Source organism: Leucopleurus acutus, assembly GCF_964270905.1.
Source record: "Leucopleurus acutus genome assembly, chromosome: 11".
In the NCBI taxonomy this organism is placed as follows: Eukaryota; Metazoa; Chordata; class Mammalia; order Artiodactyla; family Delphinidae; genus Leucopleurus; species Leucopleurus acutus.
In genome coordinates this window covers 47,493,578-47,637,756 of record NC_139152.1, presented here as the reverse complement: position 1 = coordinate 47,637,756, position 144,179 = coordinate 47,493,578, and the positions used below count along the sequence as shown (strand labels likewise).

At 39.4% G+C, this 144,179-nt stretch overlaps 1 protein-coding gene across 1 annotated transcript; it reads left to right on the top strand.

The window, feature by feature from the left end:
• Positions 1 to 62,148: 62,148 nt before the first annotated feature.
• Positions 62,149 to 108,436, top strand: LRIG3 (leucine rich repeats and immunoglobulin like domains 3). The gene is made up of 19 exons (XM_082849873.1): positions 62,149 to 62,448; positions 68,163 to 68,234; positions 68,444 to 68,518; positions 89,191 to 89,322; positions 89,866 to 90,009; positions 91,264 to 91,407; positions 91,718 to 91,861; positions 92,273 to 92,416; positions 93,368 to 93,448; positions 94,474 to 94,545; positions 96,715 to 96,786; positions 97,305 to 97,468; positions 99,564 to 99,884; positions 101,679 to 101,960; positions 102,945 to 103,397; positions 104,167 to 104,325; positions 106,180 to 106,323; positions 106,414 to 106,689; positions 107,956 to 108,436. Exons 1-19 carry the CDS (start codon positions 62,213 to 62,215, stop codon positions 108,198 to 108,200), a joined length of 3,360 nt encoding a protein of 1,119 aa, XP_082705999.1. The 5' UTR covers positions 62,149 to 62,212; the 3' UTR covers positions 108,201 to 108,436.
• The last annotated feature ends 35,743 nt before the right edge of the window (positions 108,437 to 144,179 follow it).

Here is a 144,179-nt window from a genome sequence, read left to right as displayed (position 1 = left end):
GCGGTACGCGGACCTCTCACTGTTGCGGCCTCTCCCGCTGCGGAGCACAGGCTCTGGACGCGCAGGCTCAGCGGCCATGGCTCACGGGCCCAGCCGCTCCGCGGCATGTGGGATCTTTCTGGACCGGGGCACGAACCCGTGTCCCCTGCATCGGTAGGCGGACTCTCAATCACTGCGCCACCAGGGAAGCCCGCGGGTACTTTAACAAGTCACGAAAATACTGTGCCACTGTGCTCAGGGAATTGCTGAGTTTTACTTTTGAGAACACAGTGCTTCACAGGAGTCATGCTGAAAGAATTTGTGTATGTAGAAACATGAAAGTCAGATTGATCTGCAGTGGTAAACTACTGACATGGTCTCAGATGTCTAGAATGCAGTTGTGAATGTAGATCTATGTGGGAAAGGTCATTTAGCCTACACAGAACCATCTCAGCTTCCAGGACAAAGCGGGGCAGTGTGCTTCAAAGAAGTCCTTAGGCTAGAGATGATTTACCCTGGCATTCGATTCACCCAACATTTATTGGATGGATATTCAGTGTCTTGAAGCAACTGGGGTTATAAAGCTGATCCAACAGCAAGGCAGGTGGCGTAGTGGGTGGAAAAAACATTAGCTTTGGAGTCAAGTTCCAAATCCCAACTTGTGCGGTTCACAAGCTCTGCTGTCCTGGCAACTCGGCCTCTCCTAGCGTCAATGTCTTCATCCGTGCGCTCGTCATCACGTCAACCTCACAGGCTATTCTGAGTATTATCAACTGAGACTGTGCGTGTAAAGCACCTAGCCAGGACTTGCATGCAGCAGCATGTCTCAATAAATGTGTCTTTCTTCCTTTCCCTCTCCAATTCTCAATCCCTCCTTGATAGTAACCTTGGTTTTATGTAGGTCCTACCCTACCCCCAACACCTCCTGAGTAAGACTCATGCCATCTCTCCTGGTCCCCGAGGCAGAGGACTACACGACACGTTCAATACCTCTGGACTGAGCATAGAGAGGGGGCCCCTGAGACAAGGCTGGTTACACAATTGTTGAGATTTGTAGGTTATGTTCAGGATTTTATACTCTTTCATTGTAGTAATAGGAGACACAACAGTTTTAAATAGGTTTTCACTGGAGACTGAACTTTGGGGACAGGTGGGGATGCAAGGAGACTTTTGCAGTAGTTCAGTAAAGAGACAGTGGGATTCTGGATTGGGGGACAGGGCAGGTGTCAGTGGAGAGAAAAATCATTGGATGAATTTAAGGAAAAATGCAGGTAAAATGGTGAACTGGAGACTGTTTAGATATGCAGTAGAGGGAGAGAAAGAAAAAAATCCATGTCGCAAACATAACTGCAAGAGCTTAGAATAGCATCTGGCACATAATGAACATTCAATAAATGTTATTATTATTACTATACTTAATATACAATATGTTAAAATACACTAAAGCACACATAAATATGATTTTTTGTTAGTACAAAATCATGAAAGGATTTTTATGGTTTTGCTTCTGAAATTCTTTGCCTACGGCATCTCAGTGAATTTACGATTTGTTATATTTTTATTATAAGCAACTTGCATATTCAGGAATTCTTACAAAAAGGGAAATCTAAGCTACAGATCATTTCCAAATATGAAACTTTTGTGAATACTAATTTCAACAATTAATGAAGTTGACTTAGTATTATGTTCTGAAGACATTTAAACATTTATCAATGTTAGTTTTATGGTTTCCTTTTTCAGATTTTGGAGCATATCATTTGTTTTTAGGACTCAAATATTTTCAAAGGGCCTTAAAAAAGCTCTCAGGCCCTAAGTCACATGCCTGTTATACCTAATTAACAGAATGGACCTGAACCAGTGGACAACTAAGAAAGCACAAAGTGAAGCCAGAATCATAATACATCAGATTCTGCTAAAGGGGACAATTTGGAGCAAATGACATCACATGATCTAATTTTTCTCAACTTTTATTAAATGGTTCCCAGGCTATCGCCTCCTTAACTTGGGGAGTTTACTAAATGTCATTGTAGTTTAATACATACCATTTACCCTTTTATCTTATGTGTAAATAAGAGCTTATCAAATTATGCCTTTCATCAGACTGTTTAGGATCAAAGTCACTGCATATTAATGATTATCCTTGCGAAAGTATGAGGTTTTCAAAAGGCAGCAAACACTACCTCTGCAGGATAGCATTTTTGACCTTAAAAGGACATTAAATATCATATAATTCAAAAAGGAGAAATGACTTGCCCAAAATCACGTAGCAGCTACTGACATGACCAGGGAAGTCAGTCACTCTGCCAACACTCTGACTAGTTCTTACCAGAGTTCTTACTTGAGTTCTTACTAGTTCCTTAAGAGACAGATGAATGCTGGTCAGCGACTTGGAGCCTAGAATCTCCGTATCAGCTCACAAAGCACTCAGAGTGTTCATACTCTGGTCCCATACGTAAAGGTAAAAACCTTTAGAACTCACTGAGAACAAATTAGGGAGATTTAAAATGATCGAAACAATCTGGCAGGAAATTGGTTATTTACTACGAATTCTACTTAAGGAACTTGAATGCATTTAAGAATTTGCCTGAAATGCACAATGGTAGAAGAAACAAAAACAAAAAACACCCTACCTTTACCATCTCTTCCAGTGGAAATCGTTATAGTTAGTGGGATTTTTCGCAAGTGATTCACTTAATGGCTTGTAAGAAATGACCAACTGAAACTTGATTCATATAAAGAGTAACTTTTATTCCGGACAATTCCTACCTGTTACTGTTAGTGGGAAATATCATGAGAAAAGTGAATGCTATACTGATTTTCCAGAGGGTAACACTGGTCATACTAAAATGTTGGAAAGTGAAGCACTACTTTCAGTAGTGTTGTGATAAAGGAATTCTAACTACCAGAATAATTATTCCTTTTCATTGCAGCTACTACTAATTGAGAGCTTACTATGTACAAAACAAAATCATTTAAACTTCATGACACCCCAATAAGTAAATATTACAATAAGTAAATATCACTTTTACAGATGAAGAAACTGAGTTTCAGAGAATTTAAACAGCTTACCCACAGTTACAGAACCACTAGGCTTCAAACCCACATCTATGAGATAGCATGGCCTTGCTGTTAAGAAGCATACAACTCTACGTTTGAATCACAAGGTATTAGCCAGTTGTTGGGCATTTCTTAAAACATCCCTGTAATTGGTTACAAGAGCCTAAAGATGGAGCTGGAGTTCTGACAAGAGGTAGAGATCTGAAAGTCATTGGTGTGTGGATGGTAATCAAAGGAGAGGATACATTGTTTCAGTCTTTTGAGGTTTAAATTTGAGACCATCTCATTCCAAAAATATTTAGGGAATATCTATTCAGACCAGGCACTGTTCTAGATGCTCGTGATACATCAGTGAACAAAGGAGACAGAAAGATCTCTGCCTTCCTGGAGTTTACATTCTTATGGGGGGTGGAGGGAACACAGATAAAAACATAATAAATAAGTAAATTATATAGTATGTTAAAAGGTGATAAGTAAAATGGTGCTAAGGTGACTACCCGAGGAAGAAGAGAAGCAGAGAGAACACCAGCCCTTACTAAGACTCCTGCGAAAATTCCTATGATCTGTTTAGTGGACACATCAGTAAATGGAAAGTGAGTTTCCTATCAGCTTTAGTACTATTAATACATCTGAGGTGATCCAGAGAGTCTGGGTAAAAATTAAAGTTCTGTAAATGGCTGACTAATAACTCTGGAAGCAGGCCATTGCCCCTATGTACCCCAGGGATGCTACCAGAAGCTAGGAAATCCCACAACCCAGGCAAATACAATCACAACTACAACTCTGGTTGTAACTAGCCCAGTGCCCTAATTGAAACAAACAAACAAAAATATGGCATCTGTGTTGGGATGGTCTCGTCACCATCTATCCACCCAAGTTTCTCCTTGCTCTGACCAAAATCACGCAGTAAGAACCATTGCTCAGGAATAGACCCAGAGCTTCTCAGACTCCCAGGGTCATTATAGTTCCTCACTCCAGGTTTTTCCCACCCATTCAGCAGCAATGCAAAGCAGGCAGGATGAGCCTTTCTTGTGTATGAAGTAAACAGAGCAACAATGAAGTGTGACTTCAGGGGAAGGAAATGGTTTCCTGCCTACATGAAACAACACATCTATGGAGGAACAATATCTACGAGTAGTAAAATACTCAACTGTAAAATGAAAACATCAATTAAAGCAGAAAAAGGTTCATATCATATACAATCCTACAAATCGTATCTTCAATTATTTTACCTGACTTAAATTTAAAATGTATGTGCCCAGACAGTCTCAAAGATATGTCCATACTACGTTACGAGGATTTAAATAGTTGTATCTTGAAATTTATTCTTTTTAATGTGAATCTGCATGGTAGAATGAATACCTCTTGTTGTTTTGTTGCTTTTTTTAAATCATAGTAAAACAACACATTGACATAAAATTTACCTTCTTAACCATTTTCAAGTATACAGTAGTGTTAACTACATGCACAGGATCTCTCGAACTTTTTCATCTCGCAAAACGGAAACTCTATACTATTGAACAACTCTTTTCACCCTCCCCCCAATGCCTAGCAACCACCGTTCTACTTTCTGTTTCCATGAGTTTGACTACTTTAGATCCCTCATATAAGTGGAATCGTGCAGTATTGGTTTTTCATGAGGGTCTTATTTCACTCAGCATAATGTCCTCAAGGTTCATCCATGTTATAGCATATAAGAAGATCTTCTTCTTTTTAAAGGCTAAATAATATTCTATTTTTTTAAATAAGTAAGTTTTCTATAATAGGATACAGGCTAAAATATTTAAACTTTCCATAGGAAATTATAATTATGCAGGAAAAAAGAGACTTCTAATAGTCCAGGAAGGTATTCTTCAGTGGCTTCCCATATCACTTCCTAAACCAAAAGTCTTAACTCTGTGTTATTTTAAGTTTAAAAATATAAGCATTTCAAGTGATATTTTGACATGTCACTCTTTGGCTGTCCGAGTGTGAAAGAGGTAGGCATGCAGCATGGGAGCAGGGTAACTGAGCTTCTCTTGCTTATTAAGTTTCAATTGGGATGACACTAATTTATTAGTATTTGAGTAAATCTCTTTCCATGGGAAACACATGACACAAAGTATTATAAATATTAACCCATGTAGACAAAAACTAAGATAAAACAAAGTTGTTTCCTTTCACACTTAGGATTTACTGAAATCCAATTTTTTCAATGCCTAAATTGTTTTCTCCTTTAAAGCCAGCTAGAAGTGTTGACTTTATATAAAAGTAAGAAATTGCTATGTTAATTTTGATCAAATATGTAAAGCTGTCACAATCTTTATTATTTCAAATACTTTTTAAAAGACTAGGTATACATTATTAATAAATGCATAAAGAATTAATATAAGCAGATATAATAATCCTAGAAGAATTCAATATGTAGTCAGGAAGTACTGGCTAGAGACTCCATCATTTTGGTTTCACATTGCTGTATTTTTCACTCTTCTATAATACTTTCAATTAACTACATTTGTGGAACATTAATCACAAGTGTCAACCTGCTCCCTCATAAACTTTTTATCAGAGCAACTCATAAGTAAAAATCAGGCAGAGAAAAGAACTTTCATTGCTTAATTCCTGTCTTTCTTTTCCATACTCCAGCTCTTCCCAGACAGATGGTGTACTTCACTCCTTGACGCCTTTTCAGACTTCTCCTTTCAAAATATTCTTCTCTGCCCTGCTCTTACCAAACCTGAGTTCATTATGCAAAACTCAGTTCAAAAGGTACCTCTTCGGGGAGCCTTTCTCAACTCCCTGAAGCAAAATTAGTCTCTATTTTAGTACTAACTCTTTTTATTATAATTATTTACTTGAAAGTCTATCACCCCCTCACACACATAATTCTCAAGGATAGAGACTATGCCTCATTCATTTTTATAGTTACGGCATTTATTACAGTACCTAGCACATGCGTAATAGGTGTTCAGTACATGTTTGTTAAAGTCTTATTACACACACACACACACACACACACACAGATTCTGCTCATTGTTAACACACTGCACTGTCTCCACTTATTTCACCACCTGCAATATGGATTAATAAATTTTTACAGTGAGATTTTTAGAAAATTGTACCAATATTTAAAAATATTCATTAATGTACATTAACTGATCTGGGGGGGAAAGTACTTTAGGAGAAACTTTGGATCTTTAAAAATATACATAGATGATGCCAACAATTATGCATTTGATAAATATAACTCTTGGACACTAGGCACTCACAGGAGAGTTCTCTCTTGTACATTATAAAACTTTCCCTAAGCTCTTTAAATTGTAGCTAATTAATATTACTTATCTTTAAAATGTTATGATGGGGCTTCCCTGGTGGCGCAGTGGTTGAGAGTCCGCCTGCCCATGCAGGGGACACGGGTTCGTGCCCCGGTCCGGAAAGATCCCACATGCCGCAGAGCACCTGGCCCCGTGAGCCATGGCCGCTGAGCCTGCGCGTCCGGAGGCTGTGCTCCGCAACGGGAGAGGCCACAACAGTGAGAGACCCGCGTACCACAAAAAAAAAAAAAAAAAAAAAGTGATGATGATAGTAATGATAAGGCTGATGGCATTTATTTCATTCAAGAAGTGACCCAAATAATTACAGACAAGAGTAGGTAATGCTAATACAAAGAAGGGCACTTTGTAACAAAACTACTTCAAAGTCCAAAGGAGTTCCAATTTTTAACAGTTAATGATTAGTGTGGTTAAAAGAAATAGTTCAAAATAAATAGTGCCAACCAATGAGAGCTCCCCAAGTTTGCAAAGCATTCACTGTTTCCAGACGCCCCAGTTTCTTGTCTCTTTTGATCTGACAGGAGTTAACCTCCTACACCATTTAGTTTTTCCCACTTCCAACATCCTAGCGAATTGGTCAGGAAAAGTAAAAATAAAAACAAAAACACAACCGACCCCCCATGAAACATTAACATAGTACCAAAACCATGCACTGAAAATAAGAAGCCCTCAAACTTGGAGCTGGAAAGGGGCTGAGAGAGAATGTTCTTAATACTCCTCTCTTTCCTGAAATCTGCAGACAGCATTTTTACTTCCTAGCTAATTCAATACAGAAAAGCTAAGAATTAGCCCAGCTTCATTTCTTTAACTTGCAGACAAGGAGCTTGATTTCTAGCAATGATTTTATTTTAAGAAAGAACCATTGCAAGAAAGCAATTTGGAATTTTCATGGGGATCATAACATTCCATTCCATCTTCTTTGTCCCTTTTCTCCTCTTCTTCCCCTCTATCTCCCTGCCCCTTCTTCATTTCCTTTCTGTATGTTTGAAAGAAATCTAACCACCCTTGACCTTGCTTGTTTCAACAAGACCATTTCTAAATTTTCCTTTGATGGATCTAAGTAAAAGAAAATGCATTACCAGCTGTGTTTCCCCACTATTTAGCAGAACTACCTCACTGCCACAGTTCTGGGATGCCAGTAGTGAAGTATCACCAGTGACTGCCAACACTCCTGAAATACCAATACAGTAAACTAGCAGGCATCAAAGGGATTCCTAAATCACACTGAGGACAGTTTTATTACCCATAAAGTAGAAAACCCACACAGAAGAGAAGCTGTCCTGGCTTTACTGTTTATTGGCCAGGTGGAACTGATTAAGAATGTGAGAATCTGTGGTACCAATAATCATGGGCTTCTTGTGTTCAACATAAGAAAGGGTTTCACATAACCCAGCAATAGCAGGGCATTAGTGCTCAAGAAATCCAAACTTGGAGCTATTTATACTCAGGACTGGGCTAGACAGGCTGGCTCAGAGAAAATAATCTTAAGAGACGAGTGTAGAAGACACAGGAATGACTCTCAGAAACCACAAAGAAAGCACAGCAGATTACAATTCCTTTGCAAATGATTGTAAAGATTACCCCAAGTGAAATCAGCAAAGGCTATATTAAAATGGATGGGTAGCTTATAACCAGGCCTGGCTTTATTTAAAATCCTCCTTACAAAGGGGGCCAAAAATTGCATTCCCTGCAGGAGATACTTTCTTGTCTGCAGGCTGCTTTACCAGATGTTGCAACGGGGAAGGATGCTACTGAAGAAGTTAGATCGGGGAGAGAGCAGCCTTTCATCTCTAATCCTTTCATAGAGGAAAACAGCCCTGTTTTATGGAAATTCTAAAGAAGAATCCAGAAAGACAAAACAAATATAATAGGTGGTCTGTATTCATAGTATGAATATTCTTTACACGGCAAAATGTTTTGCGGCAGCATTGCTTTTAATGTGTCCCTAGTCCATTTTACAAATGGTTTTATATATTTTTTAAAAAAACAATATGCCTTTATGTTTCCAGAGGCATCTATTGCATAATCTAAATATACTGTGTGAAGATTATGCCTAAAACCTATATACTGCATTTACCATACAAAACCAAATGATGACTACTGAAGGCCAAATATTACAATAAAGTTTGATGATTTTTCATGGAATAGTAAGTAATTAAGATACGAAGACAACAAGACAGATTCAGGTAGAGCTTTGCTTTTAATGAAATCATTCAGTCTATATCAGATAAAAATTCTCACCAGGAACTGAATTTTCAAAACTCTCATAATTTCAGATGTTATTCCATAAAAACTTTATAACTCGCCTCTTGAATTATAAATGATTATCAAAGAAAATAAACTTTACCCTAAATACGTGGAATGTAAGTCACTAAAAATAGCTCTTTTACTAAAGAAACTAACACTAAAACTTTAAAGAAGGGAAATATGAACACATATGTGCAGACAAAAGTGCACATGTTCATAAATCATGTATCAGTCATCAATAAAATAAATGTGGAAGCACAGCAAGTAAAATTAGAGCTTGGAATTTGATTACTATGGTATATATTGTGCCAAAAGAAAAATGAAACAGCCAAACATAACTGTATCAGTATGCATGAGAAACCATCCGTTCCCAGTACATCTGTGATTACTTAAGAGCATAATTCTTTGTGATTCTGAGTATCAAAGATCATCAAAAGTTCTACAACAAAGCAAGAACCTTTCAAGCACTTGGTACATTCTCAGTGATGAGTCCTAAGTCTGGCTTAACATTGAGAGTTGAATTTCAGAATATCTAAATTCTGTTCCATTTTAAGACTAGAAGCAACTTATTTCATTCAACGATCGCTTTCAACTTGAAGGATTAGGATATTCCTAGAACGAAGCGGCCTTCTGCTCCCTTTGTTATTTTTTCACTATACACATGTAGAGGATTAGGCATGAAGTCATGCAACAGCTGTCTGGTCATGCGTGTGCTTTGGTCCCAAGGAAATTCATCACCCGCTTGCATTGCAGCGGTTAATCTGCAGTGACACATGTTGTCTAATCAGGTTCAAGACAACCAAATGAAGAGCTTAAAGGATAGAGATTATTTTACTCATTAACTTCTAGACTTCTAACTCAATTTAAAAAAAGGGTATTTTTGTTTTGATTTTGTGTTTAAATAACTCTCAAGATTTTCTGAGCTATATTGCAATTTGTCAATATCTTATAAATCTTGAAGCTTCCTTTAGAAAGTTGAGTTCAGAAAGGAAAATTTCTACAACTGTGCAAATGTGTTGCAGACCTGCTCAGAGAATTGGGGGGTCATGAGACAAGACAGAAAAACAGGAGGCAAAATCTCCTATGGAAGATGAGTTCTGTTTGCTGAGTGAAGGTCTAAACTGATCACAAGTCAAAACATGGGCAAGGGCTTCCCTGGTGGCGCAGTGGTTGAGAGTCCGCCTGCCGATGCAGAGGACACGGGTTCGTGCCCTGGTCCGGGAGGATCCCACATGCCGCGGAGCGGCTGGGCCCATGAGCCATGGCCGCTGAGCCTGCGCGTCCGGAGCCTGTGCTCCACAACGGGAGAGGCCACAACAGTGAGAGACCCGTGTACCACAAAAAAAAAAAAAAAAAAAAAACATGGGCAAGTCAGGAGAGGCACCCTGCCCACAGGGAAGAGAACACTCAGGAACTTGAACACCTGTCCACTCTGCAGCCAGCGAGGAGGGCCTCCTCCACCAACCTGCCTGACAATGAACAAGCATCTCCCCCGGACCCAGGCTGAGCAAGGCCTCACAACCGTCCTGCTTCCTACATGCCCACATATGGACTGACATGTGTGCATTCAGTCCTGTATTTCCCAGTGCCTTTATGTGTTTTCACCTGCTTAAAAGGATCTGAGCTTCTAGAAGACTCCCCCCAAAGGGCTCGGAAAAGGTCTACCTTCACCCTGCGTGGCCCCACCCCCAAACCCAATTCATTCTCCATGGGATGATTTTACAAAGTACAAATTTGATCACATTCTCCTGCTATTTGCCAGTTTTCAAAACAAAAAATTTTTTAAAAACAAATTTTTCTCAGCAAAGCCTTCCATCTTTGCCCTGTTACATTGACTTAGGTGTCCTGGGTATAACCCTAAAATATTGGTTATAATTTCTTATTATTTTTGTTAGTACTGTTATTCATATTATTATCATTCTTATCATTTCCACCTTCCTCTGCTAAAGTATCAGCTCTGTGAAGTCACTGTTTTTTCAGTGTTACTTCCCTAGTACAGTGTCTGGCATATAGTAGGCATTCAAAAATCGTTGAGTGAATGAATGAAATGTATTGCTCTTGGTTATTATGGCTCATTTCTGTTTATAGAAGCTATATTTTGGAAGAGGAATATTTGCCCTGGAAAACTAAAGAACAATACTTTAAAGACTTTTATTTCAGGTTTACATCTAATATAGATAATATGCTATATTGCATGTAAGCATTGTGTGTGTGTGTGTGTGTGTGTGTGTGTGTGTGTCATACTCAGACTCAGGACTGCTGGGACTTTGCCATCTGTACACACCCAGCACACCAGAGCCTTCCCCTTCTTGCCAGTGTGGTCTATGAACTCAGTACAGTAACGTAACCTTGATGTGGGGTTACTCAGGCAAATGAAGCTGCTAGGATTGCCACAAATTACCCCTGCTGGGTGAATGTTCACATTTTTGAGGTCTTTGCACTAGTAAGAAATAAAGAGCCTTAGAAGAATGGCATAAAAACACCCTTGCTTAAATAGTTGAAAGGTTCAAAACATCGAGCTGGGGGCAGATGCAAATTATTATTGGCATTTGTCAGCTTTGCATTTCAGCTTCCCTTTTCCTCATTACAATTTTGAACTAAATTTATTTTTCTTTGGCTTCTTCCCTACACCCTCCCGGACCCTTTTTTGTAGAACAAATCTATTTCCATATGGTGCCTGTAGCCAGGACAGGAAGACCATCGGCTTCCCTCGGCTTTCTGTGTTCTCCTGATTGTTACAAACTACCCCAGAGAACTGGATTCCCTTGACCTTTAACTTCCCCCTTCCTGGTCTCCGAAATGGAATCACTTGCAGATGAAGCAAGGCTGAAAAATTGCAAACATTTGGGTGCGAAGGTGATTGAGGCTCCCTCCAGAGTAGCTCTGTGCATTGTGTTTTCTTGTCATTGATTTGATTTCCAAGCCCTTGATCTGGCCTGAAAATTACAAAAGGAAGCCAGGGAACTTAAGGTTAAAAATGGAATTTTTTGTTTTTAGAAAAGGAAAAAATTGCTATTACATCAAAGTGTTTTATTTCTGAAAATTAATTCACAAGCACCTTCATGTATAGACTTTAGATTCCAGGTCTCAAAACACCTAGATATATATGTGTATATACACACTCACACATACACACACACACACACACACACACACACACACACACACACACATATATGTATATGTGTATGCATGAGTGCATGCATAGAATTTTCTCGAATTATCATAAGGTCCTTATAATACACATGTTATTATTAAATGAAGGGCTTAAGAAATTTTCCCAAGGTCACACAAGTAAACAAGCAATTGTCAGAGCTAAACTTTGAAGTTTGGTCTCCCTAATACCAAAGTTCATGTTCTTTCCACACACCATCCACTCATAAATACTATATATTATAAAAGCCCAAGCACGGCTTCCCCGGTGGCACAGTGGTTGAGAGTCCGACTGCCGATGCAGGGGACACGGGTTCGTGCCCCGGTCCGGGAAGATCCCACATGCCGCAGAGCAGCTGATCCCATGAGCCATGGCCGCTGAGCCTGCACGTCCAGAGCCTGTGCTCCGCAACGGGAGAGGCCACAACAGTGAGAGGCCCGCGTACCGCAAAAAAAAAGACCAAGCAAAGTGAGATGATATTATAGGAGAAAGAAAGACAAATAAAACAGAAACAAGCTACTGTCAACATAAAGATGAAGAAGTCATTGATGTTTATGATAAATCAAGGCACAAAAAAATCTTTTCATTTCCAAGTTTTTAACCTTCAGCAAGTCAGTTATAAAACTCAAAGAAGGGCTTCCCTGGTGGCGCAGTGGTTGAGAGTCCGCCTGCCGATGCAGGGGACACGGGTTCGTGCCCCGGTCCGGGAAGATCCCACATGCCGCGGAGCGGCTGGGCCCGTGAGCCATGGCCACTGAGCCTGCGCGTCCGGAGCCTGTGCTCCACAACGGGAGAGGCCACAACAGTGAGAGACCCGTGTACCACAAAAAAAAAAAAAAAAAAAAAAAAAAAAAAAAACTCAAAGAAAGAAATAAGAAAGGGACTATTCTCATCTCACATATATCAACTTACCCTGGACATCAACTGGCCCTTCATAACTGTGTTGTCTGTGATTGCCCATTCTTAGAACTTAAATTACTTGAGATTTTACCAATATTAAGCATCTCCAACATCGTATATAACCTGGGCCTGATATAAATTATAATGAACATATATGTCATATTATTTTGTGTATCAAATACTAAATATTCCAATGAATACAATGTTGTGCATCTCTCTCGCAGGTGCACTGAGGACTCCCCAAATTAAACAGTGGGCCCGCCAATAAATAAGAGAGGGCATAACATTTCCAACCACAAAAATCAGGTCTCTGCCAACACAGAAAAGTTATGAACTGAAACACTTATCTGGAAAATTCGAGTTCCAAATTCAACTACGACAGGAATTGAGAGCCTGAGGCAAAATACATCATAGAGACTAAGTTCAAACCCATCTCAACCACTGTGTAATAGGTCAGAAGCTCAAGACCTTCAGGGTTCACATGGATTCTCAACAGAGAAATCTCCATGTGGCCACTTTCCCAGTCACCATCAATTACTCAAAATGAACAACTATCTACACATACTCTTTCCAAGTCATTACAACCACCTGATTAACTTAGGCACAGAAAAAAAAAGCCAGGACACTTAAGAAGTCAGAGAAGAATCATCTAAGACTAGAGACCATGGCTATGGGAATCCCCCAAGACTAAAGCTCTGAATACTGACCCCTGAGATCCATGGAGTAGAAATATATGGCCTGCGATGGCTCAGAACTCTAGAAGTCACACTGATTGTTCCCAAATCACCCGTTTGGCCACAACCAACCACTAGCGAAGGGAGGAAAAGAAGAGATTCTCCAACTTCGCATTTCCAAAAATTCGTTTTTGAAAGCGAGGATTCCCCTCAGAACTTAACAGCAAATACATGTTATGGCCTTAATCGTGTGGCATTATCTTATGTTCAAGCTTCCCCCAAATACTTAGTTTTAGGTTAGCACTGGTTCTCCTTAAATGGAAAGCCTCCTGAGAGGACGTGGAATACGCACCCATCATAGTCCCGTGGGAAGACCCCCTAGTGGAGAAAGCATATGTTTGTTTCCTGGCATCTCCTGCCAGCAAGGGCTACAGGGCAGGACACATCCTGAAAGGACTTTCTTCTTCGTCGCTCTCTGGGTCCCCTATGAAGTTGACTTGCCAGTATATGTATCTACTGACATCAAGGAAGATCTAAAGTAGAGCTTTGCCAAAAGGAACAATTTTGTGAAAATAAAAATGTAAAGACAAACCTTCATGAATGCATCATTGCCTAGTTCCAGAGCCACTGTTTCAGAAAATGAGAATCAGGAAAACAAAGTGAGAACAGAACAAGACATCAGCCCCACTCAAGCTCATGATCAAGAAGCAAACTCAACAAACCTGAGGCTTATGATCAAAACCCACTGTTGGTTCAAAACCTCGGGAACTTCTCAGGCAAAATCTGAAACTGGCTGCTACAAAGGGAGGGCAAGGAGAGACCCAGGGAGGGCAAGGCAGACCACTCTAGATCGGTAGGTGGCAGTTTTAATGAGCAAGGGAACTTACATAGGAGACCTGTCTTAGAACGCCACAAAATGAGTAGATCTCTGCATCTGTCCACCAGAATCTTAAAGTTCATATGGAGGCCTGCCCAGGATTCAGTCACATATTCAGTCCAGATGGTCTCAACAACACCTTACTTTCTCAAGACTGTATCCTTGAAACCACCTCCTGGTGTGGGAATGGTAGGTGGAACATACCTTCCAAGGACAGGGGAGTAAGTTGAGGAGTCTCTGATTGCCCAGGTCCAGCTCTTGGGTCAACCAGTGGTCATGTCCTCTCGATGGCCTCCTCCAACACCAATTCCCTTGATCAAATCAAGGTGACGGTTCAGCTTCTCCACAGAGGTCCTGAGGGGGCAGTCAGGTTCCATCTAGCTCTTATTTCAATGGGTGCTTCCAACAGTGTGTCTTCTGCTCAAACTGGTGAGATTGGAGTTGAAAATACTAGCATGGATCTCTCTAGTCACACTTGTTTTATCTGTGTATTTTCTTATTACTAAGCACAGTGCTGAGAATAGAGTAAGTGCTTAATACATGTTTGCAGAACATAATTGAGTCTAAGATTTGAAAACAACTTGAGAGATGTGCATTCCCACTGTTCACACAATTCGGGAATCCAGTGTACACCATCCCTGGTGAGTTTTCATCCACCATCTATTAATACTTCAAGGAACAGGGCTATCATTTCTTGTCCAAGTAATTCACTGTATTTTTATCATGATGGGGGAAATTTCATCCATGAAAGTTATAAAATGCCTCCTCCAATTTTCACTCACTACTCCCAGTATTGACTATATAAAGCAACACAGAACACAACCATTTCTGCATGACAACCTGTCACACATTTCAAGACAGCTATCCAGTCTACCCCAAATTTCTCTTTTCTGGGCTAGACATACCCTATACCTTCAGCTATTCCCTTATGACACAGGTTCCTGTAAGTTGAGAATGGAATTTCTCAGGACTTAAGATCTCCAGACAGATCTGAAAAGTAGGACACATTATCAAGTAGTAGATGAAGAAGTTCCTGAAGTCTGGCTTGCCCCAGAACATCTCCTCACGTCTGAAATTCTGACCATTAGACATTCCTTCTCTAGGGGAACTACTCCCTGGATACCTGTTAAAATAAAAATACTCAATGGAATCAAAACACACTTTCCATCATTATTCAGTAGTCCCTTTGCTTGGATTCCTTTATCACATAGCAAAGCATCCCCTTGAAAGGGAAAACACAGAACTCTGTTTGAATAGGAAACTGTTTGATATTTGATAAGAGAACAGGAGAAGCCACACAAGCTGGTGTGTCTCTATTGTTATACAGTCAGTTTGATTCCAACTTTGTGGGGGGTTTTGGTGGGTTTTTTTAAAATTTATTTTTTCATGGAAAGGCATTTTATTTTAAATATAGCAGTGTGTTTTAATCAATCATGCTGTAACGAACATTCTTTCATATAGACGTGTATATCTCTGGTTCCATAAAATACATTACTACAAACTGAATTTACTGGAACAAAATGCATAAAGATTAAATTTTAAACTTTTTAATAAATGAGTAATACATGAAATGATTCTCCTTGAGAAGAAGGAGGTGGGGGGAGAGAGAAGGCAAGAAGGAAAGGAAGAGAGGCAGGGAGGTTCTAGTCTGATGAAGCTGAAATCCCCTTGGCCACATACCTTCCCAATCCAAGGCACATCCCCTAAAAACAGCCACTGTTACCAGTTTGATGTAAATCCTTCCAAACTTTTTTTTTCTCTACATTTGCATACAAACATGAAATCACAGACAATATATATACATTTTAAACAAATATTACATATTATTTATTCTTAAAGGTACTCCTCTCATCTGCTATATCATACATGTAATTGCATGTCTACACTACTCTACAATTCCTTTATGTTTAGACACTCCTCTGCTGATAAAACCAAAGGAGTTTCTCAGTCTTTCAAACAATGGTTCAGAGAATATCTTTGCAGAGGCTTCTTTGTGCTCATTTCTCTGATGTCTACTGAGAAGCATATTGGTGGCTCAAAAGGTTATGTGCATTTTATTTATTTATTTTTTCTTGAGAGTTATGTTTTATTCGGGGGGAATTTTTAGGACTTCAAGCCCGGGAGGCAGCACCTCAAGTAACCCTGAGAGAACTGCTATAAGGAGGCCAGGAGGGGAGCCACATTGCTCTCTCAGCTGTGCTGTGTGTTAGTGCCTATTTCCCCATACACTGGTCCAAGCGTGCTTTTAAAAGCTTGCCCATCTGGTGGTTACGAAGTAGCACCTAATTTTTGTTTTGTTTTTCTTGATTATTAATGAAGTAAAACATTTCTCTTTACATTTATTATCTATCTGTACTTTCTTTTTTATACATTGACTGTTAAATACTTGCCCATTTTTCTGTTAGTTGGTCTTTTTCTTATTGAAATTTGGAAGTTTTTAAAATGTGAAATATAGATACCAATCTTTTGTTATATGTGGTAATTTTCCAGTGTTTCATTTGTTTTTTAAACTTTGTTTAGGGTCTATTTTTCAAGTTGATTTTCAGTTTGCTAATGCAAGCTTTCCCTACTTCAAGGTAGGGAAAATTACTCCATATTTTTTTCTTGCAAGTTTTTAATACACTTGACTTTTATTCTTTAGCTGTGGGAAGTAGAAACACATATTTTTTCAAAATATACAGTTGTCCCACAACTTTTTCCCATTAATTTGAAAGGCCACATTTATCATATCAAATTATGACTTACCCATAGTCCATTTCTGAGATTCTATTGTATCCCACTAATTCATTTGTCTAACCTCACACTGTTTAAATTACCATTAACTCTTTTTATACGTTATCTTGCCTATAGATAAGGCAAGTGCCTCTTTTGTTTTCTTCTTTAAAAAATGCCTATTCTTGGATATTTTCTCTTTCATATCAGATTTAGTTTGTTAATTTGCATGAAAAATAATTTTGAAATTATAATATAAATAGTATTTAGTTACTAATTTGGGGAGAATTCACAATTTTTTCATGATTTAGTCTTCTTATCCGTGATCTTTATGTCTCTATGTTTATTTAGCTCTACTTCCCTAAGCCTTGGTAAAATTTACTTTAATTAACTGATTTAATTGTATTCATTTATTTTCCATTTTAATACCTGATAATACCATTAATACCTAGTAGGCTATTTACTACTACTACCCCATTAGTACTCCTTTTCAAAAATTTTCTACCTCCTTTTGCTTATTTTATTAAATAACATTTAGCATACTCTTACCTAGTTCTAAAGTAAAAACCATACTTTGTCTTCCTCATTATGAAAAGGCACATCTATTTCAAGCAGAGGTGAAAAAAAGGGACACTTTGAGGGGAGTACATTCCAGCAAAAAGGAAAAGCTTCTGCAGAAACAGAAAAATAGGAGGCCACACGGTATGTTTGATGATTAAACTGTGATGTTAGGAGCACATGTTGAGGGGTGGCAGGTAGTGACAGGAGGTAAATTGAGAAATGGAAGAGGGGATCAGCTCATGGAGAGCTCATGTGTTCCAGGATTATAGTACAGGATTTGACTCTACCGTATTTACCTAACTGTGTGATGCACAAATTTAAACCTAGAGTTCCATCACTAGCATCTAATTACTAATTACTATATATATATATATATATATATATACATACACATAATAAAAGTATAGTTGATTTTACAGTGCTGTGCCAATCTCTGCTGTACAGCAAAGTGACTCAGTTTTACACATATAGACATTTTTTTTTTTTTTTTGCGGTACACGGTCCTCTCACTGTTGTGGTCTCTCCTGTTGCGGAGCACAGGCTCCGGACGCGCAGGCTCAGCGGCCATGGCTCACGGGCCCAGCCGCTCCGCGGCATGTGGGATCTTCCCAGACCGGGGCACGAACCCGTGTCCCCTGCATTGGCAGGCGGACTCTCAACCACTGCGCCACCAGGGAAGCCCTAGACATTCTTTTTTGTAATATTCTTTTCCATTATGGTTTATCCCAGCAGATTGGATTCCTGTGCTATACTGTAGGACCTTGAGCAAACAGAAGCTCAGAATTTAGGTAACTTTACAAGGTCAAGTGCTGGCAAGTGGTGGAGCTGGGCTTGGAACCTAGGTTTGTCTTATAAGAAAGGCCTAGAAGCAACTATTTACCTGTGACTACCAGTGTCGTGTCAAAGGGACCCAGGGGCCAACTTGAGGCAGTTCCACTGGCCAGAGATGGGGTGACCTGAGCACCAATTAGCACAACTCAGTGGACTTGAAACAATATCAAATATATATGAATCCATGAGATCGTAAAGACACTTAATAAAAACTTGGTTTTATGCCTTTAAAAATAAATAAATAAATAAAATGTAATAGTTTGTATCCACCAACCCCAAATTCCCAGTCCATTCCTCTCCCTGCCCCTTCCCCTTGGCAACCACAACTCTATGCCTGTGAGTCTATTTCTGTTTTGCAGATAGGTTCATTTGTATCATATTTTAGAGTCTCCATATAAGTGATATCATATGGTATTTGTCTTTTTCTGACTTACTTCACTTAGCATGATAATCTCTAGTTGCATCCATGTTGCTGCAAATGGCATTATTTTGTTCCTTTTTATGGCTGAGTAGTATTCCATTATATATATGTACCACATCTTCTTTATCCATTCCTCTGTCGATGGACATTTAGGTGGTTTCCATGTCTTGGCTACTTGTGAATAGTGCTGCTATGAACATAGGGGTGCATGCATCTTTTTGAATTATAGCTTTGTCCAGGTATACACCCAGGAGTGTGATTGCTGGATAACATGGCAACTCTATTTTTAGTTTTCTGAGGAGCCTTCATACTGTTTTCCAGAGTGGCTGCACCAATTTACATTCCCACCAACAGTGTAGGAGGGTTCCCTTTTCTCCGCACCCTCTCCAGCATTTGTTATTTGTAGACTTTTTAGCGATGGTCATTCTGACCGGTGTGAGGTGGAACCTCATTACAATTTTGTCAAATCACCATATATTTTAGTTGTGATTTCAAATATAGAGACTCCTAGCACAGCTGTGGGATGCATGCTCGTGGCCAGGCAAGTCATGTTCTAGGTGAAGAAATCTATCTTAGGAAGGGTGTGTAAAACCAGCCAATAAGCACCATCAGAGAATAAAGAGTGAGTCGAGTCAGGTGGATAGACTTTTCCCTTCTTTGCGGAAATTAGAGAAATAAATGCCCTATAGATTAGCAAATTTAAACAGAGCAGCAAAAGCAAATCAGTTTTTTAAATGGGGGAGGGTGAAGAATAGGAAAGCTGGGGATCAGGGCAGAGGTTTCTGAGAACGAAGGGTGAGTCAGAAATGCTAAATGTTCCCAGGTAGCCCCTTGCTCTTCCTCTTTCCTTTACCCCTCCTTTAGGTAATTTCTTCCTCCTGTGTCTAGCCTTCCTCTTCTCTGGCCTCCCGTCGCTATTTGCCCTGTCACTGTTCAAGCAAAGAATCTTTATTTACTTCCCTCCTCTAAGAAAACATTCCTGGCCCATTATTAGGGGGCTGTATCCTCTGCTGGAAGGTAAGAAGTGGTCCTCTATTCATGAGAGGAAGAGATCCTACTATAGAACGATTCAGTTCTCTGCTGCTCTGGAGCTCTACTGGAGCTCTCCCAGATCAAATGCCCACTTTCAAGGACTCCAAAAGACAATTTTGGTCAGGGAGGCTTTTAGCATTTCTGGAATCAAAATGAGCCACTCAGCAGAATGGGCCTGGTAGAAATTTTTGAGCAGAAACATTGTCAAGAGGAAAAAAAAAAAAAAAAAAAGCTGAAACCTAAGACACTGTCTTCCCTAATGCAGGACATCTGGTTACCTTATCCTAAGGTAGTCAGTGCATCCGAAAAATATAAAATGCAACCCACTGATGGCCAAGTTAACTCTGCCATATGAAGCTTAAGCCTGGAATTTCCTGTATTTGTATTTCAATTATAATTCATTTTCTGGATTGATTCCCCTCATTCTTCCTGAAAAGAGGTTAGGGAGAGGGTTGTCGGGGAGGAGAGAGGGAGAACAGAAAGGAGAGAGAGAGGAAAAGAGGGAAGGAGACGGGAGAAAAAGAGAAAGTGCTCAAAAGATTTGTGAAGCTGACATTTAAATGATCATTCCCTCCCACACAGGAGAAAAAAAAAGTCCTTAGCCTGAGGAAGAGAGATTTGAAGCAGACATTTAAGGAATCCCAGCATTCAAAAGAGGTGTGAGGCTTATATGTGTTTTGATTATAGCAAACATCATAAAACACTTAAATGAATACGCTCATAAATAAGACTATTAAGTCACCATCCATCAAGTTTATCTTCAGCGTCTCTTCCCGTCAAATGCCTGAAGAGTAGTTTCAGGGGCTCTTTACTTACACACACATTTTTGGATCAAAATTCCACAATTCTTAGGGATCCAATCTTGAAAACAGTAGTAAAAAACCTTAGCAAAAAGGGATGACATCTCAATCCTAATCTACTTTTGTGCAGAAGGTTGTCCTTAATGTTCCAAAGTAGACAGGCATGTCTGTGAAATTGCTGGGTTTGCCTGACTGAACCTAGGAAGCAGGCATTTCTCTGTGTGTTTATGACTCTGTGGTCCTGAGTTTGCCACCTGGTCTTCCTCTTTCTTCATTCACATCCTGGGTATAATCAGTGCTGTGCTAGATAGAGCTTGCTCATCTCAGCTCCTGAGAGCTGACTGCGCACCTCTCTCCTCAGTTCCACGTACAGGAACCCTGAGAGTCTGCAATTGGCCGCGGTGGGAATCCTGACACCATGGACGTGGCAGAACACTACAAAAATCACAGCTTTTCTCCAGAGAGCCAGCTGTTAAACATTGACCGCAAAACAAAGTATAAAGTACAGTATCCATATTGTCAGTGTGCTGACAGGCTTTAGGGACATTGTTAAAAAGTGTTTGATTTTGCTTTTTTCTATGTAGATTGTAAATATTCTGACTCTGTTTACCAAAGCAGTCTACATGTTTATTTGGACAGGGTTCATTATAAACCATTATAGAAAATCATTAATAAAGAGCTTGATTCCCTGTTACTTTGAAAAACAATGAACTTTCAGGTCGGGATTGATCCCAGGCTAGAATTTAATTGAAGTGACAGGTGCTTATTCACGACACATCAGGCCCATCACAAAGCTCCATTTGCCTCTCAGTATAATTCACTGAAGGTGTCATGAAGGTCCCTCAAAAGTAATCTCGTCTTGGACGTTAAAGGGTTAGTCAGAGCTGGCAAAAATTCCAGGAAGGAGCTAGGACATTTGCAGTATAGTTCGGAGTCTGGGTAATTTGCTCCTCCCTCTTTGGTCAGCAAGGATGACAGAATGAGCCAGACCACACTGATGTGAACCACCTTTGTGCGAAGCTAAATGACACTCCTTTTCTGATCCGGGCCAATCTGTCAAGAGGGCCTCCCAGAAGGAATTGTGTACTTGCAAAACCACAACCCCTGAACTTGAGTCTGTTTCTATTAGAGAATTCTTTCCCAGACATTATGTCACTCTATTTTTCTTTTAATGTTGTTTATGAACAGGTCTGCAACTAGAGTACAGGAAATGTGTTGATTATACTTATCACAATGAAACTGTTTTTCCAAACACTTTACAGTTTTCACGCCAGTAAAATAACTTGGAACATCTTGAGTAGATAGACATTTTATTCATTAAATTGTATATGTATTCATTTATGATGTAATTTTCTATTTCAAATATTCAGATCTCATAACAAAGCTATTCTCTCCTTGGGGATTGAAGCAGTGGTTTTATCTGGTTAAGAAATACAAAAACAAAAATGTATCCATTTTTCAAAGAAATGATTAAGCACTGTGAGACATTGACAAGTTTTTTTCCAAGCTGCAAAAATGTATACCCAAGCGTTTCCTGTATTTTCAAAGGAATATCAGCACAATATACTTAACAAACAGTGTATTAGCAATACAGAATCAATGGCTTTATAGATATGAAGGATGAAGTCCTCCCCCAAAATCAAAGAGCTACAGAAATTAGAAACTAGAGTCTTAAAAATCACGTCTGATTCTCTAATACAACAGAAGAAGAAGCCAAATGGTGAGATTAAATGATTTGTTGGGGGTCATACATGTGGTAAGGTAGCTGCAGCCTTGGCACTAAACCAGGCATTCTGATTTCCAAGAGCATCCTCCGTGGTACCACAGTCTTTCCAAAATTTGCAGTCAGCGTTCCAACAGAGCATTTGCAATGTGACAGTTGTGCCTCCACTTCTCTAGTTTTTTTGACGTCTTCATTTTTAAACTACATACTGTAATGAAGCACCTTTACTAGGCATATGTTGAAATAAAGTATTAACTCTTCTGAGTTAACCATGTTACATCCCATTTTGCCAAGCATAGGCATTGTATTTCTGGACATATGTTCTAAGTCCAGTATAAGTCAATCCATGTCAGGAATGATTATAATTCACAGTTAGAGAAATTAAGGCAAAATAGGTTACTTAACATATCCAAACCACAGAGTCATAGTTAGAGTCAGGTCACTGCTTTCTTTCAAATTAGATTGCTTTCTAATTAACTACACATCAATTTAATTTTTTGTAACACAGAGGAAAACCGCAAGAGCAACCCAGTGGCTTCAATTACCCAGAGCAAACACTCACTTACAGATGCCTCTTCAGGGCCGTAATGTTGGGAAAAGTCTTCAGTGTAACGGAGATATTCTAAATTCAGCCCCCATGTAGGAAAACCCTAGTACTCTCTACGGCGGGGGTTGCTATTTGGAAAGTTGATTGTTTCTATTCTTTGAGCTCTACCCAAATCTCATATTCGTCTTCTATGTGTGACTTTTTATTTGTTCACTTATTAGTTTTCGACTTTTAGAGTTGAAAGAGGTCTTGAAGATCTTGTGTAATACAGGGATTCCTTCAGCATTGCAAACAATCATCTAGCTTTTGCTTAAATGTCTCCACTGGGAGGGAACACATGGATTCCACTGTCAGAAATCTTATAAAAGCCCTATTGCAATGCAACAAGAAGGGCTGTATCACATCTGTGGTATACTTCCCCCAAATTCGTAACATTGGTCTAATCATAAAAAAAAAAATCAGATAAACCCAAAATGAAGGGACATTCTAAAAAACACCTGACCACCAGTTTTTCTTTGTCTGTTTTTTGTTTGTTTGGGTTTTTTTTTTTTTTTATTCTTCCATTCAGTGAAAGTTTATTGAGTTCCGACCATGAGCCGGTCACTCTTTTGGGTGTTTGGATATAACAATGAGAGAAATCCCTGCTTTTATGAAACTTGCATTCTAGTAGAGGGAGGGAGATAATAAACCAAACAAGTAAGTAAGTTGTATAGTTCATTCGAAAGTTTTACACATGGAGAAAAGTAAAGCAGAGAAGGGAAAAGGAAACAGTTTATAATTTAAAAAGAGTTGACCACTAGTTTTTAAAAGTGTCAAAGTCACAAAAGACAAGGAAAGCCCGAGAATCTGTCACCCAGTGGAGGAGCAATGATGACTAAAGGCAATGTGGTATCGTGGACTGGACCGTGGAACAAAATAAGACATTAGTGGAAAAACTGGGGAAACCAAAACGTCAATTTCCTAGTTTTGATAACTATACCATGGTTCCATAAAATGTTTATGTTAGGTATTACATTACATAAGCTGCTGACATTAGAGGAAGCTGGGTGAAGGGCGTATAGGGAGTCTCTGTACTCGCTTTGCAAATCTTCTCTAAGGATAAAATTATTTTAGAACAAAGTTAAGTAAAAAATAGCCTACAAAGATATTATTTCCATTCAACAGTGAAGAAAGAGTTTGATTAAGATGTGAGAGTTAAAGAGCAAATTTTTAACTTGAGCCTGTTCATTACCTTTCTGTGTGCCTTCATCAACCTTTCGTTGAGAGGGTCCATAAGAATGAGTGCTCAGTCTTATTTTGAACTCAGCCTCTGCCACTCACAAACCTAGACAAACGTCCTCAGCTATAAAAGGTCAGGGTTATTGGCACAGCTTTCACGCTCAGTAACTGTTAGCCTCCTACTGAATACCCACTGAAGGCACAGAAACCAACTCAGCTCATCTCCAAGCAACCACTTCAACAGGAGTCCTCAAACCTAGCTGAGCAACAAAATCAGTTGGAGAACTTTTGGAAAATATAAATTCCCAGGCCCCATTGCATGTTTATACATCTCCTCAGGTGATTCAAATGTGCAGCCAAATGGGAGCCACTGCTCTTTAGTGCCTAGAGGCTCACCGAGGGGGAGCTCTTTATGCAGTGTTCCTTGAAAGTCAAGAATTTAAAGCTTAGCTTCTGAATGAAGCACCAATAGATCCTTCATAATAGGTAACATTATACACAGTTCTACCTTCCCTGTGGGAGCATTGGAAAAGGGGCATTTGTACGTTATTTAAGGCGAGGTATAACTGCAAGAACTTAATCTCCTAGCCAGCCCTAAATGCAATTACATATTTACGTGTTCTCATTGTAATCATATTGTATTTAATCCTCTGGCTTTCATTTGTCAGTTTACTAGAGCCAGAAACATGCCCTTTCGTTTAGCTTGAGTTTGCTCATTCAATTACTCAGCTGTCATTTTTCAGAAAATAGTCATGACGAGTTTGGGCCAGGTGGGTAAACCTACCCTGGGACAGAGGACAGTAAGAAAACACTGAACAAAGACAAAGAATAAAGAGGGGACATTGAATAATGATTTACATTTTCACCTAGGGGTCAAGCTTATTGGTTAATGAAGACAATATATAATTAAAATATCCCCAAATATAAGTGTGTGTGTGTACATGTGTGTGTATGTATATATACACACACGTGTACATATGTATATGCAAATGTATACATGTATATAAAAACATAAAGCCAAGTACATGGTTTTCTTTTGGAGTCCAGGGTAGGATAGATAGATAGCAAGATTAAAAAAAAAAATTTAAGAGAAACTACCAGGGGCAAGAAGAGAACAGGTGGTGAGTAAATAAGATTGAGATTTGGAGATAGGATTGATTAAGCCAGGATTAAAGACAGAAGTGAAGCACTGAACAAGAAAATAGTGAAGAGCAGGCGGGTTACCAAAGGAAGCTACCGCATTTCAGCTACTGAATCACACGACCACCGCTTGAGATCAACTCACTTCACTGGTTCTGGCTTCTGCTCTGGGAATAAAGATGTTTGCAGAAGACTCATCCTGCTTTTATTTCATAATGATCTTGAAATTCTCATATTCATGCTGAATACTATTTTAGAACAGGATTTGATTTTATTTTATATTTGTCTTACAAAGAATTGTGATTAAAAACAACTAAGCATTTGTACATGCTTTGCAATCTTTGGCCTAATTTCTCTTCTTGCTGTATCCCCCTTAAAAAGCTGTTCTGAAAACACAGTTTATTCAAAATCAATGGGCAATCCGCAGGTGGATTAGCTCCAGGGGTCGCATACAGAGATAAGGCCATGGCTTATTAATGAGCAAAGGTCAGGCTTGAGTTAAGAGAATGGCTTCCCCATTGCTTAGCCCCCTGCCTTCTCTCATCATGTCATAAAAGCTTCTAAAATGTAGGCACTCCCATTAATTAACTCTTAAAGAAGATTTGAAGTTTATTTGTAGATGTGGGGTTTTTTTCAAAATTGACTTGTACTCATTATAATTTGGAAAAGTGTGACCTTAAAATGTCTTCAGAGCAATAGTTCTACTTCTAGAAATCTATCCCAAGAAAAGGATCAGAAATGCTAAGATCTATGGAAAAATAACTTCATCATTGCATTGTTTATAATATGAAAAATCTGCAAACAACCTAAATGCCTCACTTAAAGGGAACAATTACATATAATAAGATAGTCATATAATGATGTCTTAGGTGACTAAATTATGTTTATGAAGAATTATTAACATAGGAAATCCTTATGATTATAAGTCTGTAGAAAAAGCAAAATGTTACATTATTTCTAAAGAATGATTTAAATTAAATATAAATGAGCATGTTTATGAAGCAGCAGAGGGTGATAGTTAAATGTTCAGACTCCGGGGTTAGACTGTTTGAATCTGTATTCAAACGCCCTACCACTTTACTCTGTGTGCTCTTAGGCAAGTTACTTAACCTCTCTGTATTTCAGTCCCCTGTATGCTGGACACTAACCTACCTATCCCATAATATCTTTGTGAGGATCAAATGAAGAAAATTATATAAAGCACATAGAATGTATATAAAGCGCTACTCTGTGTACTTTATATAAATTTCCTCATTTAATAAACGCAAAATAAACTATGAAGTTATCGGTTCATAATCCTCAGTAAATGTTACCTGTTGTTATAATTATTGTTGCTTTTAATATTATTATTATTTTATTATTATTAATAACTTTCTTTAATCAAGGAGAAAAGAGGACCCAAATTGTTACAGTGGTTATCTCTACACTGTAGGTTTAATATGGGACTGTTAGTTTCTATTTATATTTTTCTGCTTTTTATAAATTTAGGAAGAGATTCATGCAAGGCTTTTAAAATCCAAGAAAAATGAAATCACCTGATGTAGACATGAACAAAATATTGCTATGACAATTTTCAAACCTTGAAATGCTGAAGCGTATGCACTATAGTGATTACCACTTCAAATAAGGAACACATGTCACACACTGTGCTTCTAACACACTAGTGTCACTTCCAAGTTACTGACTTCAGCTTCTTAGACTAAGAAGGGTTTCCCCAACTGCTGAGCTATAATTTAAGCCTGTTCCTGCCCACATAATTGTTAAAGTTAGACCAACCTACTCCTAATTGATGCACTTTATTTATGTCTTGTCTTTGAAGGAATACCCTTAAATGTAACATAGTCACCAGTGGGGATTGCTTTGTTTTGTTTAGTTGTGCTCCGGCTCTACCATCAAAAATATCATTCAAATGAAAGACAGAAATCCATGGAAGACAAAAGAACTTCCAATTCTGAAATAAGATGGCATCAACCCAAACTAAATAAGTAGGATTATTGCCACAGAAGAGCTGAAAAACTACCATGGGATTTAGATACCAATAATGACACATCTTAATTTGTTTTACATGCTCTCACCCTCCAGAGTGTAAATAAGATTTGATAAGACCTATAAGCTTTCCAAATCTCTGATTTATTTGTCCCTTCAGTCCAACCACCTAACACTGTCTGAAGAGCTCAGATTTCCACTCTGGGAATCCCACGTCATGTTTAATTCAATTGACACATGCAGAACCTCCTCTTGTCAGAAAAGCTTAAAGGTTGAATTTCAAAAGAATCTTTTCATATGTTTTACATTTAAATCTATAAAACCAGAAACAATCAAATTCAGGGGCCAATAACATACCAGTTCTAAGACAGGTTTGCTTGTTTCCGTTTTTATGTTTTATTACTCATGTACTACTCAGGACATGGTACATCATACCATGCAAATGTGAAAGCTGAAGAAGTCCTTCAAACCAATTCTCTTGGCAAAGGGGATAATTACAAAATAAGCCAATTACAGCAGTTGAGGCCAAAGGAAACACCGTTTTATTTATTTGACAGACCCATCCTGTCACGTATGTAAGTAGCAGAACTCTCAAACAGACCCAGATTAGATCATCTGCAGGAATAAGAGGATGAGGCTACTGTTTGAGGGCAAATACAATAAAGTATGAATGTCCTTTTAAAGAAAACGAAGTGAAAGTGGGAAAAAGCATCCCCGTGTTTAATAATGGAAAGTTCTAACTGTATGCCACAGGATGAAGCACCAGAATTCAAGGCAGGAAGCCTCACCTGCAGCTCCTGCTCTGTCACCACAAGTTACTAAGTTACTTCATCCCTTCAGATCTTAGTTTTTTCCTTCATTCTGGAAATGACGGTTTGACGCAATATATGCAAAATATGTAATGTATGCTTAATTTTTTCTCATTTTCTGCCTCATGAATTAAAACAAAAAAGCAGCTCGATGAATTTTTACCAAATTTGGAGTGCTATGACTTAACATATAAGCTCCATGGACTATTTATGTTGGGGGTCTAATGGCATCTCAAAAGTAAGAGTCTCCACTGCCAAAGGATGGAGAGGAAATAAATTGTGATTTCAAAGTCAAAAGGGCAGATGATCCACATTTCAGGAGTTGATTAATAATGGAGCTGCTCTTACTTGGGTAACTCCAATAGCTAGCTCAAGGCTGAAGAGTGGTCAGGACTTATTAATTTGAAGATTGCTAATTATTTTTCTGGAACAATGACAGTCTAGTTGTAACATAGATTTAGGTTGGCATGGAGAGAGAGGGCAAGAATTATTGCTTTAGGGCTTCCCTGGTGGCGCAGTGGTTGAGAGTCCGCCTGCCGATGCAGGGGACGCGGGTTCGTGCCCCAGTCCGGGAGGATCCCACACGCTGCGGAGTGGCTGGGCCCGTGAGCCATGGCCACTGAGCCTGCGCGTCCGGAGCCTGTGCTCCGCAACGGGAGAGGCCACAACAGTGAGAGGCCTGCGTACCGCAAAAAAAACCCACAAAAAACACCACCAACAACAAAAAAGAATTATTGCTTTAATGTGTGTTTGCAAAGCACTTCATGGTGGGCTTCTCAGAGCAGTAGGTATCCCTATTCTTTCCATGGCAACTCTACTTCCAGTTGACCCCCTGAGACCTCCTCTAGGACCTACTTTATCCATCATCTCCATATTGAAGTATTTTCAACCATTCTTTCCTCTCTGGCTCATTTTCTACATTCTAAAAACATGCGGTGCATCTTTTCCTGAGTCTAAAAGACTCAGCACCTTATATGTACCAACATTCTTAAGAGGGTGGGCTGTCTTCGCTGTTGTCATTCCGTCCTCCACATTCACTACTCAACCCAGTGCAACAGCACTTTGGATCCTATACCCTGACCAAAGTACCAATGACCCTCCCACAGCCAAGTCAGTGGCTCCCTCTCATACTTTGTCCTGATCGTCTCTGCAGCATTGGATGCTCTCTGACCTATTCTTTCTGGGATACAACACCCACTGCCAGGGTTTTCAACCACCATCTCCACACTGGCCCTGACCTTACTCATGAGCTCCAATCAGATCTCCCTGCTGACTGGCTGTTTCTTCTCAGATATACCATAGACATTTGAGACTCAAAATCTAGATCCATGAATTTTCACTAAATCTGCTAATCCTCTTCATTCCATTAATCAGTTGGTGACACCACCATTCATTCAGTCATTCAAACCTGGAGTTACCTGGAAGTTACCCTCATTTCCTTTCTTAATCACCTCTCTAACTCAGATTTACACCTAAATACTTTTTACTTTCAGTGCCTGAGTCCATTCCTAATGCCCTCAGGAACTCACAGAAGACACGTAGTACTAGCCTCTGAAACAGACTCCACGCCCACAGTCTCAGCTGCTCCGTTACTCCCATCTGAGTTTCTCAAGGTTCTTTCTTTGGCTCTGTTCTCTCTCTGGGATCTTTTCCTGGACAATTTCATACACTCTCAGAATTGCAGTCATTATGCATCGGTAGCTCCCCTATGATATTGTTTTGTTTGTTTGTTTGTTTTGTTTTTTTTGCGGTACGCGGCCCTCTCACTGTTGTGGCCTCTCCCGTTGCGGAGCACAGGCTCCGGACACGCAGGCTCAGCGGCCATGGCTCACGGGCCCAGCCGCTCTGCGGCATGTGGGATCTTCCCGGACCACGGCACGAACCCGCGTCCCCTGAATCAGCAGGCGGACTCTCAACCACTGCACCACCAGGGAAGCCCCAGCTCCCCTATGATAATCGCTACTCCTAACCTCTGTTCCAAACACTGGTATAAAATTACCAGTTGTCTGGTGGATAGTCAGCATATAATAAACTTAACAAAAACTTAACAAATTTTCTTCCCCCCACATCTCCTCCTCTTTCTTCTGCATTCGGTATTCGGGTTAATTGCAACACTCTACAATGTCTAAACTGAACTCAATTATCTTCCTCTCAACCTGCTCCTCTTATCTTGAAGAGTGCATTTCACTCTTCGGAAAAGCTAGGAATCATCATCCTCAGCTCCTTCTGCTTCATCATCAGCCACAGCCACAGGTCAAGAAACCCCATGGATCCCAAGCCCTGAATGTCTCTTTCAAATACATTCTTACTTTCCTGTTTTGGTTTCCTATTTATTCATTCTTTTCTATTATGACAATAATTTACATTATTTAAGACTCATAATTAGAGAAAAAATTAGTAAGTAATTAGCCTTTAGTATATTTCTGGGTTTTTTTAAGAGTGCCTTTTAAAATACAGCCATAATAATAATGTACGTGCAACTTATATTCTGCCTGTGCCATTAATATTCTCATCATTTTTCTTTGTGATACTATATAGACTTTAAGTTATCTTAAATGGCTGCAATAATTAACCTAGTGCACTTTGCCACATTTATTTCAGAGCCTCCCCCAAACGAACTCTTTGGGGACATCTTTATTCTTATATCCTTGCTGACCCTCCATAGGCACTTGGAAATTTGACAGATGTTCATAAGCAAGTGTCTAGTAAACAGATGGAACTTTCAAAGAATGCTTTCTTCAGCTTACCTAAATTATAACAGGCAATACTTATTCGCGGGGTTTTCTTTTTTGCATTTGTTTCAATGATCTATTGCTTTTTTATTGAAACATAATTGATTTACAATATTGTGTTAGTTTCAGGTGTACAGCAAAGTGATTCAGTTATATATATCTTTTTCAGATTATTTTCCATTATAGGTTATTACAAGATACTGAATATAGTTTCCTGTGTTATACAGTAAATCCTTGTTGCTTATGTATTTTATGTATAGTAGTTTGTATCTGCTAACCTCAGATTCCTAACTTATCCATCCCTCTCTTTCCCCTTTGGTAGCCATAAGTTTGTTTTCCATGTCTATGAGGCTGTTTCTGTTTTGCACATACAGATTCATTTGTATTATTTTTTAGATTCCACATATAAGTGATAACATATTTGTCTTTCTCTGACTTACTTCACTTGGTATGATAATCTCTAGGTTCATCCATGTTGCTGCAAATGGCAATGTTTCATTGTTTTTATAGCTGAGTAATATTCCATTGTGTGTGTGTGTGTGTGTGTGTGTGTGTGTGTGTGTGTATACATCTCAAACCAGTCATCTGTTGATGGGCATTTGGGTTATTTCTGTGTCTTGACTATTGTAAATAGTGCTGCTATGAACATTGGAGTGCACATATCTTTTCGAATTAGAGCTTTCTTCTTTTCCAGATGTATACCCAGAAATGGGATTGCTGGATCATACGGTAGTTCTATTTTTAGTTTTTTAAGAAACTCCATACTGTTTGCCATAGTGACTGTATCAATTTACATTCTTACCAACAGTGTACAAAGGTTCCCTTTTCTCCACACCCTCTCTAGCATTTATTATTTGTAGACTTTTTATGATAGATAACAACCAATATATCTTATCAGATCTTTCATATTTATCATTGGTCATGCAGAAGGCATAGGTATTATTACTAGATCCTCAAATCAAACACGTAATCCTGGTCTCACAGTAGAATCTCCTACAGTGGGAGTCACTTAGTCTTACCTTACCCCAGAACCACAGTAAGGGGTTTAAAATATGGGCTCTGGAATCAGAGACCTAAGTTCAAAACCTAGTTCATTTATTTATTTAGCTTGTGACTTTGATCCAATTTATTTAGCTTTCCTTGGCCTCAGCTTCCTCCTTATAACATGGTGATAACAACAGTAATTACTAGACAGTGTTGTCAGCAGGATCGAGAATCAAGAGATGGCATAAGGTATGTGAAGTTCTTAGTCAAGTGTCTAGTGTGTCACAAGCACTGAAGAGTACTGGCCATTATAATCATTTCTCAATCTTGTGGAATAAAGTTTACACTCTGCCATGTGTTCTTATTGTTGTGGAGTTAATAAGACTGAGCCTAGCCCTCATTTTTCACTTTATTTACTAACACACTCTTGGGTTTTCCTGCCAGTCATATACCTCCATCATTCATCATTGAGAGACAGCCAACGGCCTGAGCAAACAGAGATTCCAATTCAGTCCGTGGCTTATCGTATCTTGTGTCACCCATCAGAGAGCGCTGTGGGCACTGTAACCAGTGGCTTCACTTTGATGATGATGCATATACTACCAAACTGACATCGAGATTGGCTCCTGTCTACACAACTCTCCAAAAGCAAAACATTCGTTCAGATCATTTATTTTTTTAACAAGTTACAAGAATTTACTTTGGATTTTACCAAACTGAAAAATGTTTTTAATTGCTATGATTGAATGTATCCATGCTTTTAATCTATGTAAACGGTGCTTTGGTCACTACTTATTTGTCCTAGTTGTAAAGGAAGTTGTGAAATACTATTACTAAATTTTTCTAATGAATGAGTTCCTGGTCAAGCATATCTCTGATATTCCCTGTGTATGTATTTGATCTTTTCTTTTTTCATTATTTACTTAAATTGACATATTAAAACCTACATAAGAAGAACAAGTGAATGAAAAGAAATTATAGTTAGAAGTGACAGACCTACTTCTCCCCCCGACCCACCTCCCCAGTTGCAAAGACCAGCTATATCTTTAGGAAAATCTAACTTTTACTCTTATGTAAAATATACCAAAACCACTTCCAAATAAGGCACTGTTTTGGTGATTAGTAACTTACTATTAAAATATCACAAATATGACAATTAACAGACTACCTGCTTGATCAACCTGAGAAAATTACTAGAAAGAGTTTTCAGGTTTTCATAAAGAAGCCAAGTTTCCATTTTCTTTCTCTTTATTTTCTTTTAAAGTGTTTCTGAAGTTAATTTCTTATAGTAGCTGTATATGGCCCCAAGCGTTAAACAGTCTAATTCAAAAGTCAAGTAAGATTGAAATCGTATCTCCATAAAATAAATATAATTAATAACTGAAAGGCAATATTTCACATTTCACCTTGAAGGCTGTGTGTTTTTCTCCCAAGGCAATGCATATTTTTAAAATCCTAAAGTAATCCCCTTTCATGTAGTTAAGATATGACTTTATTGCTCTTACTACTAAATGAGAAAAAAAAAGTTTTGAGCCATTAAAGGTTGAATGTACCCAATAAAAAAAACAGCAGGAAATTCAACTATTATCAGTGCAATTTGAGTTGTATAGGCAGTTAATGTTAATCATTCACTCCAAACAGTGACCGTTGTCCTTCCTGCAAGGGCTCTCACCTTCCTTCCTTTCACCCACTCTATTTTTTTTTTATTATAACTGAGTTTCCCACAGAAATGAGAAGCTCAGAACTCAGAATTTCAATGCACGTAAGCCCAGCTTTTGCCCATTTCTCTCTTGCAGATGGCTAGGAGTGAGACGGGTATGTTCAACTTTTTTCTCTAAGGATACACTCCAAAGCACAGAAGTGTGAGATACTTTTGTGAAATCACAGCTACACTTATTCAGTGAATTTGCCCTTTCCAAAGTCATTGAGAGAAAGTAACTGTATCAAAGTATGAGCTAAAATAAATCCAGTTGTGTCATCCCGCGTTTTTTCAAAGTGTTGGAGGAAAAGAGCAACACCAGCAAAGCAGCAAAGCCAGGCAGCTGATGGTTCCACTTGTAAAAACATTATTATTGATATAAACAGGTCAAGATAATGTTAGGAAAAAAAACTTACCAGATACTTCTTTAAAAGACACAATGTCTCCTATGCTTTATATCATTATATTTCTGTTGTCTGTCATTTACCAAGTTTTTCTCATGTGCTATGCAATGTAGTAAGCACATGAAAACACTACGTCAAGTCCCACAAAAATTATCTGAAATAGATATCATTACACCCATCTTACAGATTGGAAACTGAGTTTTAAAAACATTAAAAACGTTGCCAAAGATCACTCAGGGTTTGAACTCACACTCTTAACCACCACGGGTAAGTTGATCACATTTCTTCCTACCTTTTCCTGTTCAAAGTAGCTACTATTTATATGGTGCCAACTGTTTGGTCCTTATTCATTAAATAATATTACTATGAGTTATTCTTTCATCACTACGTCAAAATAAATGCTGTTCAACTTTTCTTGGGAATTTTTACAATAAATATTTGTTTTGTTTTTCCTGTTTTGTGTTTGTTCCAGTAAACATTTCATGTAGGCTCTTCTGGGGCAAAATTACTTGGTTAGATCACTCAAAAGTTCTTCATTAATTTTTTTCCTCATTTTCTTAACATCTTCAACAAGCGCTCAGAAAATATAAATGATGTAAACAACATCAACAACAAAAACAGTTTGCTAGCTTTATCCATGCTTCCCAAGCTTCCCACCTCTACCCAAGATCTTTACATCTGTATCTTAAAAGTTTCTTGAATTTCCTTCTTTCTCTCAAATTACATGACCAAGGCTCCTTATGCATGGAGTACTCTAACAATCTCTTAACTAGTCTGCCTAATACTTCTTTACATCCCTCTGGTTAGTACTGAATACCTGTACCAGAGTAATTGTTCTAAAACATTAGTTAACTTGATACAACTCAACAACAGAAAAACAAACAACCTGATTAAAAAATGGGCAGTGGAGCTGAATAGATATTTTTCCAAAGAAAACACAGAGACCAACAGGCACATGAAAAGATGTCCAACATCACTAATTAGTAGGGAAATGCAAATCAAAACCACAATAAGATACCACCTACACCTGTTAGAATGGCTATTATCAAAAAGGCAAGAAATAATGTGTTGGCCAGGATGTGGGAATATAAATTAGTGCAGCCACTATGGAAAATAGTACAGAGATTCCTCAAAAAATTAAGAATAGAACTACCATATTATCCAGCTATCCCACTTCTGGGTATTTATCCAAAGAATACAAAAACACTAATACCAAAAGATATATTCATTCCTCTGTTCATTGAGGCATTTATTCACAACAGCAAGATATGGAAACAACCTAAGTGCCAGTTCATGGATGAATGGATAAAGAAGAGGTGGAATATAAACACAATGGAATACTACTCAGCCATAAAAAAGATGGAATTCTGCCACTTTTGACAACATGGATGGACCTTGAGGTTATCATGCTAAGTGAAATAAGTCAGATGGAGAAAGACAAATATTGTATGATTTCACTCATATGTGGAATATAAAAAAAAAAACAAAGTAAATGAACAAACCAAACAAAAACAAACATGTAGATATAAAGAACAGAGTAGTGGTTACCAGTGGGGAAGAGGCAGAGGGGAAGGTGAAATGGGTCAAAAAGGATCAACTTTATGATAATGTATGGAAACTAAATTTGGGGGGATAAGCACACTGTAGAGTATATAGAAGTAGAAATACAATGTTGTATACATGAAACTTATATAACATTATAAAGCAATGTTACCTCAATAAAAAATAAATTAAAAAATCTAATTGCCTTGATCACACACTGTCATTGAATTGATATATTATCAGAAAATATCACATAGATAAAGGAACATAAAATATATATTTAGTATTTAAAGAATAAAATGAAAGATACCCCCAAGGATCTACCAACTGCATTAAGGAGGAGAACAGCACCAGTACCTTAGAAACCCTTGTGTGACCTTCCCAGATTACAGTCTGTCCTGCCCGCAAGAAGGGAACATAGTCCTGCATTCTATATTAATCATTCTATGGCTTCTCAATTTAGTTTTGCCACCTAGCATGACATTCTAAAAATATGTATATTTTTAGTGTTGCCTCTTTTACTCCTCAGTGACTTTTTTTCTCAGCACTATGTTTTTGACATGCGTCCCTCTTACCGCCTTTAGCCATGGTTCATCCATATTCTCTGTTATATAGTATTTCTTTCTATGAATATTTAAAAATTCATCTCCGTGTTATTGGTGATACACATTTGAGATGATTCTAGCATTTTGCTGTCATGAACATCCTGTTATGAACATTTTTGCACAGGCCACTGGTGTACACGTGCTGGAGTTCCTCTACAGTAATGTATGTGGGAGTGGACTGTGCATGATTCTTCTGGTAGATAATTACAAAAGGTTTACACAAATTTATACTCCCATGTGATTTCTCTTTCCTTTACATCAAGGATCAGCAATCTACAGCCCATAAGGCAAAGTAAGCCTGCTGGGTTTTGGGGGGTTTTTTTATTTGTAAATAAAGTTTATTGGAAACAGCCACCAATTGGTTACATATTGTCTACAATTGCTTTTGTGATACAATGGCAAAGTTGAGTCCTTACAAGAGAACTCCTCGCCTGCAAAGTCTGAAATATTTACCTTCCACCCTTTGCAGAAAAAGTTTGCCAACCCGTATTCTATATCCTTGTAAATACTTGGTATTTTCTGACTTTTAAAATCTTTGCCAATTTGGTGCATATGAAATACCTCATTGTGATGAGGTATCACCTCACACTGGTTAGAATGGGCATCATCAGAAAATCTACAAACAACAAATGCTGGAGGGGGTGTGGAGAAAAGGGAACCCTCTTGCACTGTTGGTGGGAATGTCAATTGATACAGCCACTATGGAGAACAGTATGGTAAAACAGAATTACCATATGACCCAGCAATCCCACTACTGGGCATATACCCAGAGAAAACCATAATTCAAAAAGACACATGCACCCCAATGTTCATTGCAGCACAATTTACAATAGCCAGGTCACGGAAGCAACCTAAAGGCCCATCGACAGACGAATGGATAAAGAAGATGTGGTATATATATATACAATGGAATATTACTCAGCCATAAAAAGGAACGAAATTGGGTCATTTGTTGAGAAGTGGATGGATCTAGAGACTGTCATACAGAGTGAAGTAAGTCAGAAAGAGAAAAACAAATATCGTATATTAACGCATTTTTGTGGAAACCAGAAAAGTGGTACAGATGAACTGGTTTGCAGGGCAGAAATTGAGACACAGATGTAGAGAACAAACGTATGGACGCCAAGCAGGGAAAGCTGCAGGGCAGTGGGGATGGTGGTGTGCTGAATTGGGCGATTGGGATTGACGTGTGTACGCTGATGTGTATAAAATTGATGACTAATAAGAACCTGCTGTATAAAAAAAATAAATTAAATAAAATTTAAAAAAATTGCCAACAAAATACTAGCAAACTGAAAAAAAAAAGAAATACCTCATTATGGTTTAACATGTAAATATACCAAATTGAATTTGATTTAATTACTAATGATGTTTATCATCTTTTCATATGCTTATGAGCTTTTCCTGTTTCCTCATCTGTGAAATGTTTATTCATCTCTTTTGCCAACTTTTCTATTAGTTTTTGTTGAGTTTTCCTTTTGCCTTTTTGAGCCATAGGAGTGCTTTATACATGCTAGTTAGTAATAATTTTTTAGTGACATATATTGGAAATATTTTGTCCCAGCCCTTGGCTTATCTTTTACTCTTTTTAATTTATGGTTATCTTTTGCTAGAAAGAAGTACTTAATTTAAAGTAACATTAAATATCTTAAGAGACACTTCCATATCCAAACACCAGAATATAAAGATACTCTGTTATATTGTCTTCTCAAAGTATTTGTTTTAAATATTGCATTTCATTTAATCCACCTGGAATTAAAATTTTTGTGTGTGAGATGAGATAGCACTCCAATTTTATTTTTTCCACAGGGATTATCACTGTTCCCAGCATCATTTATTACATTGTTCTTCCTTTTCCTATTGATTTACAATGCCTGTTCTTCTAAAATTCAAATTCCAAATAGAAAGGGATCTGTCCAGTTTCTTTATTTGTTCCTATTCGTCTAATTGTCTTTTTCTATGACAACACACACTGTCCCAACATCTGGTTGAGCAAATAACACCACATTGATCATCTCTGCTCTTCCATATACATTTCAGAATTACTTTATTCAAGTCCATGAAAACCAAGTTAGAATTACTTTAAATTTTTAGGTAAAATTTGAGAGAATTCACTTTTTCATAATGTAAGGCCTGAGAACATAGTATATATGTATCTGTTTAGGTCTTATTAATATCATACAACAAAATGTTATAAATTTCTCCATAAAAGGCATGCATATTTTGACAGGTTTTTTTGGTGGTGATGATTAGCAATTGTTGTTGATTTGGGGGATACCAGAAAAAATGTATTTTTCTGTTTTATTTTAATTACATTTCATGATTGTTGTAGGTACATGGATATAGAAATGAGTTTGTGTTTTTATTTCAGTATCAAATAAACTTGCAAAACTCTCTCATTGATTTCATATTGGTTAGAAGCAATGACAGTAGGCATCTTTGGCTTGTTCTGGGTTATAAAAAGAATGCTTCTTACACTTCACGTTGAGTATGACACTTACTGTACACTTTTGTATAAGACCTTTTTCAGGTTAAGAAAGTTCAATTTTATTCCAAGCTTGCTAAGGCATTTTATCATGAATGAATGCTGAATTCTGTCAAACTTGTTTTTAACTGGTTTTATTAATATAATTACTTTTTCTCCTTTTATCTATTAATATAGTAAATTATATTAAATAATTTCTACTATTAAACCAACATTGTATTATTGGATAAGCGATCTAGCTCATTAATTTTGAGCCTACTTCTGATGAAAGTATTTAAGGAGATAAAACTCATTCCAAAGTTTAGTTTCTACCAAAAGTTTTACTATATAATATTTTTGTTACCATTTACTTCTACTTATAATTTTAATTAGGTTTTTTTAAATCTATGAGTTCTTTGAAATTGTGTTTTTAAGTGTTTTATGTGTTTTAAGAGTTTGAAACTTAGATTCAAACTTGTTATCAATTTCTAAGTTCACTGGATTGTGTTTAAGAAATATAAGCTATATGATACCAATCTTTTGACGTTTGTTGAGAGTACCTTTATGCTTTAGAATGTAGTCAGTTTTCATAAGGTTCCTGGTATGCTTGAAAAAAAATTTTTTTTCAGTTATAGAGTACAATGTTCTCTGATAATGTTAAATAGATCAAACTTGTTAATCATACTTTTCAAATCTTCTATTTCCTTGCTAATGTTTTTGTTTGCTTGATCTATAAGTTACTGAGAGATGTATTATAAGATCCCCTAGTACAATCTGAGACTACATTATTAGGTGCATATAAAAGAGAACTATTATATCTTAGGATTGACTTAAAGTCTTCATCCCTAGGAATGCCTCTTGACTTAAAGTTTACTTTTTATGATAATAAAATAACCATACCAACTTTGTTTTGTTTACCACTGAATGATAAACTTTTTCTGTCCTTTGATTTTAAAATTTTATCCAAAAGTTTTAAGTATATATCCTATGAGAAGAATATAGCTGGAATTTTTTTGTTTTAAAATTCAACCTGGAGCTTCCCTGGTGGCGCAGTGGTTGGGAATCCACCTGCCAGTGTGGGAGATGTGGGTTCAAGCCCTGGTCCAGGAAGATCCCACATGCCACAGAGCAACTAAGCCTGTGCACCATAACTACTGAGCCTGCGCTCTAGAGCCCGTGAGCCACAACTACTGAGCCCATGTGCCACAACTACTGAAGCCTGCATGCCTAGAGCCCATAGAGTCTGTGCTCTGCAACAAGAGAAGCCACCACAATAAGAAGCCACACACCGCAACAAACAGTAGCCCCTGCTCTCAGCAACTACAGGAAGCCTGCGCACAGCAACAGATACCCGACGCAGCCAAAAATAAATAAAGTTATTAAAAAAAAATTCAATCTGACATTTTTTTTTGATTTTTTAAAAAAATTTTTCTTGGAGTATAGTTGATTTACCATGTTGTGTTAGTTTCAGGTGTACAGCAAAGTGAATCAGTTATACATATACATATATACATATATCCACTCTTTTTTAGATTCCTTCCCCATATAGGTTATTACAGAGTACTGGGTAGAGTTGCCTGTGCTACACAGTTGGTCCTTGTTAGTTATCTATTTCATATATAGAAGTGTGTATATGTCAAGCCAAATCTCCCTATTTATCCCTCTCCCCTTTTCCCCCCAGTAACTGTAAGTTTGTTTTCTACATCTGTGACTCTATTTCTGCTTTGTAAATAAGTTCATTTGTACCATTTTTTTTAGATTCTACATAAAAGCGATAGCTTATGATATTTGTCTTTCTCTGCCTGACTTACTTCACTCACTATGACAATCTGTAGGTTCATCCATGTTGCTGCAGGTGGCATTATTTTGTTCTATTTTATGGCTGAGTAATATTCCATTGTATATATGTACCACATCTTTATCTACTCCTCTGCTGATGGACATTTAGGTTGCTTCCATGTCTTGGCTATTGTAAATAGTGCTGCTATGAACATTGGGATGCATGTATCTTTTCAAATTGCTTTTCTCCAGATATATGCCCAGTAGTGGGATTGCTGGATCATATGGTAGTTTTATATTTAGTTTTCTAAGAAACCTCCATACTGTTCTCCATAATGGTTATACCAGTTTACATTCCCACCAACAGTGTGGGAGGAGTTCCTTTTCTCCACACCCTCTCCAGCATTTATTGTTTGTAGATTTTTTGATGATGGCCATTCTGACCAGTGTGAGGTGATACCTCATTGTAGTTTTGATTTGCATTTCTCTAATGATTAATGATATTGAGCAGCTTTTCATGTACTTCTTGACCATCTGTATGTCTTCTTTGGAGAATGACATTTGTTTTTTAACTGGAGAGTTTAGTTTACTTATATTGATAGTGATTACTAATACATCTGGATTATTTCTATATTCTTCCTATATGCTTTTCACTTTTTGTCCCTTTCCTGTTTCTTTTTTTAATCAAGGAAATGGGAATTATTGAAACTTTAAAAATATGAAAGGGAATTTTAAAAAGTTTTACATAGGCAAGATGTACTCATTGCAGAAAATAAGAAAACACAGATAAAGAAAAAGAATTTCTAAAATGCAACCAAACATTCCATATTCATTACCTTCATGTATATCTGTCGATACTTTTATTATTTTCCATATGTTCACTTAGATTGGTTATAATGAGATTTGTACACATATATAGTGTTGAAGTTTTTGAGGAGGAAAATTATACTATTAAATAATATTTAAGGACATCTCCTTAACAGTATAGGATAGACTGGAGGAAAGAGATTAGCATCATAAAATGCAAAACAAAGAGGCTATTGTAGTTTTCTAAGCATAAGATAAAAGCATAGTTAAAGTGCATTTGAGCACTCAGCACCTACTTATCCTTGATAAATGTCACTAAAAGCCAAAAAAGTCACACTAAGTTTTAAAGAAAATCTTCATATCCCACCGTTATTAATGTAAGACATTAAGTCATAATTCAAGCATAATTTAAAGTCACTGAACCTTAGTTCTTTAATGATATCATAAATCTCAGCTGTGTGAAACAGAAATCAGCCCACTTTTGCAACATCTTGACAAGTGATTGGAAGATGAATTAATCAAACGTCTGTTCATCTACATGTCGTCAAATTACATTGGGGAGATAGTTTCACTCAATCAACCAATTGTTTAAATGTTGCAGAAATATAGCGTTCGTTCGTTTTAAAATCAGAACTGGCAGCATTTCTTTTGAAAGTTGCCAAGTCTGGGGCTATTAAAGGTTGTCCCGTCCCAAGAACTTTCCACTTGTAGCTGTCAAAGATCTTTTTTCTTAATTAAGCCAAAATAGCTGGATGTCTGAGCTACTTCCTGATTGCAAATTAAGCGTCTTTGGAAACCATTCTATGTCTTTCAGGCCTAGAGGCCAATCCATGGTGCTCTTAAGATTTATGTACTCTCTGGCCGGGAAAGCAGGAGGAGGGGATGCCACAAGGACAGAAGGCACTGTTCAGGGAGGCAAGTATTCCTGGATGGGACCTACCAGAGGAGGAGATGTGTCCGCTGGGGTGTGTGTGCTGTCATGAAAGGTTTCCGGAAACTGCCAGGCCAGCCTTGTTCCCACACTATGAGGACCTTTGAGAAAGGCAACCAATATCCTTACCCTGCAAAGTTCATGTCTTTGTCCTGAACACCCACACTGATCTGTCCTGTGCTCAACAGCCTCGTTCTTCCGGGTCAGAGTTCTGGGTAGTTCCCTGAAAAAGGCCACATACTACCTTTTAGACCTGATACTTAGCATCATTTTCATTTTCCCACTTTAAGTTTCTCTGTTTTCCTTTTATTCATTTCAACACACACACACATTCTTCTGAGTACATAAAATGGGCTAGGTGCTAGGCAGTTGGCTAGATTCAGGAGATACTGCGATAAATCATCTAGAAATAATTCGTGCATTCTCCGAACTCGTGAATACATGAGCTCGGAACACAGATGGCAAAGGCATTATTCACAGTCACTCTTGAGCCTTCAACCATCCTGGATAACCATCACCCCCAGACAACCCCAACCCAGGAGTCTTTATTTTTGAAATGACTCAAATAAACAGTCCTTCTGAAAATGTGGCCAAGTAGGACCCAGACAGAGAGACGTCTTGGGCAAAGGCTGCAATCTGCTCTGAGTCACGTCACATCCGATCTGGACATACAGGTGAAGGACAGCACATAAAAGGAATAATTCACTTTCTCTATGCTAAATACAGTTGCCTGTTTTTGGTTGCTGGGTGTTGTTTTCCTTTACCCATTTTGAGAAACTCTCTTTCTTCAATGAAAATTCAGTGGTGAATCATTGAGACCCCACAAGGAGAGAACTGTGCTCCGTGGAGGACACCTGTGGAGAGGGCCACCATGGCAGTTCCCGCAGAGTGGGTCTGCTGGGCACATAGCCATCCCCCCCAGGCTGGCTCTGACCCAGGTTACGGTAATGCTAAAGATCTGCTTTAATCCAACCAAAATAAGAGCAGGCAGTCTTAGAGCTTTTAAAGAAAAAAAAAATCTAGTTCTACCTTTGACCCAGGCTATTTTTCTTCAAATATTTAAAGTTCAAAGTCACTGTGTGCTTATACTTTTATTTCAAACCAGAAAGTCACTCTTACTGTATTTGATCACCCTCTTATTTTAATTTGCACACTTGCTTAATAATAAAGTATGTGCTGGACTTTAGCCTAATGTATCATGTGTATAATAATATTGGAACCTTTTTTCTTACTTATTAACTAGGAAATACATAAAATGCTGACCTTGTGGGTAAATGACTTTTGCATCCATTTTTAATCATTATTATGTTGCTAAAAGAGTTGCATGGGTAAGGTTTTAACAGGGCTCCTGGGAGACTTATACCAGTCTTTATGGAACACATTGTTCACAGCTTTGGTGAAATATCCATCACTAAAAATCACAACACTTTTTATTCCACATCAATGACATCACTGGTATAATTTAACCTTAATTCACATGTGGGAAGCAGTTGTCTACCAATGCGAAATTATCCACAAACTGATTCTAAGGATGAGGGAGAATTGCAACATAAAGCAATCTTATGATTCTATTTGCATTCACCGTTAATGTCATTTTCCAAATATTTTGGATAAGATTCTCAAAGGCCATACTTCTCCCCCTATGACAGCAGATGATAATCTCAAGACCCTTCTTAAAGTATTAATAGCAATACAGTTTTCCATAAGACCACTGTACTGCCCAAGATTCCTCAGCTTTTTAATTACCCATGTTCTAAAGGTTTTTTTGTCCCATAAAGACTTTCTGTTTAGAAATGTGACAGTGAGGCTGTTAGTGTCTAAAACCTAAACTGGTATCCTCTGAGAATCTTGATGAGGAATCTGAAATTGTACCGGGAAGAATACCCATAACAGGTGGATTTTTATAGGCTATTTGGGTTCTCATTGGTATAGAATAAGAAAGAGAGAAATAAATGGAAAAGGCCCATTATAAAGTCTCTGTTGTCTTATCTCTGATATTGACTTGTTTCATGATAACTTGAATGTCACCCTATATCCCTCTGTTGGGCGGCATCAGATTATCCTACAGGATGAAATAAGCCCCAAATTCCTTTTCAGTTAATGAGAACTAGCCTTCTCCTTGACTTCCTTCTTCCAAATAGGAGAAAATAAATGTGTTCCAATGGGAGAATATGATCAAGGAGGCAGAGGGGAGGACCACGTAAGGGCACTCATCTGCAAGGAGCACATTCTGCTCCAGGGAAATATTTGCAACCAGAAACGCAAAGCTTCTAACAGTCACTCATTTAGACATTCAGCCAGGTACACACACCTCAGATTATGTGACAGCTTTGGGGATGCAGACCTTCAATGAAGTCTGACTGATTATTAAGCCATGCCAGACTCTGCTCTAACATGGAGTTTCAGTGGTCAACAGAACCAAGCTGAGAGCCAGAGGGCTTGCCTTCTGGTGGAGGATGTAAGCAGTAATATATATATACATATAGAATATATGTACAATGTAATTTCAGAAAGTGATACTACAAACATGAAAAATAGGTCTGGTAAGGACTAGAGATTGCCCGGGGGCAGGGAGGGGAAGGAAGCTATTTTGAAGGTGTAGTAAGAAAAGTTTCTCTGGCAGGTGAAATTTGAGCGGAGACCTTAGTGAGGCAAGAACGAGCTAGAGGGTGAACGAGCTACAGGGAAGCACATTCTAGGTCCAGTGAACAGCAGCAGACACCGTCCTCAAGTGAGAAAAACCTTGGTATGTTCCAGAAATAAAAGGAAGGGGAGCAAGGGTGGTGTTGCCAGAGGGTGAGTGGTTCAATATCAGCGGAGTGGTGGGAGATGAGGTTGGGGAAGAAGCAGATCCTGTGGGGCCTCGTGGACCACGGGGAAAACTTTGGATTTTATTCCAAGTGTGAGAAAAACCACGGGAAGATTTTGAGCAAGAGAGGAGAGGGATCTGGTTTATCTTTTTTTTTTTTTACGCGGGCCTCTCACTGTTGTGGCCTCTCCCGTTGCGGAGCACAGGCTCCAACGCGCAGGCTCAGCGGCCATGGCTCACGGGCCCAGCCGCTCCGCGGCATGTGGGATCCTCCCGGACCGGGGCATGAACCCGTGTCCTCTGCATCGGCAGGCGGACTCTCAACCACTGTGCCACCAGGGAAGCCCCTGCTTTATCTTTAAAAAGAAGATTTGGGCTGCTTGGTGAAGAACTGATTACGGGGATGCAAGAGAGGCATCAGAGACTGGGTAATAGGCTCTTCCATGAATCCAGGGGAGAGAGGATTATGGCTGGAACAGGCGAGTGGGAGTGGAGGTGCTGAGACTAGTGAGAATCAGCACACATTCTGAAAACACAGCTGACAGGACTTGCTGATGAGGGAGGTAGGTTGTAAGCTGTCAGAGAAAGAGAAGAGTTGAGGAGTCCGTGGCTGCGGGACAGGCAGTGCTACCAGCTGAGATGGCTGTTCACGGATCACTGTCTGTCTGTCTAGAGCCTCAAAGGTTCAACGAGCTCCCATCATGGGGAAGAAGCCAGTACACACACACACACACACACACACACACACACAGAGTCACACATCCTCTGATGAGTGTTGTAATAGAAATATACTCAGGAATTTCCTGATCTCTGGATCTTCCATAACTTTTATTTAAGCACTTCTTTTGTCTTAGACAACTGAATAATGTGGCCTGTTGGGATATCTGATATTTCAGTCCTGGCTAACTGTACACATTTCTTCGTACAGCAGCATATATTGTTCTCTATCATCTAAGTATCTATTGCTTGGCACCACAAAATGTATTCTCCTCATCCGTGTAAACATATGGGCAAGTATCCCTCTTTTTTTCCAAATTTCCATACTGGTCCCAGGCAACCTCAACCACTCACGATAGAATCATAGTGTCTTTTTCTTTGCTCTTTATGATTCGTCTACATTTGACAGAGCAGGGTGGGAAGAGAGAGGAGTTTCAGGCACTCATGGTAAGGGTTTCATCACCCACGGAAAGAAACCACAAGAAATGCTACGTGGTAATACAGGAAAATTAGTCCCCAACAATTCCAGAGGAGCACGTTGCAGATTCTCAAACTGTGGAGGGTGTGTTAAAATGCAGATCCTCAGAACCTATCTGTAGAATTTCTGATTCAGTAAGTTGGGAAAAGGGCCAAATAGTCTTTATGTGGGTAAGCCTCCGCTGTAACTGATGCTAGAGTTATACTGACCACCCTTGGAGAAATACTAATATCTATTAATTGTTTCATTGTATCCTATGCCTTCTAAAGGGTAGACAGAGGAATCATATTCAATATAAAGTTTTAGAGCTAAGGATAATAAAAGATGATAGATAGTTTAAAGATTCTATGAACTAAACCTCCTTCTATTCTTTTAAATACCAGAGTTTCAAGAAGATGATTGCTCTTAATTTCAGATCTAGTCACATATAAAACACATCTGAGTTCCCAAATATGGATTGTCTTAGGCTATTCCAGTTATTTCTAATGGAGTCAAGCAGGCTACATTTGAGTGATTTTATAAAAGCTGATTTTTAAAAAAAATTATGTTTTGCCTAGGGCAAAACTTTTAGGAAGAGCTTTTGTGACTGCAGTCAGTATGTTCACATTATGCATAATTTTGTTTCTAACATTCTCATCTTGGATCACAAGAAGTCAAGCATAATTACTAACAAGATGGAGAATTCTACCCTCACCTTGAGACATTAACATCTTCAAAGTTACAAGGAAAAAATACGGTACATTTTATTGTTCTCTTCCCAAGCATATGAATTTCAGTGAGTAATCACAAACTTCAGGAAAATAATTATCAACTTCTAATGCTATAGAATCCTTTTGGAACAGATCCGCCAGCATTTAATGTAATTATAATTATCCATGTTTCCATTAACTTCCTAGGTGTACTTTCATTAGGTGAAATAAAGGTTTTGTACAAATTTCTGTTTTTAAGATACCCCTTGGCTTTTAAAAATTTTACCACTACATTAAATAATTTAATGTTCTAGGACAAACTGTTCAGCTAAACTTTATTTTTAATAACATATTTAAGAAATATATGAAAAAATCAATACACTTCTAAATTAATTATTTTTGTGTAGAGTCTCATAAAATCATAGATGACAGCTCCTAATCCATTAAAAATTAATTCCCAACTTTTAACACAGGGTAGCTTGTATCTCTAGCATTTTCTCTTATAATATTAGAAAATATAGATTTTTATCGGAATTACAGCAAGTTCATTTTCATGATGTCTATTACATTATTCATAATAAAATTATTTGTCATGGTGACGGATGGCTTAATAAGTATAAGTGAAGATAATGAAAGCTACTATCTTATAACTTGAGTTGGGTCTTTGAATGAGAGAAAGACTCTAATTCAAACATCACTGAAGGGACCTGGGCAAAGTCCCCTAAAGAAGGGAAGCCTTTGAGTTGCTCCTGGAGCAATGGATTTGAAGGGTAGCCTTTTTCAAAAAGCTGTTTGGGAAACTAGAATTCAAAACTAGCCAATCTTGGACACTTTAAAAAAAATTTCTCCATATCCTATACAAGAGTTAAAAAAGCATAAAAATTAGCATTAGCTAATAAACCAAAAACTAAAAGAGAACTCTGCTATCACATGCAAAGTGTCTCAACAACTGAAATATAATCTCTAGTATTAATATTTCATTTCTCTGGCCTTCTTGGATCACACATATCCCATTCATGGTTCCCCTAGTTAGGTACAGCCCTAGACAAAATTGTAAAGAAAGCAAAGCCTGTTTCCCTTTCTACATCTTTTTGTCTCTTCTGACTATCAACCACCAACGTTCTTCTGCAAGCCATATTTAGTTTCACAGAACACCGACCCTAAATGCCAACACCACCTTATGCAACATTCCTGGAAGTAGGGGTGTGACATTACAGAAGAGAACTTTAGGGAGACAGTCACGCCTGAGCATAGATAGTTAATCTCTAATGGTGAGATTTCAAGCACCACTCTGATACCCAGGCAGGGATACCAACTTTTATAAAGCAGAACCTAAGGTGACTAATTCATACATCTTTATAAGACAAGTATGTTTTCCCAAACGTGGATCAATGAAGACAGGAGGGAAGAAGGACGGAAGGAAAGGAGAGGGAGTGACTGCAATCGATCATCTTCAAGAATTACCAGGCAGGTTTCCTTGCTTCCCTTACTGATCCGAGTCTGCTGACTGGATCCCCCTTCTCTTGAGCACTAAGGAAGACCCTGGAAACCCTTGCTTCTTCTGACACTAGTGGAAAGCAGTGAGCACAGTGGTTAAGGGAGTACACTGTGGAGTCAAACTACCTGGGTTCGAATCCCAGCTCTACCACAGACAAATTCCTTAACATCTCCATACCTCAATTTCCTTATCTGCTAACACAGGGATGATACCTTACATGGTGGATGCAAGAAATAACTGAGTTAATACATACTGAATATTTAGAGAATAATAAGAATGGCAAGAGCTTGACAAATATTGAATATCCTCATTTGTGGAGGTGCAAGCTTCTGTTACTTCCACTCCATCTTACAAGGCAAATAAATAGAAGGAAGACATTTCTGTTCCTCACAAGGGTGCTAGAGGAACAGTAGTACGTGGGAGAAAGAATTAAGAAGAACTGCAGAAGAGATTGGTTCAAGATGGCAGAGTAGAAGGACATGCTTTCACTCCCTCTTGCGAGAGCACCAGAATCACAACTAACTGCTGAACAATCATCAGGAAGACACTGGAACTCACCAAAAAAGAAACCCCACACCCAAACACAAAGGAGAAGCCACAATGAGATGGTAGGAGGGGCGCAATCACAATAAAAACAAATTCCATAACTGCTAGGTGGGTGACTCACAAACTGGAGAACACTTCCACCACAGAAGTCCACCCACTGGAGTGCAGGTTATGAGACCCACGCCAGGCTTCTGACCCTGGAGTTCCAGCAACAGGAGGAGGAATTCCTAGAGAATCAGACTTTGAAGGCTAACGGGATTTCGCTACAGGACTTTGACAGGATGGGGGGAGACAGAGACTCCACTCTTGGAGGGCACACACAAACTAGTGTGTGCATTGGGACCGAGGGGAAGGAGTGGTGACCTCACAGAAGACTGAACCAGACCTACCTGCTAGTGTTGGAGGGTCTCCTGCAGAGGCGAGGGGTGGCTGTGTCTCACCAGGAGGACAAGGACACTGGCAGCACAAGTTCTGGGAAGTACTCCTTGGTGTGAGCCCTCCCAGAGTCTGCCATTAGCCCCACCAAAGAGCCCAAGTAGGCTGCAGTGTTGGGTCGCCTAAGGCCAAACAATCAACAGGGATAGAACCCAGCCCTACCCATCAGCAGAAAAGCGGATTAAAGTTTTACTGAGCTCTGCCCACCAGAGCAACAGCCAGCTCTACCCACCACCAGTCCCTCCCATCAGGAAACTTGCACAAGCCCCTTAGTTAGCCTCATCCACCAGAGGGCAGACAGCAGAAGCAAGAAGAACTACAATCCTGTAGCCTGTGGAACAAAAACCCTGCAGCCTGTGGAACAAAAACCACATTCACAGAAAGACAGACAACATGAAAAGGCAGAGGGCTATGTACCAGATGAAGGGACAAGATAAAACCCCAGAAAAACAACTAAATGAAGTGGAGATAGGCAACCTTCCAGAAAAACAATTCGGAATAATGATAGTGAACGTGATCCAGGACCTCGGAAAAAGAATGGAGGCAAAGATCGAGAAGATGCAAGAAATGTTTAACAAAGACCTAGAAGAATTAAAGAACAAACAAACAGAGATGAACAATACAATAACTGAAATGAAAACTACATTAGAAGTAATCAATAGCAGAATAACTGAGGCAGAAGAACGGATAAGTGACCTGGAAGACAGAATGGTGGAATTCACTGCTGCAGAACAGAATAAAGAAAAAAGAATGAAAAGAAATGAAGACAGCCTAAGAGACCTCTGGGACAACATTAAATGCAACAACATTTGCATTATAGGGGTCCCAGAAAGAGAGGACAGAGAGAAAGGACCCAAGGGAATATTTGAAGAAATTATAGACAAAAACTTCCCTAACATGGAAAAGGAAATAGCCAACCAAGTCCAGGAAGCGCAGCGAGTCCCGTGCGGGATAAACCCACGGAGAAACACACCAAGATGCACAGTAATCAAATTGGCAAAAATTAAAGACAAAGAAAAATTATTGAAAGCAGCAAGGGAAAAAGGACAAATAACATACAAGGGAATTCCCATAAGGTTAACAGCTGATTTCTCAGCAGAAAGTCTACAAGCCACAAGGCAGTGGCATGATATACTTAAAGTGATGAAAGGGAAGAAACTACAACCAAGATTACTCTACCCGGCAAGGATCTCATTCAGATTCGATGGAGAAATCAAAAGCTTTACAGACAAGCAAAAGCTAAGAGAATTCAGCACCATCAAACCAGCTCTACAACAAATGCTAAAGGAACTTCTCTAAGTAGGAAACACAAGAGAAGAAAAGGACCTACAAAAACAACCCAAAACAAGTAAGAAAATGGTCATAGGAACATACATATTGATAATTACCTTAAACATAAATGGCTTAAATGCTCCAACCAAAAGACACAGGCTTGCTGAATGGATACAAAAACAAGACCCATATAAATGCTGTCTACAAGAGACCCACTTCAGACCTAGGGACACATACAGACTGAAAGTGAGGGGATGGAAAAAGATATTCCATGCAAATGGAAATCAAAAGAAAGCTGGAGTAGCAATACTCATATCAGATAAAATAGACTTTAAAATAAAGAATGGGGCTTCCCTGGTGGCGCAGTGGTTGAGAGTCCACCTGCCGATGCAGGGGATGTGGGTTCGTGCCCCGGTCCAGGAAGATCCCACATGCTGCAGAGCGGCTAGGCCCATGAGCCATGGCTGCTGAGCCTGCGCGTCTGGAGCCTGTGCTCCGCAACAGGAGAGGCCACAACAGTGAGAGGCCCACATACCACAAAGAAAGAAAGAAAGAAAGAAAGAAAGAAAGAAAGAATGTTACAAGAGACAAGGAAGGACACTACATAATGATCAAGGGATCAATTCAAGAAGAAGATATAACAATTATAAACATATATGCACCCAACATAGGAGCACCTCAATACATAAGGCAACTGCTAACAGCTATAAAACAGGAAATCAACAGTCACACAATAATAGTGGGGGATTTAACACCTCACTTACACCAATGGACAGATCATCCAGACAGAAAATTAATAAGGAAACAGAAGCTTTAATTGACACAACAGACCAGATAGATTTAATTGATATTTACAGGACATTCCATCCAAAAACAGCAGATTACACTTTCTTCTCAAGTGCACACGGAACATCCTCCAGGAGAGATCACATCTTGGGTCACAAATCGAGCCTCAGTAAACTTAAGAAAATTGAAATCATATCAAGCATCTTTTCTGACCACAACACTATGAGATTAGAAGTGAATTACAGAGTAAAAAATGTAAAAAACACAAACACATGGAGGCTAAACAATATGTTACTAAATAACCAAGAGATCACTGAAGAAATCAAAGAGAAAATCAAAAAATACCTAGAGACAAATAACAATGAAAACACGACAATCCAAAACCTATGGGATGCAGCAAACGCAGTTCTAAGAGGGAAGTTTATAGCTATACAAGCCTACGTCAAGAAACAAGAAAAATCTCAAATAGACAATCTAACCTTACCCCTAAAGGAACTAGAGAAAGAAGAACAAACAAAACCCAAAGTTAGCAGAAGGAAAGAAATCACAAATATCACAGCAGAAATAAATGAAATAGAAACAAAGAAAACAATAGCAAAGATCAATAAAACTAAAAGCTGGTTCTTTGAGAAGATAAACAAAATTGATAAACCATTAGCCAAACTCATCAAGAAAAAGAGAGGACTCAAATCAATAAAATTAGAAATGAAAAAGGAGAAGTTATAACAGATACTGTAGAAATAAAAAGCATCTTAAGAGACTATTACAAGCAACTGTATGCCAAAAAAATGGACAACCTGGAAGAAATGGATAAATTCTTAGAAAGGTATAACCTTCCAAGACTGAACCAGGAAGAAACAGAAAATATGAACAGACCAATCACAAGTAATGAAATTGAAGCTATGATTAAAAATCTTCCAACAAACAAAAGTCCAGGACCAGGTCGCTTCAGAGGTGAATTCTATCAAACATTTAGAGAAGAGCTAACACCCATCCTTTTCAAACTCTTTCAAAAATTTTCAGAGGGAGGAACACCCCCAAACTCATTCTATGAGGCGACCATCACCCTGATACCAAAACCAGACAAAGATACTACAAAAAAAGAAAATTATATACCAATATCACTCATGAATATAGATGCAACAATCCTCAACAAAATACTAGCAAACAGAATCCAACAACATATTAAAAGGATCATACACCATGATCAAGTAGGATTTATCCCAGGGATGCAAGGATTCTTCAATATACGCAAATCAATCAATGTGATACACCATATTAACTAATTAAGGAATAAAAACCATATGATCATCTCAATAGATGCAGAAAAAGCTTTTGACAAAATTCAACACCCATTTATGATAAAAACTCTCCAGAAAGTGGGCAGAGAGGGAACCTACCTCAACATAATAAAGGCCATATATGGCAAACCCACAGCAAACATCATTCTCAATGGTGAAAAACTGAAAGCATTTCCTCTAAGATCAGGAACAAGACAGGGATGTCAACTCTCACCACTATCATTCAACATAGTTTTGGAAGTCCTAGCAACGGCAATCAGAGAAGAAAAAGAAATAAAAGGAATACAAATTGGAAAAGAAGAAAAACTGTCACTGTTTGCAGATGACATGAGACTATACATAGAGAATCCTAAAAATGCCACCAGAAAACTGCTAGAGCTAATCAATGAATCTGGTAAAGTTGCAGGATACAAATAATGCACAGAAATCTCTTGCATTCCTATACTAATGATGAAAAATCTGAAAGAGAAATTAAGGAAACACTTCCATTTACCATTGCAACAAAAAAAATAAAATACCTAGGAATAAACCTACCTAGGGAGACAAAAGACCTGTATGCAGAAAACTCTAAGACACTGATGAAAGAAATTAAAGATGATACCAACAGATGGAGAGACATACCATGTTCTTGGATTGGAAGAATCAATGTTGTGAAAATGACTATACTACCCAACGCAATCTACAGATTCAATGCACTCCCTATCAAATTACCAATGGCATTTTTTATGGAACTAGAACAAAAAATCTTAAAATTTGTATGGGGACACAAATTTAAATAGCCAAAGCAGTCTTGAGGGAAAAAAACGGAGCTGGAGGAATCAGACTCCCTGACTTCAGACTATACTACAAAGCTACAGTAATCAAGACAATACAGTACTGGCACAAAAACAGAAACATAGATCAATGGAACAAGATAGCAAAGCCAGAGATAAACCCAGGCACCTATGGTCAACTAACTTATGACAAAGGAGGCAAGGATATACAATGGATAAAAGACAGTCTCTTCAATAAGTGGTGCTGGGAAAACTGGACAGCTACATATAAAGGAATGAAATTAGAACACTCCCTAACACCATACACAAAAATAAACTCAAAATGGATTCGAGACCTAAATGTAAGACTGGACACTATAAAACTCTTAGAGGAAAACATAGGAAGAACACTCTTTGACATAAATCACAGCAAGACCTTTTTTGATCCACCTCCTAGAGTAATGGAAATAAAAACAAAAATAAATAAATGGGACCTAATGAAACTTCAAACCTTTTGCACAGCAAAGGAAACCATAAATAAGACGAAAAGGCAACCCTCAGAATGGGAGAAAATATTTGCAAACGAATCAATGAACAAAGGATTAATCTCCAAAATATATAAACAGCTCATTAAGCTCAATATTAAAGAAACAAACAACCCAATCCAAAAATGGGCAGAAGACCTAAATAGACATTTCTCCAAAGAAGACATACAGATGGCCAAGAAGCACATGAAAAGCTGCTCAACATCACTAATTATTAGAGAAATGCAAATCAAAACTACAATGAGGTATCACCTCACACCGGTTAGAATGGGCATCATCAGAAAATCTACAAACAACAAATGCTGGAGAGGGTGTGGAGAAAAGGGAACCCTCTTGCACTGTTGGTGGGAATGTCAATTGATACAGCCACTATGGAGAACAATATGGAGGTTCCTTAAAAAACTAAAAATAGAATTACCATATGACCCAGCAATCCCACTACTGGGCATATACCCAGAGAAAACCGTAATTCAAAAAGACACATGCAGCCAGTGTTCATTGCAGCACTATTTACAATAGCCAGGTCATGGAAGCAACCTAAATGCCCATCAACAGACGAATGGATAAAGAAGTTGTGGTACATATATACAATGGAATATTACTCAGCCATAAAAATGAATGAAATTGGGTCATTTGTTGAGAAGTGGATGGATCTAGAGACTGTCATACAGAGTGAAGTAAGTCAGAAAGAGAAAAACAAATATCGTATATTAAAGCATATATGTGGAACCTAGAAAAATGGTACCAATGAACCGGTGCAGGGCAGAAGTTGAGACCAGATGTAGAGAAGAAACATGGACACCAAGCGGGGAAAGTGGCAGGGGTGGGATGGTGGGATGAACTGGGAGATTGGGATTGACATATATACAGTAATATGTATAAAATGGATAACTAATAAGAACCTGCTGTATAAGTAAATAAATAAAATTCTAAAATTTTTAAAAAACTGCAATTAGAAGACCTAAATAGACATTTCTGCAAAGAAGACATACAGATGGCCAAGAGGCACATGAAAAGATGCTCAACATCGCTAATTATTTGAGAAATGCAAATCAAAACTACAATGAGGTATCACCTCACACCAGTCAGAATGGCCATCATCAAAAAGTCTACAAACAATAAATCCTGGAGAGGGTGTGGAGAAAAGGGAACCCTCATGCACTGCTGGTAGGAATGTAAACTGGTGCAACCACTATGGAGAACCATATGGAGGTTCCTTAAAAAACTAAAAATAGAGCTATCATCTGATCCAGCAATCCCACTCCTGGGCATATATTGAGAAAAAAACACAGTTCTAAAGGATACGTGCATCCCAGTGTTCACTGTAGCGCTGTTTACAGTAGCCACGACATGGAAGCAACCTAAATGTCCATTGACAAATGAATGGATAAAGAAGATGTGGTACACATATACAGTGGAATATTACTCAGCCATTAAAAAGAATGAAATAATGCCATTTGCAGCACCACGTATGGTCCTAGAGATTATCATACTAAGTGAAGTAAGTCAGACAAAGCCACACTCATATGATATCACTTATATGGGGAATCTAAAAAAAAATGATGCAAATGAACTTATTTACAAAAGAGAAACGGGCTCAAAGACTTAGAGAACGAACTTATGGATACTGGGGGCGGGTGGGGGGGTGGGTAGGGGGGAGGGATAGATTGGGAGTTTGGGATTGACATATACACACTGCTATATTTAAAATAACCTACAAGACCCTACTGTATAGCACAGGGCACTCTGCTCAATATTATGTAATAACCTAAATGGGAAAAAAATTTGAAAAAGAATAGATACATGTATATGTATAACTGAATCACTTTGCTGTACATCTGAAACTAACACAACATTGTTAATCAACTATATTCCAATATAAAATTTAAAAAAAATAAAATTTAAAAAAAGAACTGCAATTATTTAATCTGCAAAGAGGAAAGCTAAGGACTATTTCTGGTAATAGCTTCTGTTTTGCCCAGAAGAAGCAGAAAAGCTCAAATGGCAGCAAGAGAGCAGAAGGAATTCATTTATGTGGGTTCTAAAGATAAATGCTCAGACTGAAAAGGTTGTTCAAGTCTGAAATCACTGCCATGGGAGTGGAGGAGGCTGCCTGCTGCAGACTTGGTTGTGCTGGGGGCAAGGAGATAAGCAAGGTCCCCTTGAAAGCTTCTTCATGCTCTGTGTCAGTATTTCCCTGGAAATCTTTTTGTATGTATGTTTAAACATAATAGAAGTGTGTAAATCTCTGGGCTAAAAACTTAGGATTTTAGCAGGAAAGTATTTGTTCTGCCTCAGTGTAATAGGAGCACCATGTCATGTTGAAAGGGACCCCATAAAGCTGAAAATCCTTCTTCATTCTCTATTTGAAAATACTTACACAGAACAATATTGGGAATTCTGTAGCTTGATAGTGATCCTTAGATTTAGGGACAGATACAGAGTTTTGAATTCAGGGAACCTGATTTTGAGACTATTCATGACAAAGTCACCTTAATAATTTGATAGTCAGGCCTGGGTGAATATCCAATGTGTAAGAGAATGAAACTATAAATAAAAGCAGTAAGTAACTCATGTATAAGCCCTCTTCTGGTTTGGAAATGCAAATGAATTCTTAGTATATAGGCCAATTGTTCATCTAAGAAGTGGGAGAAAAATATTCTTCAGAAAAGTTCCCAGGAGAGATATGGGAATATTTTTAGTAAATATGCCTAATCATTCTTTTTGACCTCATGGCACAAATCATAACAAATTGAGTTCTACAGTAATTTTCTGATACGGCATGACAAAATTCCTATTAAAATATCTCAGGATCTGTACAGTATGCTGTCCTAACACACAAATTAAGGGTTTTATATGAAAGTTAAAAAATGTTTTTGGTTTGTTTTCCATCTTAGCATTAATTCTTTCCCTCCTGTTACTTAGGACAAATAGTTGAGGGTTTATTTAATTCCAACATTCTTTTGGTCAATAATCCCAGCAGGAGAATGTTTCTGTAGTTAACTCACTTTATCTCCTCGAATAATGAAAAGAAAGCAGCAATTTGAGAGTTAAGTAATAGTCACTAGAATCTATCAGGAGCTTTATAGTGTACTGATGTAACATTCGTCACCCTGTTTTACAGGTAAAGAAAATGAAGCATAGAGTTGTTCGGTCAGCCAAAGTTACAGGGCTTCTGACCTCAGTGTCAGACTTGGGACCACCTTGCAGCCCCTGTAACAAATTCTCAAGCATTTGGATTTCTGCATTTCTGACAGGGTGGGCTATTATCTATGTGTTGAGATTCCCAGGGAGTCTTAGTATTGCTGCTGGCTAGAGGAAGACATGGAACAGGGTAGGAAGAAGTGAAAATATCCTGAGGTCCTTAAAGGAGTGGAGAAATTTGAAGACCACACACAGAAACGCTCTGTTCCTGGGGAAGGACACTCACCATTGAGAAAAATCTGAGGGTCACAGCCGCTGTGAGCCTTCACCCATTTCCCACCTCCACCACAGGGCTCCCAGCTCCCAGCAGCTCTAGCCTCCACTGAGGTGATTTCCAGGGAACCCAGTTTTGTCCACCATATGAGTTTTCCTCAGGGCACATATTATTCCTAGCGGGTGACTTGAGAAATGAGTAAAATAAAAGCTATCATATGTTTAATTTATAGTTAAGTGAACACGCAGATAACATTGTTTTCAATTCAAGCAATTTCCCACAATTGGCCAACTTGAGAGAAACAGATGCGTGGCTATCTTCATTTTTCTAAATATTTTCTAGAGTTCAGACATGTTCATTGCAGCGTTTTTGCAAAGTAAGACTCTCTTCTCCTGCTCTTTAAGTGAAGCATGGTAACTTTTTTGTGAGAAAAGGAGGCTCTCTATTTCTTCTAAAATGCCTTAATGAATGGGAAAGATATGGTTAGGTTACAGAGTACAGCAACATTTGCTTTTGGCATCAGTATCTGGGGATTTTTGTGCTTTTCTTCCTCCTTTGCCTTATCTCTTTTCCCTTTTCACAGTTCACACTTACACAAACTGTGTCATTCATTGTAATGATAAAGCAAGTACTGAGTGTTTAGCTTTCATTCTTGTCCTTGGATGTTAAAACTGACAGCTTAGCACCTCTATTACTTTTTATCGGTGAGTCATTGCCCTTGCCAGCACTCAAGATAAGAAAGTCTCACACTTGCCAGAGGGAGAGAAAAAAAAAAAAACAGGAAAACTGAAAAGAGCACTGGGGCTGAGTTGTACTAACCACAGAACGGAGGGTGGGAGGCTGTTTTGAAAATGGATGGACCTTGCCATTCTCCAAGACAAAGTTATAAATGAGAAACTGTCCAGTGTGATTTAGATCATTTCCAATGGAGAGTCAATTTTCAACTACCCAGTTAACCTGTATAAACCTCTAAGGAGTAGAGAAATTCAACACGTGATCGCATTTTAATCCAAACGTTAAAAGACCTACATTCAAAATGAATCTGATCACCTCACACTAAATCCTTGTTTATGAAAGAGTAGCCACAAGAGCTGAAAATTGCCATTTGATACTACTGCACCCTGTGTGTGTGTGTGTGTGTGTGTGTGTGCGCGCGTGTATGTAGTTATTGTGAATAACTACAGAATAACTACACCATGAGAGGATCAGAGAATTCAGTGATACATTAAGGCTGTTTTGGGGGTCACAGTTATTCACTGATAAATTTGGGGAGATTAAACAAAATTGTATGTTCCTTTTTTCCCTCTAATACAGACCATCTTTCCTGGCACTGTGTCTTCATCCCTATTGTTTAGGTACTAAAAGAAACTGCACAGGGCTGTGAGAGACCTCAAAGACATTCAGTCCTCACCTGCTCAGGGAGACACGCCATGGAGGTTCTGCCCTGTAGTTTGTGAAGGGTTTGGGAAATCTTAGTTTGTGAAAATATTACATTGATTTAAAGTTTCCATGTTGCACTAGTTCGTCTTTCTATTGACTGAATGGTTCAGGATAAACTGAGATGGAGAATAGCTATATTTAATGTGCGACAATGACTTTCTGTATCATCATAGTTTGCTCTCTCAAAAACTATGTGAACTTCTGAGCAAGCACAAGCCACACCCATAAAACATCCTCTGCTAATTGATTCCCAATTATGATGCCTTTAAAGTGGAACGAGAACTTAACGATGCTTGCAAAGCAAGGTGTGTGAAGAAATCTAGATTTCCAATTTCTCCCCAGTTTTTACAATTGTCTCACCCAAATCTAATCTGACAGCATTGCATGTTAGTGATTACCTGTAAAGAATCTTTCCAAAGCTTCAAATTCATTATCATAGAAAGGAAGTTACTTCTGGTAGATGCAATATTTAATTGTGTAATTATAGATATAAACAAGACTGGAACTCCAGTGGGTAGGAGCAAACTTGCAAAGAGAGGACTGGGGAGGGGCTGGTAGCCACTAGATTTCAGCTAGTCTTAGGCATTAGTCCATAAATCTTAGAGGGGGAACAGAGAATAACAGCTAATCCAGTAAACTGATAAATGAAAATCAGATAAGAGAGTGTTTATTGTATCCCCAACTTACAGATGAAGAAACTGAGGTACTGAAAATTTAAGTAACTTAACATCACGTAACTGGTAAAACCCGTAAAGGATATATAGGATACATGGCTATATGGAAAGTCATTATCACACATTAAGCATTATTTAGTAAGTACTAAAGTGAAAATGACCAATTACATTCCAGTGAATACCGGATGTGCTGGGAGTGCATTCGAGGGATAGCTAAAACAGGACTCAGGAAAACCTTCTCCAAAAGAGGGATGCTTAAGCCGAAGGGCCAACCAATCAGACAAAAGAGGAACAGAGAATGATCTGGACAGAGGGACCAGCATGTGAAGGAAGGCCAAAGGGAAAGAGCACAGCATGGGAAGAAAACTGCAGATAGGTCCTGGAGTAAAAGAGAGATGAGCAAATAAAATGAGTTAAAGAGGTAATTAGAGGCCAAGCACACAAAAACGCTGCATAAGTCACTCTAAAGAATTTAAGCTTTACTTTGAGGACAATGGGAGCAAGAGAAAGGAATTAGGCAGTTGAGTCACAGGAGCAGATTTGAGCTTCTGGGATATCACTTGACTGCACTGTGGAGAAAGGACTGGAATGCCAGACAGGAAAGAGGCTGTGTCAGTAATCCAAGCAAGAAGCTGATAGGGGGCTGAGTTTGCATAATGTCTATAGAGATAGGAGATATATTTAGTTGCTAGCTTCATTAGGACTTGCTAATTGATTGATGGTAGGGGTGGTGGTGAGAATGAGGAAATGTGAATTAGGCTTCTGGGGCAGTAGTCATCTGAATGGAGGCAGGTATCATTCCTTGAGATAGTGAACTCAGGAGGAAAAGGAGTAAGTTTCAGGGGTGGTGAAATTTAATTCTAGATATGTTGTTACATTTGAACATTCAATTTGAGACAACCTACAGGTGGTTGAAATACATGGGTCTAGAGTTTAGGAGAAAGATCTGGGCTAGAAATATAGTTGTGGTAAATATCAGAATATGGATGTAAATGCAATTCACAAAAGACGATGAAGTAATATAAGGAGCGTATAGAATGGGGAAAGAAAATGAGCCAACCCCCCCAAATGGTACCCAGTTGCTGATCATCTGTCACATGCGTGACACATCAGTGAGCAGGCCACCATACTCGTGGCACCATGCCTACATCTAATGGCACGTGTATAATGGCATCTTTCTTCTTTTTAAAAACTCCAATGCACTAAGCCTGATTTTCCTTATATGAAATAGATGAGAGAGACTGGGCTGGAAAATCCATACCATGACTGGGGTGTGCCTTGACACTCCCAAGCAGGCAAAATAATAACTCAAAACTGAAGTACCCTCATTATAAATATTTTCTAATTGTACATCATCAAAAAAAAAAAAGGCGGTGGGGTGGATGTTAACAGTAGCTGGAAAGAAGAGGATGGGGTATCATATCTAAAGTGGTGTGCCTCAACTTCACAGTTGAGTCTTTTCCCACCCTCGTGAATGGTGTGTTCATACAGGTAATTTGCCACAGTGGAAATCAATGGGCATGAGTTGGAGTTCAAGTCTCAACTCTCCAAGCGATCTCCACTCCTCAATAATGAGCAGTTTAAGCAGCCCAAAGCATGCTTTGGCAGACAACATGCAAGAAACAATGTGCAGAGGTGAAAGTATAAAAGTAAGTTTTCAGTTTTTGCCACAAACAAGTGTAGCTCCTCACCCAGAGGAGGAGGGTGTTCCCAGATGATCTCTGAGGTCTCCATCATTTCCTGTGGCCTCAATCACCTGCAAGAGTAAGACAAGGCACAGACTTCACTGTCAAGTCCTGTAGGCCTGAATCCTCCCCTGGCGGAGGGATCCAGCAAGTACTACTTCTATCCTGGTAGCACTCTCAATCAGGATTTGTCATCACTCAAGGCACAGGTGGACCATGGTGCATATATTAATTTTTCCTGCAAGGTCCTTGTTTTCATTTGGCTTTGAAATATTATGGTGACTACTTTTATTATTTTTACCTATGGCGTGCGATCTGTGATTGCCATCGCGGTATATTAGAAGGTCATTTCCCGTAATTTCCCCCCAGCTCTATCCAATGCACTAACGCTGTCTATTTGTAACTCAATACACCATTTCCAATATCATGACTTTTTCATTTTATTACTTTTACTTTTGGAACTGACATACGGAAAAAACGCGACCAGTGTTAATGTTAAAAAAACCAACAACTGTATTTTTATTGAAACCATTGTTTCCTCTGTGAATAGTAAGATAATTTATACTTATTTTAAAATTTGGAATGCAAGGTTTCCTAATAACAGAACTAACTTTACTCCCCTTAAGTGCCCCCAAATACCTCCAACTCCGAGAGCTGGCCTAATATTTGCTCACTTGGTTGCTCACTCCCTTTTTCTCTTCAACTCCATTTGATATATGCTTCCCAGGACGTAGTGGAGACTTCTGGCCCGAGAGGCTGGAAAATGTAACTCGGAATTTCCTACAATCTCAGCTCCGCTTTCTCAGCGCTCCGACCCGGGGCGGGAGCCTTGTTATTGTCACGTGGCCACGGGGGCGAAGCGCCCGGCAGGCCAATGGGCTCGCGCGGGCCTTGGCAGCCCCGCCCCTCGGCTCCGCCGCGCGGGGACTTGGCGCTCCGCTGAGGGGAGGAGGCGAAAAAGTTTCTTTTGCGGGCGAGGAGAGGCCTTGGCGCGCGGACGCTGCTCCCACTGCAACTCTGCCGCAGCTGGCCGTTCTTTTCGGTTTCCTTCTCGCTTCCCCGGGGCATGAAAGAACTTTACTGCCAGGACTAAAAGAAAGGGGTTTACCTGGGAGCGTTAGAGGAGGGCGCGCGCGCACGGCCCCGAGCGCGGGCGTCCACTCCTGACTGGAAGTTGGTGCAGGGCCCCGAGCGCGCGCCGGCGCGGATCCCGGGTCAGAGCGAGGGACTGCAGGACCGCGATGGGCGCGCCGACGTTCCGCGCGCCCGCGGCGGCTCTGGGATTGCTGCTGTGCGCGGTGCTGGGATGCGCGGGCCCTGCCGAGGGCGGCGGCCGCGGGGCCCTGGGGCCGCCTTCTGGGGTCGGCGCAGAGCACCGGTGCCCCGTTCCGTGCCGCTGCCTCGGGGACCTTCTGGACTGCAGTCGCCAGCGGCTGTCGCGTCTGCCCGAGCCGCTCCCGCCCTGGGTCGCTCGGCTGTAAGTATTCTTCCTGAGAGCGGAGGGGGAGCCACTCGAGATTCGGGACTGCGGGCGAGGGGCCAGGATGCTCGGCGCGCAGCAGCTTTTTCCAGGGCACCTCCTCTTGGCCCAGGCCTCCAGCGGCCCTCCGCGGAGATGGAAAAGGAGCCGACCGGGCCTCAGTCTCCCTCCATCCCCCAGCGCCTGGCGGGCCGCGCAGGTGGGCCCTGAGAGCGCCCCACCCGGCCGCAGGTGGGCGAGGGGATGCAGCCGCTGACAACTCCCAGGGGCAGAATCGACGTCCTGCGCCTGGAGCTCGCCTAGGGGGCTCAGATGCGCGCCCTGCCAGGCCGGGGCGGGAGAGTTGGCAACCTGCTGCCGCCCTGAGTTCGCAGTTCTCACTTTGAGAGGATGATCCCGCGGCTCAATAGTTTCTAACAGGTTCATGCCACTTTTCGCGTTCCCAACTAGTAATCGAACGCGCTCCTTTCGTTTGGGAAGCCCCCTCTACAGAGTTAGGTCACTGTCCAAGCTGTGGTGGACATCGTTTTGTTGTTCTTTACCCTGGGCTTAATTTCGCATTAGTAAATTCCCCTCTTCGACCAAACTGTAAGAAGTTGGCAAGAGTGATCAATGGATAAGGAAGGGAAGGAACTAGAGTTGTTTCAGAACCGAGAGCGTGATTTATGTAGCTTCTCAGCAGGTCCAGAAGGTTTAGGAGAGAGCGCTGGGTGCTGTTATGCAAGTTTGGGGATGCTAGATGTGAAGTCCGAAAACCTGAAATCACTGCCAACTGCCAGAACGAGGAAGAAAATGTAGTTTAGTTCCAAATGTCATCTTGTTCTCTCCCACTCTCGTTTTGTTAAAGTTGGAAGATTGGTGCAAAATGTAAACAGTCAAAACTTGTGTTTCTATTTTTTCAAAGTAGCTATCCTGTTAAAATAACAAAAGTGCAGTCCATCCTTAATCCTGAGATTTGGCTCAGGATTGCAGTGGAAATTTGAAACTCTGGAAACAACTCTAGTCGACTGTCCTAACATCCAAATAATAGTGGTAGGAAGTTTGATCAGGTAGTTTAAGAAATTGTGTTTTTAAATCATTGTGCTCATCAAAGTCTTTATTTGTAGAACTGTGGACCATCAAAAGCATATTCTTTGTGTCAATATGCCTCAGTTTAATAAAAAAAAGTAGAAGTAGAGAGTTTTAGGTTGATATGTAATCTTTTATCATGGAATGTCTTGTTTAGTAGTTTTTATTACAATTGAAGAAGGAGATAAGGGCTTTAACCTAAAGCAGGAAGACTTTCAATTAGTTGTGGCTAATTCTGTTCAATTGCCTCTTGTGGAGGTCATGTTGCCTTATTCATGAGATGTGAATGGCTCTATTGACATCATATGGAACTGAACATTTGAATGACTGGAGGTGAACACGTATGAATAATAGAGGGATGAGAAAGAGAAAGAATACAGTGCTTCCTGGGGTGTGTTTAGAAATGCTCAAATCATTCACCAGATCTAACTTATATTCAGTAGTTTCTCAATGTTAAGTGGCCTATCGGATCATGCCAGGGTGCAGTATATTTTTGTGTGTGAATATCTCTTTTAAAAATTGGATGTCTTAAAAAAAAACAAACTGTATTGCTCTTGATTAGAAGTTGAGTTAAACCAAAAGGGGTTTGATACCTATTCAAACCTGGTCTTAAAAGTAGCTGACCTAATTAGGATTTTGTTTTGCAGATAATTTGGTGGCACACTAAAAACAAATTACAGTTTATTTGGTTAGCACAATCTTTAATTACATTTCCGCCAGCAGTAAATTGTCTTAATACAAGTCCACATTCCTTAAATGTATGCGAAAATAAGTTCCACTTGTACAAATAAGCACTACGCCTGTTGTCAGAAACCCTGCTGTGATCACTCATTGGACAGCTCTGTCATTCTTGTACTTGTGTGACTTTGTAGTTGTCACCAAACCATGTGGTCCAAATTCTTGATTGTAAATGTTTCTTTTGTTTGTGCCTGAAGCTCTAGAGGTCTCCTTTCTCCACCTTTGAAAGGAGCAGAAAAAATACATGGAATTGAGCCTTAACTTCTGTTTAACTCGGTATTTGGAGCAGGAGGCATAAGATAGCTGCTTCTTAAATTTTACATAATTTGAAAAGCTTTTAAGGAGACTGTTCCCAGAGTTCAGAAATAAGTAGAAAAATGCATATTGTTCTTCCCCATATCTTAACTTCCTTTTCCTCAGGTAATTAAAGTAAAAGTTCTCCTTAGGAATACTTCTTGAGAGCACTCTTCAGAAAAAGTTTGGTGTCTAGCTTTTGTTTCATTTGTTGAATTGGTAAGTTAAAAACTTAATCTATTTAATGTACGTGTGTGCGTGTATTTTTTTCCAGTTTATTCAGTTGTAATTTATGGCCATAGGAATCCCATGTGTGAAAAGTTGAATTGTTTGAGCTGTAAAATCGTCATAGTGTAGTTAGTTCTCTTTTCAAAAAGGAACTTTTAATCCTTTAATGAAAGTGGCTCTTAAAACAGTCAGTATTTTCAGCGTTCCTTACAACTGCCTTTAAAAGCAGACTGGAGTTTACATCTAGAGTATGTGCTTACAACGAGTTGGGAGCCCAAAGAGGAGTGCTAGTTAGAATATGTTTACTTAGCCAAAAGAGGGAAAAGTTGCCCAATTATCAAGAAGAGTTTCAAGTATTATTAAAATCTCAATGGAATTTCAGAACTATTTGTCTTCTCACATAGAAAGCTTTGAGTTAGCTGGGCTCAGGCAAAAAAAAGTCTGAAAGGTACTTTCTGCTGGTGTGGCTTCTTTAGTGTCTGCCTGTTATAAATCCTCTGGTTCATACCAAAATTGGGGCTCGGGTTAGGGGTATTAGTCCTTATGATTTTCACAGCTGTTTTTCTATATTTTCCAGACTAAAACTTGAACATAGCAGGCTGATTTATGAGTCACTTTGGATCAGTGTCTTAAAACAGCTACAGCTTGGCTTTTTGTTTTTCAGCCTTCCAGATTTCTGCTGAATTAGCAGCTCTGCAGGCCCCAGTGGGATTGATTAAGAAGCTGTGCTGGATTTGCATTTTAAAATTTGACTTGGAAGTCAGATTTCCAAATGCTAAAAGGAGGAAAATGAGAGCTGGAACCAAATGTTGTATATTAATTATTTTCCATATATATTTATTCGCTTGCTAATATGCAGGAAAAGAGACTTCTCTCTATTGTGTAGAGTTTGGTTTGCAAGTGTTTGGCCGGCTGAGTTTTGGGTAAATAGTTCACACCTCCCTACCTCGCCACCTTTCCCATTTATTAACCTCATTACAAAAAGTTTTTTAGGAAAGGTTTCTGGGGAAGGTGGTCATTACTGGAAATCTAAAAAAACAAAGCATCTGCCTTCCTTATTGAATGTAATGGGGTTTAAGAAAACATCGACATTGTACAAGTTGAATTTGTTTTTAATGGTCTAGCCATAAAAAGCAATACAAGGAGATTTAGGAAAATATGGCATCCTTTAATCGTTTCTGAAACATAAACTGTATTAAATCTAAATTTAGGTGCATTAAAAGTTTCATGGCTTTAAGTATTTAGCAGTAAAAGTCACTTCAGGGATGATTTTTTTTTTTTTCTTCCCCATATAATGTGGTTTTAATAGTACACACAGCACTGGAATGGAAGTGTGTCACAATAACTGAAATATTTAAGGTTGCCAGCTCCTGCTTCTGGATCAGAAGTGAGGGGTCCCCAGCATGTGCCCTGTTCTCTGAAGGCACAGTTTCTCATTTTACAGGTCTTTTGTTGGAGATTTCATCCTGTTACTGGTCAGGAAAAAAAAAAAAAAGTTAAAGCACGCAATCTTTTTATTTTTTTATTTTTTTCCTCACCGGATTGCCCTGAGAAATAATCCTTAAAATGAAATGAAAAGTGGAATTTTTGTTTTTTCTAATCAAAAAGAAAATCACCTGTGTGAGCTGGGAATGCCAGATGGGTGCCCCCTTTCCACTGAACTCTTGAAACAATAGGGGATGCAGTTGTAGGCTTAGTGCAACGTTCTTTAGTTGAGTGGGTCCAAATGAGCCTTTCTGTTGATTCAGGCTACCTCCCAGGTGAAGACCTCTTTTCCACGGTTGTTTTTTAAAGCCTGTGGGAAATCTGTGACTGCCTGGGGTGCTAAAAGCACACAGGTTTTGTCTGAATCCTAACGTGAGCCGTGGGGCCCATGGTTTCCTTGATGAACTCCAGATGGATGCGAGCTGGGCCGTGAGGGAAAGTGTCTGGTTCCAGCGTGGGGAGCATGCACAGCAGTGGTTGTAATTGCAGGATTTTTATAGTTTAAAGACTGTGCCAGATTTTTTTTCATGTTATAACTCTACCGGAACAAATCTGCTCATGTCTGTTACTGTCTGGTAGGTCTTTAGGCAAACATGTTTCAAATAAAACCTTTTGCAAAAATTTTTTTTCCTTTTAGGTGAAATAGAGAAATCCAGGTTTATTGTCAAAACAAAAATTCAAAGACTGAAAGGATCTCTGATTTCTAATTGTTACCCTAATGGATGTGCACAAAGTAACACTGCGCTTCTCTGGATGTGATTTCTCTGCCTTTTTTTTTTGTTGCGGGAGGCATACTTAGGTATTGATGTATAGCAAATGGTTCCTGCTTTTCTCCAATCAAGTCTGGTTATCTCTAACTTCGGTTATTAAAAACTCTTCACTTATAAGCACTGAAGGAATTAATCTAGGAAGGGTGGGTATGCCTCTTTCAGTGGGAGAGCTTTCAGCCGTCCTGTGTGGCAGCCTGGTTTTCAGTAGCTGTTCAGCCATTTCATTTTCCTTAGACCAGTTTGAAGGCACTTAGTGTATTGACCAATATAACCAAGTATTTGCCGGATTTTGTTTCACATTTTCATCCTCAATGCTGAGCTGACGTCCTAGCCTAGAATACTGCATACGTAGGCGTTTGGTTGATGTCCTATGGAAATGGTTACTAAGTTACATTGAGTCTCTGAGTTAGAGGCAGGTTTATTTTAATAATTGAAAAGAAATCTGATCACGGATCTCTGAACAGTCTACTAAACTTTGTTAGGTGGTTGATGTGGTTTAAATTATATATTATATTGAGATACTGAGATTTGGAGAATACAGGAAAGCAGAGAGTTTGGGTTGTTTCCTACCTGCTCAACACACACACACACACACACACACACACACACACACAGAGCAGTACTTTAAACAATTTGTTGCCTTAACCCAGGGAAACAAATATGTGTGAAAAGGAATTTCTACTTTGATTGTAATAAGGACTCTGATGCTTAGTTTTGTGATAATAGGTTTCTTTAGAGGTTTTAGTTTCAGCAACCTGACTAATTAGCCACTTTTCATAAGCTATGACTTCATCATATCAAGGTGGAAGTGAGGAGTTGGTAGTGGATGGGGAGGGTGAAGCAAAACAACCAGTTCACAAAGGATCTGTTCACCCTGGACCAAAACCCGTCTCCTAAAACATTTGCGGGCTTGGAGCATTTGAATCTGCCAGCCTCCTGAACTAACTTTGTCCTCAGAGTTTGTATTTTGGAGTTTGCCCTCTCGTTTATGGGCAGGATGGACTAATTATTTCTTATGCTGTCGCTAGTGTTGCGAGGAGTTCATAAATCCACTCTGTCTTGCCCATCATTAAGCATTATTAGTGATTTTTGGAAACTACTTATAATTTTATTTTTGTTTTTTCATAGGGACTTAAGTCACAACAGATTTTCTTTCATCAAGGCAAGTTCCACGAGCCACCTTCACAGCCTTCGAGAAGTGTGAGTTCAGCTACTTTCTGCTTGCGGTTGGAATCAAATGTACCACCTATCACAGTATTTAGTTGTAAAGAACGTTTGGGTTACAGGGAATTATTTAAAACTTTTAACTTGGGAGGGATCTTTAAATAATGTTATAAAGTTTTCACCTCTGTGGATTACAGATTGCATAATCTGCTTCTCTCTCTCTCTCTCTCTTTTGGCATTTATAGGAAACTGAACAACAATGAATTGGAGACCATTCCAAATCTAGGGCCAGTCTCAGCAAATATTACACTTCTCTCCTTGTAAGTGAACGTTAGGAGGGTTTTGAATGTATGTTTGCGGGGACGGGGCGGGGGGGGGGGCAGGAGGGGGCCGTTCCATATGGGCTAGAGTACAGATCTTACAAGCAAAATAAGCTTCCTTTAAACTGGTTGACTTGTTTCCTAGCCCCTCTCTCTCTCTCTCCCTCTCTCTCTCTCTCTCTCTCTCTCTCTCTCTCTCTCTCTCTCTCTCTCTCTCTCTCTCTCCCCTCTCTCTCTCTCTCTCTCTCTCTGGCGCGCGCGCGCTCCTAAATTTTAAGTATCATTGTAACAAGAACACTTAACACTATGCTGTTATTGCTGCTGTGGCCTTAAAGACTCAGAGAAGCCACCTTCACCCCATAGGGACATGTATTTAATTATGGTGACTAGGACTTAACTCAATGGTCTACATGGGATCTGTGGATTCGGTATTACATAATTCCTAGTGGAGAACGATCGGAGTTATTTGGGGAGGAGAAATGGAGTCGGTAATGAAGCACTGAGGTATCCTCTTTTCTCCTCTTTTAAGTGTGGCGCCTGCAGTGGAAATCAAGGTCCAGAAACATCAAATCAAAATATCGACTTGATACAGTTAAAATTCAATAGGTCATTGAAGTTAGAAATATCATTGCATGTTATTTTGCAGTTCTGAGTTTTCAGATAAGAGTAAAATTGTGTTAAATTTTGTGTATTACTAGGGCAGATCACGTGTTTATATTCATGCAGTGGAGATGTTTTGGAATAATGTTAACTTTTGGCCTTTAAAGACAGCATTTAGAATGAGCATGGTTTGATTTCTAAAATTAAATAGTCTACCACCTTAATCTTGAGTAATTTAGAAATATATTTAAGCCACTGAAGTTTAAAATGTTTTCCTCCTTCAAACAACTTAAGAAAAAAAGCACCATTGTTAGTTGTATCTGGGAAAGGTGTTAGGAGGGTTGAAATTGTACAGTAAATTTCAGGAAATCTGTTCAATTAATTACAGTGATCACTACCCAATTGCTTACATCTGGTGATTTATAGAGGTTTGTTTTTACTGAGGGCCCAGGTCAGCTAAGTCACGGGTACAGCCGCTGTGTCTGCTTTCCTCTGTCTGAATGAGAACTAAGTGACATTTGATACTGATGGGGTTTTTCCAAAGATCAGAAACAGAAAGGAATAAAAGAAAAAGCAGTTGGTATTTGACAAATAAACACTGAATTTAAAAAAGGTTTTTATGCTAGCATTAATACCTGTTTTGGCTTTCCCAGTTGCTTAAAATTTTGGAGGCTGAATGGAATACTGCTTTTGGTATCCTTAACATCTTGAGCTATTCTCATTTGACCACTGGGGCCTATTTAAATCCCAGGGAATGCCACTTCCTTGCCCTGCTGTCCTTGTCCTGTGTATTGGCAGATACTGTCAGCATGTTCAGGGGGTCTTGAGGGTCACTGCATGATTCATGGCTGAGAGGGTCTGCAGTAGAGTTTGGGAATCTGGGTGGGATGAGGAAAACAATCTTCTCTTTGGCATGGTATAGAGGTGAAAGCGTAAGAACTTGTAAGGAAATTAGAAAGTTTGATGAGAAGTAAATAGCCTAGTGATTTTTACACGTTAAAGCTGTAGTTTGTAATTAGAAAACTAGAAACCTTCAACATCTGAACTCTTCTCCATATTTTTGTTTGTGTTTCACTTTAGTGAGTGCTGAATAAACTTTACTGAACTCGAATAATCTCACTTTCTTCCCCTTAATTTGTCGTAGTACATCTAACCAGGGATTGCTTTGTTCCTCTTATATAATGATAGATCCTATTTATTGCCTAGATCACACAGACTCTCCAAAGAGTAATTTATGTCACGGACCTGCTAATTCCATGTGCATAGTAAACATTGTTTTTATATCTGTGAAATACCTTGAAAAATTTACTTCTCTGGCTGTTCTTTTCTGTAAATGTTTTGTTTCTTCTGTAGGCTTCTTTGGATTTCGTAATACATAGTCATTGTTTCTAAAGCACTGTTAATTTCTGTCTTGCATAGGGTAGACTGTTTTTGTTTATATAGAAGCACTTGAAAATAACCAGAGCCAAAAGTCAGTACTTAAGTACATTTCTGAAATATCAAAAAAAAAAAAAAGTTAAACCACATAACATGGCTCAGATTAGAAATTTGCTATAGCACCACAATTAAATCCCATATCTTTCCAAGTAGTTCCCAAGACTATCTGACTTCTGTCAAGATTTCTTTCTTATACCATTGCTGCTCTGTGCGGTGAGGGCCTCTGCCAGCTGGACGGCCTGGATGCAGGGAAGACTGTACCTGGTAAGACCTTCCTCTTCTCTCAGCTGCAGGAGCCAACAACTAATATTGGGTCAGTTGTCACCCATGGCCAGAGATGAATTCACTTAGGGACCAGTTCTGATAATGTCAGGGAAGCCTGGTAGAATGCCAGCATCTTGGAATGCAGGTTGGATGAGCATTCAACTTCCCCATTAACAAAGCTCATCCCTGACCATGGGAATTTTCAGGAGGTAAAAGACCTGAATAGACTTGCTTTCCTTTGAATCCCACACAGCAGTAGCTCAGAAGTCAACTGGCACGCTGTGGGCAAAACATGGTTTGTGTTTTGTGTTTATTTTTCTTAATTTCCTAGCCACACATGGCAGGATGGTATATTTTAAGGAAAGAAGTGGAATAATTTTTGGAATGAGCATATCTTATACTAAAACCGTTGACCTGGCATAAGCGAGTTGATTTTACCAGATGTGATAGTTCTGGCTTCTTGTATGTTGCACGAGCTGCCCAACTTTGGACATTTTTGAAACCTGTAACCTGAGTTAGGGCAGGTTTGAATCCATAAGTTATGTAACATTACTGTTGAACAAGAGGGCTTATTGGTCATAAAATAGAGCTAGTTGGGTCTTGTCTTGACACTGATCGTTTATATGGTATCGTCCAACATGCAGGTGCTTTGCCTAGTATCTTAGACTTGAAAAGGTTTACATGAAGGAATGTCAAAGGGAGACCTAGATTACTGGTGAAAATGTAGATTTCCTGACCCCATCCCTAGAGATTCTGAATTAATGTGTTTGGGTGGGGCCCAAGTAAATCCATTTTAACACATCTACTTGAGATTCTGATCAGATATTACATACATATTTCTGAATTACTGAAGAGGCCAAGTTGTCATAACCAGATAAGCCTTTTTTCATTATTATCTCGAAGGTAGAGCATTTCTCCCAAGTCCATCCTTTTCTTCATAACCTGTCATTTTTTCAGAGATGACAGTGTCATCCTTCTAGAGAGGTTATTACAAATACTGATCACTTTTGCCGGTGGGACCCCAACAGGTGTGCGCCACCGCCATTGAAGTGACTTAAAACAGAGTGAGGTGATTAGTTTTGCTATTGGAAAATGTCATTCTGGCTTTAGTGTGGAGAATGGCCTGGCAGTGGCAGGAGGGGGCTTAGAGGGGCCAGATAATGAGGAAGCCACCACAGTAGACCTGATGCGATGGTGGCCCTGTTGTCCCATAGTGCAGCTTCCATCGAGTCAGTAGAACAGTGATTAAAAGCAAAGCTCAGGTTGGATGGCTTGCCATTAATAGCTGGCTCTTCTCTTTGGTAGTTTGTGCCCTTGGGCAAGGTACAGTCTGTCTGTGCTTCCTACTCTATAAAACGAGAATAATAAAAGCACACACCTCATCAGGTTGTGGTGAGGATTGGGAGAGAGAATGTAGTGAAACCTGCCTGGCATAAGCTGAGTGGTCAGTGGACATGAGCCACAGGCATGGGGATGACGGTCATTCATTCAACAAAAATTTATCAAAGAAACAAACAGTGCCAGGTTCTGTTTAGAGTGCTGGGGACACCACAATGAACAAAGCAGACAAAAAACTCCCTCTTACTGTGAAGCTTCTGTCCATGTGAGGGGTGAGAGAAAAATAAGTAAACAAACTTTAAAAGAAAAGGTAACTTCAGTTCTTGATAATGGCTGTGAAGGAAAAGAAAGGAGGGCGAAGGGATGGAGAGCTCGGTCGGCTGCCCTTTAGGATGGTCAGGAAGGCTGCTTTTTGAAGACTTACCAAATCCTGCTATGTGTTCGGTGCTATTCTAAGGCCAAAGTTCAACAGTGAACAAAACAGACAGAAATCCCTGCCTTCGTGGGGCTGATCTTCTCATGGAAGGAAAAAGACGGAGAGTAAAATAAATAAGAGATGGGACTTCTCCGGTGGTCCATTGGTTAAGAATCCGCCTTCCAATGCAGGGGACGCAGGTTTGATCCCTGGTCGGGGAATTAAGATCCCACATGCCGCGGGGCAGCTAAGCCCATGTGCCTCAACTGTAGGAGCCCGCGTGCCGCAAACTACAGAGCCCACGCGCCGCAAACTACAGAGCCCACGCACTCTGGAGCCCGTGCACCACAACTAGAGAGACGCCTGTGCGCTGTAGTGAAGATCCCGCGTGCCGCAACTGGGCTTCCCTGGTGGCGCAGTGGTTGAGAGTCCACCTTCCGATGCAGGGGACACGGGTTCGTGCCCCAGTCCGGGAAGATCCCACATGCCACGGAGCCGCTGGGCCTGTGAGTCGTGGCCGCTGAGCCTGCGTGTCCGGAGCCTGTGCTCCGCAACGGGAGAGGCCACAACAGTGAGAGGCCCGCGTACCGCAAAAAAAAAAAAATCCCGCATGCCGCAACTAAAGACCTGACACAGCACCCCCCCCCCAAAAAAAAGAGAGAGATATGATCAGAAGGAACTAAGTGCTAGGGAGAGAGGAGTTATAGGAGTATGTGTGGTGGAAGAGGGGGAGCAGTTTACAGTTTTAAATGGGGCTGAGGGGAGGGGCCCACCGGGAATGTGACACTTGAGTTAAGGTCTGCAGGTGAGGAAGGGAGTCATGAGGAGCATCCTGGGGGTGGGGGTCATCTCCGTAAGCCTCCCCTGCTCTGTCCAGGCCCATCTTGCCTTGTATATCCAACTGCTACATGGCCATGAGATGACCCTGCTCATATTTTTCTCCCCTGACTATGAGGCCTCTGGGGCTGACTCTTGTTTTCCCTAGTGCTTAATGCAGGTTATATGGCATACAATTGGTGCTTAATTCGTATATGAATTGAATTAAGGAATACTTATGGAACAACCACATGCATTTAACATGATTCAGACAGATCTCCTCCTAGAGACTTAGTCTATAGAAGAGGCTAAAAATGTACAGTGGAGAAAATGCCTACCTGTGTCTTAACCTGTGTTCAGCTGTGCATGCTTGGCAATAAACAAAATAAAAAATTATAGCAACAGCAATGCTAATAATAAAAAGAAAGAAAGGAAGAACACAAGAGAAGTAATTTAAGTAGCAGAAGGATTTAGCTCAGCATTCTGCCCAGCGAGCGCATGCCCTGGAGTGTGTGTGAAGTGAAAGTATGCAGGAAATAAAAGCCCCCTTTCCCATTTGCCTTTTGAAGTTTGTATATCTCAGACGACTGAGGATGACTGGTCTTCAGAGATAGATATATTTCCTAGCCCCTGTGCCCAATGTGCATGGGAACTACTTCATCAGGTCCTGAACTAAAAATTCAAAATACAAAACAACGACAACAACAAAACAGGAAATTGATCTGTCCTAACACCAAAGGAAAAACTGGCCCTACAGGAATCATTGAGAGAGAGAGAGAGAACACATGTGTGCATAAAAAACCTTTGCTGGTGTTTTAAGGGTTTTTCAGGGGTGTGTCAATGATAGATGATCCTCCCCCCTCCACGGGCTTTAGAACCTGAGTCTGCCTGAGATGTGGCCCCATAACATCATGTGTCCTCCTGCATGGGAGAGGCTTTGGGGATGAGAGTCCTGCCTTCCATCAGAGGTCTGGTCTGATTTATATGCTATGGAGAACAATCCTGGGTAGTAGGGAGTCTTAGCCATTCCTGTAGCATGAACAGTAGTCATTGTAGAATTTGGAGAAGGGTGGTGACCTTTCTTTCTTCAGTTTTGGAACTCCTACAAGCGCAGTACCTGTGGTTCTCCCATGGCATGTGTCATACCTCTCACTCCAGGGTTGGACTCGTGTCTTACTGAGCTCTCTGTCACCTCAGGAGCCCAGTCCAGTCTCTGGCACATAAGAGGTTCTCATTAAATATCTGGGCAGATGAGAGATCTCGGGCCCTTGTGCGGAAGTAGAGACCTGAGCTGGAAATGGGGCCCCCCAGGTTTTTGTCTTGTTTCACGCTAATGACCTGTCTGACCTCAGGCAGAGCTAATGAACTCTGCTTTGTTTATCTGTAGGAACAGTGTAAGATGTCTGCCCGTCTATCTCATATGGTTCCGGTGAAGGATCAAATGGCATATTGTACATGAAAGGGCTCCGGATGGCGTGAGCGACCACAGCTGCTGCTGATACAGTTGCAGTGGGCTGGGGGAAGGCACAGAGACTGGGGCGGGGTGGGGGGGGCGGCTCACAGTGGATTCTCGAACAGGAGGGTCACCGGAGGAGGGCAGGATTTAGAAACATTATCCTGGTAGCAATAGATGAGGGAGGGAGGAAGAACTTGGCATTTGGGGTGAGTTATCAGGAAAACTTTTGCTCTCTTCAAATAGTTCCAAAAAAATCAGTGAGCACCCAATTATAATTACTAAATGAACACCGTTTCTAACCTGAGGGTTTATATAACTATAAGGTGGATTTGGAGCTGTTTAAAGTGCCCCCAGAACACGACCTACTATGTGCTGAGTGCTGGAGAACAAAGAAAAATAGCACCCGGCCTCTGCCTCCCAGGGGCTTTGAATGAATGTAATGGGCAGACAGACGATAAAGAATAAAGAGATGCTCCAAGGAGGAGATGCCCTGGTTAATAGAAGCAGAGGAGGGCTGTCCTTTCAATGTATGTAGAGTGAGAGGGTGAGTGAGGCCTGGACTGGGAAGGAGACTTGGTTACACTGACAGGGATCAGCTTCGGTGTTTTACAGGTTTTGGGGGAGTAATTGACTTTTTTTTTAAGCAGAGGAATGAAATAACTACATTTCAATTAAGCACCAAATCTGCTTCTCTCCTTTTTCTCAAGTAGTCATTAAACAGTGCTCATATTCAAAGTCAAGTGTCATAGACCACTCAGTAATGCGACTTTGATAATTAACAGTTATGCCTTGCCGAATACCTGTTATCCATCCATCTTTAGAACTGTTCTCTGCTCTGAGCCTTGCTGTATGTTAGGGCCACACCTCCTTTTCCCACAAAAGGAAATTGACCATTGCGTGGGAGTCACGTGAGTGTGGGATTCTGTATGCTGAAAGGAGTAGAGTTGGACTAATGACTAGAAGTCAGATCTGCAGTGTTCTGTTAACTGTGTACTGAACCCGGCACCATGTCGAGTGGGAATTCCATCCAGAAGCATGTATTCTCATTACAGTCCCCAGATCAGACTAATGAAAAATCAGTTTGGGAGACTGAAGAGGCTATTGCCTGGTTGCTTGGCACAGAATTTATTTAAATGATTCACCAAATTCTGCTTATAACTTTGAAAATACATTGTTATTTTAATAGCTCACAGCTCAGAAATAAAGCTGCATGTGGAAAAGGCAAGCATTTTTGTATGTTCTCAAGTGATGGTATAGCTAAGTAATTTTATAACCGGGAGGTAAAGCTCAAAGGTAAAAACAAAGGTTTTTTTTTTAAACCAAAGCCTATATAAATCAGTATTTGAAAAGCAGTCACCAGTGTATCATGTCAATTAAGGAAATTAGGGAGACACTTCACTTAAAATGAGGACTTCAGTTTCTGGGGAATCAGGGTTCTGATGAAGTGGACACAAACTGTATCCCATCTTTACCCACATGTGGGTGTAGATGAGCCCAAGGAATTTGACCACCTTAACTGAAAAATTCATCCCCAACTGTGTGCTCTACAGATGAGGATAAATGGACTAGTGTCTTCATATGTGAAGGACATTGCATTTGAGGGCCACCACCTTCACCAGTACAAGCAAGCCAGACATTACTGTGTTTAATAGCAGTAAGCTCATGAAGCCCATGTCTTACAGAACAAACACATAAACACCTTAATATGATAAGTTGTAATCTTTTATTGGATTTTAAAATGTGTGTATGTGATTTGCACATAAGAGAGCTCACTGTACACAGAGCCGTATGTGTAATACTCTCTAAGTTTACCTTCACATTTAATCATAAACTGGTCCCCAAAATACACATTTGCTAGGTTTTTGTATTCTCAAGTTACAGTGGCTGTATTTGAAACATAAATTTGTGATCGTGTCATGGCTCTTTAAACCCTTCAAGAATTTCCCATTGCTCTTAGATCAGGAGCAAAAATTCTTCTCAAGATAGACAATTCTCTGCGTGACCTGAGTCCTCTTTTCCTGTTAGCCTTCTCTAGAATCATTCCTCATTCCTAGGAATGTGCCAGCTTGTTCCTGCCTCAAGTCCCTTTGCCTAGAAATACTCACCCGCCCCCAGCTTTTGCTAAGTTAGACCTACACATTTTCATATCTCATTTATTTACAGTGTCTATGTTGTTATCATAAATGCAATCCCATTTTCAGTTGTATATTTGTGATTCTTTAATGTCCACTCCCACCACCAGAATGAAACTTTATAAAAGCTGAGATCATGTCTGTTTTTGTCCCCGTTGTAACTCTGTCATGTAACTCAGCGCCTGGCGTATGGTGGCCACTCAGTCCATGTTTGCTAAATGAATGACTGAGTCAGTTTCCCAGTCCAAATTAATACATAGTTAATTGCAGAGGAGACTAGTCAGTTAACCTTTTTGTTCCTGCCTCTCTGTACACACTTAAAATTATTTTCATTAATAAAACTTTGTTCCAAGGTGGCAACATTCTTATATTTGACTTGGTGACCCAGTTGGGCACCTTTCTTCAATGATGGCTCTTGGAGCCCATAAAATTGACCCACAGTCCCTCGAACTTGACCTTCCAGTATAACTTGCCACAAGAACTCCTGTTTTACCAGTGTTTATCCTGAACCTACAGCATTTTCTCATCCTTTCCCTCAACTTCACATTAGCCTTCTGTTGGCTGCTTTGAAGTATCAAATACAGCTCCTGCCAGAGACTTCTCTCTGCTTGTGAGGCTTGTGCTTCCAAGACCAGACAAAACAATAACGTTATAGCATTTGCTTTTCATGACTGGGAGGCAAGATTCAACATGTGTCTCTGTCCTGGCCTAGTTACTTTTCCTCCTTCTCTCCCTTCTTTTACTGTCTGTGCTGTCCTCCGTAGCCTAGAGGTATGGGATCTAGTTGTTGGTTAGAGAGACCAGAACAATGAAACAGGGCTCTAACCAGCACCTCCCCTTCTCTGTCTGGCTGCAAGTTGCTTAAGTACTAAATTCAAAACATGAAAGAAAAGACAGTTATAAATATTAGCACGTCCTTTCTAGCACTTAAAGTCACCGGCCTGGCTGTCTCCCTTCCTCTCCAGAAAGCTTTAGCTGGTAGATAGAGCAGTCTCTAGATTGAGGCTGAAGGCCGCATGAAATATTAAGGTAATATTCACTGCAAGTACCGTTCAGCACAGGATAAACATGGTATACATTCTGGGACTGTCAGTTTTACAATGCACAAACCATTTTAAATTTTTTATAACAAAACGAACATACGGAGTTAGAATCAAAATGAGCATAATTTTTTTTGAAGAAAATAAGATGCTTTTGTACTTCATCACCAATGGCCATGTCATCCTGCATAAGGTATTGGCCTGGGAACGGAGGGCAGTACTCTTTAAAGATGAATGCATGTTTACAGAGTCAGGACACTCATCAGTTCATCGTATAAATCCCTCTTTCCTCTTATTCTCCTCCTCCTGTCAGTCTTGCTTTCACTTCCTCACCTCTGTCCTCATACAGGTATCAAGAAAAGGGTGAAGGGAATTAGAAATGGTTTACTATATTATATAACTGGTCAGAACCCATGTCATGTTAGTTTTGAGTGTCTGCATGCAATCCTTGTAACTGAGTTGGAAGAGACATTTCTCACTGAAGAGAGCTCTCTGGAAGAGAGGTTATGCAACCTCCCCTTGAGCCCTTCCGGGGACAAAAGCTCACTCCTGGGTGAGGAGCTGTTCCATTTGGAATAGTTCTAATTGCTGGGACTCTTTATTTGTTAAGCTGGGCTCTGCCTTTCTGTAGTTTCTACCTATTGTCCTAGGTCTGTGCACCGGGGAGAACAACTTCAGTCTATTTTCCGCATCGTAACATAATACTGAGAAGTCTTAACCTGTAAGGTCTTCTTAAAGCTTTCTCTTCTCCTGGCTCAAGTTCCAGTTCCCATTTTCTATACGATGTGGGGTCTAGACCAGTGCGGTCCAGTAGAGCTTTCTGCGATAATGGAAATGTGTGCAGCCCACTGAGGTAGCCGCTGGACACATGGGGATTGAACACGTGAAATGTGGCTGGTGTGATGGAGGAATTAAATTTTAAATTTCATTTAAATTTAAAGAGCCACATGTGGCTGGTGGCTATTATGCTGGGCAGTGCAGGTCTAGGCTCTGAAAGTCCTCCTGTCACAGTCGTCCTTTAGCATGACACTAACCTCCAGTGCCCAGAGCAAGATATTGAGATGGGGTCTAATGCAGAACATGGTGGACTGTGTCTCTTGACCAGAATATGGGATGTTAATGAAGCATAACATGATGTTAGCTTTTTAAGGACCATGTTGTATTATTGGCACATACCAAGTTGCGGTCAGCCGAGATCCCCAAGTCTATTGTCATTCTCGCACGAATTGCTTCCAAATAGGCCTTTTTAAATGATTGATTAAAAATTCAAAACACTGCCTTTCCCCAGCTTAATTTCTCTAGTTGCTTCTAGACCATCATTTTAGTATATTGAGAGGTTTGGGATCATATCTAATGGATGAGTTGCACTTGATTATTCACATCTCTGTTCATATTCATACAAACGTTGACAGCACAAGGTCACAGGCAGCCTCAGTAGCAGACCACTTAGCATCTTCCCTAAAGGTCCATGCCAGTCTCTGAATAAAGACTAGGGATGCAAACTCACTTGTCTGTGTGATCATCACCACCGCATATTCTGTGTCTTATTCACAAGGACAAGTTAAGTACTTGGTGAGATCAAGACATTCTGTGTTTGTGATGTTCCTAGCCCATTGGTCTGTGGACCATATCAGAAAAATAACGTGACATTAATTTAGCCTGATGTGTTCATACAGGATTAATCCCCTGTATGAGAACTGTTTATTAATTTGAGGTTCAGAATAATGATGCCATGTTTTCTGGTTCATAGTGTCATCTTAAGGTAAAATTTACATAGGCTAATTTTTTGTTAGACTAAGTTGAATGATGTTTCAATTTAAAAAATTACAGTAACTTGTGAGGGAAGGTTTTTAGAGAAAAACTGGTCTTATTCACTGATCAGATTCCCATTAAAGACGTCCTATAAGGCATGGTGGACTGAGCACATTTGTTTCACTCTGCTCCATCCTAGAACCTCCTTAAAATGAAAATAAAGGACTAAAGTGCACACAGACAGGAACAAAGAGAAAACAGGAGAGGAGACAGTTCAAATGAAAGATTTCATTAAAATCTTTCAATCCTGCACACAAGTTGTAAATGATTTAGAGAGAGTGGAGTGAATCCCAAAAGAAGCAAACACTTTTTTGCTGCAGAAGCTCAGGATGCTTCAGGAATTCAAAGTCGGTAAAGATAGGGATGCAGAGTAGGACTGAAAATGGGGGATTGGTGAAAACTCTTTTATAAGAAGCAGACCTCCAGGTTCCCCCTCCAAAACTGAAGGCCCAGTGACCAACCCTCCCTTGATGGAGGCAGAAAACTAGAAGTTTACTCTCTAGAGAGTTGAAACGAAGTCTCTGGAATTTGGGGCACAGGCCCAGCTGGGCAAGTGGTGAGGATTGAGGGCAGCATCTTCTGCAGTCAGGGAAATTAAGTCTGATCTGAATATGAGGATGACAGTCCTCCCCTCAGCTTATGTTCCTGTTCACCTTCCCAGACACGAGCAGTCAGGCTTATCCCCACCAGCCTGGAGGTTGGAGGATCTGAGCGATTAGACAGATGCATGTGGATCCATCATGAAACAGACCACCTGTGGTGAGACTCAGCAGTCAGCAAGTCCTTACCTCATAGCCCTCAGCAAGCTTTCCGGGGCTGCTTTTTACTAAATATGAGTGGATAGCTAGTGATCACTGTCTCTTGAAAGGGTTTGTAAGAATAAAGTCAGAGTCCGAAATACATAGGAAGAGGGAACCAGAGACAATGGAAGGAGAAGGGAACTTCAAAACAACTTAATATCTCCAGAGAGAAGAGAGATGTTATATCCACAAAATAAGAAAAGAGTAGTAAATAATAATAATAAAAGGAATATTTCAGAAAATAAGAAAGGGACCCTTAAAAGTTAAAAATATAATAACAGGGACTTCCCTGGTGGCGCAGTGGTTAAGAATCCACCTGACGGTGCAAGGGACAGGGGTTCGAGCCCTGGTCCAGGAAGATCCCACATGCCGCGGAGCAACTAAGCCCGTGCACTACAACTACTGAGCCCGCACGCCTAGAGCCCATGCATCACAACAAGAGAAGCGACTGCAATGAGAAGCCCGTGCACCACAACGAAGAGTAGCCCAGCCCCCGCTCGCTGCAACTAGAGAATAGCCCGCGCGCAGCAACGAAGACCCAACACAGCCGAAACAACCATAACAAAAAAATATATATATATTTATATAACAGACACTTTAAAAAGGTAATAGAAGTGTTGGAAGACAGTTGAAAAGCTCTCAGAAAGAACCAAAAGATAAAAAGATGGAAAACTGGAGAGGAAAAAATAAGAAAATGAGAGGATCAACTTGGAAATCTAATTGGAATTCCATGAAGAGACATCTGTGGAACTAGAAAAGAGGAAATTATCAAAGAGGCAAAAAAATTTCCCAGAGCCACGGAACACACATCTCTAGGTTGAAAGGCCCTACTGAGTGCCAGCAAATGGAAAAAAAAAAAAAACCTACGGTGAGGGACATTACTGTGCTCTTTTAGAACATCAGGGTTAAAGAGAAGCTCTGAGAGGAGGAAAGATCAAATACAAAGCAGGTCACCTGTAAGGATAAATAGTGGTTCTCCCCTCCCCAGTGTGAGCCTCACAGCATCAGCAGCATCTGGGAACTTGGTAGAAATGCAGATTCTCAGGTCACACCCAGGCCTACCGAAACAGAAACCCCAAGTGTGGGGCTCAACAATCTGTGCTCCAAGAAGCCCCCCACTCCCAGTTCTGGTGCCTGTTGCAATTTAAGAAACACTGGAGTTGAGAAGCAGAATGGCCTCTGGCTCCTCAAACTTACATCCTTGAGTGTTGTGATAGGGTAAAACAGTCTTCAAAACCCAAAGGAACATGGTTTCTAATCTCAGCTCAGTACACGCCCAACTGTCAATCCCATAAAGACATTTCCAAGTATGAAAAAAAAAAACGTACCTCTACAGATGGTTTCTTAGAAAGCTCATGGAGGATATGCCCCAGGAAAATGAGGTAGTAAACCAAGGAAGACTGGGCAGCCAGGCAGTGGGACTCCCCTAGGAAAGAAATCCCCCAAAAGTGAGGCCAGGATCTGTAAGAGGCTACAGTTTTATATGATGATTATGTGAAGCCTCTGTAGCAAATCTGGTCATTTGCTGAATTGTCATCCAAATCCACAACTCCTTAGAGCTGGAAGAGGACATTTCCTTCCATTTCCTCCCATTGACAGTGAGAAAATCAAGGTTTACAAAGTATGGTAGATCAAGACATACAACTGGGAACAGAATCAAAATCTACTTGCTGGGGAGCTGTGGTATGAACTGCTGCTTCAAAGAGATCCTACTTGTGACAGGTTGATTGATGTATGGAATCCCAGTTTTATGGTTACTTTTTCTGGCTGGCAGCTGTGGTGGTCATACCACTTTCTGATGGATGTATGCATCTCGAACCACAGTTGAGGTACATCCTTATGGGCCAATCTAAAGCTTGATCTAGAATTTAAAGACTAATTAAGACTATTTGGTCACTTCAGCATCTTGAATCCATTCACTTAATCCTGAGTTTTGGGAACCAAATATGAATCAGAGATTTTCTTCAATCACAAGTAAATCACAAACTTATGGGGAGACTCAAACTCACAGCTTAACCATAGCAGTGGTTTGACCTGTGAAAATGGCTGTGGAAGACCCTGCCTCAAAAGAGAGGTAGGGAAAATTTTTTTAATTTTACTAAATAAAAGTAGAGTTAATTTTTACTGTATATACTTCAATTATTTCAGATTAAAATAATGGTTGAGTAAGTGTCTTGTTTAGAATCCTGTTGTCTTCTAGGACCTGCCCTTAAATTTCTGTTTATATAAAAGGACTAAATAGAATTTATATTTGGGGATCAAAAAAGGTTTTTTATGTGGTGCAAATGAGTTTCCAACTTATAGTTCTTCTTTCAAGCTTACATGTATTATAATTGGCACATAACTAGGGCCCTGATTATTGAAGGATCTCTGTATTTTAAAACATTGTGGGCAACTTTATCATGTTCACAATCCAAAAGATAATTATATTTTATGTTGACCTGACTTTTAGCAGAAAGAACGGATTCTTTGCTCCTACGGTGGCTCCTTTGCTACTTAATATCTCTGCTTCTTCATCAAGAATCTTTCTCCTTGCAAAAGCTTCCTCAGTTGGCTTTATCCTTAGATGCCACAGGACCAGTGGACCAGTCTAAACATGTGTTCTTTTAATGAAACTTCTTAATTATCTTTTTAGAAAAAAAAAAAAAAGATGAGCAGAGACAGTTTATTTTTATCTGCATGGAAGGGGTTCTTTGCTTGCTAAGTCTCTCTGCTAAAAGAAGCCTAATATTATAGGGTGTTAGTTATTCCAGCCAAGGTAGTTTTCAAGGAAGCCTTTTTTTGGTGGGGAAGGGGGATTGGGAGGGGAGAGGAGTTATTGTTGGAAATATAAGTGATCTTTAATATGTTTGCAAAATGTCGTGTTTTCTTTAACAGCTTGTAATACCTTTATAAATGGTGTTAAACCAGTTGCTTACAAGTTACATATAGCAATCAGTATTTCCTTGGGGCCAGGCCAACTGTCCCAGGCAGTATGGTTAACGTGCTTGCTCTATGGTTGTGTGCAGTGACCACGGATTCAGCAATTTTTTGGCTGCAGTAACTGAATTGGATTTCAGGGATGTGGTCAGGGTAATGCATTCTAAGAAAGGGGGGCATTGCAACATGTTAAAAAAAATGGTTTCAGATTAAATTTCACTGCACATACCCTCTCTAAAAGGAAAATGCCACACGTGCATACCTTCTCTAAATAGCCAAGTTTGCACGTCTTTACACATCAAGCTGCAAAGCCTTCAGCTGCCTTTATGTTGTGCAGTAGGTAGGAGACACCTGAAACTATTGACAGATATTTCTTATGCACCAAGAAGCTACACTTTAATTGGTTTCAGGAATTCCAGTGTGAAAAAACCTGATATTCTGGTTCCTCACAAAGAATATTCCACTCTGGGACTCTCTTCTCTGACTCCAGAAATAAACTCATACCATTTATATCCACTTAGGTGTGCATAAAGTTCTTTTGAGACTCTCATGCTTTCTGGAGATCACCGTGAGTCAAAAAGAACCAATCATCATCGTACCAAGTGGTCAATAACCTCATAGATTATATTTTACTGTTATTAATCTAGTCCGGGTTTACATTCATTGCAGGTGTTCCGAGTATCAGAACAAATGCACACATTTCTTATATATAAGAATAACACATTTGTCCATGTTCCTAGTGATTACAGACATGAGAATGCCAGAACTGGGCTATTCTGGTCAGTCACATCTCACACCTGAGCAAAAGGGGACCCCCTGCTTTAGGGGGCCTCTCATACAAGCAGACATAGCACAGGGGTAGTGAGGAGTGTGGATGGGAACTCCAGTAGTGCTGAACTGGGTCCCAGTGTCCAGAGGCTGCAGAGCTGGAAACCTGAGCCTGTATGTCAGGGGAGGGGGAAAGCACGGCCTGTGCCCTGGAAACCAGAGGAAGAACGGTGCTTCACCCCCAAAACGGGTGTCCAGGCAGACGGTCGCCATTGCCCCTCCATCCCTCCTCTGTCCTCTGTACTTCCTCTTGCCTGTCCCCCACCCAGTCTTTCAACCCACTGCTGCCAGAGAAGTCTTTTCAAAATGCACATCGAATATTGTCACCCCGCCGTTCGAAATCCTCTGTCCTCCTCCCTCTACTTGATCTTGAGACAAAGGCCAAATGCCTAACATGGTTTACAGGGTCCCACCTGACCTACTGTCTTCTCCTCCCAGCACCTCACTCGTCAACTTCCTCTTTCTCCCGTCTCCACTCATTTCCTCAAGGGAACGAAGGCTTGCCTTGGTCTCACTTGCTTCTGCCTGGAACTCTAGACTCCTCCTTGCCACGGGAAGTTTTGCTGACGCCCACACCCCTCCCATCACTTTTTAGGAGACTGTCCTTTCTTCTTCCACTTATCCCTCTGGTGTCCACTCCCTTTTGCCTGCCTGTTCCCCCCCACTAGAATTTCAGTGCTGTGAGGTCAGGGACCATATCCGTCTTGTTCATTGTCGCATCTTCAGGACTCTCAGAGCAAATATCATCATGTAAATATAAGTCGGGTTTGCTTCTGCTTAAAGGTATTTGGCAAAGGCTGAAAGGTGAAATTAGCAACGAAGTGAAACCATGATTGTTGGGCCTGAGAAGCCGAGGCTGACATACCTGGGCCTCCTGTTATTCCCATGGCCTCTGAGAACCCTGAGGGAACCATCTGCATTCCAGCTGACCAGGCCCCTAAGTCTGTGTTTGTCTATAAGGGACTGGTTATACTTGACCTCAGCAGTGATTTGACCATGGAACGCCTTGTACTATCAACAAACATAGATGACCAAAATATTCGTGGTTGTTAAGATGGATTTGCACAAGGCTGAAACGCCTTCCTATGCTCAGAGTACAGATTTTTGAACAATAGAAAGATGACATTTCCACATTAACTTAAGTAATGGAAAAAGATAGTTTGTTTTGTTTTGTTTTTTGTTGAAGCATTGCACATTTCCTGCCAAAACTATTAATACAACTGCAGTGCTTTAATATGTTCATCAATTTTGGCATTTATCCCTATTTGGAGAAAAATTGAAGCTGGAGTTGAATTGAATCTTTGGCTCCTAGAAGTGGTTACTTGTGACCCACTCGATTATGAAGTATGTTTATTTTGAGGGTTTTAGGTGATTAAAAAGATTTTTGAATCTAGTTTTTTAAGGTAGTTGTCTTTTTTTTAAACCCTTCTTGTTTGACATAAAGCAAGTTTTTTTTTTCTTTTATTTTAAACTCGTACCTATTAGGTGGTTATTTGCCAGTTAGTCTGAGAGCTAATATGAAACTGGTATTTGGATTTAATTCAGTTCCATTAGAACAGAGTTAAAATTTTGTGATACAGGGACCATTATCCTGGCAGTTGTAAGGGATTTTTGTGCTAGGAAGCAGTGCTGACAAAGACGCACTGTACAGGCTCCGTTTATAACTGAGCACTTTCACACTGCAATTTAGGAGGTGTGCAGCTCAGGAAATGGCTGGCTTTGGCTGGAGCGTACTTGAACTGCAAGGAAAATTTTATTCGTCACTCAAGTAATTGGCAGTTTTAATACCTTGTTCATAATTACCTTATAAACAAACGAATACACAAACCAAAGATTGTATGGCCTGTTATCTAACTTGTAGCCTTATTTGAGCAACGTGATAGACACCTGTGGGTCTCCCTCTCCCTCCCACCAGAAACCAGTTTGCTCCATTTATTGCGAAAACCTATGGCTGTTTCTTCTTGTTGTTAAATGTAAGCGTAGCTGTACTAGCTAGCCGCAGACAACCTGGGGACCAAAACCAGATGCAGAATTTGATGGGCGGCAGTGGCTGCGGACCGGAGGGAGAGGGAAGGAGATGAGAGGGGGGTGTTTCAGGGTTACTCTGCTGTTTGTTGCCGGGGGGGGGGGGGGGGGGGGGGGGGGGGGGGGGGGGGGGGGGCCTTCCTGGTAATGCAAACATTTGGGTTGTGTTTTTAAGAGAACATTTTTGTCCCCTAAAGTGTGGTTTCCTTTAACCCACACACCCTGACCCTGAGGCCCTGTGGCTTGTCTCTTGGACTGAATCCATCTCCAGGATGTAGAAATTGACTAATTGTCTCACTTGCATTACCCTGTACCTCACAGCTAGATCAAGGGGTTTACACACTGAGGAATCCAGATGTGGGAAATGGTCAGAATCAGAGGTCATGGCTGACTTGACTCTAAACAGAATCTGTAAGACTTCATGGGAATCTGAGGGGCTTGTTAGTTGTGACTTGTACATGGGACTGCTAACCGCGCCCCCCCCCCCTTTTTTTAACCTTACTATGATCACAGAGTTCAGCTGTTAGGGTAGACATCACCCCTGCCTGTTACCTTGTATAGGATTACTTTAAAAATGGGGTTAGACTTTTGGATGACTTGGGTCAAAACAGACGATTCCCCGACAGTGCTTAGAAGTAACACAGGGAAGATTTTTCACAATATTTTGAGAAGTTTTGTTAGTTCATTGTTATTTAAATAGATTTAAAATGTACAACCTGGTTTCTCCACTTACTGGGGAAAGCAGCACCTGGCATTTGCACACATTCAGGAAGCTGGTCTTCTACTCTGTTGGCTGCCAAACACACGCAAACTCTTGGTGACCCTCTTTTCCTCCTGAGGTGCAAGCACAGACTGGGGGGACCCCAGTTTCCAGGGCATCCTTAGTGTTGGCATGATGAGGGCTCAGTGAGCTGGTGTGGATTCCCACAGCAGTTTGGAACCAGTAGCTCAGCATTTTTGCAAGAGTGGGAAGTTGCGAGACTTTCTGGAGGTGCATCTTCACCTCCAGAAAGTAAGAACTTAATTGCCAAAATTAAGTTGTTTGAATGTTGGAAACTGTGTTCTATGAAACAGCTTTCAGGGATTGCTTTGGGACCAATAGGGACTTACTCTGTGAGGTGGCCTGGGGGGAGTACTTGGACTTGTTAGGTTAAAAGCTCTAGTTTCCTAATTTCAACAGCAGAGAAATGTTATTATGATTAAATGGCATAATATATGAAAAATGCGTAGCATAGGGCTTGGCATCCAATGCCGTCAGCGTTATTAGATTCCATATACATTCCAAGACGGGGATAGATCTATAGCCCTGCTTTAAAGGAGCTCACAGTATGGCAGAAAAGACCAACAGCGTAAAAAGTGCTGTATCACACACAGCAGAGGATCTTGTGAAAACACGTAAGAGGTGCTCCTAAGTCAGGAACCTTCTGTGATGGTGAGAAGCCTGAGAGTTACAATAATGCAAAAGAACTTAATGAACTCAAAACGCTATACAAATGCAGTTATTGGTAAGAAAGATACACATATGAAATCTCTTTCTAAGTTTTCCCCTTAAGTGAGGGTTTACCTAAAAATGGCAGCACGTGACTTTTATGACATACAGAGTTCTACTTAGAGCCCTCCGTTGTTTCATTGTTCCTTGAGCTGTAAAGCGAAGACCCTTCTTTGTAGGTGGACGCTGCCATCATCCCAGCCCTTCTCTCTTGACATGTCATTTTTCCCCTGCCTAATGTCTAAAAAGTCCAAGCTACCTGGTCTAATATGACAGTTAAGATGGCTTGCACATCATTTTGGTTCCTGTTTTCTAGCAAGATTGTTGTTGAATGCTGAATCTCCCCCTTGGAAACTGTTGTATTGATGACCTTCTAAAAGCTTTGCCTTGGCCTCTTTTTGTTTTATTTTGTTTATCTTTTCTCATTTGTGGTCTAGTGCTCACCAGTAGAGCTTTCCATGATAGTGTGGATGTTCTGTATGTGTACTGGCCCATTTGACAGATACCAGGCACCTATTCAGGATCTGACATGTGGCTACTATGACTAAGGAACTGAACTTTAACATTTAATTTTAATTTAAATGTAAAGAGCCACATGTGACTACAATGTTGGACATCATGGTCTGGGGTTTAAGATAGTTAATGTCAAACTTTTAAAAAATCTAATTGCGCCCAGAGGTTATTTAGACTGGTGTGCTCTTATTTTTATAATAGTCAAAGCCTTGGAGCCTATCCACTGGTTTTGAAGACGATGGCAATGCATTGAAACTTGCTCTTTCCAAAGAAAAAGAGATTTCTCCAGGATGGCTTTTAAAAAGCCCAATCTGATGAGTATCTTAAGTTCATTGGCACCCGTAGTGTGTGTACTTTCCAAGGGAAAAATTAGAAATGAATTAGGACTCAAGAAGAAAGAATAGGGAACTAACACACCAGTGCCTGGAATATGCCAACCTGGTGCTAGTCATTTCATATCCCATTTCATGAAATGATAAGGAGGAAAGACTGTTAACAAAATAAGAGAAAGAAAAATCAGTTTAAGTGCATCGCATTTAGATACCCAACCACAGCTGTTAAACGCACCCAGATTTATATCAGAAAGCTTTTCATAATTCTAAAATTATGATTTACTATCTAATGCAACATTAAAGTGACTAAAGAGTTGCTGTTTAACTTTTTAACGTGCTGTGTAGAACAATCAGTTTTCCAAATTTCTGAAGAACGAGTTAGAAATAGAACATATTTTTCACCTTTCAGATTGTTGTACCATTAACCCTGTTATCTGTGCTATTCATTAAATCCAGAGCTGGAAACAAGATTGTGGAAATATTACCTGAACATCTGAGACGGTTTCAGTCCCTCGAAACTTTGGACCTGAGTGGCAATAATATTTCAGAGCTTAAAACTGCACTTCCACCCCTACAACTCAAATATCTGTAAGTCAGGTTGTTTTTAACAGTTTTCACCCGTGATGAAAATATTGTGCTATATTAAAAAAGGAAACAACTTTAAGATAGGAACCAGAGCGCTGACCATTTCTTACTGCTGATGGATCAAAAATGTCACTTTCTTACTGACTGGTAATTTTCTGTAAGCCCGAATAACCACAGTCTTCATTTTATTCTTACACGACTGGATTACAAAAATGGAGACATCCTTTGGCTGTTATAGAAAAACCAAGTGATTCTGTAAAAAAATAATCAAAATTAAACCCCCCGTGTATTTCATTAATAAATGAATTTCACAAAAATTGGGTAATGTTTGTTATCTTCAAATATTTTAGTCACTTTTTCCCCCAGAGATATGTGTGAATCATAGTCGATATTGGCCTGCAAGGGCGTAAAGAGTTAATTATTTTAAGTGTCCATTGTTACAAGTGATGGGTAGGTTCTCTGGAGAGTCTTTCATATACAGAGAATACATGCACTTTAACTTCCCAAAGAACCAGAAAGAGAAGCTCATCTTCAGACTTTCAACAGGTATATCAACAGCAACCGAGTGACATCCATGGAACCTGGGTATTTTGACAGTCTGGCCAACACACTCCTGGTGCTGAAGCTGAACAGGAACCGAATCTCAGCTCTCCCACCCAAGATGTTTAGACTGCCTCAACTGCAACACCTGTAAGTAAAATGTCCTCTTAGATTCTGTTTCCTCACCTCCTCTAAACCCTTGGCACCTCCCCCCTAAAATCCACAATGTGGCAGAAGGAGTTTAGAAGCAAGGATGTAGCCACCTTTCCTCTGAGAGCTGGAGTTGTAGAACCACTGAATCAGAAAGAGCCTTAAAAGTCACCTGGGGCTTCCCTGGTGGCGCAGTGGTTGAGAGTCTGCCTGCCGATGCAGGGGACGCGGGTTCGTGCCCCAGTCCGGGAAGATCCCACGTGCCGCAGAGCGGCTGGGCCCGTGAGCCATGGCCGCTGAGCCTGCGCGTCCGGAGCCTGTGCTCTGCAACGGGAGAGGCCACAACAGTGAGAGGCCCGCGTACCGAAAAAAAAAAAAAAAAAATAGTCACCCGGTACAGGCTTCTGCCTGACAAGGCAAGTTGGATTTTTCCTGAAAGAGTGAGCAGTGTAATCATTGAACAACCTCCATACAAAGCCATCATGATGGCACTGAAGACATCATGGTGACTCTGCACAGCTGTGGATCGTGAGAACAGTACCAATGACTGCAGGGCCCCTCATAGCTTAAGGAGCTGTAAAGCGCTGTCTCCTTAATAACGGTGGAATAATCTGTGAACAGCCTCCTGCAGTATAGTGGTTTTCAGCCTTGGCTGCACGTTACAGATACTTGGGGAGCTTTTAAAAATCCCAGTGCCCAGGCCACACCCTAGACCAATTACATTAGAACCTCTGGGGTAAGATCCAGGCTTCAGTAATTTTTTAAAACTCCCCAGGTGATTCCAGGGTGCAACCGAGGTTGAGAATGACTGCCTGAAAGAGGAAGCATTAAACACAGTACAAATTGTGACAGAGAGGAGTCAACTTTTGTAAGCAGTTGAACAGGATAAACTTGACGGCCCTGCTCCTGAATAGACCTTGTGTTCTAATGTAATATTCAGTACTCCCATTCTGGATACTTTAAAGACCAATATTAATGTGTTTACTTCCATACTGAATGGACAACAGCTTAGAAATTGAAGTGCAATCTGGTGTCAGAATTTGATGATCCCCAAAATACATCACATGTTTCGGAAGGAAATTTACTCACTGCTAGTAAATCAAAATTCTTCTCAATAAAAATGCTTAGAAATTTAAAGCATTCTATGTAATTTAACACAGGCTGGTTTAACTATATTGCAGTAATGTCACATTTTGTTACTGCTTCCAGAGTTTGTCATATAAGCTAACTGTCTAACTGTAACATCCAATGTAGTGAACTGAACCGAAACAAGATCAAAAACGTCGATGGGCTCACGTTCCAAGGGCTCGGTGCTCTGAAGTCTCTGAAAATGCAAAGAAATGGAGTGACAAAACTTATGGATGGGGCTTTCTGGGGGCTGAGCAACATGGAAATCTTGTAAGTGCGGGTGATCAATTCCTACTCAGGTGGTATGATCTTGGAATGCTCAGTGAGCATTCAGCAGCTCTTATTTGAAATCCTATGTTAAAATCTCATCGTTTACAATCTTATAATTTAATATTAAGTTTTGTTTCACGTAATGTGACTGAGAATTTAATAAGCATAGTCTTTTCTGCTGATGTCTTTGTGTAACAAAAGCTACACATCTCATAACAATAGGAATATGTAATAGGTTGTAATATGTCCCCTTTGAAGAGTCTAGATAATGAACTTGGGATCCTGCTTTTGACTCTTATTGTAAATGTAGGCAGCTGGACCATAACAACCTAACAGAGATTACCAAAGGCTGGCTTTACGGCCTGCTGATGCTGCAGGAACTTCATCTCAGCCAAAATGCCATCACCAGGATCAGCCCTGATGCCTGGGAGTTCTGCCAGAAACTCAGTGAGCTGTGAGTTGCCTTTTATTCTCCTCAGGTTTGAGAGCAGGAATCATGCCAGAGCATGAGCTTCTTACCACTGATCTGTGAAATTTTCATAACAAAGTTTACAAGGTGACAGCTTTTTGCACAGGCAGCCTAGTCATAGTTTTGTGATAAGTTGAAGCCAGCTCTGCCGTTTCAGTTCTGTGGCACATGGGCTAAAACCATGGTGGTGATTCTCAAATAAAGAGAATTTTTTTTTAATTACTGGGATTAGAAATAATGTTTACCTGAGTATGATTAAGAAGGCAGAGTTTTAAAATAAGGGTAACTGTGGCAATATATATTACCTGTTTCTGTTCTTTTTTTTAAACAAATCATTGCATTGAACTGGAAAATAAAAGCTATCGTTTGTTTTTTTTGTTCCTTTTTCCTTTACAGGGACTTAACTTTCAATCACTTATCAAGGTTGGATGATTCAAGCTTCCTGGGCCTAAGCTTGCTAAATACACTGCACATTGGGAATAACAAAGTCAGCTACATTGCTGATTGTGCCTTCCGGGGGCTTTCCAGTTTAAAGACTTTGTAAGTTACACATTTTGCTGTTCCTCCATGAACCTAATTGGTTCCTAAATGTGCCCACTTTTCTCCAAGCAGATTTCCTTTGTTATGAAGGAAATGTGTACAGCCTCAGAAGTAGTGTCTTAATCTTTCCCAGATCAGTTTGATTAAGATCGGTCCATTTCATCCATGTGTGCTTCTTAAAGGGATTAAAAAGGACAGTGATCAGATTGGTTTGGTGATTACAGTCAGCCTTCTCAGGATCTCCAGGAAGTTGGTAACCGCTCAAGAGGAAAACAATTTCAAATCCACTAATTTTTCTTCGTAAAAATGCAGATTAAAAATTACCCAGAGCAAAAAACATATACAAAGTGCAGCAAAGGAAGACGCCTGTTTATCAGACCAGTTACATCCAGACTTGATCTCTGTCCCAAGAGGAAGAAGAGGGAGTTGGATTAAATGGCCTTTGAAAAATCTTTCAAATGTGAATTTTAACGTTGTGCAACGGGCTTTTGATTTTTGCACTGTCAGAAAGTTTTGCTGTGTTCACTGTTTGAAGCATTACATGACTGAAAGACATGCCGTGTGCTTTGGCGAGCTGCTCCTTGTGTGGTTGGAGCAGAGGTTTTAAAGTTTAATGTATTTTTCAGACTATTCAAGTCTTTCAGAATTTAGTCATCTTGATAGAGGAGTTAATAGGGCCGGAATCAACTCTCCTCATCTGGGACAAAAGTATAAAATGCTGCTGAGGGAGGAGGGCAGGAGGTAAGATCTATGTTAGGGAGAGAAACAGTTTTCTATTGTTTTGAAAGGGGCAGAGAGAGATGATATGGGCAGTTATGAGGAATTATTCCAAATCACATGCCACCTGGGTGGGGGGCTCTTCGCTTTCTAAGCATATGTCTAACAAGAACGCCTGTATCTTTTATTAAGTACCTGGCACCACTTTCCGTAACTCTCCCTTTTTTGAACCAGGGATCTGAAGAACAATGAAATTTCTTGGACCATTGAGGACATGAATGGTGCCTTCTCTGGGCTTGACAAACTGAGGCGGCTGTGAGTATGATTTGCCTCATAATTGGCGTTGCTTTCTGACCTAAACATTTTGGGATTTTTTTTGGCTACACCGCGCAGCTTTCGGGATCTTAGTTCCCCAACCAGGGATTGAACCCCGGGGCCACGCCGAGTCCTGACCACTGGACCGCCAGGGAACTCCCTAAACACTTTGTCTTAATTGAGCTCAGTTCCACACACAAGTTGACATCTTTAAAAAGTTTTAAAACAGGTGCTCAATCTGGTTGCTACCCTTTGTCATCTCCCCAAATGACTACTGTTATACGAGATGTGTATTGATTAGATCTTCTTCCTTGGGTATAGTGGTTTTACTCAACACTTGGGTTAGTGCCGCTGACTTTAGTATCCAGATAAGAATTTTCAGTTGTTTTGAGTGCTTAGACCCTTGGGATTACTACTGTGTAAAGGTTAGTGCACTAAGCTCAGCATTTTGAAACGTGCAGTGTTGCCCTTCCCTCACAGGAGTGTTTAAATGAAGCGATCCAGTGACCAATGATAACACTGCAGTGGGTTCCAAGCAATTCAGGATAAAAACATGTTTCTATTTAGCCACAAAATGGCCTTGAAGATGGCTAAGTTCTGTGTTTTAAGCAAGCAGTCTTCAAATTGACTTCCATTTAGTCCTAAACTTCTGTGGGTGATGAAGATATCCATGGGGTGGGTGGGTAAGGAGAAAGTCTCCAGTATTACCTGCTTTATTTATTAGTGTTCTGAGACATTTTACTTGGAATAAAGTTTCTACCTCTTTGAAAAATCACTGCTTTGATTTAACCATCAGAGTAACTTCTCGAATACCTATTTTTGCTGGGTTGTCTGTCGAATGCTTTGCAACCATGCTGAACCATATTACTGAAATAGATGGCACAGATACATTTTTTTAAGGATATCTTGTTTAATTGAAGAAAATAGAATATTCACAAATGACTTAAAAAGCAATTCTTTTCAGGAGAGTTGCACTCCACAATGGCTTTTACTAACTGTTCCATTATAATTTTTTTTTTTTTAAGGATACTCCAGGGAAACCGGATTCGATCCATTACCAAAAAAGCCTTCACTGGTTTGGATGCATTAGAACATCTGTGAGTAGCAGGAATTTAGTTACCCTAAAGGCAGTCTGAAATGGTTATCTACTTATATGTCATGAAAGGTAACACAAACTAGTACATAATTTTGTTGGTATCCTCTCAGTGCAATAAAATATACACATCTATCCTTTGTCCTTTGTCTACCTACCTACCTACTTATCTGTCTGTATATCTATATGAAAGTATAAGTGTACAGGTGCAGATTTCTTTTGCCTTTAAGGGCATTGCTATACATCACTTTGGGGTTTTCTCTTAGTTATTTCTCTCAAGCAGTGGTATATTTAATTTTTTAAAAAAACTACCATTTATCACACACCTACTGCACATCAGGCATTATGCTAGGTACTTATTTATATTTTCTCATTTAATCCTCACGAGAAAACTATTTAATAGCTACTATTATCTTAATTTTTAAGTTAAGATGCAGTGGCTCTGAGGGTTCATTGATTCCATCGGACAGTTAAGAAGGCAACGCACATCTTAACGCTCAAAAAAGACAATCCCTCCAGTCCTGGAGAGTGAAGGGAGTTTTAACACTACTTTGAGAATTTTGTTTATTGTTACTGTTGTTTAATTATAAAGCATACAACCTGTTTTTCCTCCTTTATTCTTTTTCTTACTCTCTTTTGCAACTAACCTGTAAGTTAGCAGCTGACAGAAGCAGGGCTCAAACCAGGGCAGCCCCTGCTCTCATAGCAGCTCTTGCCTTCACATCTTCTGCCCCCAGTAACTCCTGGTACACATGTCTGAAATGACACTTAGGCACTCGAATATTTTCAGGCACTAGGAGCACAGCCTTGATAGGAGTCAAAGCCTGCAGGAGCACAGAGCCACCCAGCTTCTGATAATCGTGGGTGCACGTGTATGTGTTCAGTGGGAGTCTGAAGCAGCAGAGTGTGTCCACCCTGACTATTAAGGAATGCTTATAGCCAGAAGTTGTATTATCTGTTAACCTGGACAAAAGTTATCATGTAAGATACACATTTGCTTGGTACCGTCACTGGTGCTGTGTGTTTAGCTGTTAATCTGTGCACCACCATCTTGCCGTCTTCGCAATGACTCATTGGTTGCAGGGAGCTCTGGATCGCCAGCCACGCCAACAGTGTAGCAGGGCAGGTTGTAGGGGATAACTCTGCAAAGCGTCATCTGGAAAGGCGGGCCAGTATTGCTGGGCTCACTGAAACAAATTATTTTCAAAGGGAAACTAGCCAAAAGGGTTTGTCATGTGACCCATTTCATTTCTGGGAAAGTGGAGTTAGTGGATCCGTGGACCATTAGCCTCTGCTTCAGTTTCCTAAACCTTCGTGACTCTCTCAGCCTCTTTCTCTGCCCACGTTTGGGACCTCGATTCTGTCTTCTGTTGCCACTTGTCTCATTCAAAATCCCTTTTCTCCACCCTTTTAAAGGAAAACAGAGTAGTAATCACTGTGGAGAGGACTTTAATCCAGAGCGCTCATAAGCACCAGTTAAAAATAAAGCCAGCCCAGAATATTGTCTCATTTTATAAATGTCCTGCCTGAAGTGTTTGTTGGTTTGTTTGTTTTAGTGAGAACCTCTTGTCTGAACACCTACCTGTCTCCCCATGAGTGAGTTGTGTGTGACAGAATAGGCTAGTGACTGAGAGCATAGGTTTGGAAGTTGAAAATAATTGAGTGCAAATCTTATCTGCCCCTTTCACGCCAAGCCAAGGTAGTTATACCATCTGCTTTTGGGTTGATGTGAGGATTAAATGTAATAATATGTAAACGTAAATCACTTAACATGGTTGCATATCATAGAAGGTATTCTATACAGGATGGTTTTTTAAAAGCATAATTACGAGGAATTTTATTTGTGCATTTAAAAGTTACTAATGGTTACTAATTTGAATAATAAGAAGTGTAATAAAATAACATGGCAGAACAGCTTAGGCCCTTAAGAGTCAAAAAACCTGTATGTGGTGATATGAAATCTCTCTCACCGTAACAGAACCTGCCTCTGATGCAGATATCCTTGTTCTTGAATCCAGGCTTCCTAATGAGTTCTAGTCACCCCCATTTGTGCATCTCAGCACAGAGAGTATTTTTGTGGCGAATGGCGTGGGCAGCGTGGGCCCACCCTTTGCCTGAAGGCACATAGTGACCATAATTCCCTCGAATGTATTTGATTTGCTTGCTTTTTCAGAGACCTGAGTGACAACGCAATCATGTCATTACAAGGCAATGCATTCTCACAAATGAAGAAACTTCAGCAACTGTAAGCTTTTCTTTTCCTTCCAAGGGTTTCACATAAAGCATGGAGGGGGAAACTGATGTGGGGTGGATTATCCTGGATTATGTATCTATAGAAAGTGTCTGGCACATTCATCACATCACTTAACTTTTGTTACCAGAAAGCAAGAGGAGTTGGTTTTTTGTTCCCTTTGTTGAAAAGAGGAGTTTCTTTTTCTTTCTGTTACAAATTGGCGGTTGAAATTTGTGGGACCCAATACAGTACAGTGCCTCATCACAGTAACCAGTTTTCAGTAGTTAGGTATTTTTGGTGTATCAGCACTTCTGTCTCTGCTGGTCAGTAAGAACACCACCACCAACAAAAAAACAGTGCGAGTTCCATGTCTTGCATTTTAAGATGGACTATATAGAATATTTAGTCCATGGGATGTGTGTATTTGGTTTCCCCATTCATTGCTTTGTTAATATTTACTTGAGTTTAGTTTATACTTGTAGAAATCTGCATTTCGTACAAAACAAATTGAATGTAATTACTCTCCTTAGGCACTTAAATACATCAAGCCTTTTGTGCGATTGCCAACTAAAATGGCTCCCACAGTGGGTGGCGGAAAACAACTTTCAGAGCTTTGTAAATGCCAGTTGTGCCCATCCTCAGTTGCTGAAGGGAAGAAGTATTTTTGCTGTTAGCCCAGATGGCTTTGTGTGTGGTGAGTGGAACTATGGCCTTTGACTTTTTTATTCATTCTTCTTTTTTTTTTTCTCCCATTTGTCCAAATAATGGACTTCAATAAATTTATGTTCCCTTAATAAAGCTCTTATTTCTGCTGAGGTAGATGAGAATGGATCTGTAGCTTGCTGAGGACCACAGTTTTACTGATGGAAAGAAAAATTTTTTCTATAATTTATAAAATTGGCATCAGAGTGGTTTGGTAGAAAGAGAATGATGTTGGATCTTGGGAGAACTGAAGGATAGTCACAGCCCTGCTACTTAACTGTGATTCCCTGAATATCAGTCTTCACATCTATGAAATGGGAGCGCTGCTCTCTGCTCTCCCCAGTTCCGGGGGTTGTTGAGAGGCTCTTGTGAGCTCAGTGAAGAGACTGACTTAAATCCTGTGCAGATGCTGTTTATGGTGAGTAGAAAGAGAAAATTATTAGCTAGTGATTTATAGTCTGCCAGAAATTTTACTATTAGTGGGTAAAACATTACAAGTAACAGAAAGTTTGAGTTTATTGTAAATAAATGTAAGGTCCATTGTCTTAGCATCTAAGCATCTCAGCGTTAGAAATTTGCTTACCCAACTTCAGATAGCAGATCTGGATCAAAAACCCAAGTTTTCCTGTCTCTGGTGCCGTCTTCCGTCTGCTGCACTGCACTGCTGTTTACTATTTGCTGCCATGGAGACCTTTGTAAAACTAAATGTGCGTACAGAACATGAAATCAAAACTTGTTTGAATTTTAGTATGTGTGTTAAGATACTGCAGAACCTAATTCTACATTGGCCTTTAAAATTTTATTTAAAACTGCTTTGCCTAGGATTGTTTAGCTAAGTACAAGAAAACCATATTTTTTTTAGGTTGCAGCATTAAGTGGTCCCAACAGTTTCTGGAAATAAAACATCTGATGTAGCTTTTGGATCTAAGTAAGCATTTGGTATTCATCTGTAAGGGCCTGAGCTATTCCTTTTCCATGGTCTTGATTTCTCAGTTCTGTAGTCTTCGAGATATGAACTCTCTATTACTTTGAGAGACACACACACACACACACACGCACGCACGCACACACGCACACACACACGCACACACTTTCCCATATCTATATAGTACCCATAGATTTTTTACCAGATGAGAATTTTAGAATAATCACACAGAAGAAGAAACTATCTTGATTACAGCATGCAGGCGTGGCATTGGAAATTACCTGCATTGCAGTTGTCAGAGGGTCCCCCATACCCCATTCATAAACACACACACACACACACACGTAATTTTTTTCAGAGCACCCAAGTAATACATTTTGGTTGCTTTAAGATGCTTCCTTCTGGGTTTAGACCATCTCTGAGAAACTGAAGTTCAAAAAGGTAACTTTTCCAAAAAGTAACAGAGAACTAAAAATAACTGTTTGGAATGAAAGAGTTGCTTAGCTGTAATTATAATGTAGCTCTGACAATGTGGCATAGCGACCTGATGGACTGTCCACTCTCAACTCCAGGCTGGAGCCAGGGGCTCACAGGGAGCTTGAGAAATGCTTTTCCTTTCACTACAGGATTGTTTTTTCCTGCTCTACCTAAAAATGACTGGTCTTTTTAATGAGTTCTATTTTTGGTAAGTGGTGTTAATTTGCTGCCTTTAGTGGTATTGATTATCATTATTGATGTTTGATTTCTTAATTTTTCTGCTTATATATGAAGAACATGGGGAAAAAATGCAGTTCCTAATAGCATTTCAAGATGATCCATGAGCCTGGAAGTGTCTTAACCGATTTCTTCTTGTATTTATGTTAAAAAAAAAAAAAAAAAAAGCCAAGAGGTCTGCAATAAACTGTATTCCAATATATCAGTCTCCTCCCAGTTAATGATGGATAAATAGGGCTCAGTCTCTAGTTGAAATGAATGAATTACTTTATAAACTCTCTCCCAGTCTGTTATTTTCAACACTGGGACTGCTGGTCCATCTGTGAAACATACACAGAGGGTAAAAACCTAAGCCACTGTTTGTTTTGAGTTTCTTGGTGTTCAGATCTGAGTAGCATTTGGACTCAAGCTTAAAACTGTTTTGTTTCCTCCTCTCCATTTTGAACAGATGATTTTCCTAAACCCCAGATCACAGTTCAGCCAGAAACACAGTCGGCAATAAAAGGTTCCAATTTGAGTTTTATCTGCTCAGCTGCCAGCAGCAGTGATTCCCCAATGACTTTTGCTTGGAAAAAAGACAATGAACTACTGCATGATGCTGAAATGGAAAATTATGCACACCTCCGGGCCCAAGGTGGGGAGGTGATGGAGTACACCACCATTCTTCGGCTCCGCAGTGTGGAATTTACCAGTGAAGGGAGATATCAGTGTGTCATCTCCAATCACTTTGGTTCATCCTACTCTGTCAAAGCCAAGCTCACAGTAAATAGTATGTGATCTGACTTTTCCTTTTGCGTTTAAAGATATGTTTTAGAAACATATTTCTCATTTCCTCTCTTTTTCTTACTGCTAACCCTATCCTCTGCTCTTACAGTTCTCCACCTAACCCTTCTCACTCCACGAGATTAATAGTCTTGGTTAAGCAAGCAGTTTTTGTGTTGAAGACCCCATACTTAGCATGGTGGGTAACCAAGATGAACCAGACACTTTTTGCTCTGTGAGAGTTCACAATGTACTGGTCTGATGTGGGAGGCCATGAAGTATAGAGTTAAAGGATATCACCTTTTTTTAAAAAAATGAAGTATAGTTGACTTACAATACTGTGTTAGTTTCAGTTGTACAGCAAAATGATTCAGTTATATGTATTTTTTTCAGATAATTTTCCATTATAGGTTATTATAAGATATTGAATATGGTTCCCTGTGTTATACAGTGAATTCTTGTTGCTTGTCTATTTTATGTAAAGTAGTTTGTATCTGTTAATCCCATACTCCTAGTTTATCTCTCCCCCTTTCCCTTTCCCCTTTGGTAACCGTAAGTTTGTTTTCTGTGTCTGAGTCTGTTTGTTTTTTATATATATATTAGTTTAATTTTTAGATTCCAGATATAAGTGATAATATTTGTCTTTCTCTGTCTGACTTCACTTAGTATGAAATTCTCTAGGTCCACCCATGTTGCTGCAAATGGTAATATTTCATTCTTTTCTATGGCAGAGTAAATATTCCATTGTATATATGTACCACATCTTCTTAAACCAGTTATCTGTTGATGGGCACTTAGGTTGCTTCCATGTCCTGGCTATTGTAAATAGTGCTGCTATGAACATGGGGGTGCATATATCTTTTTGAATTAGAGTTTTCATCTTTTCCAGATATATGCCCAGGAGTGGAATTGCTGGCTCATATGGTAGCTCTATTTTTAGTTTTTTAGGAAACCTCCGTACTGTTTTCTATAGTGGCTGCACCAATTTACATTCCCACCAATAGAGAGCACACCACCCTTACCTCAGAGATCTGGGTTTGAACCCTGCCACTCCTACTTACAGCTGTGGAACTCTCAGCAAGTTACCTAACTTCTCTGTGCCTCCTTTTCCACATCTTTCAGTTAGGAGTAATAGTACCTACCTTATAGAGGTATGATAATTGTTAAATAAAATAATTTGTGTAAAGAACTTAGCAGAATGCCTGGAATAGAGTAAGTGCTCAGTAATGCAGAAAGCTTTAGCTGCTGTTCATAAAAGTGTCTCATCCTGTGCTTTGTGTGGCAGGTAGACAGTTGTACAGTTTAGCATTTAATTGTTTGTATCTTTCATGGTAGAAAATATGATTCATTAATGCATTCATTCAATAAATGGTTGCTGAGGCCTGACACATCGAACAAAAAATTGTGGGACAAAACACATGTCTAAAGTCATAGAATGTTAGAGCCAGGAGGGACTTAAAAAAAAAAAAAAGATGGTGTGGTCAGGGTAACAAAGAGATAAACTCATTTGCCTAAAGTCTCACAGGTAATTATTGAGGAAACTAAAAAGCAACTGGAAAATAGCAGAAAGACCATCAGTCTGAAGCTCAGGTGACCTGTTTCATCCTGACTCCATCATTTCTGTACCTGTGTAACCTTGAGGGAGTACCTTAATCACTCCATCTCATCTTGCAGTTGGAAGTAACCCCTGCCTTACTATGTCAGGGACATTCATAAGTATCAAAAAAAAAAAAAAAGGGAATGAAAATGAACCTCTCAAACTCCAGAATGCTAATTGCCCATGTTGTGTCTCTGATTTCAGTGCTTCCTTCGTTCACCAAGACCCCCATGGACCTCACCATCCGCGCTGGGGCCATGGCACGCTTGGAGTGCGCTGCCCTGGGACACCCGGCCCCACAGATAGCCTGGCAGAAGGACGGGGGCACAGACTTCCCGGCCGCGAGGGAGAGACGCATGCATGTAATGCCCGAGGATGACGTGTTCTTTATCGTGGACGTGAAGATAGAGGACATCGGGGTGTATAGCTGCACCGCTCAAAACAGTGCAGGAAGCATTTCTGCAAATGCAACTCTGACTGTCCTCGGTAAGTGGATATTTTCAGATTTTGTGATATATGTTAGTCTTAAATATACCAGCTCACCCAAAGGCCCTAAGAAGCTGTGAGAAGTTGTGTCCGAAGTTGAGAGGGTGAGAGATGATCATAGGACACTGCCCTTTCCTGGAGGGGACAATGGCTTCTCAGAAGCTTTGAAGTCACGAGTGTATTACATCTTCAGGCCTGTGGCCAGTGAAAAGAATCTGCTCCCTCCCATGTGAGGAGGGGGAAAAGTAAATGTTTTGACGCTTTCCCTTTTGCAGGAGTCACCTTTCTCTGCTCTTTCCGTCATGCAATCTCTACCAGAAGTCTTAACAATATAAAGAATATAAGAAAATAAGTGTATAAATAGATAGAAAGGGCCCTAACTTTTTTCTCAGCCTCCCATAACCACTGTGGAAATCTGAGTTCATCTTTTATCATTTACCTACACAGATGCTTTTTAAAAATGTGAGCATGTTAATCATTTGTGTATCTTTGAAAGAGTAAATCAGAGTAACCTATGAACACCAAATAATAAAGGTAAATTATTTTCAGAATTTTAATATAGGCTGGGACATCTAGCACTAGGAAGTTTCCCTTTAAAAATGTAAACATTCTGATTTTTTTCATCCATCAACACACAGTTGTGCTTGAATTTATTTTTATACATTTTCTAATTCTAAAAAATGTCTAAAATGTTTTGCTTTGCCCCACTTCCACCATTCCCCAGCCTTGCCAAGAGTGAGACAGACTGAGAGAAAGGAAATAGTAAATATTATCCTTAACTGATGTTACAAGTAAATGACAGCCAAACGATAAAATGAAATCCCAGATGCTGTATACGTGTGTAGGGTCTTAAAGAAGCATGGGCGTGAGGTTGTGGGAGAATACAGTTTTCAGCTCCCACTTGAATAAATTTAAGCGCGAGGTCTTATGCTGTGTGAACCCTAATTTCATGTCGGAGATTAAAAACATAACTTGTCATTTCAGAGACGCCATCATTTTTGCGGCCCCTGTTAGATCGAACTGTAACCAAGGGGGAAACGGCCGTCCTACAGTGCATCGCGGGAGGGAGCCCTCCTCCCAGATTGAACTGGACCAAGGATGACAGCCCTTTGGTGGTCACTGAAAGGCACTTTTTTGCAGCAGGCAACCAGCTGCTAATCATTGTGGACTCTGATGTCAGGGACGCCGGGAAGTACACATGTGAAATGTCTAATACCCTGGGCACCGAGAGAGGCCACGTGCGCCTCAGCGTGATCCCCACCCCCACCTGCGACTCCCCTCAGATGACCGCCTCATCACTGGACGATGATGGATGGGCCACCGTGGGCATCGTGATCATTGCGGTGGTTTGCTGTGTGGTGGGCACGTCACTCGTGTGGGTGGTCATCATATACCACACACGGCGGAGGAACGAAGATTGCAGCATCACCAACACAGGTGTGTCAGCAGAAGCCTGGCACAGGGTGCAGGAGTCGTGTGTGTGCTTATGGTCCCGCCGTGATTTCCTTCTGAGTGTGTGTCTCACAGTCTCAGGCCGTGTCACAAGGGTGACTCATTTGTTTCAAAGCTGCAGAACTACGGTTAGCTAAAAATAACACCCTGGCCCAGAATAAAGCTGATGGTTAAAGATGAGTGCTTTCTGTCAAAACCTCATCAGAATATCCTGTTGGCTAAGAGAGACGATCCAAATCACAGCGTAAACCAGTCTGACCCTGTCACAAGCTGGTGATGGAGGACCAGGAAGAGCCCTTCAGTCATGAGGCTCACACCGTGCCGTCGTTTTTCATTTTGTCATGTGTGCATGTGTGTGTACAGGCATCTAGGGAAGATTCTAGTTATTGGTGGGAGAGGGGCTTTGACTTATATGTGCAAAACTCCTACATCAGTGAATAATATTAAGTTGGGAATATGGCAGAAATCAAGCTTAATTCAAAACCTTAGATACGCTCCCATGAAAATTACCTTTACCTTTGTCAGCATTTGTTGTTTTTGAAATTTGGGAGGAATATCCCACAGGCCATAAAGTAGAAAGTCAGCTCAGGCGCCCCAGAGCAGCAGAGCCCTGGTTTGCCTTACATCAAGGTTTTGCAAGAGTCGACTGATGTGATTTGAACCGAAAACCAAGCAGAACGTACCGTTCATCAGGGAAGCCCCTGTGGCATTTACGATCATTCTTGGTTAATGGAATGCTGTTGTTTGATTCCAGATGAGACCAACTTGCCGGCTGACACCCCGAGTTATTTGTCATCTCAGGGAACATTAGCTGACAGACAGGATGGGTACGTCTCCTCAGAAAGTGGAAGCCACCACCAGTTCGTCACTTCTTCAGGAGGCGGATTTTTCTTACCACAACACGGCAGTAATGGTACGTGCTTAAAATGAACGTGGGCTATAGTTGTTTTGAAATAACCCAGTGGAAATTCAAATATAATATTAATTTTCACAAGAAATTGATACCCCCATATATGGAGGGCCCTGGCCCAAAATCACTAGTAAAGCTGAAATTAAATAGTTATGCCCTTCTCTTAAATATTAGACAAATCTTTGTTTCTAGCAATAACAGAAGACAAGTAGGTTAAATAAAATTTAATTCCACCAGGCGATGTAATACTTCCTTTACGTTGTAAATGTTCTTTGGCCCTGGGTGTTCTTCTTACTTAAATGACATTAACTGGTTTCATGTGTGGTCTTAAAAAGTCAAAGGATTTAAAATCATTCTGTTAGAGACATCTAATACTGACTCTCACTTTAAGAACTGTATTGTTTAAAGAATAATAAGGAGTCAGCGTAATACAAGGGCATCAGCTTGGTTCAAGACCCACTTCGGACATTCCCTGCGTAACCTTGGGCAGCTATGATCCTTCCCTATTAAGTTGTTGTGAACATTAAATACAATGATAACGGGAAATGACACATATTAAGGGCTCAGTAACTAGCAGCTAGTGACATTATTCTCAAACATCTTACCATCTTTTCCCACAAGTGTTGATTGAATATCTGCTCTGTGATGGACTCCGTAGTTGGGAGGGAAGAATATTGGTTTTCAGTTTTACAGTTTAGGCAGTGGTGAGACAAAAAATTCCACAAATAATTGCAAAGTGCTTGGCAAGGCAGTGATAGAGGGTATAGAGATAGAAGATTTGAGCAAAAAAAACTGTAGTCCCGGGCTTCCCTGGTGGCGCAGTGGTTGAGAGTCCGCCTGCCAATGCAGGGGACGCGGGTTCATGCCCCGGTCCGGGAAGATCCCACATGCCGCGGAGCGGCTGGGCCCGTGAGCCATGGCCGCTGAGCCTGCGCGTCCGGAGCCTGTGCTCCGCAATGGGAGAGGCCACAACAGTGAGAGGCTCGCGTACCGCAAAAAAAAAAAAAAAAAAAGCTGTAGTCCCTGTTAGACTCGTTTGGCTGCAAAGAGCAGAGGCCCAAGCTTATTCAGCTGGAGCAGGGTTTACTGAAAAGATGCTTACAAAAGTCTAAAGGGACAGAACTGGAGCATAGTAGTGCCATGTTGCCTGGATGCTGGGGCTGGAGATTGGCCCCCCTGCAGAGCAGCCCTAGAGGCCACTGGCATTACTGAGTCACGTTCTGCACACTTGCTTCTCGCTGAGACCACCACCCACCCTCTGAGTGCCCAGTTCTTGCTGCCCAGGTACATGGTCCATCGTGGCATCTCTCACCCTCATGATGTCTCTTGTCCTTCAGCTGCTGTGTCCGCTACTAACCAGCATATCACTTCTGGGTCATTTAGCTCAGATACTCATGGATACGTTTTTGTTTGTTTGGCCGGGCTCATCTTTGAGCTGGCCATTAAGAGGTCATTGGTTAAATGCCAATGCCTTATACTGGTCATCAGTGACTTTCTGGAGGAAGCAGGCAGTGCTGGCGGCATCATGTGGTTCAGATCATGGCTGCTTCAGCTGCAGTGTCCATACACAGATCAGTGTCTCTTGGAAACTAGGTGGGGCCAGCAACAAGTTTAGCTCCAGTTCAACGGTTAATCAAGTCCTCCTTTAGTAAGATACCACACATTTACGCAGTTACTAATCCGTAGGCATCAATAAATTTTGAAAAAACTCTACCATAAATTTCTACAGTGTTTCCTTTGTATAATAGTCTATCTAAACTTTTCATCTATAAATATGGAAACTGTCAGAAGTGGAGAGAGATTGTTGAATGGTACTTGAACAAAATTGATTCAGTGACTAAGATGTGGTTTTTAAAGGGACATGCCACATTGACAACAGCAGTGAAGCCGACGTGGAAGCTGCCACAGACCCGTTCCTTTGTCCCTTTTTGGGACCCTCAGGCCCTGTGTATTTGAAGGGGAGTGTGTATGGCTCAGATCCTTTTGAAGCCTATCATACAGGTATGTGGTTTTCTTATCTGAGTTCCGTTTCCTGGAGAGACCTCCAGAAGCATTAACTCTGTCTCCGGATATTGTCCCCAAATTTAAAAGGTTGTGGTCCTGACCCAAGAACAGCTTTAATGGAACACTTTGAGTCCAGTTACATAAAGAAGAAGGAGGGCTACCCGTGTCCTCATCCTTCAGAAGAATCCTGCGAGCAGAGTGTCAGTGATACAGGATGGCCTTCCCATGTGAGGAAGTTACTCAGCTCTTCTTACTCTCAACACGAAGGACCTGGAATGAACAACTTATGTCTGAACAAGTCTTCGGCAGATTTTAGTCCAAGTCCAGAGCCAGCATCGGTTACTTTGAGTAAATCTTTCATGGGTAAGTTTATTAAATTATTAGACACCTTGACTCAGGACCCACATTCCAAGTTGCATGCAGGAGAGCTATGAGAGCTTTGAATGCCAGACTGGTGAAAAATAGTTTTTGGTGTCGTTTTTTTGTTTGTTTTTCTTTTTAACGATGCTGTCGTGACATTGTATTAGTGAGTATCTTTGTTTCTAAAAGCAAAGGCAGATGTGCGGATTTTACTTGATTATGTATTTAATCCAGCGCTAGGGCCTTAGGAACTTTCTGGGCAACTCTGTGTGTGGCATCATCTAGAAGACAAGAGTTTTGGAAGTGACTTAGGAGTGCAGTTTGTCAGTCATGTGGAAAAAGTGGTTTTGGGCTACAACAGCCTTTGGGGTGGAGTTGTGTGCACAGCATGACTGCGGTTTGGGATGTCTGGTGGCTTATAACTGAACTCACAGTCAAAGGGCAGACGGCGTCCTACCTGGCAGCAGCTGCTCATTAACCAAGCTGGACTACCTCCCGCGAAGGAGACTGTCAGAGCCCTAAAGCCCTCGGTGGTGCTGGTGGACACTGGCAGGCGCTGAGGTTCATCTGTGGATTTTTTAGTCTAGTGCAGGGGGACGATGAGATGGAAGAACTGAGATCATCTTTTCACTGCATGGAAATACGGAAACATTAACCACAACTTTTTTTTTTTTAATAGAATTTTAAACTACTTTACCCAGCTTTTAAGAAATTTCATGTTTTGTCATAGTATAATTATTCATATTCCTTTTTGAAAAAAGGAAAATAATATCTTTTACATGACTGAGGCAATAATTTGAGTCAATGGAACAATAATTTGCTACTGAGGAAGAAAGGGCAAGACATACGGGTTATTTTGAGAGAAATGTGCTATACTTAGGAACAGTTGATTTGTACGTTACTATCCAAATGCTCTTTGTGGGGAATTGGGGGCTCTCAATTAATACAGCTAGGACTCGGGAGAACTTCTGTTGGGGAACTTCATTGCTCAGTGATGAATGTTACTATAAGTCCTGAGACGTGGTAAAGAAGGGCTGCTTGTATTCAGTGGATGTGTGTATAAGAGGGGCACACATGCCCTCAGCTCCATTCTGTAAGGTCTTTCTCCATAGCACAGATATACAACCATACACCTGAGTCCCATAATGTGGACTTGTAGAACGTCCGTGGGGTATTCACGTTCATGGGGGAAGATGCTCCTTCATTTGAAATGCATTTTGTTGATTGCTCCGAAAGGCCCCATGTGCTCAAGGGGATTCTTTCTTTCAGGAACGTTTGGAAAGCCTCTGAGAAGACCTCACCTGGATGCCTTTTCAAGCTCTGGACAGTCATCAGATTGTCAGCCAAGAACCTTTCACTTGAAAGCTCGTTCTTCCCCGAACTTGGACTGTGAGTCAGAGGAAGATGGGAAAGAAAGGACAGATTTTCAGCAAGAAAATCACGCATGTACCTATAAACAGACCTTAGAAAACCACAGGACTTCAAATTTTCAGTCTTATGACTTGGACACATAGACTGAATGGGACCAAGGAAGAGTTCTAACATACTACCTCAAGTGGACTTTTATTTAAAAGAGAGAGAATCCTATGTTTTTAAGTGGAGCTATGAATTTTAAAAGGATAAAATGTCTTATTTATACCAATGGACCAAAATTACAAAAAGTTATAAAAATTTTATACTGGGAGTAACTTTCATATAAGAATACCTTTTAAAACTATTTTACTATTTTATAACTTTGCTTTATGCAGAAAATATCTTATGTAAATTAATGGTATAAATCCATGACTATTTTATGTATTTTTATAATGCCAGATTCCTTTTTATTGAAAATGAGTACTAAAGCATTTTAAACAATAACTGTCTTGTATGTGTTTTGAATAGAGGTCACTTCATTTTATTTTGCACATTACATTTAATAAATGTGTCATTTTGACCCCAAGCCCCATCTATACGAGAACAATCTTCATTATTTTCAACACATTGTAGGCTTAGTGATTTCATATTATGACGTCTCACGTTGGTGAAAATTGCATTCAGCACGTTAAAATATGAACACATGATTGTTCTTCGTACCTCCCAGGGTGGTTGTAATATAGACTCAAACCAGGGAGCTACAGAGATCTGAGGTACATTAATTTATTTCTAACTCTACAAATGAAAAGATGTGTTGTAGTCCAGTGGACTGTCGTACAACCACCATTGCTGAAATCACTGCTCACGCCACGTTTCCTTAATTATAATAATGCTTTATGTCGTCTAATGCTTTGTGCTTTTCCAAATAGTTTCACATCCACCATCACTTTGATTATAACAAGAGTGGTTTATTTCGCATTTCTATAGTTAAAATGTCTAGAGCAGATGTGGTGTTCATCCTCTGTTCCAGGTTATAATGGGATGCTGGTGGAATTCTTTGCTGTGCTTGGCTTTCTCCTGAATGAGCAGCTCTTACAGAAAAGGTACGCTTAAGCTATTCTGCAACATTCTTGAAGAATTAAAATATTTTCCTAACTTGGTCACCACAACTCTACTTGTTAAAAACTGAGTATAAAATCTGTTACTTAAATGTAAACAGTTATTTAAAATACTTGTTTTAAGCAGTATTTAGGTGAAAATATCATTACATGACTGGCCTATATACACATACAAAAAAGAATATAGTCATTTCCAAAATTAAGTGACATAGTTTGATGTAATTGAATGAAACAAACATTAAGTTTAATAATTCAGACGGTGAAACTTTTTTTTCCCTTATTAGCACTGAAGAAGTTCATATAGTACATTAAACTTTAAAATCTACTAACCTGTTGAAGGTGTGAATTTATGTCATTGTCAGTTCTTTGAACTAAATTACAAGCATGTATTAGAAAAGCAGATTCTTCTCGGAGGGTTTGTTGGGGGTAAAGTTTTCCTATTTAGTGATTTTAGAGCTTTGTTGTTTGTGAGCCAGAAGCCTGGAACCCAGATTGCAGTAAGATTTTCCTCCTTTAATTTAGACACCAGAGTCCAAGACAGGAAGTTGATCCTTCCTGGGACCACCAGTGACTAAGAGCAGAGAAGTGATTTTGTATGGTTTGGCGTTATCATATTGCTAGATCTTCCAAATCGTGTTAATTTGTCTTCATTATTGCCAGATGTGATCCAGGCATCGATAAGGGGTCTACGCAAGGATTAGGAACTTCTTTTAAAGGATTTAATTTTTCCGGACTTAAGCGCAAAGGTTTAAATCATTAACACCTGAAATTCAAAAGTTAGATTCACTCTACATTAACGTGATTTTTCTTTTACTTTTCTTGTGTGCTGAAACTTATGGATGACATATAATCTTAGCTGTCTGGAGAAACAGTGGGAGCTTTGCAGGAAAAGAATTTGCAGGGAAAGAATATCTATAATTTTGAGACTCCATATTGAATTAACAAAGTGAATCTAGTAGTTTAAGATATCCTAAAATAACATAGACTTAATTAAAAATGTAGATAAATATCAAATCACTTGACTTATTTATGAGAAAGAATGCTTACAATTTTCAGTTTGATCTTTCTGTGCTTTGTGGTACAAGACTTCTTTTACAGTGTATCTTAATAGATGTTCACACAACTTTTATATATTTTCTCTCAATTCCACTATTGACACTAAATGATGGGATAGTTATTGTGTATAATCTTATCTGTTTTTTTTAAGATATTGGGGAATAAATATTCCTTAATTGTGGTAGGCAACGTTTTATAAAAATTAAATTTCTATGAAACATCACCATTTATTTTCAGTTAGAAAATAACCAAGAAAAAGAAAACCAAAAAAAGAAAGAAACCAAAAGTTATTTCTCAGAATAAAGCCAATGGTAGTTACCATTTTAAAAACTTGATAGAAAAAAGAAGGGATGATTTGGTATTTGTACACACTTGAGGAGTTTTAGTCCTCTTGATTTAATGTGATAGGGAGTACTTTACAACCAATATTACAATAGATGTGCTACCCTGGTATTTTTCAAAGAGAATGAGAACCAAATGTCATTGCAAAATGCCTGCTCTGTCTCTCCTGCTCTTGGAATCTGCAGTGATTGGAACTGTGTAATGGGATGATTTAGAACTCACTATTTTTAAAGACAGCATTCTTTTAACACATTGAATAACACAATGTCCTGCCAAAGAAGCTATTAAAGTCTTCAGAGAGGGGTACGGTTTCTTCATGAATTGAATAGCTTCAATATTCCAGAAATATCCCATTTCCGGAACTTATCATTTCTGTGGGGCATTTCTTAAACTAACGTATAGAGAGTACTGAACAGTCTCGAGAGGTTTCAGATTTGACCTAAAATGGCTCAGAGGTACTTTAGTAGGTATTTTCTTTTAAAAGAGAAGAGGATTTGCCCACAATATTTATCCTGAATTATCCCAATATTTGGGGCCATTTGGTTTTTGGTTTTTGTTTTGTTTTGAGAAATGTGATACTGGTAGGGTGTCTTTTAATAAAGATGTTCGATTTTACCTGAGGCATACAATCAAAATAAAACATACGAAACAGTCTATTATAGATTGAAAGGTATACAGTTTATGGAATACATTCTTACCATTGCGAAAATTTCAAGTTCTTTTCCCATTTGTATTCTATTTAGTATCAAGGATCTGAATTCTATATCCTGAATTCCATATCCTACCATACAATGATTGATACCTATGAACACAGAAATTATATCTACTATTCACCTGTAGCTTTTTATTAGAATTATTTTTTTAATTAAAGAATTTTTAAGAATACATTTTAAAGCATAAGGCAAAGCAATTCACGACTGTTACAATTTCATTCTTGGATTTCTTCTACAACTACTTTTTTCTCCTGTCTTTATTGGGTTTCATGGTTGATTTGGCCTTTAAAGAACAAGTTTAACTTTTTTCTTAAATCACGTTTGAATATAACACCTAGTGCCTTCATTGTTTGGCAATACATTGAGAGTACTGTCACTGTTTTGGTGGTTATTGGGATATCTCTGCATATGGCTCTTTTCCCCCACTCATTACAGAGTGGGAGAAAATAATAGTACAGAGTAAAACTACATATAACAGATATACATCCACACTTTTTAACGTATCATCTAGAACTATCTCTTTTTTTTTTTTCTTTTTTTTTTTTCTTGCAGTACGCGGGCCTCTCACTGTCGTGGCCTCTCCCGTTGCGGAGCACAGGCTCCGGACGCGCAGGCTCAGCGGCCATGGCTCACGGGCCTAGCCGCTCCGCGGCATGTGGGATCTTCCCGGACCAGGGCACGAACCCACGTCCCCTGCATTGGCAGGCGGACTCTCAACCACTGCACCACCAGGGAAGCCTTAGAGCTATCTCTTTTAAAAAAATTTTTTTTAGTTGAAGTATAGTTGATTTATAATGTTGTGTTAGTTTCAGGTGTACAGCAAAGTGATTCAGTTATACATATATGTATTTATGTACACATATATATATTCTTTTTCAGATTCTTTTCCCATATAGGTTATTACAAAATGTTGAGTATAGTTCCCTGTGCTATACAGTAGGTCCTTGTTATCTATTTTATATATAATAGTTGTGTATACGTTAATCCTAAATGCCTAATTTCTCCCCCCCCAGCCCCCCGCATATGGCTTTATTTTGACCTATCTACAGCTCAGAGTTGGAATTTGGTAACAACACACTGTCAATTGTCAAACTTTTTTATGTATTTATTTTGCATAGGTGATGTGAAGTGATTAAAATGATACTTGTCCCAATTACCAGTGGGACAGGAAACGGGTTCATAAATAAATTCTTATCATGCAATGTGTTAAATGCTATGGGTTAGTAGGGAGCCTGTCACTGGCACCGATTTCGTCTAATTCTGACTGAACTACCTCGATGTGTTACATGCGCTCACTCAGCATGTCCTAGAACAAGCTGATTACCTGGTTTTTCCACCTGCGTCCCAAAACGATTCCAGATGGGGCACTCCCTTTTTTGTTTAATCATCAGTCATCACCATTCCTGTTGTTTTCCACCTGAATTTTCTCAAAGCTGTTTATGTCTTCCCCCTTATCCCATTGCCATAGCCAACTTCAGACCCTTATCTGTCTCTTGCCGTGGTGTCTTCTTGTCTCTTGTCTCTCTCTCTCTCTGTTTCACTGTTACCAGAATTATGTTTCTAAAATAGATCTAAATGGGTCACTTTTTGGTTTAAAACCTCCGATGGCTAAACTTTCAATCCTAGTTACAGTGTATAAGACCTTTTACATACTGATCCCAGCCCACCCTTCAAGCCATGTCCCCTCCCCACCCCCCAACTCCCAACATTTGTACACACAGTACCTGTGACCAGCCCCTATGCCCCTCTGTGGCTTTATTTTGACATATATACAGCTCAGAGTTGGAATTTGGTAACAACACTGTCAGTTGTCCCTGTGCATATTTTATCTTTGGTTCAACAGTTTTTGAGTGACTACTACGCTAGGCGCTGCCTTAGATGCTTGAGCTGTAATACCATTAAAACAAATATTCTTCCCCCAAAAAGCTCCTGGACAGATGACAGAAATACTACCCTGAAATGTTTTTTCTCTTATCTGGCGGAATCCAGCTCCTTTTTCAAAACCAAGCCTTTCCTTTTACCCCAAGCACAGCAACTTCTTCCCTTAGGACTTTCTATGAACCATGGTGAGAAAAACCACAGGGAAGCTGTTAATTACAGAGCCAGCTGTGATGTCATTGTACAAGAAATACTAAGAACAGTTAACTTGTATGTCAATAGGACATTTTCTAGGAAGAAATAAAGTAAGTTAAAAGATCAGTGGATTTTTTTTTAAAAATCACCAGATGTTTTGGTCTATCACTCATCAGGAAAATCAACTCACATTCAGTCTATTAAAGGTCTACTAAAGGTAAACAGGTGGCTAGATGTGTCATAATAAAAGATATTAATATGATCAATTAATTAGTGGATGTGATTTGCCTTTCTTATGACACAGCTGATCACTGCTCAAAAAAACAATAAAAATAAAAAGTGCTGTTGCCCACGCAGCATAGTTCTTTTGAGTGGCCTTATAATTCACATATGTTACATGGATGCTAATATCTAAGAAACTACGCTAATAATAATAACAGCAGTGTAGGAAAAGAAAAGCCATTAAATCTGTGCAAAAACTCCTTGTGATCAAAAGTTAGAATTTTCTCCATAATATTTAAAATTTATAGTTATACGTTTATAACATAAAAACTTTATTATTGACATTTATTTTTTTAAATCTGAAAATGACTAGCCCCTAGACCTCCCTTTATTTTCCTCATTGAACCATAATTATAATTGAAGCAATAGTTTTCAGGCATTATGCATTAGGCATCACAGGGCAGTGTGATACCTAAGAAAAGGGAAACAAATGAGGTGAGCCCTACGATACCAGGTGAGACCCATGTACTAGGCGTTAGCACAGGAGGAAAATGGAGCCAGCCATCTATCTGAGTCAAGAGGGCAGAGCTGGGAGTCTGGGAAGGCCAAGGCCACTAGGGCACTACAAAAGAGAACTGCACAGATAGAGAATCCCAGAGATCTGCAGAGGGTCCCCCTCGAGTCTTTGGCTGAGTACCAATCAGAATCTGCGTTTAAGGCAACTATCAAAGACCAGGGAAAGAGGAACCTGTAAAAGGATTAGAACGAACAATTCTCGACGCTCCCAGAGGGGCCCACCAACCAGAGTGGAAAACCTCATGGTTCAAGCTGGCAACAGGGAGAGTACTAAGGACATTGCCTCAGCAGTGGGGCAAAATTAAGCCTGGTCTGAAGACTGCTCTTGTTCGACCTAGAAAAGCTTCAAAAACAAGCCTTGAAAGGATCAACCTGTTTTCAAGTAACTTAGCTGTCTTTCAGAACAAAGCTCAAGAATATTTATAGGAATTCAGAAATATCCAGCCCTCAACATGGTCAGATTCACACTATTTGATATACAATAAAACATCACCAGGCATGGAAAGAAGCAGGAAAACCTGACTCGTAATAAAGGGGGAAAATCCATGGCTAGAAACATATCTAGAAATGACACAGATAATAAAATTAGTAGATAGGATGTTTAAAAACTCATTGTAACTATATTCCACATATAAATAACATATTTAACCTTGTTATAGAAGAAAAGACTTTTTACTAACTCAGTGGATACAATAGAAGGAGGGTTTGTTTCTCCTAGGAGAGGTCAGAGATTTTCCAGAGGAGGGCATATTTGAGCTGAGTCCAAAGAAGTGGCAAAAAAGGGAATGGAATTCCAGGCTCTGGAAACTGTAATCAGTATCAAAGAGAGGTGAAGGTATAAGGCTATTCAGGGACCAGTGAGTGGCCTTGGGTTAAAGAGAATGTGATTTATGTCGGGTTGGCGGGGGGACTAATGAGATGTAACTGAAAAGAGAAGTTGCCCCCCCTCCATCTTAATCTCTTTGTCCTCAACCTATGGTTATATGAGTCCTATAAAGCAATATTCATCTTTCCTTAACCTCACCTCTAGGTAATCCTCTCTCTTATTTTTCCTCAAACTTCTCAAAAGCATAATTCCTCTTCAACTTGGGAGTTAGGAATTTGCTCGAATTTAACTGAATTTGCTTCTGCCAAGATCACCAAAAGAGCTCATCAATATTCCTTATTGACTGGACTAATACATTGTTGCAGGCTCCTTCCTTTCTGAATCTCTACAGTCTTCTAGTTCTACTGGTGTTTTGCCGATCATTTTTTTCTTGTTCTCCTTTACTGAAGCTTCTTCCATGACCCGCTCCTTCAAAAGCAATGCTGCTCAGGGCTTAACCTGATTGGAGTGCCTAACGTCCATCTATTTATTCTATACCCACTTAATTTTTATTTGCTTGGTGTAATCTTCTCCAATACTGTCATTTTCAATCTTTCTGTGCAATTTTTAAAGTACAATTTTACTTATTTGAGGTACCTAAAGTAATCAAGTTCATAGAAGGAGTAAGTAGAATAGTGGTTACCATGGGCGGGGGGAGGGGGAAAATGGGAGTCATTGTTTAATAGGTATAGAGTTTCAGATTTACAAGATGGAAAAATTCTGGAGATCCGTTTCACAACGATGTGAATACACTTAACACTACTGAACATGTACCTGAAATTTTTCCCTACATGGTGTTCTTTAGTTTTTTGTTGTTATTGTTGTTGTTGTTGTTATTGTTGTTTTTATTGGAGTATAATTGCTTTACAATGTTGTGTCAGTTTCTGCTGTACAATGAAGTGAATCAGCTCTATGAATACCTATATCCCCTCCCTCTTGGACCTCCCTCCCACCCACCCCTTACCCCAGCCATCTAGGTCATCACAGAGCACCAAGCTGAGCTTCCTGTGCAATACAGCAGGTTCCCACTAGCTATCTATTTTATACATGGTAGTGTATATATGTCAATCCTGATCTCCCAATTCGTCCCACCCTCCCCTTCCACCCCTGTGTCCACATGTCCATTCTCTACGTCTGTGTCTCTTTTCCTGCCCTGCAAATAGGTTCATCTGTACCATTTTTCTAGGTTCCACGTATATGCGTTAATATACGATATTTGTTTTTCTCTTTCTGGCTTACTTCACGCTGTATGACAGACTCCAGTCACTGTGGTGTTCTTTAGTTTTTAACAGAGGAGTTCAAGCTGTTATCATTTCGGATCACTACTTTATTTGGAATTATTTCTGCCATTTTATTTTGTTCTGTTTCCCATCCTTTTTCTTTGCTTTCTTCATTTCTCCCCTTCCTGACTTCTATTACATTACTGAAATTTTCCTTGTATACTTTTATTTCCTCTATTTTTTCTTTTTATTCTTTAGGAAGTTACCACTAAAATTTTGACATGTATTTCTCTCTCTCTCTCTCTTTTTCTGTCTCTTCCTTCTTTTTTCCTAACAAAAGGTGAAACTTTTCTGTCTTTCTCTCAAACCAGGTAATAACTTAAACACATTTTTCTACACACTGAGTTCCCACCACGTCCTACTACCCCCACCATCACTACTGACGTTTCTGGAATTTTTTTGCATAAAGTATAGATTGCCCAACACATTTTACCACCCCTTTAATCATTTTTGTTTTCATATTTAATTTCATTAAGTTTGGTTCACTTTTTTTTATGATAAACTATATTATTTGGGAATTCTTTTAGCCTGCTGAAAGCTACATTTTCATGGCCTTTGTGGGTCTAAAGATATCTTCATATTGTCCTCACTCTTGAATTATGGTTTAGCTTAGTGTAAATTGTTAAATTGATGGTAGTTGTCCCTTAATATTTCAAAAATATTACTCCATTGTCTTCCAGTATCATTTGTTGAAATCAGTTCTAAGTGTAATTGTCTTTCTTTTTACTGCTAATTCATCTTTTCTCTCTTGTAGCTTTTAATACTTTTCACTTTATCTTTCATGCTTTTCAATTTCACAGGCATGGGTCTAAATGTGGGTTTATTTTTATTTAACATGCCTGACACTAAGGATGTACTTTTAATCTGAAAATGCATGTCCTCAATTCTGAAAAATTAATTTCAAGAAAACTGCTTATCTTTCTGTTTGTTTTTGAATTCTCAAATTTCTTTAAGATGTGTTTTGAAGCCTCAAGTAATCTTTCGCATTTTTCATTTACTCTCCTCTGTGTTCTTTCTAGGAACAAGCTCAGTAGTATCTGAATCCTCTAATTCTTTAATGACATTCTAGAAGGTTCTCTTTTTTAAAGTCAAGGACTCTATACTTGATTGCTGGTTGTTTCTGTTTTTAGTCATTCCTTCTTGAGTTATATCTGCTAGTTTGTGTTTCACAATTTTTGTGTCTCTGAGAATCTTAAAACAAAATGATTTCGGAATCATGTATAGATTGTTCCATTATTTTTATTTTTTCAAGACTGACACAGTCTTCCACTTGTAGATCTTGTTGGCTATCTCTGTTAGTGTTAGTTTTAATTATGTGCTTTGGGATTTTTTTGTTTGCAGGTTTATAATTCTTCTTTGCTTATTTAAGGACCGCTTTCCCTCTGTAGTCATCTTACAATTGCCTTGGGGCACTGCTGGACCCCTAGTCCGGAAGGAAGTTTTATATTGGAAGCTAAACATGATCTGGGGCACTTTTCAGATTCAGTCACAAGAGCTGTCTGGCAGCTTGGGGTAAGTCCAGCCTGTCTCCTTCAAACACTGCAAGTGAACACATTGACAAATGCCTTAGACCTGGTCAATGGTCACTGATTTTCCTACAACATTTCACAGGTAGAAACCCTGTCCCCGTGTCCAGTTTCATGCAGTGAGCCTGGCTTCATTCCCTTTGACACCTGGGAAACTTTTTTGACTCTTGGTCAAACTTCTGGTTTTATCTGCTAGTTTTCTGACTTAAAGCTTAATAGAACCATGACTTTAGCCTCTGTTACTGCTGTGTGTTGCTATTTTTTTGTTACTTGAGTTGGTCCATAGCTATTTTCATGTCATTTTTGAGAGTCACTATGTCATATATGTGTGCATGCACACACACACACAAATATATATATATGAATATTTAACTGAAGAAGATACCAAAGTTCTACCTTCTGTGATTAGATGGATGGTAGCACTGTTAACCAAGATACAGAACATGGTAAGGTTGGAGAGAGAGGGGAATGAATTTTATTTTACACAATTTGAAGAACTTATTAGCAAAGCAAGTGAAAACTTCAGGAGGCTGTTAGGAAGAGAGCATACAGCTCAGGAGAGTGAAAAATGCTCCTGATGGAGAGATGTGAATCATTATCACGTAAGTTAGTCTAAGCCCTGAGAAGTTATGAGACCAAGAAAGTTTGTAGGGTGAGTAGATAAGAGCCAAAAGTATAGGGGACAAATCAATGAAGTGGAATTAGCGATGCAGCCTGGAAAGAGTTTTCAGAAAGGTAAAAGAAAAATAAAAATAAAAAGGAGACTTAAAATGTATTAATTGCCTAGTATTCATTCATTTATTTAACAAACATGTATTGAGCACTTTTTATATGTCAAGCATTCCACTTGCAGGAAATACAAGGACAAACAAAATAACTGGAGTTGCTGCCTTCACTGAACTTAATGTGGAGGATAGACAATAAGCAAAATGAGTTAAATACATAGTATGTTACTTAGTGACAAATGCTAAAAAGAAAAATGAAACAAAGAAATGGGTTTAGAGGTATCAGGGATGGGTCTAAAAATTTTATACGGGGTGGCCAAAGAAAATTCACTATCATTTGAGTGGTCTTAAAAAAGTGAGGGATCCATCCATTTAGGTCACCGCAGAGCACTGAGTAGAGTTCCCTGTGCTCTATAGTATGTTCTCACTAGTTATCTATTTTATACATAACTGATTCACTTTGCTGTACAGTAGAAACTAACACAACATTGTAAAGCAACTATACTCCAATTTAAAAAAAAAGTGAGGGATCCAGCCACGTTGATATCTGGGAGCAGAGCAGCCCACACAGAGTGGAAAAACTGCAAGTGCAAGGGTGTTGAAGCAGGAGCATTCAACTGGGGTAGGGGTGGAGGGGACAAGTGAGAAAAGAGTAGGTGATGCTGCTGGAGAGGTAACACAGGGGTCAGATCATGTGGCCGTAGGGGCCATTGCAAGGATTTTGGCCTTTTCTCAGTGCAGCAGGCATAGACCTTGAAGGGCTTTGATCTGAGGAAAGACTTCTATGTTAACAGGTTCACCTCATGGCTGTGTTGACAGTAAACTAAAGAGAGCACATTGGAAGTAAAGAGACTAATGATGTGACCATTTTATTAATCCAGGCAAGATGTGATAGTCCTTTGGGCTAAAGTTATAGTTGTGAAGGTAGTGAGGATTATATTGTTTATATATTTTGAATCTACAGTTAACAGGATTACTGATGGGTTGGATGTGAGGTGTGAAAGAAAAAGTGACATCAAGGATCACCATAAGGGCTCTAGTCTGAGCAACTGAGGGATGGAGTTGTCTTATCTCAGATGCAGAAGACTGTGGGAAGATCAGGTTAGAGAATATCAGCTTGGGTTTGGACAGATCCATGAATTCTTAGTGACATCCAAGTGGAAATGTCAAGTTGGTAGTTGAAAATGAGTCTTGGATGGCTTTACAAATTCAGGAATCATTAGCATAAAGATGGTATTTAAAGTTTTTGGACCAAATCAGCTCACCTAGGGAATGCGCATAGCCAGAGAAGGAGTCCAAGGCTGAGCTCTGGGTTTTTCCAACAATGTGGACTGGGAGATGAGGAAAATCCATCTACACTGACTGAGAAGCCAGTAGTTAAGTAGGAGAGAAACAAGCAAAGACAGTGTCTTTGGAAGCCAAGCAGAAAAAAAAAAAAAAATGTGTCAAGGAGAAGGGAATAGTTGACCATGTCAAATCTGCTAATTCAGATCAAGAAAGAGCAGGACCGAGAATTTATCATTGGATTTAGCAATGTGGAGATCGTTTGTGACCTTGACAGTAACCTGTTTTGGTGGAGTCATGGGTGTGAAAACTTGATCAGAGTGTGTTCAAGGGAGAGTGGAAGGAAAGAATTTAGGTACAGAAAGTATAAATGATTATTTCAAGGTGTTCTACTGTAACAGAAAAGAGAAATAGGGCAACCACTGCAAGAGAAAAGCCAGGCAAAGAGAGGTTTTTTTGTTTGTTCGTTTGACTTTGTTTTATAAGATGGTCAATAAAATCCCAGTATGTTTTTAGGCTAATGAGAAAAATCTAGTGGAGAATTAAAAATTGCTAATGCATGAGAAAGAGAGGGAAAGAGAGAGACAGAATTTTAGGACCAGAGTTTAGTGTACCAGTGGGCCACCTTAATCATGAAACCATGAGCATGGGTGACATCCACCCTGGTGTCAGGAGAGAAAGTGGACCATATGGACACTGATACTGGAGGGTGGGTACATGTGGTGATGGGAGATAGTGGGAGTTCTCTTCTGTCAATACTATCTTCTAACTTCTCAGTGAACAAGGAGTTGGCTGAGATTGAAATAAAGGAGGAATGTTAGAGATTGATTTGATCTCAGCAGAGTAAGAATGTTAGAGATTGATTTGATCTCAGCAGAGTAAGAGTAAGATTGAAATAAAGGAGGAATGTTTGAGATTGTTAGAAATAAAGGAGGAATGTTAGAGATTGATTTGATCTCAGCAGAGTAAGAATGTTAGAGATTGATTTGATCTCAGCAGAGTAAGAGAGTGATGTAACTCAGACAATGCACTTCCACCAACACAACGCTTTCTAAGAACCTGAAGAGATGGCTCATAAACTCTAGATTCTTCTTGGCCACATTTTAAAGCTTCATGAATGACAGGATAAGCTAACTCTTTAATGATGTAATTGTTGTATGATTAAATTACTAATTTGTGACCAGTTTAATACATATTGGTAACCATGGTCAAATTATGTGTCTACCTTTCCATAATCAAGAAGTCTCAACAACTTTCTGAGGGGCAAGTTGGAAAGAAATGTATGAATGAAACCTACCTAACTTTTTAGGATTCACAATTCAATTTATTTTCAGGGAGGCCGTATTTTTGGAATTTTGGGGGAGCATTCACTATTGAATGAGAGATAAGTGTGTGAAGGGGGTGAGAATAAGAGAGAAACTTCCTATACAAACAAAGTAGATCAAACCTCATCAGTGCTTCATATTTATTTTTGGAACAAGCATTGAGACTATTATATTACAAATAAAACAAGTGTTTATAATTGAATGAGACACATCAGTTTAGTAGTGAAGTCCCAGATTCAGGAGTCAGACATCCCTGCTCTAACTCCAATTACCTAAGATGTGAATTATTTAATATCTCCAAACCTCAGTTTCCCTATATGCCATTGGGCAATAACACCTACTTTCTAGAGTTTCTGTGAAGATTATGTTATACAAAAGAATATGGTTCCAAGCACCTGGGTTAAATAAAGATAGCTACTATTATTATTTATTTTACTCTTACTTTGTTATTGAATAACATAGAGCGAATAGGAGACCTGGTTTCATTTCTGCCAGGGAAAATCTTGGACAACTTCTTTGTAATGGGGGAAAAAAAACACCTTCTCGTATACTTATCTCACTCTGAAATTGTAGATGTAAATGAAAAGCTATATCTTTGAGGACAGAGATTTGGGTTCTCCATTTGACCTGAAACTATACTTTGAGTGTTTCTGGGAACTATTTTTTATTTCCTCACTTTTAAAATATGGTTCATAAAATGAGTATAGTATTTGTCACAGGAATGTTGTGGAGATCAGGAAAATGACATAGCTGAAAGCACTCAGACTACGGTGCCCTAGACACAGCTGAGTGTAAAGGGCCCAGGACCCCACAGTTGAAAATGGATTCCATGTTCTTACTGCGTTTGAGCTGATAGTTTTTGAAGGATGTTGAGGCAGGTCTTTTCATTGCTCTTGGGATCAGCCGTAAGCCTCCACTGAAGAAGAGGACGCAGATTTGACTATGAAAGCTTTCTTCAGCTGCAGTGGTCTAAAGGATGTTGCAGAATCACCTGTCTTCTGTTCTTCAGAATAGCGAAGTGACCTGCTCTCTAGAAGGTTTCAGCCCCGTTTCAAAATGAAGGAAGAAATATGAGAAAATGACCTCTATACATTTTTCCTTAAGCTATACAGAATTTATACAGTGATGGGGAGAGTGGAGGGCGCTGCGGATAATTCAACAAAGGCTCACTGAGTAGTTTGTGAATAGAAATGCGCTGTTATATTCTGTTGGTGAAGGAAAGGCATGTTTTTAAAGAGACAGTGATGAATAAGATGAAGGGACAGATTCCTGTCCGTCGCCACCACTGCCTCAGTGTGGTTCCTGACAATGGCAGAGACAGTGACCGTAAGCCAAAGGGAGAAGTGACTGATTCTCACTGGCAACCATCTGGCAAGATTTCCCAGTGGTGGTCACATCAGAGGTGCGTCTTGAAGAATAAAGCGCTTTATCTTCCCTAAAGTAAATGAATTAGAACTTTGAAAAACAATATAGAAGTTTACAAAGAATACAAGTGGACTGTAATACACTCCCCAGAGAACTAATTGTTATCATTTGGGTGTAAATCCTGTAGCTGTCTTCTGCGTGTATGCATACATGTTTCCAAAATGCCCACTCTAACATTATGGGGCACAAATTTCTTTACTATGTATCAACTTAAATACTGTGTATCTTTTAGTGTGTGTATCAATCTGATTTTGAGTACCTATCTTCCCGGCTATATTTATGTCTCTGTTGCTTCGCTTCTGGAATCCCACCCTTGCCCTCCACCACCATACTCTAAGAGATTATTTCTAATTACCATTACTTTGCAAACAGAAGTCACCTTGTAGCCACATCGTGCTGTGACCCAGATGAGCTGTGATTCCGGCACACAGTGACCCAGGTACACGGTAACCATCGTGTAACTAGTGACCGAGGCATGCTAGATACTCTGACTCAAGTACATGGAGACAGAGGCTCACGATAACCAAGGGCAGCTGAGCCCCACCCACATAGATACCTGCATGAGAAAGAAAGCTGTGGCCGAGATATCATACGACCAAAGCACACTGGTGCCATTACAAAGATATACCATGTCAGGCTTCCCTGGTGGCGCAGTGGTTGAGAGTCCGCCTACCGATGCAGGGGACACGGGTTCGTGCCCCGGTCCAGGAAGATCCCACATGCCGTGGAGCGGCTGGGCCCGTGAGCCATGGCCGCTGAGGCTGCGCGTCCGGAGCCTGTGCTCCGCAACGGAAGAGGCCACAACAGTGAGAGGCCCGCGTACCGCAAAAAAAAAAAAAGATATACAATGTCAGAGGAGCTCTGTGCCAACATGCTGGGACCAAGTCGTATGGGGACCAAGGAGCACTGTGACGCAATCATGGTGTGACCCAGGTACATTCTGACCAAGATGTGCCAGGTCTAAGGAGTCTGTAACTGAAGCAAGTTGTGATCAAAGTAAATGGTACCCAAGGAGCCCTGTGACCAAGGCATGCTATGAACGAAGTGTACCCAGTGTAACCCAGGCACACGGGGATCAAGGAACACTGTAACCCAGGTCTGCTGTGGCCCAGGAGTTCTAAGACCCAGGCACACTGTGCCCCTGGCCTGACACCAGGACCCCACTGACCAGCCAGTAGTTCTCTGGGAGCAGCAGAAAGACGCCCCTTCCCTAGAGTTACCGTCAGCTGTGGCCACCCCACAGCCAGAGGCTCAGGTAAACCTAAGTAACTCCTTTCCTTCATCATAGAGCTCATAGTCTCCACGCTCACACCATGCCTATCTCCTCTCATCCCCCACCCCTGCCACACACATCTTGCAGAAGCTTCAGGATGGCACTGTGTAAATCGTTGCAAACTCACATACCAACATAGTCTAGGCACATAACCTAAATGTGTGATGGAGCCAGATAGGATACATTAGGGAGTGGCAGGGACTGTGGTGTCCATTAAGGATGGCAACAGCTAAAATCATGTTGCCCAGGACACTCTGCGGGCTCCACTGTTTGGGAGCTCTTGTATAAACCATTTGTGCCCAAGGACCCAATGCTGCAGTGAACGGAATGCCATTGGCATTCTCACTGCCATCCCCTTTGGCTGATTTCTCCAGTTTCTCTCAACTTGCACCTAACCTCAGACCAGGTGTTTCTAAATGAGTAATGTAGATTTATGTTTCTAATCCAGGAAGAGTAGAATCTAAGTATAAAAAAGAGCTATTAAAGCTAACTACTCTTTTTTTTTTGTAAATGAAGGCTGTCAGAGGAAAATGTTCTGAAGGAATTTCTTGGTTTCTTTATCCTCACCCCTCAGGGAAAAATGAAGCCCACCTTTTAGGGCCAGGTGTTCCTTGCAGTTAAGTGATAGCATGGCAGGGAGAGGCTAAGCTCAATCAGCTGTTCACAAACGTCATAAAAGTTTATACTGGTTTTGTTAACATCTGTAATTTTAAACATTTCGCATAAAAATAAAACAGTCAGAAAAACATGGTGTCTATGTTCAGTTTTGTGCGCAAAACTCTCCTGTCCACAGGAGACTTGGGAACTGGGTAGTCTGAAGTGGACCCAGGCTCCCCCCAACCCTCACTCCACCTCATTCCTGCAGATGCTAATATAAATCAATTAGGGGCTGACACAGCAATTGGCTGCCTGACAAATGTTCCATAATAATACAGCTCAAGAGAATGTGGAATTTCTGATGTGCTGGTTATAACACTTTCAATATAGCTGTAAATTCCATGCCATGTCAGCACAGGTGGAAAGCTGAGTCGTAAATAAAATGTTTCCCCAATTCCTAAAGAGCTCCCTAGATGATTAACCAAAGCAAGTTGTGATTTAATTCAACCACTTAAACTTCATCAAATTCAGACCAAAAAAGGCAGGGTGGGGTGGAAAGGGAGGCGGGGAGGAGAATGTGGTGTAGAGAATAGAGGGGAGGAAGAAGGGAAGAGAACACTGCTGGCCAAGTACTAAAATGAGGGAGGCTGCACCGGCCGAAACAATAATGAGAGGACTCATTATTTGGAAAACAGTAAAAGAAAAGACCATGGCTAGACGTATGCTCCGTTCCATGGGAGTAATTAAAGGAGGCACACTACTTCTCCCCTTCTGTGGACCACAGCATGCCATGCATTCGGAGACTTGAATTTTCCACTGTGTTTTAATGGCTAATGATGGACACGTACATGATTCATGTGATCCTACCTGACCCCTCTTCCACTTTGAGAAGCCTAATGGATTTAAGCCAATCATCTTATCTGAGTGGAGGATGGAGGGAGAATGGTAGTTCTCACAAATTTTCTCCGTGAACCTTCCCAAGAGTAGGTACTTCTTTTAGTATTCTCCATTGCTTTTAGCATAACTCTGAGTACGTAGTAGACACGAAAATACTGCAGTGAAGAATGAATAAAATCAAAGGGGTGTCCTCAAAGATGCATTATATCAGGACACAAGATAAGTAGGGCAGTATTAGCAAGTTTAGCTGAACACCTAAAATTTGAATATACTGCAAGCATGACTTGTTCTTAAACTGGAGTCTCATTACTCTGTCAAATTTGCTTTTAATTCTTTAAAGTTTTAGATGTCATTGTGTCCAAGTATATTTCCATTATTTATGAGAGGAATAAAAACCTTTTAGAGATATAAGTATCAAAACATATTACTATCTGAATTGATGTTAATGCATACTCTTATTTTCAGAGAGATGCCTAAGTAGAGCGAAAGAACTCTTATTGCCAAGATAGTAATTGGTTTTATTTTTACGCTCTTCCATTTCACAGTTTATCTAGCTTCCCTGCCAAAGTTATGAATATCTATGTATGTGCATAGATGTGTGTTTGTGTAATTCTGAGTATGCTCTTAGGATACTACTAAAGATATGAAGTATTATATGTCATTAAATTCCTATCTGATATAATAACTATAAAGATATTACAGAGCTAAAGATAATATAGTCTATTGTCTGTGAAATGATTAATACTTTTCATATTTGTATTTCACAGTTATGCTTACTTTTCCATTCATGGGACTAAGTGTGACTTTAATTGTGGATATCAATAAGTCCCAGTGTATCTGAATTTCTTAAGTATTTATAAATTCCTTAACGCTTGACTTGCACTTGAAGAATCCTAATTCACCAAGTATTTTTATTATCAACGTCAGAGAACACCAAATCCCTACCTAGTCAAAAGTAATTAAGTAGTTAAGAATAATTATCTCTTTGTTAATATATTTTAATCTTTCTTTCTTACTACAGATATTATCTATATAGTCCCATGAAATATAAGGCAGGAAGAGTAAACCTTCCACCTATCTAAACTCAATTCCTGCTTTCCGCTCATTGTGTACTACACTCAGCTATATTTATATTCAATTGTGTTATGCTTTTCCTGCTCTCCAGGTCTTAGCACATATACTATATTCCCTTTTTTAGAAGGTTAAGTCCCCTGTCCATTCTGTTGACTCCAGCTCATTCTTAATGTCTCAGCTTCAAGATCCCCTTCCCCAGGAAGATTTTACAGACTCCCTAGATAAGGCAAGTCTTCCCATTCTCCTAGATGATCATTTTAACCTCCTCTCTCCATGAGCCTCCCACACCTCCTCATCTCCTGTCCTCCTCACTCAGCGAACTTTACTGAGAAAATAGAAGAAAACAGAATAGAATTTTCACAAACTCCACCACTACCCACCTATCTGCATCAATGTCCAAATAACTTGCCATCTCTCTTATTTTAGATGAACTATCAATTCTTCAACCAAAGGCTTGATCCTTCTGTACTATTTCTACTTTATGCCTCACCCAGACCGGTGCACTGTCCTGTCCTCTGCCTGGAGCACCCTAACAACAGTTTCCACCACCAAAAAACCAGGTGTATGCTGCTGCCACCACTGCTGTTACAGGACAAGGGCCCCATTCTGGGCTCTGCTGTCAGTCTCCAGAGTTGCCGTGAGCACAACCCAATGGCAACTTCTTTTACTCCTTTGCTATGCATGCACACCTCTCGCCTCCTACCCTGGCTCTCCCCCTAAGCAAGATAACTTTGACAGGTGGGAGGCATGAACTGTTGAATAAATTCTGGACTCTTTAAGGATTTAATGTCTCTGATATGGCATCTCTGAAGATGTCCCTCAAGACAGAGCGATCAGTTTGTCACAAAGGTGTAGTCAGATCAGTAAGATTCTCTTGTTTTTCCTCCTTTCCCACCACACTCTCTTTATCCACATTTCTGCTTCCTTGAGACTTCGCCCTCCCAATGAAATGACACCATGTGAAGCTTCGTTTTTCTAGGGAACTTCACGAAGACAATTTTTGTTGTGCACTAGATACTCCCTTGCCTTCTCAAGGCCACTGACCCAGTAATTTCCCCTTTGTCATCATCAATTTTTCTCTCTATTCTGGATTTTTAAAATAAGGATACAGACCAGTGTTATTTCTCTCATATTAAAAATAAAAATCTGGATGCCACGTCTTTCTCCATCTGCTCCACTTTCTTCCTCTTTTTTATTTTCCTTTTTTCTATTTTTCAAACCACAACACTCTTGGAACAGTTGTATCTAATTCCTCACCTCCTATCCTTTCATGAACCCATTCCCTTCAGGCTTCTGATCCCACCTCTTTTCTAAAATTTCTTTTGCTATGGACATCTGTGATTTTCATGTTTCCAAATCTAGCGGTAACTTCTCAGTCCTACTTCTGCCTGACCTACCAACAGCATTTGACAGTTCATCAATCCTGCCCCCTTATAACATCTCCTCCTCTTGGCTTCCAGGATATTTTTCTAATCTTCCTTTTACTCCAGAGACTGTTCCTTCTTCCATGGGTGGTTCCACCTCATTCTCCCAGTCTCTTAACACTGGAGTCCCCAAACATCTTCTCTTCTCTATCTATACTCAGTCTCTATGAGCATTGTCTTATCCCATGACTTTAAACACCATCTAAATGCTGATGATGTTCATGTCTCTATCTCCAGCCTCAATCTCTTCCCTAAACTCCTTCTATGCCTCTGTCTCCTTGACATCTTCATGTAGACGTCTATTAGACATCTCAAGCTTCACATGTCAAGCCACGGACTCTTTATCTTTCCCTCTCAAAAGCTTTTCCTCCTCTAGTCTTTCTCATTGTATTCAATGGCGACTCCATTCTTCCCTTGCTCATGCTAAAACAATAGTCACTTTTAACTTCTCTCTTCCTATGCTACCCTATTTCCAGTCCATGAGCAAATTCTGTTGACTCTGCTTTCAAAATATATTCAGAATCCAGCAACTTCTCACCTAATCCCTTGCCACCAACCTGTTCCAAGCTACCTCCATCCTCACCTGAATTATTGCTCTATATTCATAATTGGTATACTTGCTTTAGTATTTGCTATCCTTCAATCTATTCTTAGGAAAACTACCAGGGTGATCCCATTATAGCATATAGGTCATGTGCCTCCTATGCTGAAAACATGCACTGACTTCAGAGTAAAAGACAAAGACCTTTATATTTGTCTGCAAGGCCATATAAGATCTGAATTACTCTTACCATGTTAGAATTCAACCATGAGTATCTAAAACCAACTTTCCCTAAATGCCTGTTGCAGTGTTTCTCCATGCCCCACTCCTTCTTTGCCTTTTTTTTTTAAAAGAAAACAACAAAAATATACTTTTATTATTGCTGTTCTTATTACAAAAGTAATCGCTGTAAAGCTTTAGAGATATTAGTTAAGAAGAAAATAAAATCCAAATGATCTGTCATTCCTCTGGTGATAAATCTATGTGTATATCATCTTCACGTATTCTCTACTTGAAATCTGATCATATTTTTACACCTTATTTTCTATGTAAAACACGATATGTTCAAAGATATAGCATTAAATATATGTATATATAGATCACATATATGTATAATATAAGCATAATTTTAAAGAATATAGCTAGACTTAGTGTGGTGATCATTTAATAATATATACAAATATCTAATCATTATGTTGTACACCTAAAATAACATAATGTTATATACCAATTATACTTCAGTATAAAACATATATATGTATATCATAATTTATTTACCCATTTTTATATTTTTGGACATTTAAGTTACTTAATTTTTCCTTAATGAAGATAACACACTGATAAATGTTACTCATTTGTTCAAAACAAATATCTAGAAGAGGAAACATTAGATCAAAGGATATGTACATTTTAAAGCTTGATATATTTTTTGTTTTGGAAGACTCCATCAATTTATACTCAGATAGCAGAGGAGACTAATTCCCTAGTCCTTATCCAGAAGTATTATGATGTCCACAAATTTTTGACAACCTGAGAACTGAGAGATGGATCCTCCTTGTTATTTTAATTTACCTAAAAATTCTTCAGTGCTTACTCTATGCCAAACACCTTTCAGAGCACTCAACGTGAATTACATGATTGGATCCTCACAGTAACCCTGTGAAGTACTATGAGGTAGGTCCTATTAATACCATCATATTACAGGCAAGGAAAATGAGACACAGAGAAGTTAAGTCCTTTTTTGTAGGTTAAAATGTTAAACTAAAAAATTTACCCTAGGTTAAAAAAATGGTAGCTGTAGCCAAGCCTGGATTTGCACACACGCAGTCTGACTTTGAGACTAGTTCCGTAATGCCTGTGACAGCGAGACAGAATTTTTTCGTATGATTATCGGTTCTTTTTCTTTCTCTTGTAAATTTACTATTCAAGTCATTCTCCCATTGTTTTTTTTAGGGTTTTCACCTTTAATTGATATGTAAGAAATATTTATATGTTAACTCTGAAAATACTTCCTGATATAATTTGCAAATTGATATCAGGTGAGTCATTTGTCTTAATTCTGTATGTAGTAATTTGGTTTAAAGAAGTTTTATATTTTATGTAATCAAATACATCACAGGCTTCTTTCCTAGCTTTTGCTGTGCTATAATATTTACTAAATCATCTTTATACCAGAGATATAGAAACGCCACCTATATTTTCTTCTGGTTCTTTCAGGGGTTCATCTTTTACTTTTAACTTATTGGTCCATCTGGAGTTTATTTTGATGTGAGGAAAGGACCTAATTTTTTTCAGATGACTTAACAGTGTTCTGAGACCATTTATTAAACCATCCATTCCTCTGTTACTGATACAAAGTGCTTCCATTTTGTATACTAAATTCTTATGTCTACTCAGATCCATTTCTAGATTTTTAACCTCCCTTAATTTTAGAAAGGTATATTTCAAAGTGCCCTCTTATGGGGTTTTTAGTGTTGTGATTTGGAAAGAACATGGAATTTGGACTTCCTAGATATTCCAGATGAGGAATTTCTTTGGTCCTCTTTTTTTTAATATAAAATAAGGAGGAAGCATAATATCTGCTCAACCTACAGCTAAGTTTACTGTGCAGCAGAAACAAATTTTTAAGGAAAACATATTTAGTTAACCAAAAACCACTACACAGATATTTTTTAGTTGCCATAGTATGTGATAGTCGTTGAATCATCATTTTAAAAAAGTTAAAGGTAGAAAACAAGTTCCTTACTAAAATTAACTTGAATAAAAGAAATTATTTTGTCAATTCACATTTAGTTTGTAGTGTTACTTCTCAACCAGGTCAATAATTTCATTCTTTGTAAGAAAGGAAGACCCTTTTAACACACAGGGGCTAGTCTTCCCTCGTGTCCATTTGACAGCCAGTTTTCCCCATTTCCTCGCTTTCATAATAGTTTTCTTTGAAAAGTCAGGCGTGTACTTTTCCTCTGAATATGAAAGCAGATGTAGACATTTTCTCCAAGTGGTTATATATTAATGCCAGAAGATCACAACCAGCTTTGAGAGGTGCCTGTGGAGACACTCCCTCCTCTTGAGCTGGAGACCCCATGGTCTTACCCACATGCGTGGCTCAGAGGCCCACAGGTTTGCTTACTTATCTGCAATCCGCTCTTTACAGTGCATAGAGTTAAGGATTCCTTGTGCTCCAGTGAGTCTCGTCAGACAGAGAGGCAGTCACCTGATGAGAAAGATGTCAAAATCCTGGCGCTGGTCCTCACTTAAATATCCCAATTTTGGGTCATAGAGCCTGAAACCACACCACTTCTTGGGTTTTGACAGCTCTTTCCTGGTTGTGCAAAGAAACTTTGGAAAAGCCCTCAAGCCCAAATGCCATCTCAGGCTCTATGACCAAAAAATTTAGGATATTTTTGTGCTGATGCCTTCAGCTGGATGCAAATTCTTCCTTATCTGAACTCTGTCTCACCTGAAACCTCCCTTACACAGATAAGTACATGCTGCGCTATATTAGAGTCATTTGTGTTCCAGGTCTCTGTTTTCCCAAAATAAGCTCTTGAACATAGTTTTGTTACCTTAGCCCAGAGCCATTCCCAGAGCAGTTACCCAATATATGTGAGTTGGTTGAAATAAAAGTCAGTGTGGGGGGGAAGTTATTTAAAACTATAGGAAAACAAATTTTCCAAGCACAAAAAGGAACATTTAAAAAGATTTTATCTCCCTCATGGTTTTGGCATGCAGCATCCATTAAAGAAAAATATATTTATTATTACACCAAGTTTGCCACAGTTGTACCCCAAACCCTCTTCCTGTGGTTGCCTCCCATTATTCTGCAACATTTTCTTTTATTGTAACTGAAGTATAGTTAATTTACAATGTTGTCCTAGTTTTATGTGTACAGCAAAGTGATTCAGATATACATATATATATTCTTTTACAGATTCTTTCCATTATAGGTTATTATAAGATATTGAGTTTAGTTCCCTGTGCTATACCGTATGGCCTTTTTGGTTATCTATTTCATATATAGTAGTGTGTATATGTTAATCCCAAACTCCTAATTTATCCCTGCCCCACCCCCTTTCCCCTTTGGTAACCATAAGTTTGTTTTCTATGTCTGTGAGTCTATCTCTGTTTTTTAAATAAGTTCATTTGTATCACTTTTTTAGATTCCACATATAAGTGATATCATATGCTATTTGTCTTTCTCTGACTTACTTCACTTAATATGATAATCTCTAGGTCCACCCATGTTACTGCAAATGGCATTATTTCATTCTTTTTTATGGCTGAGTAATATCCCATTGTATATATACAACATCTTTTTTATCCATGCATCTATTGATGGACATTTAGGTTGTTTCCATGTCTTGGCTATTGTAAATATTGCTGCTATGAACACTGGGGGTGGATGTATCTTTTTGAATTATGTCTTCACCAGATATATGCCCAGTAGGCTCGCCTGATCCTATGGTAACTCTCTTTTTAGTTTTTTAAAGAACATCCATACTGTTCTCCATAGTGGCTGCACCAATTTACATTCCCACCTACAGTTTAGGAGGGTTCTTTTTCTCCACACCCTCTCCAGCACTTATTACTTGTAGACTTTTTAATGATGGCCATTCTGACTGAAGTGAGGTGATACCTCATGGTAGTTTTGATTTGTTCTGCAACAACTTCTACACCCTCTTCAGCATAGCCCTCGTGAACAGCAGTTGTGCAAGCCTATCACTGAGTCTCTTTCTCCTCCATGTAGCAAATATTGCCCAGTTTTAAAGATGCATCTCAAAGTCAACTTCTTTTGAGAAGTCATATATTCTTCCTTATACAGCTGTCCACATCCATAGGTCTTCATCATTCATTTGAACCTAATTTACTGAATGGTATTATCAGTTACCTTTTACATGTTTATGTCCTATCTGTATAGCTGGACCATTAATTCTTTGAGGGAGCGTACTATGTCTGAGCCTTTTTAAATCACCTTTTAAAACTATACAAAAAAAATACTATACCAGTGCTTCAGTTAATCCTAAATAAATATTTACTTAATTAAATTGATTTCTTAGCACACATAGTATGTCTAAGAGTCTTGACAGGCAGCTTATAAACTCTCTAGAACCTGCCCTTCACTTTACATTCATTTCTCCTCTCTCTTCTTCCTGTTATAGCCCCACTGTACCCAGGGGCCGCTCAACAAATGTTAATGTCCGTGATCTTTTCAATCAGCAATTTGTAAAGTGGGTGATTATTGTCTATAAGCAACAAGGGAGACACTATTTTCTATTCACGCTAATAAAAGTCTTGACTTATGAAGACAGTATCTACAAACAGTGAATGACTAAACTCCTTAGCTCTTCCTAAGCAAATAGGGTCCAGATTCAGGAGGAAGAGTGACACCTATGGTTTAGGAGATGATCATTGGTGCTTCCCATTGTTACCTCCTGTATTGATCCTTGCCTGTGTCAACAATAGTAGCTATAAATAATACCATGTCTAATGCAAAGTGGTATTGCCAGCCCTTTGTGGCACTGGACATCTGATACCAGAAGCATTTGGTTTGTCATGTTTATTGATGGTTCACACATTTGGCAGTAGACATATTTTAATCCGTGCCCATTTAAACAGCAAGTCATTAAAGATGGGAGAAGAGCTTTGTGAAAAATACAAAGAAGGCACTTTTTTAAATTACTAAAGAAAACCATGAATGATTCCACTAAGGGTGCCTGGTGAAATATGACTTTGTTGGATAAAATTATAGCTCTGTAATTTTAAAGACAAAAATGAAAGCCTTTAAGTTTTATGTTACATGTGACCTATGTAAAAAATAACTTCTCCTAAAAGTTCATTGTCAACAGCCAAGAGGACACTGACTTTTATGTGGTCAATTTGGGGGTTTTTTGTTTTATTGTTTTTTTGTTTTTGAAGCTGGAGAAAGGCCTACTGGGGATAGTCTGACATCCAGCCTCAACTTCAACATCTGTAGTGGCAGGAATTTCACTATTCCTTGAGGCAGATACAACCATATGACATGGCAATACCTGCCTTAGCCTTGTCATAGTGCTGTTGAACAGATCCAATGGTAAAATGTATATGAAATGGTAAATGTATTTTGAAATGTTTGTAGTACTCCTACAAGGCCTAATGAATATAATGAAAGCCACGTCTATCCAGAATTTTAAAGGTATTAGTTAATCTGCATAACATAACTTTTAAAATGTTATTATCCCTTTTTAAAATTTTATTTATTTATTTTTGGCTACTTTGGGTCTTCGTTGCAGTGCGCGGGCTTTCTCTAGTTGCGGTGAGCGGGGGCTACTCTTCGTTGCAGAGCACGGGCTCTAGGCATGTGGGCTTCACTAGTTGTGGCTCGTGGGCCCTAGAGCGCAGGCTCAGTAGTTGTGGTGCATGGGCTTAGTTGCTCTGCGGCATGTGGAATCTTCCCGAACCAGAGCTCGAACCCATGTCCCAAGCATTGGCAGACGGATTCTTAACCACTGCGCCACCAGAGAAGTCCCTAAAATGTTATTATGCCTTTAAATACTACACAATATATATTGCAAACTCTGCTGGAGATTGGTATTTCTATAGAATATAGCTGCATTTTTGGAGTTGTTCAGAACAGTTTGCCCCAAAGATAATCTAAAGTTCTATAAATGGCTCGCAATCAGCATTCTAAACAAAGACTCTCATTTATATATGTTTTATAAATTACAAGGCTATGTCATTCACATTTAACACAAAATATTTGCTACATTCTCAGTGTAGTATGAGTAGTGGCACAAAGTCCATACCCTCCAGAGAGTCTCAAAATGAGCTGATTTTAAAGCAATATGGGACAAGCAACTTGGAAAATTTAAAAAGGAGTTTTTAGGCCCAAATTTGCGAAAGATATAATGGTAAGATTCTCAGAGGTACTGAGAACATAGGATGTTTATGTGTCAATAATGTGAAAATAGAAGGGGCAAGGTGAAGGGACAAAGAAAGGAATTCTAGGCAAGGAAAGAGCATGTGTCAAGGCACAGAGAATCAGGAATGTTTTATAATCGTCAATTAAGCCAAGATGGTTAATAGTATTGTTCAGAGCTTCCAAACTCTTACCTTTGTTTGTTTGTTTGTTTTGGGGTCTATTTGTTCTACTAGTAATGGAGAGACAGTGTTGAACTCTCAAATATAGTTTTGATTGCCTATTTCTCTTTGTAGTTCTATTGGTTTGCTGCATTTATTTGAGCTCGGTTATTAGGTGCATAAACATTTAGGAATCTTATCTCCTCTTGATGAATTACCCCTTTATCATTAGGAAATTACCCTCTTTTTCTTGGATGATTTACTTGTCTGGTATTTACTTTGTCTAATATCAATAAGCCCATTCCAGCTTTTATTTGTTTAGTGTTAACAGTATATTTTTTTCTCATCCATTTACTTTTACTTTTAACCAATTTTGTCTTTACACTTTGAGTTTCTCGTAAGTGGCATATAGGTGGGTCTTCCTTTCTAATTAAATCTGCCTTTCAAACATTTAAACCATTAACATTTAATGTGAATATTGATATGATTAGGTTTAAATCTGCCATCTTTTTATTTGTTTTCTAGTTGTCACATCTGTTTCCTTTTTATTCTTTTTTTATGATTCCATTTTATCTTTGCCATTGGTTTACTAGCTATAACTCTTTGTTATATTATTTCAGTGGTTGCTTGGAGTTTATAATATATATTTTTCACTTATCACATTGTCCCTTCAGATAATAGTACATCACTTCATATGTAGTATACAACAGTGTTTCCATTTCTCCCTTCGCAGTCATTGTGTTATTAATTTGCTTTATTACTATCAATACATGTTATAACCCCACAATACATTGTTATTATTTTTGTTTTAAATAGTTGACCGTGTTTATAGAGATGTAAATAATAAGAAAAAAGACTTTATCTATGTAATTACCATTTATGGTGCTATTTATTCCTTTGTGTAGGTCTGGGTTTCCATCTGGTATCATTCTCCTTCTGCTTGAAGGATTTCCTGTAACATTTCTGGTTGTGGAGGTCTGTTGGTGATAATCTCTTTCAGTCTAAGGTTAACTTTTTTCCACTACTTATCCAATAACCTTCTAGTACTCTAACCCATGCCCTGTTAGTTATGAAGTTTCTGCCCTGACTGTGGGAGACAAACACTATTCCTGAAACAGTGTTGAGAGCACTGTTTCCTCTAATTCTTCCAGCTGTTTTTTTTTCCAGCCTTAGGTGATTTCCTCACATACACGTACTGATAAGTCCTCAACTAAACATTCAAAAAAGAATGTCTGCAAATTCCCAGGATTCTCTCTCTGGGCAGCTTTCTTCTCCGTGGTACTCTGTCCTATGAACTGTAGTCATCCTGGACCCTGAGGAGTCCCAGGTATACCTCCTCATCAGCTTCTGCTGGGTTTCCCTGCACTGTGCTGCTTCCTGGAAACCTTCAGGCAGTAAGCAGAGGCAATGGCAGGGCTTACCTTGATAGTTTTCATCTCTCGAGGATAATTTCCTTTTGTTGCCTGAAGTTCAATATCATGAAAACTATTTCATACACTTCTCAGGCTTTCAGTTGGCAGTTAACAAAGTGAATCTGGCCCCTGTTCCTCTATTTTGTCGGGAAATAAAAAGAAACTAATTTTAAATTGTACTTAATTTTAATTAACTTAAAGTTAGATGATCACACGTGGCTATATTGAATAGCATAGAAGGTACTGATTACAGAGGCATTCAGCCTGTGAAATTTCATTGAGCTGTGCATTTAGCATATACATGCCTTTAGGTAACACTTCAACAATAACAAAAAAGGTTTGAAGAGCTAAGATATTTTCCTAAAATTTGCCCATCAGAAGCATCCTTTATTTCTGGATTACTGATCAAGAATGCTGCCAGAAGTTTTGGGTTTTGTTCTATTTTGTTTTAATCATAGTAGTTTAGCAAGGAGGAGGTAACCAAATAATACCCTCACTTATTTTTCCCCCAGGAAATATAAAAGGATGAGAGGTAAATAAAGCATATCTACTTAAACTGCATATACTACATTCATAGGACAAGATTAAGGACTGTGTCATCTTTAAATCCCAGTGAAGTTAAACTAAGTGATAAAAGATATCTATAGTGTATAATAACTTTATTTAATATCTTATACCTGATTTATTTCTCTTTTGTACTTGACTCAGTTTAATTCCATCCCTTTAAAACTTTTAAAAAATACATACATAACCCTAGCTGGCTCAGTTTGACTCATTCTTCGCATATGACAGACATCTGAAGAGGCAATGGGAAATATGTACTGATAGCCTGAGGTGAATAAAATGGGTCCTTTTTTAAATTTTTCATGTAACTTTATATTTACCTACAACCTGTGCTTTATTATTTTTAGTACGAATTGAATACTTATTTTAAATGAAGTAACAAATCATAATAAAATACTAAATTCTAAAAGCTGAAAAATACCACAGACATAACAAAATCCAGAAAAAAATTTGACAGAACATGTTTACTAGTGAACTGCCTACCACACCTCTATAAATTCAAAATTTTTAGCTATCTCTTTATATGATAAACTCTTTTTCTATAATCTGTCTATAGTGCAATGAGAAAGATAATTCAGTCTGCTAGAAATTTGTGGGGCTTTTTTATTATTGGTGATTTAGAAATTTTTTTTTTACTTACAACTCATTATAATGTCACATAAACTATTTAGAGTTTTGTCAAATTTATGATAAGCTCTATCTAGTTTCCTTCATCTGTGAGCTATAAGAATCACAACATTTCAGGTTTCTTGTGCAATGTCTAATTTTATTTTTTATCCAGCTTTATTGAGATATAATTGACATACAACATTATGTAAGTTTAAGGTATACAACGTGATGACTTGATATACATATCTATTGTAAAATGATTACCATAATGGTTAGCTAACACATTCATCACTTCACACAGTTACCATTTGTGTGTGGGGGGGGGGTAAGAATTTTTAAGATCTACCATTTAGCAACTTTCAAGTATACAGTACATCATTCAGTATTGTTAACTATAGTGATCATGCTGTACATTACATTCCCTGAACTTATTCATCTTATAACTGGTAGTTGGTACCCTTTAACCACCTTTACCCATTTCCTCCATTCCTGACCCCGCCCCCCCAACCTCAACTACCAACCTCCAATACACTCTCTGCTTCTAGGAGTTCAATTTTTTTTTAGATTCCACATATAAGTGAGATCGTACAGTATCTGTCTTTCTGTGTCTGACATTTCATTTAGCATAATGCCCTCAATGCCCATCCACCTTTTCGCAAATGGCTGGATTTCTTTCTTTTTATGACTGATTTCCTTCTTTTTATATATTGTATATATACACCACATTTTCTTTATCCATTCATCTGTTGATAGCCATTTAGGTTGTTTCCATGTCTTGGCTATTGTAAATAATGCTGCACTGAACAAGGGGATGCAGATATTGCTTTGAGATAGCGATTTCAATTTCTTTGCATATATACCCAGAAGTGGGATTGCTGGATCACGTGGTAATTCTATTTTTAATTTTTTGAGGACCGTCTATACTGTTTTCCATAGTGGCTGCACCAGTTTACATCCCCACAGGTAGTGCACAAGGGTTCTCTTTTCTGCACCCTCACCAACACTTACTATCTTTTTTTTTTTTTTTTTTTTCGGTTCGTGGGCCTCTCACTGTTGTGGCCTCTCCCGTCGTGGAGCACAGGCTCCGGACGCGCAGGCTCAGAGGCCATGGCTCACGGGCCCAGCCGCTCTGCGGCATGTGGGATCTTCCCGGACCGGGGCACGAACCCGTGTCCCCTGCATCGGCAGGCGGACTCTCAACCACTGCGCCATCAGGGAAGCCCCAACACTTACTATCTTTTGCCTTTTATTTTTTTCTTTTTGATGATAGCCATTCTAACAGGCATGAGGTGATATCTCATTGTGGTTTTACTTTACATTTCCCTGATGATTAGTGAGGTTGAGCACCTTTTCATGTACCTATTGATCATGTGTATGATCAATGTCTTCTTTGGGAAAATGTCTATTCAGGTCCTTTGCCCACTTTTTAATCAGAATATTTGGTTTTGGTTTTTTTTTTTTTTTTTTGCTATTGAGTTGTATGAGTTTCTATGAGTTTTAGAGAAGTTGAGTTCCATGGAGGTAAAAAAGCTTTATATACTTTGATTTTTCTGAATAAATAGGTGTTATTTCACCATTGTTATTATTTTTAATTAGAAAAACAAGAGGATTGAATGGAAAATCTATTAACTGTTAATTAAATTTTCCCTTCCAATGCTGACTCATCCAAACATATTATGATATGTTCATGATAAAATTATTGCTTATTATAATAAATTCTTATTAACTTAATTCTTATCAATGACTCATTTCTTTTTGCTGATCTTGAATGTCTTATGAATATTGCAGAGTGGCTCTCTGCCAAGACAGAACCCGCTTTGTAGGGTGACTATCACTTATGAGTTGTGTGGCCTTGGCTACCTTACTTACCCTAAAAAAACCTGTTTGTTTCTTTTTCTGCAAAATAATATGATAATAACAGTAGTAGGATTATTATCAAGTTTAAATGAATTTATGTGTTTAATTTTAAGTAGAGATTAAGAATGTAATATTGCAGGGGCTTCCCTGATAGCACAGTGGTTAAGAATCTGCCTGACAGTGTAGGAGACACAGGTTCAAGCCCTGGTCCGGGAAGATCCCACATGCTGCGGAGCAACTAAGCCTGTGCGTCACAACTACTGAGCCTGCGCTCTAGAGCCCGTGAGCCACAACTACTGAGCCCACGCACCACAACTACTGAAGCCCACACATCTAGAGCCCATGCTCCGCAACAAGAGAAGCCACCACAATGAGAAGCCCGCACACCCTGACAAAGGGTAGCCCCCGCTCACCGCAACCAGAGTAAAGCCCGCGCACAGCACCGAAGACCCAAAGCAGCCAAAAATAAAATAAATAAATTTATAAAAATAAAAAAGAATGTAATATTACAACTTTTTCTGCCCAAATCAGACTGAGGAATAGATAAAATTTGTACTTACAGGGAATGATGCAAAAAAAAAGAAAAGAAAGGAATATTTTTATATAAGAATATACCATATTTCTTTAACTTGCATTTGCTTTGTGCTTCAAAATCGCCTCAGTGTCAGTGTCTATTTTTCCCCTTGAAGCAAAGAGAAACTTTATGAAAGATTAAATAGACAAAATACAGCAATATAAATAAAGGGATCCAAATTGTTCTCTATTGCTTGGGAATTTCACCGTTATTTTATGATTTTTGCACCTAGTAGCATGAACAGTTTGCCCCTAACAAAATTATAAGTGCCTTCAGGACTATCACAGTTACATACTAGAAGAGAATTTGCCAGAAAGAATTTTATTATGAAACGGGGTTGCACTGAAAAAATACTTGTTTCAGCTACATATGGGAAAATAGCTTCAATTAGTTCTCTGAGGAACTTTGAGTTATGTAGATCAGCTGATGAATCAAAGGAATTTAAGTTACTGGATTTGCTAAATTCAATTTAAGGTACTACTTTGGGATAACACATAAAACACTTCACTCACTAAGTATTCATTAGTAAGACAAAATGAAATAATCACTTTATGCTTCTAGAAACTATCATGATTTTATACCATTACCTGGAGGAAAAAATGAAATATTTAAAACATATATATACACATAAAATGAATTGAAATCTGCAACTGTGTTAAAAATTTATAGAAACTAGAAAACCTGATACATTTGATGTTTGCATTAAATGCCATCTTTTCTTTTTTTAAATCTCAGGTAAAGAAAGTAACTTAGAGACATCTTAAAGAATCCAGATAGACATAATTCCTTACTTCTAAAACAAGAGTTTCCCTGAGTGGGACTAATGTTCTAGAAGCTTCCAACAGACAAAGGATCCAAATAGGAGCTGGGGCAGACACAATGCTGCAGTTCTGAGGAGGCTTGATTCACAGAAATGGTCTCCCTTCCTTAAAAAGTAGAGATGTAGCCAGGGCAGCACCGTCCTCAAAACAGTATGGGAGAGAAAATGTAAACAGAGGCTTAGTTTTTCTTACCTCTCCTTCTGCCAGCCTTGGTGTTGGAAGCAGGGTGGTGTTACAGTCAGGAGACTTTCAGCTGCGTGTAAAAGCTGCACATAACAGCAACTCAAAATGATTTAAACAAGGAACATTTATTATCTCACAAAACAAGAAGTCCTGAGGGAGAACAGCTCCTAAATTAATTGATTTAATGATTCAAATACATCATCCAGGAACCAAGCCCTTTCCACATTTCCAGACACAACACCTAGCAGGAGAAAAAAGGATCTCCCTTTGAAAGGGTGGAAACCTTTCCCCAAAGTCCCAAAGCTGTCTTTCCTTCACATCTCACTGGCAATTGTTGGTCATATGCCCTTTCCTAAACCAATTACTAGAAAGGGGAATGGGAATATTCTCTTTGCCTTAAACCAAGGTAAATAATCTTCCTCTGGAAGGGGCTAGATGGTAAATATTTTAGGCTCTGTGGGCCATACAATATCTGTTGCACTATTCACCTTTACTGCTATAGTGCAAAAGTAGGCATATATGATACATAAACAAGTGGGCATAGCTGTGTTCCAACAATATGTATAAAAACAGGTGGCAGTACAGATTTGGCCCATAGGCCATAGTTTGCTGACCCCTGCCTTAGAGCAATTGGCACTTCTGACAGTGTCTGAAACAGAGAAGTCCATTTGTGGACTTCTATTGTACAAATAGTTCTCTTTTGTTCTTTTGCTCCAGAGTCATGATCAAGAATTTAGAGATCTTCTGTGAGTTCTGAGCTTCTTTCTTAACCTTTTATTTTTCTCCTGCCTTTTTCCACTAGAAACAGGCACTATAGAATCCTAATACTCGTTGGCCCATTCTTCTTTCCCAAGACTTTTGTAAGAATGTATATTTCAGAGTTCTTTTAAGGAAAAGCTTTTGCTCAAAATAATCTATAAGTCCACCAATTAGATCCATCTGGGTGAACAATCAAACACCATTTTTTGAATTGAGTAATATCATTTACTCACAGCTTAATATATTTCAATTTAATTTTGTTGTTCTTTTCTTCAAATTCTGATAAGACATATGTTGTGTCATAGAAATAAAGGCAAGTAGTGAAAAATAGAGAGTAGATTTCTGGTTCAAGATTATGAACTGAGCATGTGTTTATGTCCTCACTTCCTCTCCGCATCTGGATGCTATATTAAAATGAAAATAATGGCGTAAAATGTCACAAATTCTCAATAATGAAGAGAATGGAGAGACTCTGGCAGATAAAGAAGTGAATAAATTTCTGGAAAGTAGATTTGAAAAGCATTTACTGAGGAAGCACAGAAGAGAAAGCTAGAATTAGCTCAACATGTGAAGAAAAGGGAATGTAGGCAAGGAGGGTGCCTATGTGGCCAGCACAACCTTGGAGAAGTTTTGTAGTTAGGTATGGTGGGGTGGTGGTTACAATGAAGACTAGAAGCAATAAGAGGGGTTGAGAACAGGAGACAAAATAAAGATGTAGGCAGAAACTTGACTCTTCCTGATTCCCTTTAATCATCTCTATGTTCATCATGACTAAACACTTTTCCCAAGAAAATATTGGAGGATTCAATCTCTAAAAGAGAAGACTTCCCCTAGACTGTTCACCATAAAGTAGAGCTTTTTCACCAGAGCTCTTGCTCCTGTGTACAAAGTTCTATAACCTCATTCATTCATTCACTCAATTCAACAAATATTTGCTGAGGGTTTAATAGGCAGTGGGAAAAAACAAACTCTGTTATCATGCAATTTACAATACTAAAAGGATTATCAGACTATGAGAAAAATTGTAACATGAAAGAGTAAAACCAAAATTTTTTAATAATCTAAAGTAAAATGCACTCTGACCAGGGTATCCCAAGACTTGGAAACAAGGTGTTGGCCAGGTTGAGTCCTTGTCTGGAAGCTCTTGAGAAAAATCTGCTTCCAGTCTTATTCTTGTTGGCAGAATTCAGTTCCTTGTAGGACTGAGATCATGGTAATACAGTTCCCAGAATCTAGAGGCCACCTGTATTCTTTACCAAGTGACCCCCTCCATCTTCAGGCTAGCAATGGTGCATTGAATCATTTTTGTGCTTCCAATCTCTGGCTTTCTTTTCTGTGTCCAGCAAAAAAAGAAGAAAAACAAAAGCCCCAAACTCTCTGTTTTTAAAGGGCTCATGTAATTAATTCAAGCCCCCAGTAATCTCCTTATCTTACGTTCAACTGTGTCATAAACATAAGCTACTCAATGGAAGTAAAGCCTGTATCATTCACAGACCCTGGGATTGTGTAGGGCATGTAGATCAGGTTGGTGGAAAACCTTGAGAGAATCTTAGAATTCTTCCTAGCACAGACCTACACTAGACCTATTATACAAAATTTTAAAACCCCAAAGTGATTAAAAGATTCTAGAGTAGAAAAAGTATATCACATACCATGGAATAAGAAACAGACCATTATCACACTTCTCAGCAATAACAGCTTTTTTAAAAAAAAAATTATTGGAGTATAGTTGCTTTACAATGTTGTGTTAGTTTCTGCTGTACAGCAGAGTGAATCAGCTATACGTATACATATATCCCCTCTTTTTTGGATTTCCTCCTCTTTTAGGTTACTGCAGAGCACTGAGTAGAGTTCCCTGTGCTTTACAGTAGGTTCCCATTAGTCATCTATTTTATACATAGTATCAATAGTGTATATATGTCAATAACCATCTCCCATTTCATCCCATCCTCCTTCCCCCTTGGTATCCATACATTTGTTCTACACATCTGTATCTCTTTTTCTGCTTTGCAAATAAGATCATCTATACCATTTTTTTAGATTCCACATATATGCATTAATATACAATATTTGTTTTTCTCTTTCTGACTTATTTCACTCTGTATGACAGTCTCTAGGTCCATTCATGTCTCTACAAATGACCCAATTTCATTCCTTTTTAAGGCTGAGTAATGTTCCATTGTATATATGTACCACATCTTCTTTATCCATTCCTCTTTTGATGGACATTTAGGTTGCTTCCATGTCCTGGCTATTGTGTTGCAATGAACACTGGGGTGCATGTGTCTTTTTTAATTATAGTTTTCTCTAGGTATATGTCCAGTAGTGGGATTGCTGGGTCATATGGTAGTTCTACTTTTAGTTTTTTAAGGCACCTCCATACTGTTCTCCATAGTGTTTGTATCAATTTACATTCCTACCAACAGTGCAAGAGGGTTCCCTTTTCTTGACACCCTCTCCAGCATTTATT

Coding starts and splice junctions, on each gene's coding strand:
- LRIG3 (XM_082849873.1), top strand. CDS start 62,213: ATGGGCGCGCCGACGTTCCGCGCGCCCGCGGCGGCTCTGGGATTGCTG. Junction 68,519..89,190: donor AATATTACACTTCTCTCCTT/GTAAGTGAACGT, acceptor CATTAAATCCAG/AGCTGGAAACAAGATTGTGG. Junction 93,449..94,473: donor CTTGACAAACTGAGGCGGCT/GTGAGTATGATT, acceptor TTTTTTTTTAAG/GATACTCCAGGGAAACCGGA.